General features: G+C 47.7%; 2 protein-coding genes across 2 annotated transcripts; one reads left to right on the plus strand and one right to left on the minus strand.

Moving 5' to 3' along the window:
• Window positions 1-19,356: 19,356 nt before the first annotated feature.
• Window positions 19,357-28,340, minus strand: LOC145360925 (zona pellucida sperm-binding protein 3-like). Its single transcript, XM_080216431.1, has 7 exons — window positions 28,317-28,340; window positions 20,416-20,531; window positions 20,225-20,328; window positions 19,964-20,141; window positions 19,750-19,876; window positions 19,581-19,669; window positions 19,357-19,498 (listed from the first exon to the last, which is right to left on the minus strand). The coding sequence occupies exons 1-7, from the start codon at window positions 28,338-28,340 to the stop codon at window positions 19,357-19,359; spliced, it is 780 nt and encodes a 259-aa protein (XP_080072557.1).
• A 4,696-nt stretch (window positions 28,341-33,036) lies between these two features.
• On the plus strand, window positions 33,037-97,905 carry LOC145360927 (zona pellucida sperm-binding protein 3-like). The gene is made up of 9 exons (XM_080216432.1): window positions 33,037-33,449; window positions 96,326-96,436; window positions 96,524-96,627; window positions 96,719-96,896; window positions 96,984-97,110; window positions 97,191-97,279; window positions 97,362-97,483; window positions 97,556-97,690; window positions 97,769-97,905. The coding sequence occupies exons 1-9, from the start codon at window positions 33,037-33,039 to the stop codon at window positions 97,903-97,905; spliced, it is 1,416 nt and encodes a 471-aa protein (XP_080072558.1).
• Window positions 97,906-144,179: the final 46,274 nt, after the last annotated feature.

Below are 144,179 nucleotides of genomic sequence, written 5' to 3' on the forward strand. Positions count from 1 at the left end.
AGCCCTCCAATCTCATCCGAACATAAGCCTCCTTTTTCTTTTTAACCATCGACTCAACTCTTTTAGTGCACCACGGTTCCCTAGATCTACCAAATCCACCATGCCTGACAGGGACATACCTATCAAGGACTCGCAGTAGCTGCTCCTTGAAAAAATTCCACATTTCAGATGTTCCCAGTCCCTGCAATCCCCTAATCCAATCCATGCTTCCTAATTCACTCCTGATAGCCTCATAATCGCCCTTACCCCAGCTAAAATTGCTGACCCGAGGTTCACGCCTATCTCTTCCCATCACTAAGGTGAACGTAACCGAATTGTGGTCACTATCACCAAAATGCACACCAACTTCCAAGTCTAGCACCTGGTCTGGCTCATTTCCCAGCACCAAATCCAATATAGCCTCACCTCTAGTTGGCCTGTCTACATACTGAGACAAAAAACCTTCCTGCACGCTTTGTACAAACACTGACCCCTCTAGCGAGCTAGAACTATAGCAACTCCAATCAATATTCGTAAAGTTAAAGTCCCCCATAACAATTACCCTATTACTTTCACTCCTAACCAGGATTGTCTCCGCAATCCTTTCCTCAACCTCTCTAGAACTTTTAGGAGGTCTATAAAAGACTCCCAACAGGGTGACCTCTCCTCTCCTATTTCTAATCTCCGCCCATACTACCTCAACTGACAAGTCCTCATCAAACTTTCTCTCCGACACTGTGATACAGTCCTTGACTAGCAATGCTACCCCACCCCCCCTTCTACCTTCTTCTCTACTCCGACTAAAGCATTTGTACCCCGGAACCTGCAACATCCATTCCTGACCCTGCTCTATCCAAGTCTCAGAAATGGCCACAACATCAAAGTCCCAGGTACTGATCCACGCTGCAAGTTCATCCACTTTATTGCGAATACTCCTCGCATTAAAGTACACGCATTTCAAACCCTGCTCCGCCCCACCCCCACTATGCCGTGCCTTGCATTCCCCAACTATGCCCCCCTCACTTTCACCCCCTTTCCTCACTATCCCTCCCCCCCTCCGAATCAGTTTAAACCTTCCTGCATCGCTTTTGCAAATTTACCCCCCAGGATATTGATTCCCCTCTGGTTCAGGTGTAGACCATCCCTCTTATAGAGGTCCCACCTTCCCCAGAATGAGCCCCAATTGCTCAAGTACCTGAACCCCTCCCTCCTGCACCATCCCCTCAGCCACGAGTTCAAACTTTCCCTCTCCCTATTCCTCTCTAATCTATCCCGTGGCACAGGCAAGAGTCCAGATATAACTACCCTTTCTGACTTCGCCTTGAGTTTCCATCCCAACTCCATAAATCTTTGCTTAATATCCCCTTCCCTTAATCTCCCTATGTCATGTGTCCCCACATGAACTATAACTTGGGGTTGATCTCCCTCTCCCCTAAGAGTCCTGAATACTCTGTCCGATACATCCTGGACCCCAGCCCCTGGTAGGCAACACACCAGCCCAGAGTCCCTACCCTTACCTCCAACTCTCCTATCCGTCCCCATAACCGTGGAGTCCCCAATCACGAGGCCCAATCTCTTACCCCTAACCACCTGAGGCTTGCCAATAGGCTCACCCCCAGAGACCTGCTCCCTTTGGCTATCCCCAGTTGATTTCTCCTCAACTGTAGCCTCCAGGACCGAGAACCTATTTTGGAGGGGAACAGCCCCAGGGGATTGTCCCCCCAACTGCTTTTTGCCCCTCTTCCTGGCAGTGACCCAAGACTTATTCCTAGGAGTGACTATCTCCTTATAACTCCTTTCTATGTCCTGCTCCACTTCCCGAATTATACGGAGCTCCTCTAATTCCCCTTCCAGCTCCTTTACACGCTCCTCCAGAAACTGCAATCTAACACACTTCCCACAAGTAAAATCACCTGAAACACTGTGGGAGTCCCTCACTACATACATCCCACAGGAGATGCAGCTTACAGCCTGAACTGCCATCCCTGAATCAATTACCAGCAGAAAAGTAAAAATATAAAAAAAAACTTCCCTCACACTTATAATTAGGTTAGAGGAGGTGGAAGGGTGGGATTCTCTACCAGTGTAGAGAATCGGGAATCCTCTCTGCACTAATTTATAGTGTACCAGACTGAACAGTCAGTTATTGCATAAAGCAGGACGCCGTGTATATTACATAGTTTAATGTTCCGTACAAAAAGGAAGTGTGTGACGTGAGCAATGGGAATCTGTCTGAGTATCACATCAACTATAATAACCAGTAGATCTGCCACTGCCATGGAAACCAGGTATCGAGCGACACATTGCGAGTGACCACATCGTCCTTGAGATAGGATCACAATCGTCACTAAGTTCACTGTAAGGGAGTTTGAAAAAGAAAAAGCAGCAGTATTCAATGAGATTTCAGTCTGAAATTAGAATTTTCATTACTACATATACTGAGAGTGTCTTCTTTGTGAGAGTTTCTCCTGTTGGAGACAGGCATTGCAAAAACAGCAATGGACTGTGAAATAAAGAACCAAACAGGATCAAACTATCCATAATAGATACAGAATCTAAGTTCTTAAAGTAAAAATGCATTTATTAGTGTCACAAATACACTTACATTAACACTGCAATGAAGTTACTATGAAAAATCCCCAAGTCGCCACACTTCTGCACCTGTTCGGGGACACAGAGGGGGAATTAGAACATAGAACATTACAGCGCAGAACAGGCCCTTCAGCCCACGATGTTGTGCCGACCAATTAAGAAAAAAGCAATGACCCTCTTACCTAAACCAACCCCTTTCCATCCATAAACGTATCCACGGGCCTCCGAAACGCCCCCAAACTAGGCGCATCTACAACTGCAACAGGTAGGGCATTCCAATCCCTCACCACCCTCTGGGTAAAGAACCTACCTCCGACATCCGTCCTATAACTACCACCCCTTAATTTAAAGCTATGTCCCCTCGTGCTAGCTTTCTCCATCCGAGGAAAAAGGCTATCACTGTCCACCCTATCTAAACCTCTAATCATCTTGTATGTTTCAATAACGTCTCCTCTTAGCCGCCTTCTTTCTTACGAAAACAACCTCAAATCCCTCAGTCTCTCCTCATAGGACCTTCCCTCCATACCAGGCAACATCCTGGTAAACCTCCTCTGCACCCTCTCCAAAGCCTGCACATCCTTCCTACAATGTGGGGACCAGAACTGTACACAATACTCCAAGTGCGGCCGCACCAGAGTTTCGTACAGTTGCAACATGACGCTGCGGTTCCTAAATTCAATCCCCCTACCAATAAATGCCAAGACACCGTATGCCTTCCTAACAACCTTATCGACTTGATTCCCAACTTTCACACATACACCTAAATCCCTCTGTTCATCAACACTATTCAGAGTCCTACTGTTAGCCCTATACTCTACACATCTGTTATTCCTGCCAAAGTGAATTACCTCACAGTTTTCAGCATTAAACTCCATCTGCCACCTCTCGGTCCAGCTCTGCAACTTGTCCAAGTCTCTCTGTAAACTATGATACCCCTCTCCACTATCTACCACTCCTCCGACTTTGGTGTCATCAGCAAATTTACTAATCCATCCATCTATACCCTCATCCAGATCATTTATAAAAATTACAAACAGCAGTGGCCCCAAAACAGATCCCTGAGGCACACCACGTGTAACCGACCTCCATGACGAATACTTTCCATCAACCACCACCCTCTGTCTCCTATCCGCCAGCCAATTCCTGATCCAATTAACTAAATCACCCTCAATCCCATACATCTGCATTTTCTGCAGAAGCCTTCCATGGTGAACCTTATCAAACGCCTTACTAAAGTCCATATATACCACGTCAACTGCCTTACCCCCATCCACCTCTTTGGTCACTTTCTCAAAAAACTCAATAAGGTTAGTAAGGCACGACCTACCCTTCACAAAACCGTGCTGACTATCTCCAATCAATTCATTACTCTCTAAATAACTATAAATCCTATCCCTAATCATTTTTAATAAAACTTTGCCCACAACAGAAGTAAGACTCAACGGTATATAATTCCCGGGGAAGTCTCTGTTCCCCTTCTTAAACAATGGGACAACATTCGCTATCCTCCAATCTTCTGGCACTATACCTGTGACCAACGACAACCTGAAAATCAGTGCCAGAGGCTCTGCAATCGCCTCTCTTGCCTCCCAGAGAATCCTAGGGTAAATCCCGTCCGGCCCAGCGGACTTATCTATTTTCAAACCCTCAAGAATATCTTGCACATCCTCCTTATCTACTGCAATACTATCCAGTTTACAACCCTGTAACCCAGTATTCTCCACAACTACATTTACGTCTCCCTGCATGAATACCGAAGAGAAGTATTGGCTCAATGCCTCTCCAATCTCTTCCGGTTCCACACATAACTTCCCACTGCTGTCTCCAACTGGCCCGAATCTTGCCCTAACCAATCTTCTCTTCTTAACATATCTATAGAAAGCCTAAGGATTCTCCTTAATCCTATCAGCCAAAGTCTTCTTGTGTCCTCTTTTAGCTCTTCTTAACTCACTCTTTAACTCCCTCCTGGCTATCTAAAGCTTTCCAGTGCATTACCTGAGCCCTCAAGCCTCATCCTGACATAAGCCTCCTTTTTCCTTTCAACCAGCGAATCAACTTTTTTAGTGCACCACGGTTCCCTTGCTCAACCATTTCCTCCTTGCCTGACAGGGACATACTTATCAAGGACTCGCAGTAGCTGCTCCTTGAATAAACTCCACATTTCGGACGTTCCCAGCCCCTGTAGTCTCCTAGTCCAACCTATGCTCCCTAATTGTCTCCTAATAGCCTCATAATTACCCTTCCCCCAGCTATAACTACTGCCCCAAGGTTCATTTAGCACGGCCAATGCACCAAACCAACACGACTTTCAGAATCTGCTGCAAACGTGAAGAAATGTCATTCCTGAGATGGGGGATTGCTGCTCCATCTTGTAGAAAATAACAAGCTATTGTTTGTGAAAGCAGCAATCACCCAAACTTGGAAAGAACTGAAAGCTGTGTAGAATTGGGCTTTAACTGGAATAGATATCAGGCTGCTGTTGCCTGGGAGGGAGATTTGGGGCGTGGATATTCCTGTGATCACTGCTCACCGATTGTTAGAAGAAAGTGCACAAATGTGGAAACAGTTCGGGTTCACAGTCCAGTTCAGCGCTGGGGCATCAAACTCTCCTCCTCCCCACACTCCATTGAGACAGAGCTTGTCCAGGGAACAGCTTTGCCGGGGCAGATTGTTCAGGGGAGATTACAGTTGGCATTATTGGAAGAGGAACATAGAAATCTCAGCATCCTTGCCAACAGAGCCACATCAGGCAACATCCATGGACAACTTATCCAATTACTGTGTGAAAAATGATAGGGTATTTTGCTACACTTTCAGACTAACTCAGAAACGTGGAGGTGAAACGTGCTACTTCTAGATGCGGTGCCCCGTGTGATGATGCACGCACAAGCCCAGTCCCATTTCCCAGCACTTCCTGCATTGTGTTGGATGCAATGGTGTTTGCAGTGTTCCTCTAAATGCTTCTTAAGTGTTGTGAAGGGGAGAGGGAGGGGGCCGGGTAAGATGCTGTGTCGGCAAATCCGTGCAAATTCAGTGGTCTCCTTCTGCACGGCAGGGATTTGATGTTCAACTCTTTGTCTGCATATTTATCACAACTCTGTCACATTGCTGCTCTACATCTGAAAATGTGTGCAGAATAAAGACTTGGAAATGCAAATAAAGTCTTGAAAACATAACTGAGCAAAGAGCAACATGCAGTTTTACATCAGGCATTGTGTCCAAATGATGTGTTAAACTATCAAAGCTTGCTATGTCCTGGTACAGCAAGCATCAGAATTTTATTCCGTGTCCTGACTTGGGAATATACTGCTGTTCCTTCATGGTTTCCGAGTAAAAGTCCGTGGAGTCTGGAATTGCTGGCGTTCCGATATCACAAAATATAGCAGCAGAGCAAAAGCTGCTTCATCTGCACTGTCCCAAGAGCAAGAACGATTGGGCAATAAATGCTGAACACACAGATGCCCACGCCAATTCAGTAAAAGAATGAAACATCTGGCAAAGTGAGGAGGTGATCGTGTAACAAACAGAATTAGGCAGATATGTTCCAGTGTGACACATGGAGACAGATACATAGAACACACTGAACATGGCAAATTGTGATTTAGCTCACAAAATCTCTGTCTTCTTGTTTCTTCACCACCAACAGCACTAATTCAGCATATGTTACTTACCAGGACCATCAATGGGCTGAGAGAGAGAAAGGAATCCAGAGGTACAGAGGAGAAATGCCACAGTTAAACATGATGCATGGAGTTGACAGCGACACTTACAGGGAACGCCAAGAGCAGCAATGATGGGATAATATATCTTCTGCACTTCCCAGAGTGTGTGTAGCACACGGAAGGTTATTGAGAATTCCCGAAGCATGTTTGTAGTTTGGCAGCAGAGAGTGAACCAGTCAGCACTCGAGGTTACTGAGGCATTGTGGAAGGACATTGAAAGAAGCCTCACATTTATGTGGGAGTGGAATCCACAGAGAGGAGTTTCTCTGGGGATTAAAATTACTGACAATGAATAAACAGACACAATGTTTTCAATATTTCAATTCGAACCCTCTGAGATTTTCAAAAATGCAGCTAAGCAGACACTGGACGGACAGAAAGGGAAAGCGTTCAACAAATAACAACAACCAAAGAACAAAGAATTTACAGGACAGGAACAGCCCTTTGGCCCTCCAAGCCTGTACCGACCATGCTGCCCGACTGAACTCAAACCTTCTCCCCTTCCTCAGGTCATATCCTCTATTCCCATTCTATTCATGTATTTTTCAAGAAGCCCCTTAAAACTCACAGTTTCTGTCCTTTGATTGTGATTATGGGTTCTGTGTACGGTACATGAGGAGCAGGCTGGTGCATGACTTCAATCTTTTTAATGTTGATGGTGAGTCCAAAGTTGTCACAAGCTGTGGAAAATTTGTCCATACTGACTTGTATCTCTGGCTCTGAGCCAGTCACCATTGGTGACTGGGAAAGCCTTCAAAGTTTCTCTGCCGTCCAGTGCTCTGGCCATCGTACCATCATGGAACTGGCATTCCATCTGAATGAATCTGTGGGGGACAGCCGAACATTGACATGATCCTCCACAGGCCTTGTCGGCTGACAGTGTCGACTTCTATCAGGTCACCCCTGAACCTCCGTCATTCCTGTGGGAACAAACAAACTTTCTTCAACTTCTATATTCTCATAACTGATGCCCTCCATACCAGACAACATCCTGGTAAATCTTTTCTACACCCTCTCCAAAGCTTCCACATCCTTCTGGTAGTGTGGTGACCAGGATTGAACTCTATATTCCAAATGCGGTCTCACTAAGGTTCTATAAAGCTGCAACATGACTTGCCAATTTTTAAACTCAGTGCCCCGGCCGATGAAGGCAAGCATGCCGTATGCCTTCTTGACTACCTTCTCCACCTGCATTGCCTCTTTGAGTGACCTGTGTACCTGTACACCCAGATCCCTTTCCCTATCAATACTCTGCCATTTACTGTATATTTCCTATCTGTATTAGACCTTCCAAAATGCATTCCCTCACATTTGTCCAGATTAAACTCCATCTGCCACATCTCCACCCAAGTTTCCAACTAATCGATATCCTGCTGTATCCTCTGATGGTCCTCATCGCGGTCCGCAAATCCACCAACCTTTGTGCTGTCTGCAAACTTACCAAACAAACCAGTTACATTTTCCACCAAATCACTTATATATATAAATAATTATAACATTATAATCTAATAATTATGATATAATTAATAATTAAAATTATAATTGTTATATAATAAATAATGATAAATGATAAATAAATAAGAGCCAGAAGAGGACATGAGAAGGCCTTGGTGGGTAAGATTATGGAGAATCCCAAGGCCTTCTACAAATATGTGAAGAGTAAAAGGATGAGAAGAGAAGGGATTGGACCGATAAAAGGTGAAGGGGGAAAGTCTGTGTGGAACCAGAAGAAATGGCAGAGGTGCTTAATGAGTAGTTTGCCTCGGTATTCACGGAGGAAAGTGATCTGGGAGGTTGTACTACAGGTTTGCGGCAGACTGAAAAGATTGAGTGTGTGGATGTTAAGAAAGAGGATGTGTTGGAACTTTTAAATTCTATCAAGATAGATAAGTCGCCGGGACCGGATGGGATGTACCCCAGGTTACTGTGGGAGGTGAGGGAAGTGATTGCAGAGCCCCCGGCGATGATCTTTGCATCGTCGAAGGAGACGGGAGAAGTTCCGGAGGATTGGAGGGTTGTGGATGCGGTTCCTATTTTCAAGAAAGGGAACAGGGATAGCCCGGGAAATTACCGAGCGGTGAGTCTAACTTCAGTGGTTGGTAAGTTGATGGAGAGGATTCTGAGGGACAAGATTTAGGATCACGTAGAGAAGTTTAGAATGATCAGAAATAGTCAGCACGGCTTTGTCAAGGGCAGGTCGTGCCTTACGAGCCTAGTTGAATTCTTTGAAAATGTGACTGAACACATTGACGAAGGAAGAGCGGTGGATGTGGTGTACATGGACTTCAGCAAAGCATTTGATCAGGTCCCCCATGCAAGACTTCTTGAGAAGGTGAGAGGGCATGGGATCCAAGGGCCTTTGGCCTTGTGGATCTAGAACTGGCTTGCCTGCAGAAGGCAGAGGGTGGTTGTGGATGGGTCTTTTCCTGCATGGAGGTCGGTCACCAGTGGAGTTCCCCAGGGATCTGTCCTCGGACCCTTGCTGTTTGTCATTTTCATAAATGACCTGGATGAGGAAGTGGAGGGATTGGTTAGTAAGTTCGCCGATGACACAAAGGTTGGTGATGTTGTGGATCGTCTGGAGGGATGTCAGAAGTTACAGCAGGACATATATAGGATGCAAGACTGGGCGGAGAAGTCGCAGATGGAGTTCAATGCAGATAAATGTGTAGTGGTCCATTTTGGCAGGTCCAATGGGATGAAGGAGTATAATATCAAGGGTAGGAGCCTTAGCAGTGTTGAGGAGCAGAAGGATCTTGGGGTCCGTGTCTATAGGACTCTTAAATCAACCTCGCAGGTGGAGGATGTGGTCAAGAAGGCGTATGGTGTACTGGTCTTCATTAATCGAGGGATTGAGTTTAGGAGTCGGGAGGTAATGCTGCAACTTTATAAGACCCTTGTCAGACCCCACTTGGAGTACTGTGCACAGTTCTGGTTGCCTCACTATAGGAAGGATGTGGAAGCTATTGAGAGGGTGCAGAGGAGATTTACAAGGGTGTTGCCTGGATTGGGAGGCATACCTTATGAAGATAGGTTGAGGGAGCGAGGTCTCTTCTCCCTGGAGAGACGAAGGTTGAGAGGCGACCTGATAGAGGTTTATAAGATGTTGAGAGGAATAGATAGGGTGGACTATCGGAGGCTATTTCCCAGGGCTGAAATGGTCACTATAAGAGGACACAGGTTGAAGGTGCTGGGGAGCAAATACAGATGAGATGTTCAGGGTAAGTTTTTCACTCAGAGGGTGGTGAGTGAATGGAATTGGCTGACATCGGTGGTGGTGGAGGCGAACTCGCTGGGGTCTTTTAAAAGACTTCTGAATGAGTACATGGGATTGAATGAGATTGGGAGTTACAGATAGTTCTATGGCCTGGTAGGTATGGATGTGATTGGTGCAACTTGTGGGTCGAAGGGCCTGTTTGTGCTGTAGTGTTCTATGTTCCACATCAGCAGACAATTATTGGGAGGGTCTGTCAATGTGGAAGTTGATAGGAATTTCAGATCGATTCAGAGAATCATAGAATCCCTGCAGTGCAGAAGCAGGCCATTCAGCCCATTGACCCTGCACCTATAACAATCACACCCAGACCCTATACCTGTAACCCCATGTATTTACCATGCTTGTCCCCCTGACCCTGAGAGGTAACTTAGCATGGCCAATGCACCTTAACCCCAAATCTGGGATGAAACCAGAGCACGCGGAGGAATCCCACACAGACACAGGGAGAACGCGTAAACTCTACACAGTCACCAAGGCTGGAATCAAAACCGTGTCCCTGTCATTGTGAGGCAGCAGTGCGAAACATTGTGCCACCGTACCACCCGGCATTCATTGCCAACAGTGGGTACCATTCGGGAAAAATCCCAAATTCCTCAATTTGAGAAGCGGGACAGGGAAGGAAAGCAGAATTCTTTTCCATAATTCTGATCTTAGCCGTGGAAATTCTGAAAGCCGGGGTCAGGGGTCACGGGCAGGAAGGGAGAGCAGTTTCTCTGTGAGCGTCTGGCTCATTTCTGAAGCATGAGACGACCAATAGATTTCCTTAAAGCCAGGCCACTGTTTGGATGTTTGGTCATGTGAATGCGCACACACTACTCATCAGCTTTCATCACCGTTCTCATCACTGCGGAAAACTGTGAAATGATACACTTTGGAAGGAGCAACAGGAATACAGAGTACTGGGCTAATGGTAAGATACTTGGCAGTGTGGATAAATAGAGAGATCTCGGTGTCCATGTGCATAGATCCCTGAAAGTTGGCACCCAGGTTGATCGGGTTGTTAAGAAGCCGTACGGTGTGTTAGCTTTTATTGGGAGAGGGATTGAGTTTCGGAGCCGTGAGATCATGTTGCAGCTGTACGAAACTCTGGTGCAGCCGCACTTGGAGTATCCCACACTTTAGGTCGTCACATTATAGAAAGGATATGGAAGCATTGGAAAGAGTGCAGAGCAGATTTACAAGGATGTTGCCTGGTATGGTGGGAAGGTCTTATGAGGAAAGGCTGATTGACTTGAGGTTATTTTTGTTGGAGAGAAGAAGGTTAATAGAGGCATAAAAGATGATCAGAGGATTAGATAGGGTGGACAGTGTGAGTCTTTTTCCTCAGATGGAGATGGCCAGCATGAGGGGTCATAGCTTTAAATGGAGGGGTGATAGATATAGGACAGATATCAGAGGTAGGTTCTTTACTCAGAGAGTAATAAGGGAGTGGAATGCCCTGCCTGCAATAGTAGTGGACTCGTCAACATTAAGGGCATTTAAATGGTCATTGGATAAACATATGGATGATATTGGAATAGTGTAGGTTAGATGGGCTTTAGACTGGTTTCACAGGTCGGTGCAACATTGTGGGCCGAAGGGCCTGTACTGTGCTGTAATGTTCTATGTTGTGTGGAAGTGGGGAGATTGAATGGCCACATCAGTGTCAGCACAGTGGCACAGTGGTTAGCCCTGCAGCCTCAGAGCGCCAGGGACCCGGGTTCAATTCAGGCCTTGGGTCACTGTCTGTATGGAGTTGGCACATTTTCCCTGTGTCTGCGTGGGTTTCCACTGGGTGCTCCGGTTTCCTCCCACAACCCAAAGACGTGCAGGTTCGGTGGATTGGCCGTGGTAAATTGCCCCTTAGTGTCAGGGGGACGACGAGGTTCAGTGCATGGGGTTATAGAACATAGAACATTCCAGCGCAGTACAGGCCCTTCGGCCCTCGATGTTGCGCCGACCAGTGGAACCAATCTAATGACCCTCTAACCTAAACTGTTCCAATGTTATCCATATGCCTATCCACTGACCATTTGAACGCCCTTAAAGTTGGCGAGTCCACAACTTCTGCAGGCAGGGCATTCCACGCCCTTACTACCCTCTGAGTAAAGAACCTACCTCTGACATCCATCCTATAATTACCACCCCTTAATTTCAAGCTATGTCCCCTCGTGTTAGCCATCTCCATCCGAGGAAAGAGGCTCTCACTGTCCACCCTATCCAATCGTCTGTTCACCTTGTATTCCTCGTTTCGGTGAGGCTGCAGCTGGAGGACTGTGTGCAGTTTTGGGTGCCGTACTTACGCAAGGATATTTTAGCCTTGGAGGGAGTGCAGAGGAGGTTTACTAGGCTGATGCCGGAGTTGAGGGGGTTGAGCTATGAGGAGAGGCTGAATAGATTAGGCTTGTACTCGTTAGAGTTTAGAAGAATGAGGGGAGATCTCATTGAGACGTATAAGATGATGAATGGGATGGATAGGATAGAGGTGGAGAGACTCTTCCCGCTCAGAAAGGATAGTAGGACTAGGGGGAACAGCCTCAAGATAAAGTGGGGGCGGTTTAGAACAGAGTTGAGGAGGAACTTCTTCTCTCAAAGGGTGGTGAATCTCTGGAATTCTCTGCCTGTTGAAGTGGTGGAGGCTGCCTCGCTAAATATTTTTAAGACGCGGGTTGATAGGTTTTTGATAAGCGAGGGGATTAAGGGTTATGGGGAGAGGACGGGAATGTGGAACTGAGCCACGACAGATCAGCCATGATCTTATTGAATGGCGGGGCAGGCTCGAAGGGCTAGTTGGCCTACTCCTGCTCCTATTTCCTATGTTCTTATGTTCTTATGTCACCTCATAACCTTCTTCTCTCCAATGAAAATGACCTCAAGTCCCTCAGCCTTTCCTCATAAGACCTTCCCACCATACCAGGCAACATCCTGGTAAACCTCCTCTGCACCCTTTCCAATGCCTCCACATCTTTCCTATAATGTGGTGACCAGAACTGTACGCAATACTCCAAGTGCAGCTGCACCAGAGTTTTGTACAGTTGTAACATGACCTCACGGCTCCAAAATTCAATCCCTCTATCAATAAAAGCTAACACACTGTCCGCCTTCTTAACAACCTTCTCAACCTGGGTGCCAACTTTCAGGGAGCTATGAACATGTACCCCGAGATCTCCCTGCTCGTTAACACTACTGAGTCCTTCCATTAGCCCTATGTTCTGTACTCCTGTTATTCTTACCAAAGTGAATCACCTCACACTTTTCTGCATTAAACTCCATTTACCACCTCTCAGCCCAGCTCTGCAGCTTATCTATGTCCCTCTGCAAACTGTAACATCCATCCTCACTGTCTACAACTCCTCCAACTTTGTCGTCAGCAAATTTACTAACCCATCCTTCTACACCCTCATCTACGTCATTTATATAAATGACAAACAGCAGTGGCCCCAAAACAGATCCTTGAGGTACTCCACTTGTAACTGAACTCCAGGCCGAACACCTGGAGTTGTGGGGATAGGGTCTGAGGGATTGTAGTTGGTGCAGGCTCGATGGGCTAAATGGCCTCCTTCTTCACTGTAGGATTCTCCGATTCTCTCTTGTTATTCCTCATTTACATCGATATGTTTAGTGTCACATCAGCAAGAGATGGCTCCTCCATCTAAAATCCTGTCAATGTACATTTCTGTGATGTACGTCTCCCTCTCTCTGTGTTTGTATCCTTTTTAAATGTATAATTTTCCATGTAGCAACCACCACCATCCAAAGCACCAGTTAAAACAAAGATTTCCACATAACCAACTTCAGAAGAATCCTTGCTTGCCCCATGCTCTGCTGGAAAGTTCTGGAACAGTGTTCCCTCTACTGTGAGTAGCAAGTAAAGTAACAAATTAATGGAGACCAAAGAAAGGAAGTGGCTGAACTCAGGATCACATCGTTAACTAAGGGGGTTCAAAAGCTTTGTGCCACATTTGCTCTTCCACAAGCCTTTCCAATGAAGGTCAGGGAGTTTAGACAAAACCTTCATCACCCACAGGATGGTGGGAATGTGCAGTGTCTGAAAGGGTGGCAGGAGTGGAAACCTCAACATTGAAGAAATATTAAGATGAACACTTAAAACTAAAATCAAAAAAGCTCATTAGAAGAGAGAAAAGAGGAAACTTACTTGCAGCATGAGAAGCAGTTCGAGTTGATTCAGAAATAGGAGATGGCCAGGCTAAGGGAAACGTGGGACCTGAACTGAACAAGGCAGTGAATTGATAATAGCAAACAATGAAACGGCCGATATGCTGAATAAATCAGTCTTCACCAAGGAAGATCCTAACAAAAATCCCAATCGCAAGGGATAGAGTATTAGAGAAACCCAAGGGGCTCAAGGCAGACAAGTTGCCAGGACCCATAAAAAGTTGCTACAGAAGGTTAGGGTGCACGGAGTTGGGGGTAAGATGTTAGCGTGGATAGAGGATTGGCTGTCTAATAGGAAGCAGAGAGTTGGTATCAATGGGAGCTATTCTGGTTGGTGGTTGGTGACAAGTGGAGTGCCGCAGGGATCGGTGCTGGGGCCTCAGCTATTTACCATTTATATCGATGATCTGGAGGAGGGGGCTGAGTGTAGGGTGAAGAAATTTGCTGATGACATGAAGATGATTGGAAAAGCAAATTGTGTGGAGGGTGTGGAAAGTCTGCAGAGGGATCTGGATAGGCTGAGTGAGTGGGCGAGGACCTGGCAGATGGAGTATAATGTTAGCAATTGTGAGGTTATCCACTTTGGCAGAAATAATAGTAGGAGGGATTATTATTTTAAAAGCGAAAAGCTGCAGCATGCTACAGTGCAGAGGGACCTGGGGGTCCTTGTGCATGAATCGCAAAAACCCAGTCTGCAGGTGCAGGTGATCAAGAAGGCAAATGGGATGCTGGCCTTTATAGCGAGGGGGATAGAATATAAAAGTAGGGAGGTCTTGCTGCAACTATACAGGGTACTGGTGAGGCCGCAGCTGGAGTACTGTGTGCAGTTTTGATCGCTGCACTTGCAGAAGGATATATTGGCCTTGGACGGAGTGCAGAAGTTCACTAGGCTGATACAGGACATGAGGGGGTTGGACTATTAAGAAGGACTAAATAGACTGGGTCTGTACTTGTTGGAGTTCAGAAGGATGAGGGGGGGATCTTATAGAGACGTATAAGAAAATGAAGGGGATGGGTAGGGTAGAGGGAGAGAGATTCTTGCCGCTTAGAAAGGACAGCAGGACTCGAGGGCACAGCCTCAAGGTAAGGGTGGGGGGAGCAGTTTAGGTCAGAGTTGAGGAGGAACTTCTTCACTCAAAGGGCGGTGAATCTCTGGAATTCTCTGCCCGTTGAAGTGGTGGAGGCTGCCTCGCTAAATATATTTAAGTCACGGGTAGATAGGTTTTTGATGGACAGCGGAATTAACGGTTGTGGGGAGAAAGCTGGAAAGTGGAACTGAGCCACTTCAGATCAGCCATGATCTTATTGAATGGTGGGGCAGGCTCGAAGGGCTTGATGGTCTACTCCTGCTCCTATTTCTTATGTTCTTATGACCCAATGAACTGCATGCTAGGGTTTAATGGAAGCAGCTGCAGGAATAGTGGGCCCATTGGTTAAAAATTTGCATCACTTGCTAAATTCTGGAAGGTATCAGAAAATTGGAAATCACAACCGTGACTGCCTTGTTCAAAACAAGGAGAAAGACAGAAGGCAGGGAGCGCGAGGCCAGTTATTGAACATCTATCATAGGCAAGATGCTGGAGTCAATAATCAAAGAGGAAAGAGCGAATCATTTAGCAAACATGAGTGGAAGCAAACTTAGTCAACATGCTTTTATGAAAGGTATATCATGCTTGACAAATTGGCTGAAATTCTTTGAGGATGTAACAGGGAGAATAGATCAAGGGGAACCTGCAGATGTAGTGTATTTAGATTTCCAAAAGGCATTCAGCAAGGTGCCACATAAGATGCTGGTGCACAAAAGTAAAAGACCAAGTGATTGAAGAGAGTGTGTTAGCATGGATTGAAAACTGGCTGTCACATAGAAAACAGAGTTGGAATAAATGGGTCCTTTTCACAGTGGAAAGATATAACCAGTGGAGTATCACAGGGATCAATTCTGCCTCGTACATCTCCTTTAAAATTTGCCCCTCAACCCTTCGTCCCCTCGTGACTGACCCTTCCATCCTGGGAAAAAGCTTCTGACTATCCACTCTGACCATGCCTCAATCCTGTAGACTTCTATTAGGTCTCCCATCAACCTCTGTCATTCTAGAGAGAACAAACCAAGTTCATCCACCTTCCCCTCACAGCTAATGCCTTCCATACCAGGCAAAATCCTATATCCCCTCGAAAGCCTCCACATCCTTCTGTTAGTCTGGTGACCAGAATTCAACACTGTATTCCAACTTCAGCCAAACTAAGGTTCTATAAAGCTGCAACATGACTTGCCGATTTTTAAACTCAATGCCCCAGCCGATGAAGGCTAGCATGCCGTATGCCTTCTTGACTACCTTCTCCACCTGCATTGCCACTTTCAGTGACCTGTCTACCGAGACACCCAGATCCCTTTGTTTATCAATACTCTGAAGGCTTCTGCCATTTACTGTATATTTCTTATCTGTTTTAGACGTTCCAAAATGCATTACCTCACATTCGGCCCATCAAGCTTGCACTGACAATCCCACTCAGGCCCGAACCACAAAACCTTGCATATTTACCCTGTTAGGGTCGGGGGCTAAGAGGCAATTCAGTGTGGCCAGCCGACCCAAACCATACACCTTTGGCCTGTAGGAGAATGTGCAAACTCCACACAGACTGTCAACTGAGACTGAATGGAATTGAGATCACTGCCACCATGCTGCCTGAGTATAGTAAGGGGTTAAGGACAAGCCTTTGGTAGGCACCAGTGTTGCTGTCTCTCCTTGCTGACTTCATGGTAGGACTGTGAGAGCCCAGTGAAAAAGACACATGGGGGCTGAGGAGAATTAGGGGGAACCTTAAAGGTTTATAAAATCACAAGAGACATAAATAAGATATATAGTCAAGGTCTTTTCTCCAGGGTAGGAGCAACCTTTTCCAGAGGGTGGTGTGTATATAGAACAAGCTGCCAGAGGAGATGGGGACAATTCCAACATTTCAAAGGCAGGTGACAGGTATATGGATGGGGAAGGTTTAGAGGGATATGGGACAAACACTGATCCATGGATACTATCAGGTTTCCTGAACTGAACTAGTCCCATATCATGCTTGACAAATTGGCTGAAATTCTTTGAGGATGTAACAGGGAGAATAGATCAAGGGGAACCTGCAGATGTAGTGTATTTAGATTTCCAAAAGGCATTCAGCAAGGTGCCACATAAGATGCTGGTGCACAAAAGTAAAAGACCAAGTGATTGAAGAGAGTGTGTTAGCATGGATTGAAAACTGGCTGTCACATAGAAAACAGAGTTGGAATAAATGGGTCCTTTTCACAGTGGAAAGATATAACCAGTGGAGTATCACAGGAATCAATTCTGCCTCGTACATCTCCTTTAAAACTTGCCCCTTAACCCTGTGTCCCCTCATGACTGACCCTTCCATCCTGGGAAAAAGCTTCTGACTATCCACTCTGACCATGCCTCAATCTTGTAGACTTCTATTAGGTCTCCCATCACCCTCTGTCATTCTAGAGAGAACAAACCAAGTTTATCCGCCTTCCCCTCACAGCTAATGCCTTCCATACCAGGCAAAATCCCATATCCCCTCCAAAGCCTCCACATCCTTCTGTTAGGCTGGCGACCAGAATTCAACACTATATTCCAAGTTCACCCTAACTAAGGTTCTATAAAGCTGCAACATGACTTGCCAAGTTTTAAACTCAATGCCCCAGCCGATGAAGGCAAGCATTCCGTATGCCTTCTTGACTACCTTCTCAACCTGCATTGCTACTTTCAGTGACCTGTCTACCTAAACACCCAGATCCCTTTGTCTATCAATACTCTGAAGGCTTCTGCCATTTACTGTATATTTCTTATCTGTTTTAGACCTTCCAAAATGCATTACCTCACATTCAGCCCATCAAGCTTGCACTGACAATCCCACTCAGGCCCGAACCACAAAACCTTGCATATTTACCCTGTTAGGGTCAGGGGCTAAGAGGCAATTCAGTGTGGCCAGCCGACCCAAACCGCACACCTTTGGCCTGGAGGAGAATGTGCAAACTTCACACAGACTGTCAACTGAGACTGAATGGAATTGAGATCACTGCCACCATGCTGCCTGAGTATAGTAAGGGGTTAAGGACAAGCCTTTGGTAGGCACCAGTGTTGCTGTCTCTCCTTGCTGACTTCATGGTAGGACTGTGAGAGCCCAGTGAAAAAGACACATGGGGGCCTAGGAGAATGAAGGGGGGCCTTAAAGGTTTATAAAATCACAAGGGGCAGAAATAAGATATATAGTCAAGGTCTTTTCTCCAGGATAGAAGCAACCTTTTCCAGAGGGTGGTGTGTATATAGAACAAGCTGCCAGAGGAGATGGGGACAATTACAACATTTCAAAGGCAGGTGACAGGTATATGGAAGGTTTAGAGGGATATGGGACAAACACTGATCCATGGATACTATCAGGTTTCCTGAACTGAACTAGTCCCATTTGCAAGTTGAGCTGAAGGGCCTGTTTGTGCTTTATATCTGACTGATTTCATCGTCAGAATGCAGGGTGTTTACCTGATCCATTGATTTGGGAGATTGCTTAGTGTCATCCTGCAGGCTGCTTCCACTGTGTGCCATGCAGATAGTGCTCCCACACCAGAACAATTGCTAGATTTGTAATCATCTCAATTTAGCAGAGTGCTAATGTCAGCCAGCAATGGGCCATGTGAAGGGATTGTGGATGGACACTTGAACCAAAGCTGTAATGGGCAGATGTATCTGTGGCAGGGAGATTGGGGAGGATGTGGAGAGGTCGCTTTCTCCCTCATGTCACAGACAGTCCAGCAGTTCTACCCAATAGGACTCAGCCAGCTTGATCAGGAGAACATCCTCCCAGGTCAATTCCTCATCTCTGCATCCCTGAGTGAACAGAGTTCAGCAGCCAGGGAGGACAACTGGTTTAGTGATCTGCCCCTCTCCAGGGTGTGATCACCAGGGGAGAGATGAAGCACCCTCAGCTCCACATGGACACCCCCAGACCTGATCACACCCCCTCCCCTACACTGGGCTCTGAAACAGACAGAAAACCAGCAGCAGCCCATCAAATCCAGAGAGTTAGTGTTTCTCTCTCAACCCTCAGTCAACCAATCACTCAGCAGGCCCAGTTCTGTGCTGGGATTGGCTCAGCCCAGCCATCAGTCCCATGGAGCCATTGAACTAAGATGGAGGATGCATTGACCAATCAGCTCCCAGACACTAGAAACAAGGAGTCAGTGCTTTATTGATCATTTGATGACTGGCTGAACAGAGTTTGTTTGTGTTTCCTGTACAGGAACAAGGTGATCAATGAAGCAGAGATCAGAGGGACAGCTGTCACAGTCAGGCTCACAATCAGGACCACCTCAGACTCCACACCTACAAAGCAATGAGAAACCAATGGTTAGTGAAGCTAACACTGAGGGGGAAATGGAAACCAGCAGACAGCCAACTCACCCCCTGGAGACCTCTTCTCCATCCTTCCCTCAGCCTCATTCAGGGAGGCTGTTGCCAGCTTGGTCCCATCAGTATCCAGAATGAGCAGGGGTCCAAGTGAGGCCTCAGCTTCCCACTTCAATCCAGCTTCACTCTCTGCAATATCAACCATTCCAGTTAGAGAGGGGAAAGCGGGGAGCTCCCACATCTAGAGGATCAATGTCCTACCAGCTTCAGCTCCAAGATCTCTCCTTCCTCTGGATCCAAATCCCAAATCCCTTGTGGTCCCACAGTTCCCCACATGGCAACAGGCACAAATGTCAAAGCTCGATTCCTCCAATGGGGTCCAGCTAAACAAGAGAAATCAGTCAACCAGGTTGTGCATCATTTCTCCACACAAACACATTCCTGAGGGAGAGAGGGGGAACTCACACATTCTGCATCTTCTGCCAAGTACAAGCTTTGTTCCTGGAATCTCTCCGATCCACTGGAACAACTCTCAGGTGACAGGTGATGAAAATCTGAGGGACACATTCAACACAAGTGCTTATTGAGTGACTCCCTCCCAACATGGAGAGCCCAATGATCAGCTTCCACTTACCAAGGAACGCTCATCCCCAAAGAAACGGAAGGCATCCAGGTCAAAGCGGAGCTTGTCCGGCTCCCGCTCCTCTCCTGGCAACACAAAGGTTGAAAAGGAATCCTCGGCTTTGCTGTCTAGGAGGCAACTGAAGAAAGATGGGAAAAGAGACATGAAGTGAATCCAGAGAAGCCATTGAGATGGGAGGAGCTGGAGAAAGCAGAGAGCTCCTTACCCATTGGAGTCAATGATGCTGTAACTGGGCCTGGAGTCCTGGCCTGGCCTCAATGTAGCTACACAGCGGTCAATGTAGAGCTTCAGGGCCATGTGGTTGCTCATTGAAACAGAGGCCTCAACGTGAATGAGCTCACCCAGGTAGTAGACAGTCGAAGTGCGCTCTGTAAGCCAGTCACCTGAAGGACAAGAGTTGGAGACAGTGGGTATAACTCCCAGTGAGTGAGGACAGGAAATCACTCACTATCCACCCATCACATACCATTCATCAGGTGCAGTGAGAATGACAGATGCCCTTCTCCAGACCTGGCGGAGCTGAATGGGATCCAGGTGGGTTTGATGGGGTCACTGCTCACATTGCCCTTCCTGGAAAGACAGTGGAGCCATTTTAGGACAAGGTCAGAGGTCACGAGCAGCTGGAGATCTTATTGACAATCGAGGAAAGATTCTCACCTCAAATAACGACACTCAATGGGAACGACAGCTCCATTGGTTCTCACAATAACAGATCCACGATACTCTGGGCTGTGGCTCAGGTGGGTGCTGTAGATCAGGAAATCTCCACTCATCTGAAAGACAGCAGCTTAAGGAATGAAGAACTGATGTGAAATGAGAATGTTCTACACTGGGGTTAACAATGAACTCATCCCATTAGAACAATTCTTCAGAGGGGGATTGACAGGGTCAGTGTGAAGAGGCTGTGCCCCCCTCCTCCCCAGGCTGGCAAGAGTCTGGTGGGGGGGCGCTGGGGGGGGAGGGGGGGCGCTGGGGGGGAGGTGGGGGGTAGTCCAATGTTGGACTGGGGTAAACACAGTAAGAAGTCTGACAACACCAGGTTACAAGCAGACCATTGTTCACAAACTACCCAGCCTTCAGGAGAACAGTGACCACAACCCCACACAACCCTGCCACAGCAACCTCTGCAAGACATGCCGGATCATTGACATGGATGACATCACCCGTGAGAATACCATCCACCAGGTACACGGGAAATACTCTTGCAACTCAGCCAACATTGTCTACCTGATACGCTGCAGGAAAGGATGTCCTGAAGCATGGTACATTGGGGAGACCATGCAGACGCTATGACAACGGATGAATGAACATCGCTCAACAATCACCAGGCAAGACTGTTCCCTTTGTGTTGGTGAGCACTTCAGTGGTTATGGGAATTTGGCCTCTGACCTTTGGTTAAGCATTCTCCAAAGCAGCCTTCACAACACAACAGCACAGAGTCGCTGAGCAGAGACTGATAGCCAAGTTCCACACACGAGGACAGCCTCAACCGGGATCTTGGGTTCATGCCGCACTATCTCACCCCCATGACATGCCTGAGTTTGCATAACCTCACTGTCCTGTCTGGAGACATTGCACATCTCTTTAACCTGGGCTTAATGCTCTTTCCACTCACATTGTCGGCCTCTTTAAGACTTGAACAGCAGGTTAGTTATAAAGATTCACATTCTAATCAGTAATCTGTAAACTGTCTGTGCTTTATATGCTCTGTCTGAGGCCAGAACTCTCCATTCACCTGATGAAGGGGCAAACCTCAAAAGCTTGAGTTTACTAACAAATAAACTGGTTGGACTTAAACCTGGTGTTGTCAGACTTCTTACAGGGGAGGGGGCAAAGAGAAGAGGAGAGAGTCATCTCAGGACAGGGGTCAGTCATTTAGGATTAACGTGGTCAGGAATTTCTCCATCCAGCAGCGAATGAATCGAAGAACAAAGAACAAAGAACAGCCCGGCACGGGAAACAGGCCCTTCGGCCCAACGAGCCCATACTGCCATCTTAAAGCATTTTCCTACACCTACCCTGCCCCGTGTGTATGTGAATGGTACCCCTATTGTAACCAGATTCAGGGAAGAATAGTGTAGGGACAATTTGTTACACCAATCAGCCTAACAGCACATCTTTGGGGTGTGGGAGGAAACCGGAGCACCTGGAGGAAACCCACGCAACCAGAATGTGCAAACTCCCACAGACACCGGCCCAAATCCATGTGTCTGCACAGCTAGCAGTGATAGTCACTGAGCTGTTGTGGTGCCCATCTGCTGGTCCAGGTTTAAGCACACACATCGACACAAAGTACTAGACCACTCTCGAAATATCCAAGAGCAGCCCACGCACGACCCACCGTGTGCATGCCCCTCGTTTGACAACAAGGTGGACCGACACACCTGTGGATTAAAAGAGACAAAACATTAACATGTAGTATTACATTTCCAGTATCGTCCCGAGGCTCTGACCCTTTTTAAAACCGTCTCCTTATAACCCTCCATCCCTGTTTCACTCATGTGCCTATTTAAGTAGATCTTAAACAAGTCCAGCGTGCCTGCCTCCACCACCTTACTTTGTAGCGCATTCCATACCCCCCATGACCCTGTGTGAAGAACCTCCCTCTAGTATCCAAATTATACTTCTCCCCCCCTCACCCTTAGATCGTGACCCCTTCTGATATTTGTCTCCAGTCTAGGAAAAAGCCTGCCACTGTTGACTCTATCTATACCCTTCATTATTTTATACACCTCTATCAGATCCCCCCTTAATCTCCGTCTTTCTAAGGAGAAGAGCCCCAGTTTACCCAATCTTGCCTCATAACCAGTCCTTCCATACCAGGCAGCATCCTGCTAAACCTCCTCTGCACTCTCTCCAGGTCCTTCTGGTGGAAAGGTGACCAGAACTGGACACAGTACTCCAAATGCGGTCTAACCAACGTTCTGTACAACTGTAGCATCAGACACCAGCGCTTATACTCTATACCCCGCTCTACAAAGGCTAGCATTCCATAAGCTTCCTTCGCAACCTTCTCCGCCTGGCTTACCGCCTTCAGAGACTTGTGCACTTGCACTCCCAGGTCCCTCTGCATTTCTATACTCTGAATTGGTCTACCTTTTATCATGTAACTCCTCCCTACACTATTCCTTCCAAAATGCATCACCTCATTTGTCAGGATTGAATCCCATCTGCCATCTATCTGCCCAATATATCAGCCTATCTATATCCTGCTGTGTCACCTGACACTCCTCCTCACTATCCACCAATCCTGCCATCTTGGGGTCATCTGCAAACTTGCTGATCACACCACGTGCACCCCCTTCCAAGTCATTTATATATATTACAAAGAGAAGAGGTCCCAGTACTGAGCCCTGCGGCACACCACTGGTGACAGACCTCCAGCTAGAAAAGGACCCTTCCACTACAACTCTGTCTGTCTGTGGAATTCTCTCCAGCCCCAGAGAGCCGGGAATGGTCACTCACTGAGGATATCCAGGACAGAGGCATTTCTTTCTGGCCATTGAGGGAATCATGTTGTAAAGACAGGAACATGGAGGCTGTGGGAAGCTCAGTCCTGATCATAATGACTGGGGAACGGGCTGAAGGGCCTCATCTGGTTAGCAGTGTTGCTATGCAACCTCAGCCCTTGCTGCAAGGAGAGATCATTAGCACAAGACCAGAATTAACAGGGAAGGGATTCAATAAAAGCTTCAGTTCACAGGAAAAGGAGCTACAAGTTCTCAGGAATTGGGAGCAGGGAAATAGCAGAGTTTGGAATCAGGGAGCCTTTTATTCCAATGACTGGGAAAGTGGGAAGTGTGGAGTTCCTCTTTAGTCCAATCCATCTCAACTCCCATTTCATTCAGATTCAACGCATTTCTATTCAACTGGACTGAAACTCAACCCTCAGTTGAGTTGATCTGAATGAGGGGGAAATCAAACTGAAAAATCCTCAAAATAGGAAAAGCTGGGAGGAAGCAAAGAGAAGCTTCCAGAACAATGGGGTTGGAGAGACTCAGACCAGTGAAAGTCAAATCCTGAATAGAAAGCTAGTTTGGCCTTTAGAAAGCAGGAGACAGCTATCTCCTCAATATCAATGAGATCTGACCAAGTGTTGGAGTGAAGAGTGGGGAACAACCTCCAGCCCCAGCTCAGAGGCAGAGTTTGAGGATTCACATTCCCTGCAATCTGCTGCCACACTCATGGAGCCCATAGTCAAAGAGGACAGTGTGGTTCTGAGAGTAGATCCTGGTTGGCCGACAACGTGCTGTCCCCAGGGTCAGATCAGCAGCTTTAACCAGGTGCCTGGTTCCAAATAAATCCAGCTGGACCCTGAGCAGCAGCTTGTCCTCTCCACACTGCACCCTCACACTCTGCACTGGAGACACACCTTGACCCTCAGACACACGCAAATGGGAATCAAAGGGAGGCCCAGGAGGAGGGAGTGTCTGAGGCCTCGGGGTGGCTTTGACTATTCCCCATGGAAACTGTTGCCACGTATCAGAGCAACAAACAGCTCCAACTAACACCAGCACTGGGAAGAAACCCCTCACTCCAAAATCCCCCATCATAACAAACAACTCAAGCATCCCTTCAGGCACCAAGTAACACCTTTTATACACACAGCCCACACTCAGCTGACAGCAATTTACACACACACACCCCCCGGGGCTTTTTTTAACCAATCAGGTTGTTTTTTCCCAATGATATAGACTGTATTTTTTAATTTTTTTTTTACAGAGTCAAAATTTTATTTCCAAATGCAGCAAAGTTAATATTTCCATTCGAATCCCAGTCGTTCTTTTGGGTGGGTTGATCCAAGCAAACAAACTTAAATTACGTTCGGACAAAGAAAAAGGGGGCGGCTCCCCAAAAGGAGGGGGAACGGCCCGAACAGAAACAAAGGAAACTTAAAACGAGTCAAATCAAAATGTGATTCTCGGGGTCTATAAGGCACCTCAGCGAGGCGCAGGAAGGGCTCCACGCACACGGAATAGAGTTGGCCGGACAAGGGGCAGCCCTGCCGTACCCCTCTCCCGAAGCGAAGGGGCACCGTCAGCGACCCGTTAACCTTAATCAGACACTCTGCGGCAGAGAAATGTTTCATGATACAAAAGATAAAGACAGTGGGAATGGGGAGAGTAAAGAAACGGAAAGGGTGCGATTTTCCCTGCCGGCTGCGCTGCTCGAGTCGCTCAGTGAGCCGGGGAATGTCAGCGGGAGGGAAACAAACGGGATTGGCGACGAGCGTCCAGCCAGTGGCAATCTTCCCAGACCATTTTATTGGATGTTATCAGCCTGGCGCTGGGGAAGAGCGTGAGGCTGATTCCAACATTCAGGAGCTGCTCTGGATCTATTCAGCCCAGGACCCAATCGTCTGGGTTTGCAAAAGTTTCCCACCCCGCCAGTGCAGTTCACAGAGTCACAGAGATTTACAGCATGGAAACAGGCCCTTTGGCCCCACTAGCCCATGCTGCCCTTTTGTTTTAAACCCCACGCTAGTGCCAATTGCCCATGGAACTAAGCGAGGGGATTAAGGGTTATGGGGAGAGGGCGGGAAAGTGGAACTGAGCCACGACAGATCAGCCATGATCTTATTGAATGGCGGGGCAGGCTCGAAGGGCGAGATGGCCTACTCCTGCTCCTATTTCTTATGTTCTTATGTTCTTATGATGGGAGTCGGGGGGAAGTGGGGGAGGTGAGTGGCTGTGCGGACCACCCAGGTTCCAGCTTCCAGAGGCACAAGGGGGTGAAGGAGCCCCTTCACTCCGCCAGGAAAAGTGGCAGGATGGCATTGCAGCAACACTCTCCAATATGGACATCAAGCAATGAGATTGTGTGAGTGAGAGAGGGACTGACTGCTGGGCTGAATGTGTCATCAACCTCAGAAACACACGGCACTGAAGCCAAACCCTGTGAGGGTTCTGCTTGAGAAAATGATTGGGGAACGAACCCCAATTCTCAGCCCAGTATGTGGCCAGTGGATGCAGAGACACAAGGGGATTGGGTGTGACTTAATGTGTCAATAAATGTCCCCATTATCCTGAAGCAGAGGGGTGTGTGTGTGTGTGTGTGTGTGTGTGTGTCTGTGTGTGTGTGTGCGTGTGTGTGTGTGTGTGTGTGTGTATGAATGAGAGAGAGAGTGAAGGAGAGGAGGAGGGAGGAAGGAGGAGAGGGAGGGAGGGATCGAGGGGCGGACATATGGATGGATGGGGCCGGACAGCTGCAGCTGTGCCAGATGTGGAGGTCCTGGGGCCAGATGAGGAGGAAGTGATGGAGAACAGCGGTCAGTAGACAAAGTTAAAGTTATCACAGACAAGATGGAGTCAAAGACAGCAGCCGCCTCTCTCTCAGACACTGATGTCACATCAAGATGTAATGTGAGGAAAAGAGAATGAAGGTGTGAAGAGGCACAAAGTTGGTCTGGCTGTTGAAGCATTGCACACTTATTCACCCACAGCTGTGGGGGGTAAACGTCTGCTTTGCCCTTCTGGCTGGAAGAGGATGTGGCTTTAAAAATTGTTGTGGGGGTGGCAGGGACGAGGCTGGTGGAGGTGGCGACCATCCTGGCATCTCAGTGGTTTCCTGCTGATGGGATCCTCATTCTGTGTCTCATTCCTGCACAAAATCAGATCAAATCAAATGGTGTCTGACCTCCCTGGCACATCTCTCCATGAGCCTCACACCTCTGGAACATTCCTGGCCTCTTCCTCAGAATCCTCACCATCATCCTCAGTGTCTGAGTGTGTCTCCTCTATGTCTTCACCTGGGACTTCCTCTCCTCATTACAAAGCCCCGTTTTGAAATGTACATCCCTCAATTCACCCTCAGACACTGTTAGCCTGCCCTCTGTTAAGCTGCAGCTCTGAGTGTGGACCTTCCCTTTGTGGCATAACTGTCCCCCCTTAGACATTCAGGACCCGTTATCTGACAGGACGCTCCCATCCTATCGGCCAGACAACGTCTGCATTCTGACTCCTTTACCCCCAAACCACCCACCAATCAGTTTATTGCCCTTCCCCACTCATAATACATTGTCTAAACGCACTTGCGCAAGGCCTTTGACAAGGTCCCGCATGGTGGGTTGCTGCAGAAGGTAAAATCTCACAGGGTCCAGGGGAAGGTAGCCAATTGGATCCAAAATTGGATTGAGACAGAAGGCAGCAGGTGGTTGTAGAGGTTGTTTTTGAAACTGGAGACCCGTGACCAGCGGTGTGCCTCAGGGATCGGTGCTGGGACCACTGCTATTTGTCATTTATATGAATGATTTGGATGAGAATTTAGGAGACATGGTTAGTAAGTTTGCAGATGACACCAAGCTTAGTGGCATAGTGGACAGTAAATAAGGCTATCCAGGATTCCAACGGGATCTTAATAAATTGGTGGGTACAATTTTGTCTTTTAAAAAGCATTTAGATAGTTATACGGGTAAGTTTGGTATCGAGGGACATGGCCAAACGGGGGCATTTAGAACTAGCTTAATAGTAAAAGCTGGGACAGCATGAAGAAGTTGGGCCAAAGGGCCTGTTTCCATGCTGTAAACCTTTATGACTCTTACCAACAAGAACAAGTCCATGTCTGTGAACATTCTCCTCACCCCTCCCTCTTTGCCTCAGAGACCCCCACCCACCACTTATCCAAACTGACCACTTCACCTGGTGCTGCTCAGCTTTACCCTAAGCCGAGCAGCATGAGTTTGTTGTTTGCTGCTGACCTCACCTTGATGGTCAGGCTTATTGTGGGAAAGTTGTAATTTAGTGAATGTGCATGAGATTCAGAAGTACGGAAATGATTTTCCCATCAGCAGACACCGTGAGTACCGTCTGCCACTGAACTGCCGCTAATGTAATCCAATAAACGCATCCCGCCATCAGGAAAGGGAGATTTCAGTTCCTGTCCGATTAAGTCACCCTGTCAGCCACATTCCCTTTCCTGATGGTCCAAATAAATTCAAATCAATATTGTGCTATTGAGCAAACATTCTTAATCTCAGGGAATCACTTCTTTTCATCATTGAATAATCGCACAATTTTAATAAAGGGATATTTAAACACACTCATCAACTGCTCTCTGAACTTAGCCTGAACCACCACGTAAATATAAGTGTTTGTACAGCAGCTCAGGAGCTGCAGCATGAAGCCAAATTCAATAACAATTAGATGCATGTCTACGGATCGATATTGCAACAACCACATGCGGTACCATATGGAATATACCATAAATGTTGCCCATAACAGGATGAAATTTGCTGAGAGACTAAAGAGCAAAATGATGGATTTCCTTCGCTTCTCCATCTCTGGATCTCCGGGACTCTCCCCAACGCTGTGATTTCGCAGTCTCTTGCGAGCTCTGTTGCTCACTAAAATGTGCTTCACAGTGAAAATGTTGAACAGCAGAATCAGGACAAATGGTACAAATGGGGTCAGAATGTGGTGGAGGAACTCGATTGAAACCCAGACGTCAGAAAACCGAACAGACTCCGGTACAAAACAAAAGAAGGGAGAGTTGAACAGCAAATACCGACCGGTGTGTATAAAATACCACATCGTGTTCTTTAAACAGCTCAGCACACTCACGGTTCCCAGGGCCACAGCCGCCATTTTCTCGGTACAATATTTCTTTCTCAGATTCTCACCACAAATAGCCACAAATCGATCAAAGGTGAACGTGACAGTGAACCAGACGGAACAGTCAGTGGCTGCATGAAGCAGCACACCGTGGATATTACACACTGGGACATCGTCCAGGAAAGTAAACTGTTCCCAAAAAACAATTGGAATCTGTCTCAATACCACATCCAAGATGATTACCAGGAGATCTGCCGTCGCCATGGCCACGAGGTAACGCGTTACACATTTGGAGAGACCGCACTTCCCCTGAGCTAGGACCCCGATCATCACTGAGTTCACTGTGTGGATGGGGAATAAATAGGAAAATTGTCCATCATTATGCAAGCAAGCCTATCAGATTCATTCAGGACATTGAGGTTTTGAAATGTATTTTTGGTTGGGTAAAATAGTTGGGTGTTAAGGAGTGATTTTTCAAATGGTGAAGTGAGGTTGAGCAGTAGAGAGGTGCAGGGAGGGAAGTCCACAGCTCGATGGTCTGGACACTCACAGCTGGGATACTTTATAAAGACAATTTTTTCAGTTCATTTCAAAACGGACATTAGCCAACCTGAAAAAAGAATCTGCAGCTGGTCACCAGATGTCTTGCCTGAGTTTCAACATAACGATGGCTACACGGACACTCAGCCTGATCCAAGCACCTTCAAACATAGACAATTCTTCACAGGTCGCAATCTCCCAGAATGGTGCAAATGGACACAACATTAGTGACTCCAACCAGTTTGGAAAAGAGAGCCTGTTTACTGACTCGTGACCAGTGTCTCCGACAGCAAAGAACTCCTGACTCAATTAAACCTCAAGATTCCAGTCACCCTGCGTCCAACATTGAGCAGCTACATCAAATGACCACCTCTGAAAGATGCTGTTGTGTTGTTTGTTGGAACTGAATTCCAGCAATTCCTGTCTTATCTGGAATATGAGCAGAACTCCAGGCAATGGCCTGTGCTGTCTATCACCACGCTGGTGGCAGCAGAGGGAACTCCAACCCTTTTCAAACCTGCTGACTGCTGGAATATTGGAACTCAGACCTACAGACTTACTCATTCTATGTACCTTCTTCTGTCATGGAGGATGGAAGACAAAGAACTCAACAACCAGTCAACCTCCCCTCGGAAGGAACATTCCTGTTGACTCACGATTCCTGACTCTGGACACGTACAAAACCCGTCCTTGTATTTCACTCTGGCTGTGTCCTGAACCCGCTTTCTCTTTCCCGATCCCCCATTGATTGTGTGAGCGTAAGAAGAGGTGAATGTTGTGAAACCTCTCCCTCGTATGTTTGTGGAAAATTAAACCATGCTTTATATTTTAATCTCAGCTGGAGTTTCCTGTGCAAGTGGTGAGCAGAGGAATGTTTCCAAATTTGTGATTGCAACTGAAGTCAACAGCTTCAGTCTTCTCAAAACTTAAACAAAAACAAGAGTGAGGCAGCTGGAGTTAGAGACTTACCCGGGATACCAACAATAGCGAGGACAGGGTAGTAACCTGCTTGAATCACAAAAAGTAGCCCATAAATTCGCCAAGTTAATGTCATCCAATAAGCCTCCCAAACAAGATAGTTAAGTCCATTAGTTAAACTCCGATCCATTGTTGTAATATTCCGATCCTTTATTCCCAGATTCTGATCCATTGTTGTAACATTTCAATTCATTATTCCCAGATTCCGATCTCTCCTCTCCCGCTCTGTATAGTCACTGCTCCCTGTTATTGCTGGGGGTGGTTGAAATGATTCTCACTGAAATGATTCCCTTATTATTAGAAGAGGGAGCCCCCGAATGACACATTTAGTATCCATGGGGAGTAACATTAATTACAGTCACTAAACAAACAGGTTCAGTCACCCCTGGATGGTTTGAAGGTATGAGGAAAGATGGAATGAACTCAGGTGTTTTCTCTGGAAAAACTGAGGCTGAGGGGGGACCTGACAGAGGTCAACAAAATCATGAGAAGCAGAGATTGGGTGGATAGTCTGAGGCTTTTTCCAAGGGTGGAAGAATCAACTACAAGAGGGCACAAGTCCGAGGTGAGGGGGTGAAGTTTCGAGAAGATGTGTAGAGGAAGTTTTTCACACAGAGAGTGATGGGTGCCTGGAACTCGCTGCTGGAGAAGGTGGTGGAATCAGGCACATTAGCAACATTCAAGGCGTATCTTGATAGACACATGAACGGGAGGTGAACAGAGAGATAGAAACTGCACATGGGAAACAAGTAATGGTCTAAATCAGGATGACTAATTGCTGCAGACTCGGTGGGCCAAAGGGCTTGTTCCTGTATTGTTCTTCGTTCCAATCCAACACTTTTTCTCCCAGAGTGAAATGGAACATTTCCCCGGTCCGTTCCACACCAGGAACTTTTATTTTTCACCATAGTCTTTGATGTGGCACTTTATTAAATACCTTCAGGAAACCTAAGTACCGCACATCCACTGGTTCCCCTTTATTCACGGCACATTTTACTTCTTCAAACAGCTCCAATAAATTGTTTAACGTTGGGTGGGATTTTCTGGTCACTTGGGCTGGTGGGTTCTTATCATTCTGCCGATAGTGAATCCCATCCATGGGTTTCGCAGAGGCGAGGGGTGTGTTCAATGAGAAACCACGATGGGGTCAGAAGATTTTGATTTGATATCTTATTGTCACATGTATTGGTTTACAGTGAAAAGGATTGATTCTTAAATTTTGTATCTGTATCGCGATGGAAAAAGTTGGAAGAGAGCATGCCTGAGTTGTACATGTCCTTTATTATGCAGGCTGCTTTTCTAAGATAGCCGGAAGTGTTGACAGAGTGAATGGATAGGAGACTGGTTTGTGTGATGGATTGGTCTACGTTCATGACCCTTTGTACGTTTTTGCGGTCTTGGACAGAGTAGGAGCCATACCAAGCTGTGATACACCCAGAAAGAATGCTCTTTGTGGTACATCTGTAAAAGTTGGTGACAGTTGTAGATGACATGCCAAATTTTCTTAGTCACCTGAGAAAGTCGAGGCATTGGTGGGTTTTCTGAATGATGGTGTTGGCACGGAGGGATCGGGACAGGTTGTTGGTGATGTGGCTGTCGAGAAATTTGATGCTCTCGTCCATTTCCAGTTCATCCCCGGTGATATAGACAGGGGCGTGACCTCCATTATGCTTCCTGAAGTCGATGATGATCTCCTTTGTTTTGTTGACACTGAGGGAGAGATTATTGTCATTGCACCAGTTCACCAGATTCTCGATCTCATTTCTGTCCTATCTCATCATTGTTTGAGATCTGACCCACTACGGTGGTGCCATCAGCAAACTGAAAAATGGAGTTGGAGGGGAATTTGGCCTCACAGCCATAGGTGTATAAGGAGTCTAGTAAGGGGCTGAGGACACAGCCATGTGGGGGACCTGTGTTGTGGATGATCATGGAGGAGGTATCGTTGTGTATCTTTACTGATTGTATCGTAGTTGGTGCCAGTGGAATCAGCAAGTGGGAAGGAGACATTGAAGGATGAAGTAGGTGAGTGACATGATGGCAGCAGAGTTTAATGTGGGACAATGTGTTGGAAAGTGAAAAGTGGGTCAATGTCCCCTCACTCACCTTGACCAGTTTGCAGTGGCCCTTTTGAACTCAGGTACGTTACGCAGTGAGTTCCACAAAGGGCGACAAGTATCAGGTGAAGGTCCAACACTACGGTATTGAACACTTCAGAATATTGAATTTGATGATCAGCCAGGATCAAAATGAATGGAGGAACAGCCTCAAAGGGCCGAATGGCCCACTCCTGCTTCTAGTTTCTATGTTTCCATATCAAGGATTTCATCAAAACAGAAAAAGATAAAGAATTGATATGAAATGGTGTTAAAGAGTGGAGGAGATAGGGATTGAGGATTGATCCAGTTCCACAGAGAATGGGATTGGAAAGGTACAACAGGAGTAGGTGGGATAACTCTAGATAAGGAAGGAATATGGACAAAGAGAGGAAAAGACTTTGGACACTGACTTTTAGGGAGCCGCCCCCTTTTTCTTTGTCCGAATGTAATTTGAGTTTGTTTGTTTGCTTCGACCCACCCAAAAGAGCGACCCGAAAGACCCTGCGGTGCCCAACGGGCACGGAAGGCCTTGACAGTGCCCGTGGACACCGCGTGCTCCCTCTCCAGGGACACCCGGCCGTGATCGTAGCCGCGGTAGAGGGGCAGGCAGTCGGGACGGACGGCCCCGTCGATCGCCCGCTGCCTGGACCTGTTGATGGAGCAATGGTCTGGAGGCAATGCAGAGAGCTCTGCAGATGGAGAAGAATGTGAACCAGAGTCTGCTGGATCTGCACAAACTCTCCTCTGGGAACTCTGACCCTCATCTGTGTGACTTCCTGGAGACTCACTACTTGGATGAACAAGTGAAGATGATCAAGAAGCTTGGAGATCACATCACCAACCTGAAGAGAGTGGGAGCCCCTGAGAATGGCCTGGGAGAGGACCTGTTTGACAGGCTCACCCTCAACTGACTGGGATTCTGGAATCCTTGTTTCAATTGTCTATAGAAATAAAATCCTGTTCTGCTTTCCATGGAAAAAAATTACAGTATTATCATGGAAAAAAAAACAGCCTGATTGGTTAAAAAAAGCCCCGGGGGGTGTGTGTGTGTAAATTGCTGTCAGCTGAGTGTGGGCTGTGTGTATAAAAGGTGTTACTTGGTGCCTGAAGGGATGCTTGAGTTGTTTGTTATGATGGGGGATTTTGGAGTGAGGGGTTTCTTCCCAGTGCTGGTGTTAGTTGGAGCTGTTTGTTGCTCTGATACGTGGCAACAGTTTCCATGGGGAATAGTCAAAGCCACCCCGAGGCCTCAGACACTCCCTCCTCCTGGGCCTCCCTTTGATTCCCATTTGCGTGTGTCTGAGGGTCAAGGTGTGTCTCCAGTGCAGAGTGTGAGGGTGCAGTGTGGAGAGGACAAGCTGCTGCTCAGGGTCCAGCTGGATTTATTTGGAACCAGGCACCTGGTTAAAGCTGCTGATCTGACCCTGGGGACAGCAGGTTGTCGGCCAACCAGGATCTACTCTCAGAACCACACTGTCCTCTTTGACTATGGGCTCCATGAGTGTGGCAGCAGATTGCAGGGAATGTGAATCCTCAAACTCTGCCTCTGAGCTGGGGCTGGAGGTTGTTCCCCACTCTTCACTCCAACACTTGGTCAGATCTCATTGATATTGAGGAGATAGCTGTCTCCTGCTTTCTAAAGGCCAAACTAGCTTTCTATTCAGGATTTGACTTTCACTGGTCTGAGTCTCTCCAACCCCATTGTTCTGGAAGCTTCTCTTTGCTTCCTCCCAGCTTTTCCTATTTTGAGGATTTTTCAGTTTGATTTCCCCCTCATTCAGATCAACTCAACTGAGGGTTGAGTTTCAGTCCAGTTGAATAGAAATGGGTTGAATCGGAATGAAATGGGAGTTGAGATGGATTGGACTAAAGAGGAACTCCACACTTCCCACTTTCCCAGTCATTGGAATTAAAGGCTCCCTGATTCCAAACTGTGCTATTTCCCTGCTCCCAATTCCTGAGAACTTGTAGCTCCTTTTCCTGTGAACTGAAGCTTTTATTGAATCCCTTCCCTGTTAATTCTGGTCTTGTGCTAATGATCTCTCCTTGCAGCAAGGGCTGAGGTTGCATAGCAACACTGCTAACCAGATGAGGCCCTTCAGCCCGTTCCCCAGTCATTATGATCAGGATTGAGCTTCCCACAGCCTCCATGTTCCTGTCTTTACAACATGATTCCCTCAATGGCCAGAAAGAAATGCCTCTGTCCTGAATATCCTCAGTGAGTGACCATTCCCAGCTCTCTGGGGCTGGAGAGAATTCCACAGACAGACAGAGTTGTAGTGGAAGGGTCCTTTTCTAGCTGGAGGTCTGTCACCAGTGGTGTGCTGCAGGGCTCAGTACTGGGACCTCTTCTCTTTGTAATATATATAAACGACTTGGAAGGGGGCGTACGTGGTGTGATCAGCAAGTTTGCAGATGACACCAAGATGGCAGGATTGGTGGATAGTGAGGAGGAGTGTCAGGTGACACAGCAGGATATAGATAGGCTGGTATTTTGGGCAGATTGATGGCAGATGGGGTTTAATCCTGACAAATGTGAGGTGATGCATTTTGGAAGGAATAATGCAGGCAGGAGTTACATGATAAAAGGTAGACCAATTAAGAGTATAGAAATGCAGAGGGACCTGGGAGTGCAAGTGCACAAGTATCTGAAGGTGGCAACCCAGGTGGAGAAGGTTGCGAAGAAAGCTTCCGGAATGCTAGCCTTTATAGAGAGGGGTATAGAGTATAAGAGCTGGCGTCTAATGCTACAGTTGTACAGAATGTTGGTTTGACTGCATTTGGAGTACTGCATCCAGTTCTGGTCACCTTACTACCGGAAGGACGTGGAGACCCTGGAGAGAGTGCAGAGGAGGTTTACCAGGATGCTGCCTGGTATGGAAGGACTGGGTTACGAGGAAAGATTGGGTAAACTGGGGCTTTTCTCCTTAGAAAGACGGAGATTTAGGGGGGATCTGATAGAGGTGTATAAAATAATGAAGGGTATAGGTAGAGTCAACAGTTGCAGGCTTTTTCCTAGATTGGAGACAAATATCACGAGGGGTCACGAGCTAAGGGTGAGTGGGGGGAGAAGTATAATTTGGATTCTAGAGGGAGGTTTTTCACACAGGGTCATGGGGGTATGGAATGCACTGCCAAGTAAGGTGGTGGAGGCAGGTACGCTGGACTTGTTTAAGGTTTACTTCGGCACATGAGTGAAACAGGGATGGAGGGTTATAAGGAGACGGTTTTAAAAAGGGTCAGAGCCTCGGGACGTTACTGGAAATGTAATACTACATGTTAATGTTTTGTCTCTTTTAATCCACAGGTGTGTCGGTCCACCTTGTTGTCAAACGAGGGGCATGCACACGGTGGGTCGTGCGTGGGCTGCTCTTGGATGTGTCGAGAGTGGCCTCGTACTTTGTGTCGATGTGTGTGCTTAAACCTGGACCAGCAGACGGGCACCACAACAGCTCAGTGACTATCACTGCTCGCTGTGCAGATACATGGATTTGGGCCGGTGTCTGTGGGAGTTTGCACATTCTCCCTGTGGTTGAGTGGGTTTCCTCCGGGTGCTCCGGTTTCCTCCCACACCCCAAAGATGTGCTGTTAGGCTGATTGGTGTAACAAATTGTCCCTACACTATTCTCCCCTGAATCTGGTTACAATAGGGGTACCATTCACATACACACGGGGCAGGGTAGGTGTAGGAAAATGCTTTAAGATGGCAGTATGGGCTCGTTGGGCCGAAGGGCCTGTTTCCCGTGCCGGGTTGTTCTTTGTTCTTTGTTCTTGGATTCATTCGCTGCCGGATGGAGAAATTCCTGACCACGTTAATCCTAAATGGTTTGTCTCCCTGGGGCTGGGATCCGGGATGTCTCTGGGCGGGTCCCAGACATCCTGAAAGGGGAGGGTGAGGAACCAGAGGTTGTAGTACATATAGGTACTACTGACGTAGGCAAGAAGAGGGAGGCACTCGTGAAAAGGGACTATAGGGAACTGGGTAGGCAGCTGAGGAAGAGAAAAGCGAAGGTAGTAATCTCAGGATTGCTGCCTGTGCCACGGGAGAATGAGGGAAGAAATGAAATGAGGTGGAGGGTGAATGCGTGGCTGAGGGACTGGTGTAGAGGGCAGGGATTTCGGTTCCTAGATCACTGGGACCTCTTTAGGGGTAGGTGGGACCTGTATAGTAAGGACGGGTGGCAATTAAATACCAGGGGGACTAATATCTTGGCGGGAAGATTGGCTAAGGCTACCGGGGGGACTTTAAACTAGAAAGGATGGGGGGAGGGAACTGTGATGGGGAGACTGGGACGGAGGAGGTTCGCTCCCAGGTAGGGGAGGACCGTAGGCAGTATGGGAGGGAGGTTAGGCAGGCGGTGGAGATGGGAAATGCCCAGACTGAGGGGCTGAAGTGTATATATTTTAATGCAAGGAATGTAGTGAATAAGGTAGATGAGCTTAGGGCGTGGATTGCTGCTTGGGATTGCGATGTGGTGGCCATTCGGAGACTTGGATGTCTCGGGGACAGGACTGGGTACTTCAGGTGCCAGGTTTCAGGTGCTTCAGGAAGGACAGGGAGGGTGGCAGAAGGGGTGGTGGAGTGGCACTGTTGATCAGGGACAGTGTCATGGCTGCAGAGAAAGAGGATGCCGTGGAGGGACTGTCTACAGAGTTTCTGTGGGTGGAAGTTACAAACAGCAAAGGGTCGAAAACTTTGCTGGGTGTATTCTATAGGCCGCCCAATAGTGACAGGGAAGTTGAAGTGCAAATAGGGAAACAGATTCTGGAGAGATGTTTTAATAACAGAGTTGTCGTGATGGGAGACTTCAATTTCCCAAACATCGACTGGAATATCCCTAGGGTAAGGGGTTTGGATGGGGAGGAGTTTGTTAGGTGTGTTCAGGAAGGTTTCCTGACACAGTATGTGGATGAGCCTACGAGGGGAGAGGCTGTACTTGACCTGGTACTGGCGAATGAACCAGGGCAGGTGATGGATCTTTCGGTAGGAGAGCATCTTGGAAATGGTGACCATAATTCTATCTCCTTCACAATTGCATTGGAACGAGATAGGGTCAGGCAGGCTAGGAAGGTGTTTGTCTGGGGTAAGGGGAAATACGAGGAAGTCAGGAAGTTACTTGGACAAATAAACTGGAAGGAGGCGTTCTTAGGGAAAAGTACTGAAGGAAGGTGGCAGATATTCAAGGAATGTGTGTCTGGAGCTCTGAATGACAACGTTCCGATGAGACAAGGGGGTTTTGGTAGGTCGCGGGAACCGTGGTGCACAAAGGCTGTGTTGAACCTAGTCAGGAGGAAAGGGAAGGTGTATAAGAGGTTCAGGGAATTAGGAGAGGTTAAAGATCTTGAGGAGTATAAGGACTGTAGGAAGGAACTTAAAAGGGAAATTAGGAGAGCCAGAAGGGGTCATGAGAAGACCTTGGCGGGTAAGATTAAGGAGAATCCCAAGGCCTTCTATAAATATGTGAAAGGTGAAAGGATAAGAAGAGAAGGGATAGAACCTATAAAAGGTGAGGGGGGAAAGGTTTGTGTGGAACCAGAAGAAATGGCAGACGTGCTTAACGAGCACTTCGCCTCAGTATTCACAGTGGAAGCTGATCTGGGAGATTTTGTTATGGATTTGCAGCAGATGGAAAAGATTGAGTACGTGAATATTAAGGAGGAGGATGTGTTGGAACTTTTGAATTCTATCAAGGTAGATAAGTCGCCGGGACCAGATGGGATGTACCCCAGGATACTGTGGGAGGCGAGGGAAGAGATTGCAGAGCCCCTGGCGATGATCTTTGCGTCGTCAATGGAGACGGGAGAGGTTCCGGAGGATTGGAGGATTGCGGATGTAGTTCCTATTTTCAAGAAAGGGAACAGAGATAGCCCGGGAAATTACCGACCGGTGAGTCTGACCTCAGTGGTTGGTAAGCTGATGGAGAGGCTTCTGAGGGACAAGATTTACGAACATTTGGAGAGGTTTGACATGATCAGGAATAGTCAACATGGATTTGTCAAGGGCAGGTCGTGCCTTACAAGCCTAGTTGAGTTCTTTGATAATGTGACTGAACACATTGACGAAGGAAGTGCCGTGGACGTAGTGTACATGGACTTCAGCGAGGCGTTTGATAAGGTCCCCCATGCAAGACTTCTTGAGAAGGTGAGAGGGCATGGGATCCAAGGGCCTTTGGCCTTGTGGATCCAGAACTGGCTTGCCTGCAGAAGGCAGAGAGTGGTTGTGGATGGGGCTTTTTCTGAATGGAGGTCAGTCACCAGCGGAGTGCCTCAAGGATCTGTTCTGGGACCCTTGTTGTTTGTCATTTTCATAAATGACCTGGATGAGGAAGTGGAGGGATGGGTAAGTAAGTTCGCTGATGACACTAAGGTCGGTGGTGTTGTGGATGGTCTGGAAGGATGGCAAAAGTTGCAGCAGGACATAGATAGGATGCAGGACTGGGCGGAGAAGTGGCAGATGGACTTCAACGCGGATAAATGTGTAGTCGTTCATTTTGGCAGAACCAACGGGATGAACGAGTACACTATCAAGGGCAGAAGTCTGAGTAGTGTTGAAGAGCAGAAGGATCTTGGGGTCCGGGTCCACAGGACTCTTAAATCGGCCTCGCAGGTGGAAGAGGTGGTCAAGAAGGCGTATGGTGTACTGGCCTTCATAAATCGAGGGATTGAGTTTAGGAGTCGGGAGGTAATGCTGCAACTTTATAAGACCCTTGTCAGGCCTCTTTTGGAGTACTGTGCGCAGTTCTGGTCACCTCACTATAGGAAAGACGTAGAAGCTATTGAAAGGGTGCAGAGGAGATTTACAAGGATGTTGCCTGGACTGGGAGGCATGCCTTATGAAGTTAGGTTGAGGGAGCTGGGACTCTTTTCCCTGGAGAGACGAAGGTTGAGAGGCGACCTGATAGAAGTTTACAAAATGTTGAGAGGAATAGATAGGGTGGACTCTCAGAGGCTATTTCCCCGGGTTGAAATGGTTGCTACGAGAGGACATAGATTTAAGGTGCAGGGAGGGAAGTTCAGAAGTGATGTTAGGGGTAAGTTTTTCACTCAGAGGGTAGTGAGTGATTGGAATCGGCTGCCGTCAGTGGTGGTGGAGGCGAACTCGCTGGGGTCTTTTAAAAGACTTCTGGATGAGTATATGGGGTTTAATGGGATTGGGGGTTATAGATAGGTCTGTAGGTTGGTAGGTGTTGATGTGATCGGCGCAACTCGTGGGCCGAAGGGCCTGTTTGTGCTGTAGTGTTCTATGTTCTATGTTCTATGTTCTATGTTCTATGTAAGAACAGGGTTGTTGTAGTGGGAGATTTTAATCTCCCTGGGGTGGATTGGAAGGTGCCTTGAGCTGGGGGGTCTGACGGGGAGGAAATCATAAGATGTGTATTGGAAGGATGCTTGCAACAGGATGTAGACAGCTCGACTAGAGAGGGGGCGATACTGGATTTAGTTCTGGGCAATGAGCCGGGTCAGGTGGTTGAGGTTGCGGTAGGTGAACATGTGGCTAATAGTGACCACAACTCCGTCTACTTTAGGACACGAATGGAAAAAGATGAGAGCTGTCCTAAGGGGAGGGTGCTAAACTGGGGAAGGCTAGATACAGCCGGATTAGGCAGGAGCTTAGGGATACAGACTGGGATAGGCTGTTGGAAGGCAAGACCACGCTAGGCATGTGGGAGTCTTTCAAGGGAAAACTGCAAAGGGTGCAGGAAAGGCATGTGCCGGTTAGGAGGAAGGATGAGAAAGGTCGGATTAGGAAACCATGGATTACTAGAGACATAGAAGACCTGGTTAGGAAGAAACGAGAGGCGTATGTCAGGTCTAAGCAGCTGGGAACGGAGAGAGCGTTGGAGGAATACAGAGAGAGTAGGAGGGATCTCAAACGGGGAGTTAGGAGAACAAAGAGGGGGCATGAGATGGCTTTGGCAGGTAGGGTTAAGGAGAATCCAAAGGCGTTTTACTCCTATCTTAAGAACAAAAGGGTGGCTAGGGGTAAAATCGGTCCCCTCAGGGACAGACGTGGGGAATTGTGCTTAGAGGCAGAGGGAATGGGGGAGATCCTGAATGAATACTTTGCGTTGGTATTCACGAAGGAGAGGGGCTTGATGTCTAGTACCGTCACTGAGGGAGCGGTAGACCAACTGAAAGATCTATTGATTACGAGGGAAGAAGCGTGAGGACTTTTAGAGGGCATTAAAACCAATAAATCTCCAGGGCCCGATTGCATTTATCCTAGGCTGCTTAGAGAGGCGAGGGATGAGATTGCTGGGCCTCTGACGCAAATCTTTGTCTCTTCTTTGGACACAGGTGAGGTCCCAGAGGACTGGAGGATAGCGAACGTGGTACCGTTGTTTAAAAAGGGTAAGAGGGATGGTCCAGGTAACTATAGGCCAGTGAGCTTAACGTCAGTGGTAAGTAAGTTGATGGAGAGGATTCTTAGGGATAGGATGTATGCGCACTTGGAGCTTTGCGATCTGATTAAGGAGACGCAGCATGGCTTTGTAAAGGGGAAGTCTTGCCTTATGAATCTGGTAGAATTCTTTGAGGAGGTGACAAAAACGGTCGACGAAGGACAAGCTGTTGATGTCGTCTATATGGATTTCAGTAAGGCGTTTGACAAAGTCCCTCATGGTAGGTTGGTACAGAAGATTAAAGCTCATGGGATATGTGGTCAGGTATCTAGATGGGTAGAGGACTGGCTTGCAAAGAGGAGACAGAGAGTAGTTGTAGAGGGGTCTTTTTCTAGCTGGAGGTCTGTCACTAGTGGTGTGCCGCAGGGCTCAGTACTGGGGCCTCTTCTCTTTGTAGTGTATATAAATGATTTGGAAGAGGGAGTAGGTGGTGTGATCAGCAAATTTTCTGATGACACCAAGATGGCTGGATTGGCGGGCAGTGAGGAGCAGTGTCTGGCAATACAGCGGGATATTGATAGGCTGGTTGATTGGGCAGATACATGGCAAATGGAGTTTAATCTGAATAAATGTGAGCTGATGCATTTTGGCCGGAATAATGTAGGGGGGAGTTATATGATAGATGTGGTAGATTGTGAGGAAGGGTGTCATAGTTTGCAGGGAGACTTAGACAGGTTGCAGAGCTGGGCCGAGAGGTGGCAGATGGAGTTTAATGCGGAAAAGTGTGAGGTAATTCACTTTGGCAGGAATAACAGGTGTGTCGAGTATAGGGCTAATGGGAGGACTTTGAATAGTGTGGATGAACAGAGGGATCTAGGTGTATGTGTACATAGATCCCTGAAAGTTGGGAATCAAGTAGATAAGGCATACGGTGTCTTGGCGTTCATTGGTAGGGGGATTGAATTTAGGAGTCGCAGCGTCATGTTGCAACTGTACACAACTCTGGTGCGGCCGCACTTGGAGTATTGTGTGCAGTTCTGGTCCCCACATTACAGGAAGGATGTGGAGGCTTTGGAGAGGGTGCAGAGGAGGTTTACCAGGATGTTGCCTGGTATGGAGGGGAGGTCCTATGAGGAGAGACTGAGGGATTTGGGGTTGTTTTCGCTAGAAAGAAGGCGGCTAAGAGGGGATCTTACTGAAACATATAAGATGATTCAAGGTTTAGATAGGGTGGATAGTGATAGCCTTTTTCCTCAGATGGAGAAAGCTAGCACGAGGGGGCATGGCTTTAAATTAAGGGGGGGTAGTTATTGGACGGATGTCAGGGGTAGGTTCTTTACCCAGAGGGTGGTGAGGGATTGGAATGCCCTGCCAGCTGCAGTTGTAAATGCGCCTAGTTTGGGGGCGTTGAAGAGATCCGTGGATAGGTTTATGGACGAAAAGGGATTGGTTTAGATTAGTGGGTCATTGTTTTTTAACTGGTCGGCGCAACATCGTGGGCTGAAGGGCCTGTTCTGCGCTGTAATGTTCTATGTTCTATGTTCTATGATAAAGGGGAAGCCCATAAGGAGTATAGAGTCGCAGCGAGACCTGGGGGTGCAAATGCGCAAGTCTTTGAAGGTGGCAGTGCAAGTGGAGAGTGTGGTGACGAAAGCCTATGGTATGTTGGCCTTTATAGGAAGGGGTATAGAATATAAGAGCTGGAGTCTAATGTTGCAGTTGTACAGAACGTTGGTTCGGCTGTATTTGGAGCACTGCGTCCAGTTCTGGTCGCCTTACTACCGGAAGGACGTGGAGACTCTGGAGAGAGTGCAGAGGAGGTTTACCAGGATGTTGCCTGGTATGGAAGAACTGGGGTATGAGGAAAGATTGTAGAAATTGGGGCTCTTTTCCCTTGAAAGACGTTGACTGAGGGGGGATCTAATAGAGGTATATAAGATTATGAAGGGTATAGATAGAGTAAACAGAGGTAAGCTATTTCCTATAATAGAGACATGTAGGACAAGGGGCCATGGACTTAAGGTGAGGGGGGAGAGGTACAACACAGATATTAGAGGGAGGTTTTTCACACAGAGGGTAGTGGGGATATGGAATGCTCTGCCAAGTAAGGTGGTGGAGGCCATAAGAAATAGGAGCAGGAGTAGGCCATCTAGCCCTTCGAGCCTGCCCTGCCATTCAATAAGATCATGGCTGATCTGAAGTGGATCAGTTCCACTTTCCCGCTTTCTCCCCATCACCCTTAATCCCCTTGCCTACCAAAAACCTATCTACCTGTGTCTTAAATATATTTAGCGAGGTAGCCTCCACCACTTCAACGGGCAGAGAATTCCAGAGATTCACCACCCTTTGAGTGAAGAAGTTCCTCCTCAACTCTGTTCTAAACTGCCCCCCCGCCTTATCTTGAGGCTGTGCCCTCTAGTCCTGCTGTCCTTTCTAAGCGGGAAGAATCTCTCTACCTCTACCCTATCCATCCCCTTCATTATCTTATAAGTCTCTCTAAGATCCCCCGTCATCCTTCTAAACTCCAACGAGTACAGACCCAGTCTATTTAGTCTCTCTTCATAGTCCAACCCCCTCATCTCCGGTATCAGCCTAGTCAACCTCCTCTGCACTCCCTCCAAGGCCAATATATCCTTGCGCAAGTGCGGCGACCAAAGCTGCACACAATACTCCAGCTGTGGCCTCACCAGTGCCCTGTACAGTTGCAGCAAGACCTCCCTGCTTTTATATTCTATCCCCCTCACTATAAAGGCCAGCATCCCATTCGCCTTCTTGATCACCTGCTGCACCTGCAGACTGGGTTTTTGCGACTCATGCGCAAGGACCCCCAGGTCCCTCTGCACCGTAGCATGCTGCAACTTTTCGCCTTTTAAATAATAATCCCTCCTACTATTATTCCTGCCAAAGTGGATAACCTCACACTTGCTAACATTGTACTCCATCTGCCAGGTCCTCGCCCACTCGCTCAGCCTATCCAGATCCCTCTGCAGACTTTCCACACCCTCCACGCAATTTGCTTTTCCACTCATCTTTGTGCTCATCTATGTGTCATCAGCAAATGTTATCAGCAGTGTTATCCCTTATAATTCTTTCGAAAACTTTGCCCACAACAGGCAGGCACGCTGGAGTTGTTTAAGAGTAACTTAGACAGGCACATGACTCAGTTGGAGATAGGTGGATATAGGAGAACCTTTTAAATAAGGGTCATTAGCATTGGGGCGTCCCTGGTAATGTAAATGGGTATAGTATGATAATGATGTTTTTTCTCTTTTCATTCACAGGTTTTAAGTCGGTCCACCTTGTGTCCAACGAGGGGCATACACGCGATGGGTCACACTGGGGCTGCTCTTGGTTGTTCGAGATTGGCCTAGTGCTTCATGTCGTTAGTGTGTGCCCAAACTGGACCAGATACTGGGCAAGACGACAGCTCAGTGACTATCACTGTTTGCTGTGCAGACACATGGATTTGGGCCGGTGTCTGTGGGAGTTTGCACATTCTCCCCGTGCTTGCGTGGGTTTTCTCTGGGTGCTCCGGTTTCCTCCCACACCCCAAAGATGTGCTATTAGGCTGATTGGCAGGAATAAATTGTCCCTAAATCAGTTTCCCTCAATCTGGATGGCCATAAAACATTAGACAGGGGTCGTGGGTGGAGAGGGGGACTGGTGGTGTTGAGATGGTGGCGCAGGCTCGTTGGGCGGAAGGGCCTGTTTCCCGGACTGATTTTGTTCTTTGTTCTTTTTGTGTGGGTGACTCTCAAATGTGCTCTGAAATGGGGGGCAGTTTGGGATGGACAATAAATGCTGGTTGCAGCCAGCAACACCCACATCACATAAATGAATAAAAAATATACAACAAGAGAAAGAACAAGCAGATTATTTGATCCAGGTGGAAAGTTGTTTGTTTATCGTATTTTGTCAACATGTTAAAGGTTGGAATGATTTATCCAGTTTCTTGCATGAAGTCAAATTGCTGCATATTTGTTGAAGCTAACAATGAAATAGCAATCGATTACGGGATGTTTTGCTCTTTGTTTCTATTCCCGGAGCCAGCTGGGCATGTTTTAATTTCTATTTGTTTCCCCAGCAACATTTCAAGATCAGAGTGATGGGATATTTCAGCACCGACTTCAATTCATTACGGAATTTATTCTGAGTTGCTGCATATATGCAGGTGTTTGTGCAAGAACTCAAAAGCTGAAGCATAAAACCAATTTCTTGTAGGATATCAAAAATGCCAAATGATGTATTACCTTGCATCATGATAATTCGCAAGCATATAGAATTCACCAGAAACATCACCCAGAGCAAGATAAAATTTCCCGAGATGACAAAGAGTAAAATGATGGATTTTCTTCGCTTCTCAATTTCAGGATCACTGGGATTCTTCCCACTGCTGTGGAGCCGGAGTCTCCTCCGGGCCCCGCTCGACACCAGAATGTGTCTAACAGTCAGCGCATTGAGCAGAAGGATCAGAAAGAAAGGAACAAACGGAGTTAAAATATAATGTATTGTTTCTACTGCTCCCCATACCCTTGAAAGAAGAAAGGTGTCTAACACATTACAAAACAAAGGAACGTTAAACAGTGTATAGTCACCGGTCAAAACAAAATACCAGAAAGTATTTTTCAATAAGAACAGCACCGTCACACTTCCCACAACTATGGTCGCTGTTCTCTCTGTGCAATATTTTGCTTTCAACTTCTGACAACAAATTGCCACAAATCGATCAAAGGTAAAAGCAACTGTGTACCAGACTGAACAGTCAGTTATTGCATAAAGCAGGACGCCGTGTATATTACATAATTTAATGTTCAGTACAAAACGGAAGTGTCTGGCGTGAGCAATGGGAATCTGTCTGAGTATCACATCAACTATAATAACCAGTAGATCTGCCACTGCCATGGAAACCAGGTATCGAGCGACACATTTCGAGAGACCACATCGTCCTTGAGATAGGATCACAATCGTCACTAAGTTCACTGTAAGGGAGTTTGCAAAAGAAAAAGCAGCAGTATTCAATGAGATTTCAGTCTGAAATTAGAATTTTCATTGCTACATATACTGAGAGTGTCTTCTTTGTGAGAGTTTCTCCTGTTGGAGACAGGCATTGCAAAAACAGCAATGGACTGTGAAATAAAGAACCAAACAGGATCAAACTATCCATAATAGATACAGAATCTAACTTCTTAAAGTTAAAATGCATTTATTAGTGTCACAAATACACTTACATTAACACTGCAATGATGTTACTATGAAAAATCCCCGAGTCGCCACACTTCTGCACTTGTTCGGGGACACTGAGGGAGAATTAGAACATAGAACATTACAACGCAGAACAGGCCCTTTGGCCCACGATGTTGCGCTAACCAATTAAGAAAAAGGCAATGACCCGCTAACCTAAATCAATCCCTTTCCATCCATAAACCTATCCACAGATCTCTTAAATGCCCCCAAACTAGGCGCATCTACAACTGCAGCAGGCAGGGCATTCCAATCCCTCACCACCCTCTGGGTAAAGAACCTACCTCTGACACCCGTCCTATAACTACCACCCCTTAATTTAAAGCTATGTCCCCTCGTGCTAGCTTTCTCCATTCGAGGTAAAAGGCTATCACTGTCCACCCTTTCTAAACCTCCAATCATCTTACATGTTTCAATAAGGTCCCCTCTTAGCCGCCTTCTTTCTAATGAAAACAACCTCAAATCCCTCAGTCTCTCCTCGTAAGACCTTCCCTCCATACCAGGCAACATCCTGGTAAACCTCCTCTGCACCCTCTCCAAAGCCTGCACATCCTTCCTATAATGTGGGGACCAGAACTGTACACAATACTCCAAGTGCGGCCGCACCAGAGTTTTGTACAGTTGCAACATGACGTTGCGGCTCCTAAATTCAATAAGAACATAAGAAATAGGAGCAGGAGTCAGCCATCTAGCCCTTCGAGCCTGCCCCGCCATTCAATAAGATCATGGCTGATCTGTCGTGGCTCATTTCCACATTCCCGTCCTCTCCCCATAACCCTTAATCCCCTCTCTTATCAAAAACCCATCAACCCGCGTCTTAAAAATATTTAGCGAGGCAGCCTCCACCACTTCAACGGGCAGAGAATTCCAGAGATTCACCACCCTTTGAGTGAAGAAGTTCCTCCTCAACTCCGTTCTAAACCGCACCCCCCTTTATCTTGAGGCTGTGCCCCCTAGTCCTTCTATCCTTTCTGAGCGGGAAGAGTCTCTCCACCTCTATCCTATCCATCCCATTCATCATCTTATACGTCTCAATGAGATCTCCCCTCATTCTTCTAAACCCTAACGAGTACAAGCCGAGTTTATTCAGCCTCTCCTCATAGCTCAACCCCCTCAACTCCGGCATCAGCCTAGTAAACCTCCTCTGCACTCCCTCCAAGGCCAAAATATCCTTGCATAAGTACAGCACCCAAAACTGCACACAGTACTCCAGCTGCGGCCTCACCAATGCCCTGTATCGCCGCAGCAAGACCTCCCTACTTTTATATTCAATCCCCCTCGCTATGAAGGCCAGCATCCCATTCACCTTCCTGACCACCTGCTGCACCTGCAAGCTGGGTTTTTGCGACTCATGCACAAGGACCCCGAGGTCCCTCTGCACCGTCGCCTGCTGCAGTTTTTCGCCATGTAGGTAATAATCCTTCCTACCATTATTCCTACCAAAGTGGACCACCTCACACTTGCCAACATTAAATTCCATTTGCCATTTCCTGGCACATTTGCCCAGCCTATCTAGATCCTTCTGCAGACTCTCCACACCCTCCGCACAATTTGCCGTTCCACCAATCTTGGTGTCATCAGCAAATTTCGACACCCTACACTTGGTTCCCTCCTCCAGATCATCTATATAAATGGTAAATAGCTGAGGCCCCAGCACCGACCCCTGGGGCACTCCACTAGTCACCATCCGCCAATCCGAATAGCACCCATTGACCCCCACTCTCTGCCTCCTATTTGACAACCAATCCTCTATCCACGCTAACACCCTACCCCCAACTCCATGCCCCCTGACCTTCTGCAATAACCTCTTGTGTGGTACCTTGTTAAACGCCTTCTGAAAATCCAGAAAGACCACATCCATCGGCTCTCCTCTATCCACCGCCCTAGACACATCCTCATAGAACTCCAGCAAATTTGTCAGACACGACTTCCCTTTAACGAATCCCCCTACCAATCAACGCCAGGACACTGTATGCCTTCCTAACAACCTTATCTACTTGATTCCCAACTTTCAGGGATCTATGCACACATACACCTAGATCCCTCAGGTCATCAACACTATTCAGAGTCCTACCGTTAGCCCTATACTCTACACATCTGTTATTCCTGCCAAAGTGAATTACCTCACAGTTTTCTGCATTAAACTCCATCTGCCACCTCTCAGCCCAGCTCTGCAACTTGTCCAAGTCTCTCTGTAAACTATGACACCCCCCTTCACTATCTACCACTCCTCCAACTTTGGTGTCATCAGCAAATTTACTAATCCATCCATCTATACCCTCATCCAGATCATTTATAAAAATTACAAACAGCAGTGGCCCCAAAACAGATCCCTGAGGCACACCACTTGTAAGCGAACTCCATGACGAATACTTTCCATCAACCACCACCCTCTGTCTCCTATCCGCCAGCCAATTCCTGATCCAATTAACTAAATCACCCTCAATCCCATACATCTGCATTTTCTGCAGAAGCCTTCCATGGTGAGCCTTATCAAACGCCTTACTAAAGTCCATATATACCACGTCAACTGCCTTACCCCCATCCACCTCTTTGGTCACTTTTTCAAAAAACTCAAAAAGGTTACTAAGGCACGACCTACCCTTCACAAAACCATGCTGACTATCTCCAATCAATTCATTACTCTCTAAAAAACTATAAATCCTATCCCTAATCATTTTTTCTAAAACTTTGCCCACATCAGAAGTAAGACTCACCGGTCTATAATTCCCGGGGAAGTCTCTGTTCCCCTTCTTAAACAATGGGACAACATTCACTATCCTCCAATCTTCTGGCACTATACCAGTGACCAACGACGACCTGAAGATCAGAGCCAGAGGCTCTGCAATCACCTCTCTTGCCTCCCAGAGAATCCTAGGGTAAATCCCGTCCAGCCCAGGGGGCTTATCTATTTTCAAACCCTCAAGAATATCTAGCACATCCTCCTTATCAACTGCAATACTATCCAGTTTGCAACCCTGTAACCCAGTATTCTCCCCAGCTACATTTACGTCTCCCTGCGTGAATACCGAAGAGAAATATTGGTTCAATGCCTCTCCAATCTCTTCCGGTTCCATACATAACTTCCCACTGCTGTCTCTGACTGGCCCTAACCTTGCCCTAACCAATCTTCTGTTCTTAACAAATCGATAGAAAGACTTAGGATTCTCCTTAATCCTATCAGCCAAAGTCTTCTCGTGTCGTCTTTTAGCTCTTCTTAACTCACTCTTTAACTCCCTCCTGGCTAACCGAAAGCTTTCCAGTGCACTACCTGAGCCCTCAAGCCTCATCCTGACATAAGCCTCCTTTTTCCTTTTAACCAGCGAATCAACTTTTTTAGTGCACCACGGTTCCCTTGCTCGACCATTTCCTCCTTGCCTGACAGGGACATACTTATCAAGGACTCACAGTAGCTGCTCCTTGAATAAACTCCACATTTCGGATGTTCCCAGCCCCTGTAGTTTCCTGGACCAACCTGTGCTCCCTAATTCTCTCCTAATAGCCTCATAATTACCCTTCCCCCAGCTATAACTACTGCCCCAAGGTTCATTTAGCATGGCCAATGCACCAAACCAGCACGACTTTCAGAATCTGCTGCAAACATTAAGAAATGTCATTCCTGAGATGGGGGATTGCTGCTCCATCTTGTAGAAAATAACAAGCTATTGTTTGTGAAAGCAGCAATCACCCAAACTTGGAAAGAACTGAAAGCTGTGTAGAATTGGGCTTTAACTGTAATAGATATCATGCTGCTGTTGCCTGGGAGGGAGATTTGGGGCGTGGATATTCCTGTGATCACTGCTCACCGATTGTTCGAGGAAAGTGCACAAATGTGGAAACAGTACGGGTTCACAGTCCAGTTCAGCGCTGGGGCATCAAACTCTCCTCCTCCCCACACTCCATTGAGACAGAGCTTGTCCAGGGACCAGCTTTGCCGAGGCAGATTGTTCAGGGGAGATTAAAGTTGGCATTATTGGAAGAGGAACATAGAAATCTCAGCATCCTTGCCAACAGAGCCACAACAGGCAACATCCATGGACAACTTATCCAATTACTGTGTGAAAAATGATAGGGTATTTTGCTACACTTTCAGACTAACTCAGAAACGTGGAGGTGAAACGTGCTACTTCTAGATGCGGTGCCCCGTGTGATGATGCATGCACAAGCCCAGTCCCATTTCCCAGCACTTCCTGCATTGTGTTGGATGCAATGGTGTTTGCAGTGTTCCTCTAAATGCTTCTTAAGTGTTGTGAAGGGGAGAGGGAGGGGGCCGGGTAAGATGCTGTGTCGGCAAATCCGTGCAAATTCAGTGGTCTCCTTCTGCACGGCAGGGATTTGATGTTCAACTCTTTGTCTGCATATTTATCACAATTCTGTCACATTGCTGCTCTACATCTGAAAATGTGTGCAGAATAAAGACTTGGAAATGCAAATAAAATCTTGAAAACATAACTGAGCAAATAGCAACATGCAGTTTTACATCAGGCATTGTGTCCAAATGATGTGTTAAACTATCAAAGCTTGCTATGTCCTGGTACAGCAAGCATCAGAATTTTATTCCGTGTCCTGGCTTGGGAATATACTGCTGTTCCTTCATGGTTTCCGAGTAAAAGTCCGTGGAGTCTGGAATTGCTGGCGTTCCGATATCACAAAATATAGCAGCAGAGCAAAAGCTGCTTCATCTGCACTCTTCCAAGAGCAGGAACGATTGGGCAATAAATGCTGAACACACAGATGCCCACGCCAATTCAGTAAAAGAATGAAACATCTGGCAAAGTGAGGAGGTGATCGTGTAACAAACAGAATTAGGCAGATATGTTCCAGTGTGACACATGGAGACAGATACATAGAACACACTGAACATGGCAAATTGTGATTTAGCTCACAAAATCTCTGTCTTCATGTTTCTTCACCATCAACAGCACTAATTCAGCATATGTTACTTACCAGGACCATCAATGAGCTGAGAGAGTGAAAGGAATCCAGAGGTACAGAGGAGAAATGCCACAGTTAAACATGATGCATGGAGTTAACAGCGACACTTACAGGGAACGCCAAGAGCAGCGATGATGGGATAATATATCTTCTGCACTTCCCAGACTGTGTGTAGCACATGGAAGGTTTCTGAGAATTCCCGAAGCATGTTTGGACTTTGGCAGCAGAGAGTGAACCAGTCAGCACTCGAGGTTACTGAGGCATTGTGGAAGGACATTGAAAGAAGCCTCACATTTATGTGGGAGTGGAATCCACAGAGAGGAGTTTCTCTGGGGATTAAAATTACTGACAATGAATAAACAAACACAATGTTTTCAATATTTCAATTCAAACCCTCTGAGATTTTCAAAAATGCAGCTAAGCAGACACTGGACGGACAGAAAGGGAAAACGTTCAACAAATAACAACAACCAAAGAACAAAGAATTTACAGGGCAGGAACAGCCCTTTGGCCCTCCAAGCCTGTACCGACCATGCTGCCCGACTGAACTCAAACCCTCTCCCCTTCCGCAGATCATATCCTCTATTCCCATTCTATTCATGGATTTTTCAAGACGCCCCTTAAAACTCACTGTTGTATCTGCTTCCATTCCTTCCCCCAGCAATGGGTTCCAGGCATCCACCACCATCTGTGTCAAAAATCTGCCTCGTATATCTCCTTTAAACCTTGCCCCTGGCACCTTAAACCTCTGCTTCCTCGTAAGTGACTCTTGCACCCAGGGAAAAAGCTTCTTACTGTCCACCTTGTCCATGCCTCACAATCTTGTTGTTCATCCATCAGGACCTCGACACCATGAGTCATTTTGAGGCTGGTTGCGGTGTGTCCGAAGATGACTGATCAGGGCCAATTCGGGTACGGAATGTCCTGGCACATATTGGGCAGATTTGTGTGGGCACTGTAGTTGTTGCGCTGGTGGCTCTGGATTTGTGCAACTGGTGTTTAAGTTGTGCTTCAGCACTGCACCTTGCTTCATAAGCTTGACAGCCTTTGTGGATGAGGCAGCAGCAGGTAGGGCGGTTTTGTGCCAGTCTTTCCCAGGTGGTCGTGTTTATGTCTAGCGACTTCAAGGAGGACTTTAGTGTGTTTTTGTAATGTTTCCTCTGCCCTCCATGCGAGCGTCTTCCAGCAGAGAGTTCCCCAAAAAGGAGCTGCTTGGATATGCGCTCGTCCAGCAAATGGATGATGTTAGCGCGAGTGGGCGGACACGATCACTCCGGACTCAGGGTCAGGTTCAACAGCGGGACAGCTTTATTTTAATGTCGACGGAGGTGCAGTCAGGACAGACAGACCGAACTGTCCCGAAAGCACTCTAAAGACCCGCCGCAATGGGTTACAGTTATACCTGAACTTCAATACATTGTACAATTCAAATACTAATGTTTTGTTTCCAGTATTCGACTCTGACCATCCTGTTTCGATGTCTTCAAGTATTGTAACGATGTTTTTAAGTGTGTGTTAATCATTTCTGTCTGATGGGTTTATTAATGGTCTAGAATCTCCGGGGTTTGAACAATGGGTGTTTGACTGATCTCAGGAAGTTTGTGGGGCCAGGGATGCTTCCTTAGTTATGCTAATCCTTAGGTTTCTCCATAGAGGGTTGCTTGATTAGAGCAGAGGTGCTGATTTGGTTGGATGGGGGTGTACTTTTTAATTTCAATCCTGTAGGTGCCATCCTGTCCGGTTCCCTTAGTGTGCGAGCCCTCATTTGCATTCTAAAAGCATGTCCTTGCCTGCGAGTCTGTGTCTGTTCCCTTGTGAGCTTTAGTGGGGAGGCTCTGAGTGCAACTTTACTCTGCTTCCATGTTGTGTACTCAATTTCAGAAAATTTATTGTCCGATAACAATGACATGACCTGCCCACCGGGTCTGTGCTCTCATCAGCCGTGTGGGGACTGATGGTAGACTCGCTCCAGAGAGAACTTCAGTGTCTGGTACTTTGTCTTGCCATCTAATGTGTAATATTCTGCGAAGACAAGTCATGTGGAAATGATTGAGCTGTCTTGCATGCCTTCGATAGACAGTCCACATTTCACAGGCATACAGGAGGGTAGTGAGTACCGCGGTGTTGTAGACCTTCAGTTTTGTTTGTGAGCTGATTCCTCGATCTTCCCATACAGTGGAGCGCAGTCTACCGAAAGCAGAACTTGCCTTTGCTATTCTGCAGTTAACTTCTGTATCAATAGTCACTGCTTGGGAGAGGGTGCTGCTAAGATCAGTGAACTGGTCCACTGTCTGTAGTTTCTGTCCTTTGATTGTGATTATGGGTTCTGTGTACGGTACATGAGGAGCAGGCTGGTGCATGACTTCAGTCTTTTTAATGTTGATGGTGAGTCCAATGTTGTCACAAGCTGTGGAAAATTTGTCCATACTGACTTGTATCTCTGGCTCTGAGCCAGTAAACAGGGCGCAGTCATCGGCAAAGAGGAAGTGTCTCTGAACAGTCTCCTTCACTTTGGTAATGGCTTGAAGTCTCCTCAGGTTGAAGAGTTTCCCATCCACTCTGTACTTGAGGCTGATTCCAGCAACACTGTCCTGGAATACATCATTCAGCATGGCAGTAATCATCATGCTGAACAGTCTGGGTGTTTGACACCATTGGTGACTGGGAAAGCCTTCAAAGTTTCTCTGCCGTCCAGTGCTCTGGCCATCGTACCATCATGGAACTGGCATTCCATCTGAATGAATCTGGGGGGGCAGCCGAACATTGACATGATCCTCCACAGGCCTTGTCGGCTGACAGTGTCGACTTCTATCAGGTCACCCCTGAACCTCCGTCATTCCTGTGGGAACAAACAAACTGTCTTCAAATTCCATATTCTCATAACTGATGCCCTCCATACCAGACAACATCCTGGTAAATCTTTTCTACACCCTCTCCAAAGCTTCCACATCCTTCTGGTAGTGTGGTGACCAGGATTGAACTCTATATTCCAAATGCGGCCTCACTAAGGTTCTATAAAGCTGCAACATGACTTGCCAATTTTTAAACTCAGTGCCCCGGCCGATGAAGGCAAGCATGCCGTATGCCTTCTTGACTACCTTCTCCACCTGCATTGCCACTTTCAGTGACCTGTCTACCCAGACACCCAGATCCCTTTGTCTATCAATACTCTGAAGGGTTCTGCCATTTACTGTATATTTCTAATCTGTTTTAGACCTTCCAAAATGCATTACCTCACATTCAGCCCATCAAGCTTGCACTGACAATCCCACTCAGGCCCGAACCACAAAACCTTGCATATTTACCCTGTTAGGGTCGGGGGCTAAGAGGCAATTCAGTGTGGCCAGTCGACCCAAACCGCACACCTTTGGCCTGTAGGAGAATGTGCAAACTCCACACAGACTGTCAACTGAGACTGAGTCTTTCAAGGGAAAACTGCAATGGGCCCAAGAAAGGCATGTGCCGGTTAGGAGGAAGGATGGGAAAGGTAGGATTAGAGAGCCGTGGATTATTCGAGATATAGAAGACCTGGTTAGGAAGAAACAAGAGGCGTATGTCAGGTCTAAGCAGCTGGGAACTGAGAGCGTTGGAGGAATACAGAGAGAGTAGGAGGGATCTCAAAAGGGGAGTTAGGAGGGCAGAAAGGGGGCTTTGGCAGGTAGGATTAAGGAAACTCCAAAGGCGTTTTACTCCTATGTTAGGAACAAAAGGGTGGCGAGGGGTAAAATCGGTCCTCTCAGGGACAGATGGGGGGAATTGTGCTTGGAGTCTGAGGGAATGGGGGAGATCCTGAATGAATACTTTGCGTCGGTATTCACGAAGGAGAGGGGTTGATGTCTGGTACGGTCATCGAGGGAGCTGTAGACCAATTGAAGGAACTATCGATTACGAGGGAAGAAGTGTTAGGGCTTTTAGGTAGCATTAAAACTGATAAATGTCCGGGGCCCGATGGCATTTATCCTAGGCTGCTTAGGGAGGCGAGGGATGAGATTGCTGGGCCTCTGACGCAAATCTTTGTCCCTTCTTTGGACACAGGTGAGGTCCCAGAGGACTGGAGGATAGCGAACGTGGTACCGTTGTTTAAAAAGGGTAGGAGGGATAGCTCGGGTAACTATAGGCCAGTGAGTTTGACGTCAGTGGTAGGCAAGTTGATGGAGAGGATTCTTAGGGATAGGATGTATGAGCACTTGGAGCGTTGCGATCTGATTAAGGATATGCAGCATGGCTTTGTAAAGAGGAAGTCTTGCCTTACGAATCTGGTCGAATTTTTTGAAGAGGTGACAAAAACGGTCGACGAAGGACAAGCCGTTGATGTCGTCTATATGGATTTCAGTAAGGCGCTTGACAAAGTCCCTCATGGTAGGTTGGTAGAAAAGATTAAGGCTCATGGGATATGTGGTCAGGTATCTAGATGGGATGAGAACTTGCTTGCAAAGAGGAGACAGAGAGTAGTAGTGGAAGGGTCCTTTTCTAGCTGGAGGTCTGTCACTAGTGGTGTGCTGCAGGGCTCAGTACTGGGACCTCTTCTCTTTGTAGTGTATATAAATGACTTGGAAGAGTGGGTAGGTGGTGTGATCAGCAAATTTGCTGATGACACCAAGATGGCTGGATTGGCCAGCAGTGAGGAACAGTGTCTGGCAATACAGCGGGTTATTGATAGGCTGGTATATTGGGCAGATACATGGCAAATGGAGTTTAATCCAGATAAATGTGAGGTGATGCATTTTGGCTGGAATAATGTAGGGGGGAGTTACATGATAAAGGGGAAGCCCATAAGGAATATAGAAACGCAGCGAGACCTGGGGGTGCAAGTGCACAAGTCTTTGAAGGTGGCAGTACAAGTGGAGAAGGTTATGAAGAAAGTGTATGGTATGTTAGCCTTTATAGGAAGGGGTATAGAATATAAGAGCTGGAGTCTAATGTTGCAGTTGTACGGAACGTTGGTTAGGCCGCATTTGGAGTACTGTGTCCAGTTCTGGTCGCCTTACTACCGGAAGGACGTGGAGACTCTGGAGAGAGTGCAGAGGAGGTTTACCAGGATGTTGCCTGGTATGGAAGGACTGGGTTATGAGGAAAGATTGAGCAAATTGGGACTGTTTTCCCTTGAAAGACGGTGACTGAGGGGGGATCTAATCGAGTAATATAAGATTATGAAGGGTGTAGATAGAGTAAACAGAGGTAAGCTATTTCCTATGTTACAGACACACAGTACGAGGGGCCACGGGCTTAGGGTGAGGGGGGAGAGGTTTAACACAGATATTAGAGGGAGGTTTTTCACACAGAGGGTAGTGGGGGTATGGAATGCTCTGCCAAGTAAGGTGGTGGAGGCAGGCACGCTGGAGTTGTTTAAGAGTAACTTAGACAGGCACATGAGTGGGTTGGAGATGGGAGGATAGAGGCGATTGTTTTAAATAAAGTTCATAAACAGTGGGACGACCCTGGTAATGGAAAAGGATATGGGATGTTAATAATGTTTTCTCTCTTTTCATTCACAGGTTTTAAGTCGGTCCGCCTTGTTGTCCAACGAGGGGCATACACGCGATGGGTCGTACTGGGGCTGCTCTTGGTTGTTCGAGATTGGCCTAGTGCTTCATGTCGTTAGTGTGTGCTTAAACTGGACCAGATACTGGGCAAGACGACAGCTCAGTAACAAACATAGAACATAGAACATTACAGCGCAGAACAGGCCCTTCGGCCCACGATGTTGCGCCGACCAGTTTTTAAAAAAAAACACTGACCCACTAATCTAAACCAATCCATTTTCGTCCATAAACCTATCCACGGATCTCTTAAACGCCCCCAAACTAGGTGCATTTACAACCGCAGCAGGCAGGGCATTCCAATCCCTCACCACCCTCTGGGTAAAGAACCTACCCCTGACATCCGTCCTATATCTACCACCCCTTAATTTAAAGCCATGCCCCCTCGTGCTAGCTTTCTCCATCCGAGGAAAAAGGCTATCACTGTCCACCCTATCTCAACCTCTAATCATCTTATATGTTTCAATAAGATCCCCTCTTAGCCTCCTTCTTTCCAGCGAAAACAACCCCAAATCCCTCAGTCTCTCCTCACAGGACCTCCCCTCCATACCAGGCAACATCCTGGTAAACCTCCTCTGCACCCTCTCCAAAGCCTCCACATCCTTCCTGTAATGTGGGGACCAGAACTACACACAGTCCTCCAAGTGCGGCCGCACCAGAGTTGTGTACAGTTGCAACATGACGCTGCGACTCCTAAATTCAATCCCCCTACCAATAAACGCCAAGACACCGTATGCCTTCTTAACAACCTTATCTACTTGATTCCCAACTTTCAGGGATCTATGTACACATACACCTAGATCCCTCTGCTCCTCCACACTATTCAAAGTCCTCCCGTTAGCCCTATACTCAACACATCTGTTACTCCTACCGAAATGAATTACCTCACACTTCTCCGCATTAAACTCCATCCGCCACCTCTCGGCCCAGCTCTGCAACCTGTCTAAGTCACCCTGCAAACTATGACACCCTTCCTCACAATCTACCACACCTCCGACTTTGGTGTCATCAGCAAACTTACTAATCCACCCAACTATACCCTCATCCAGATCATTAATAAAAATTACAAACAGCAGTGGCCCCAAAACAGATCCCTGAGGCACACCACTCGTAACCGAACTCCATGACGAATATTCACCATCAACCACCACCCTCTGTCTCCTATCCGCTAGCCAATTCCTGATCCAATTACCTAGATTACCCCCAATCCCATACATCTGCATTTTCTGCAGAAGCCTACCATGGTGAACCTTATCAAACGCCTGACTAAAATCCATATATACCACGTCAACTGCCTTACCCCTATCCACCTCTTTGGTCACTTTCTCAAAGAACTCAATAAGGTTAGTAAGGCACGACCTACCTGCTACAAAACCATGCTGACTGTCACTGTTTGCTGTGCAGACACATGGATTTGGGCCGGTGCCTGTGGGAGTTTGCACATTCTCCCCGTGCTTGCGTGGGTTTTCTCCGGGTGCTCCGGTTTCCTCCCACACCCCAAAGATGTGCTGTTAGGCTGATTGGTGTCACAAATTGTCCCCAAATTAGTCTCCCCTCAAGCTGGTTTCCAACGTGGAGTGCCGTAAGCATAGACAAGGGTCTATGGGGACTCACAATGTTAAAATGGCGGCACGGGCTCGTTGGGCCGAAGGGCCTGTTTCCCGTTGCTGTGTTGTTCTTTGTTCTCTTTGTTCTTTGAAAAATAAATGAATAAAAAAGCTGGAATTGATTGATATAACTTTCTGAGATTATACATGTGGTACATTATATATAGTACAACGATATAAGTTATCTAACGTCACTTTATTCTATTCAATGAAGGGTGGGTCAGGGGGCAGGGGGGAAAGGTCAGGGGGCCTTACTAAAGCTCAGCCGAGGGCTCTGGGTGGGAGTTAATCCAGCAGGAGGGTCCCGGGCTGGACTCCTGCTGATCCTCTTCCCTTCAGGCTCTCAGGGGAGGGAGGGGCAGCTGGAGTCAGACCCCACCATCCCCTGGTGCTGACACTTGTGGGTCCCCACGTCCTCCACCCTGGACACGGACCTCATGACCTGAGCCACGGTGCGGACATCTGCTGCCATGGAGCGCCCGTCCTGCGCCAAGCTCGCCGTCCTTGCGATGCTGGCCTCAGTGCCCTGCAGAGATAGTGTCACCTCCTGGGAGACCCCCTCACTCCCCTCCCCCAGTCCCTTCACCCCCTGGGACACCCCCTCACTCCCCTCCCCCAGTCCCTTCACCCCCTGGGACACCCCCTCACTCCCCTCCCCCAGTCCCTTCACCCCCTGGGACACCCCCTCACTCCCCTCCCCCAGTCCCTTCACCCCCTGGGACACCCCCTCACTCCCCTCCCCCAGTCCCTTCACCCCCTGGGACACCCCCTCACTCCCCTCCCCCAGTCCCTTCACCTCCTGAGACACCCCCTCACTCCCCTCCCCCAGTCCCTTCACCTCCTGGGACACCCCCTCACTCCCCTCCCCCAGTCCCTTCACCTCCTGGGACACCCCCTCACTCCCCTCCCCCAGTCCTGTCACCCCCTGGGGCACCCCCTCACTCCCCTCCCCCAGTCCCTTCACCCCCTGGGGCACCCCCTCACTCCCCTCCCCCAGTCCTGTCACCTCCTGGGACACCCCCTCACTCCCCTCCCCCAGTCCCTTCACCCCCGGGACACCCCCTCACTCCCCTCCCCCAGTCCCATTACCTCTTGGGACACCCTCCTCACTCCCCCTCCCCTCAATTCTGGGCCCTCTCTCCCCTGCACAGTCAGGGTTTACACAGGGACTGGCTCGATAGATTCCTGATGTCTCCCTGAGCCTTCTCCTGAATTTCCTGGAACACCAGGAGTTGCTTCTCTCCAGCGATGTGTCACCAAAACCCCTCCAGCCTGAGCAAGGGGGCCTGGACTGAGATGACGGGAGTGGGGGGAAGGGGGGGAGGTGAGTGGGTGTGCGGACCACCCAGGTTCCAGCATCCAGAGGCACAAGGGGGTGAAGGAGCCCCTTCACTCCGCCAGGAAAAGTGGCAGGATGGCATTGCAGCAACACTCTCCAATATGGACATCAAGAAATGAGACTGTGTGAGTGAGAGAGGGACTGACTGCTGGGCTGAATGTGTCATCAACCTCAGAAACACACGGCACTGAAGCCAAACCCTGTGAGGGTTCTGCTTGAGAAAATGATTGGGGAACGAGCCCCAATTCACAGCCCAGTATGTGGCCAGTGGATGCAGAGACACAAGGGGATTGGGTGTGACTTAATGTGTCAATAAATGTCCCCATTATCCTGAAGCAGAGGGGTGTGTGTGTGTGTGTGTGTGCGTGTGTGTGTGTGTGTGTGTGTGTGTGTGTGTGTGTGTGTGTGTGTGTGTGTGTGTGTGTGTGTGTCTGTGTGTGAGTGTGTCTGTGTGTGTGTGTGTGTGTGTGTGTGTGTGTGCAGACTTAGAACATAGAACATTCCAGCACAGTACAGGCCATTCGACCCTCGATGTTGCACCGACCTGTGAAACCAATCTAAAGCCCATCGAACAGACACTATTCCAATATCATCCATATGTTTATCCAATGACCATTTAAACACTCTCGAGTATAAAAGCTGGCATCTAATGTTGCAGTTGTACAGAACATTTGTTCGATCGCATTGGGAGTCCTGCGTCCAGTCCTGGTCACCGCACTACCGGAAGACCCTGGAGAGAGAGCAGAGGAGGTTTACCAGGATGCTGCCTGGTGTGGAAGGACTGAGCTATGAGGAGAGATTGGGCAAATTGGGGCTGTTCTCCTTAGAAAGATGGAGAATGAGGGGAGATCTAATAGAGGGGTATAAGATTATGAAGGGTATAGATAGAGTAAACAGTGGGAAGCTTTTTCCCAGGTTGGATACAAAAATTACGAGGGGCCACGGGCTTAGGGTGAGGGGGGGCGAGGTATAATTCAGATGTTAGAGGGAGGTTTTTCACACAGAGGGTTGTGGGGGTGTGGAGTGCACTGCCAAGTAGGGTGGTGGAGGCAGGTACGCTGGAGTTGTTTAAGGTTTACTTAGATCGACACATGAGCGGACTAGAGATGGAGGGAAACAGGAGACTGTTCAAAATAAAGATCAAGAGCCTTGGGACGTCCCTGGGAATCAATTGATTCCTACCGACCTTCCAACATATTTTCTGGCTCACTTGCTTTATTTCTGAGCTTCTGGGGATTCCGTAAATGTCTGTATAAGTTTTGCATGTTTATCGATGTCTTTTCTTTTAATCTACAGGTGATTCGGTTCGCCTTGTTGTCCAACGAGGGGCATACACGCGGTGGGTCGTGCGACGGCTGCTCCTGGATGTTCGAGAGTAGCCGAGTGCTTCACGTCGTTAGTGTACGCTTAAACTGGACCAACTGACGGGCAACACGACAGCTCAGTGACTATCACTGTTTGCTGTGCAGACACATGGATTTGGGTCGGTGCCTGTGGGAGTTTGCACATTCTCCCCGTGATTGCGTGGGTTTTCTCCGGGTGCTCCGGTTTCCTCCCACACCCCAAAAATGTGCTCTTAGGCTGATTGGAGTAACAAATTGTCCCTAAATTAGTCTCCCCTCGATCTTCCCCAATAGGCGTAGACAAAGGTCATGGGTAGAAGAGGGCACTCACAATGTTAAAATGGCGGCGCGGGCTCGTTGGGCCGAAGGGCCTGTTTCCCGTGCTGTGTTGTTCTTTGTTCTTTATTAAAGTTGGCGAGTCCACAACTGCTGCAGGCAGGGCATTCCACACCCTTACTACCCTCTGAGTAAAGAACCTACCCCTGACATCTGTCCTATATCTATCACCCCTCAATTTAAAGCCATGTCCCCTCGTACTAGCCATCTCCATCCGAGGAAAAAGGCTCTCACTGTCCACCCTCTAACCCTGTGATCATCTTGTTTGCCTCTATTAAATCACCTCTTCACCTTCTTCTCTCGAATGAAAACAGCCTCAAAAACCTCAGCCATTCCTCATAAGACCTTCCCACCATACCAGGCAACATCCTGGTAAACCTCCTCTGCACCCTTTCCAATGCTTCCACATCCTTCCTATAATGTGGTGACCAGAACTGTACGCAATACTCCAAGTGCGGCCGCACCAGAGTTTTGTACAGTTGTAACATGACCTCATGGCTCCGAAACTCAATCCCTCTTCCAATAAAAGCGAACACACCGTACGCCTTCTTAACAAACCTATCAACCTGAGTGCCAACTTTCAGGGATCTATGCACATGTAGCCCGAGATCTATGCACATGTAGGCCCAGACTTGTACTACATGCAAATAAATACAAAATAAATGCAACAAAGAGTTTATTGTCACGCTATAACATGTTATACATACTTACGGTGCACATTGAATCAAACACGCTTCGATCTGTTGATTTACACGCTGTCATCGACACTTTTTTAAACCAAAACACGGAAGATTTTTAAAGTACAAGTGTAAAGAAAATGAGAAATAAATGAATAAAAGGGCTGGAATTGATTGATATAATTAGAGGAAAAATATTAAAATTGTACAGCTGGGCACTTCATCGTTCAAGCTGATCGAGCATGAACATTTGACACATCCATTTTTCATGACATTAACATGCAGGTATGTAATGGGAATGTAAATGTCTTATAAACTGAAAATGATTCGTTATTCAGAGAGGTCTGAAATAAAGAACAAAGAACAACACAGCGCGGGAAACAGGCCCTTCGGCCCAACGAGCCTGCGCCGCCATTATAACAATGTACTTTCCACCCTTGACCCGTGTCTATGTTTCTGGTACCCCCATTGGAAACCAGGATAAGGGGGGAAGAATTTAGGGACAATTTGTTACACCAATCAGCCTAAGAGCACATCTTTGGGGTGTGGGAGGAAACCGGAGCACCCGGAGAAAACCCACGCAAGCACGGGGAGAATGTGCAAACTCCCACAGACACCGGCCCAAATCCATGTGTCTGCACAGCAATCAGTGATAGTCACTGAGCTGTCGTGGTGTCCGTCATGTGACACGGCTTCAATCAGTGTTTCTCCATCATTAAACTGATCTCAGTAATATTTATGTAAATGTCAGCGTTCTTTGTGAGTCCAGAATGACAGTCGATCACGTCCTTGTTCGGGATTTTGTGACCTCGCTCGGGCTCGAGACCAACGGAGAATTCCGTTCTGTGAGCCTCGCCCATCCCGATTCCAGGGGCGGGTGTACCAGTAAAACTCCGCCTTTTGTCTGGATTAAAGCTGTGAAATTAGCCGAGGTTTTAGAGATATCAGCGGAGAGGAATGATCACTGCTGGATGATGCCGGCTCAGCCTTACTGAGATTGTCAGACCGCCTGCTACAACTGGTCACAATTCAGTGAGTTTGACGGTTAAAATAAAGTAAAAAAGTTTATTCATTGGTGTCAAGAATAGGCTTACATTAACACTGCAATGAAGTCACTGTGAAAATCCCCCCATCGCCACATCCTGGGGCCGGCTCGCATACACTGAGGGAGAATTTAGCATGGCCAATGCACCCGAACAGCGCGTCTTTCTCTAACCAGATAACCAGGAAAAAACCCACGCAGACATGGGGAGAATGTGCAAACTCCACACAGACAGTGACCAAAGCCCGGAATTGAACCCAGGTCCCTGGCGCTGTGAGGTAGCGGTGCTAACCCACTGTATTATTCCAGGGCTAAGTTGGGTGACAGGAGGGATGGATTGTGGATTGGTTGTGAGTTTAGTCCCGTGTGAGTGGGGTGTGAGTCGATAAGTTGCCCCACTTTGTTTAACAGAAACGCGAATGTTCTGTTCAACTCAAACCCAGTGGGATGGAGACACAGGACAACTGCACCTCCCAGTGGTGGAACATCAGTACTGCCGGAAGAGAACTCGCCTCTGATAATGTTGGAAAAAAGTTTATTTATTAGTCACGAGTAGGCTTACATTAACATTGCAATGAAGTTACTGTGAAAATTCCCTCGTCACCACACACTCCAGCGTCTATTCAGGTACACTGAGGGAGAATTTGGTATGGCCAATTCACCAACGCCTCTAGTTTCTCAGAAGACTAAGGAAATTTGGCATGTCCGCTACGACTCTCACCAACTTTTACACATGCACCATAGAAAGCATTCTTTCTGGTTGTATCACAGCTCGGTGTGGGCTCCTGCTCTGCCCAAGAAACTACAAAAGGTTGTGAATGTAGCCCAATCCATCACACAAACCAGCCTCCCATCCATTGACTCTGTCTACACTTCCCGCTGCCTTGGAAAAGCAGCCAGTATAATTAAGGACCCCACGCACCCCGGACATTCTCTCTTCCACCTTCTTCCGTCGGGAAAAAGATACAAAAGTCTGAGGTCACGTACCAACCGACACAAAAACAGCTTCTTCCCTGCTGCTGTCAGACTTTTGAAAGGACCGACCTCTCATTAAGTTCCTCTATACCCTAGAACAAAAACAAAGAACAAAGAACAACCCGGCACGGGAAACAGGCCCTTCGGCCCAACGAGCCCACACTGCCATCTTAAAGCATTTTCCTACACCTACCCTGCCCCGTGTGTATGTGAATGGTACCCCTATTGTAACCAGATTCAGGGGAGAATAGTGTAGGGACAATTTGTTACACCAATCAGCCGAACAGCACATCTTTGGGGTGTGGGAGGAAACCGGAGCACCCGGAGGAATCCCACACAACCACAGGGAGAATGTGCAAACTCCCACAGACACCGGCCCAAATCCATGTATCTGCACAGCTAGCAGTGATAGTCACTGAGCTGTTGTGGTGCCCATCTGCTGGTCCAGGTTTAAGCACACACATCGACACAAAGTACTAGGCCACACTCGAAACCTCCAAGAGCAGCCCACGCACGACCCACCGTGTGCATGTCCCTCGTTTGACAACAAGGTGGACCGACACACCTGTGGATTAAAAGAGACAAAACATTAACATGTAGTATTACATTTCCAGTATCGTCCCGAGGCTCTGACCCTTTTTAAAACCGTCTCCTTATAACCCTCCATCCCTGTTTCACTCATGTGCCGAAGTAAACCTTAAACAAGTCCAGCGTGCCTGCCTCCACCACCTTACTTTGTAGCGCATTCCATACCCCCATGACCCTGTGTGAAAAACCTCCCTCTAGAATCCAAATTATACTTCTCCCCCCCTCACCCTTAGATCGTGACTCCTTCTGATATTTGTCTCCAGTCTAGGAAAAAGCCTGCCACTGTTGACTCTATCTATACCCTTCATTATTTTATACACCTCTATCAGATCCCCCCTTAATCTCCGTCTTTCTAAGGAGAAAAGCCCCAGTTTACCCAATCTTTCCTCATAACCAGTCCTTCCATACCAGGCAGCATCCTGGTAAACCTCCTCTGCACTCTCTCCAGGGTCTCCACATCCTTCCGGTGGGTCCTTTAGACTCAATGCACAGTTCCCCTCCTTTGTCCCGAAGAGGACTTATTTTCCCTCTAACCACCCTCTTGTTCCTAATATAAGAGTAAAACCCCGAACTGTGACTGTACCTCTACATTCTGCACTCTCTCGCTTCCTTCTCTATGAACGGTATGTTTTGTCTGTATAGCGCACAAGAAACAATATTTTTCACTGTATGTTAATATATATGACAATAATAAATCAAATCAGATCAAACTCTAACCCGCATATCTTTGGACTGTGGGAGTAAAACAGAGCGCCCGGAGGAAACCCATACGGAAAATGTCCAGACTCGGCACAGACAGTGACCCGAGCTGGAGGTTTGGACCCAAGGTCCCTCGCACTGTGAGGCACCAGCGCTAACCACTGCACCATCATACCATCCCTAACTCTGCTTCCTCTGAACAGAGTCAATTTAATTGAATAGAATTTCAGACAGTCTCACAAGCTCAGCTTTACTGTGACAGTGATAGAATCCCTACAGGGCAGAAGGAGGCCATTCAGCCCATCGGGCCTGCACTGACTCTCTGACAGTGTCCGACCCAGGCCTTCTCCCCTGCCCTATCCTCGTAACCCCACACACTTCCCCTGGCAATCCCCCTATCCTTGGACTGTGGGAGGAGACCGGAGCGCCCGGAGGAAACCCACGCAGACACAGGGAGTGACATAATGGTGTTCCCGTCATTGAGAGATCCGGAATTCCATTGTGTACTTGGAGAATGAAGCCCGGGAAAGCTGGTTAAATGAGCGTGTCTTTACTGTGCTGAGTTCTGTCTGATATCCTGACACTTCTCTGTGTGTTGTTCCACATCAGATTGTATCACTTCCTCACAGACATTACTTAGGGTGAGACAAAATGGACAAATATTAAACCATTGCCCCCCACTCCCCGACACCAACCCCCCCACCACCCACACCCCCACCTTAATCCGAACATCGCCAAAACGAGTTCAACCTCAACAACAACTGGAGTGACCCAGCGATGGGGGGGTGGGGGTGGGGTGGGGGGGTGGAGGGGCGGTGGGGGGGGGGGGGGGGCGTTGCTGCCTCAATCCCCATTAGACCTGGAGATCGTTCGGCCCAATCAGTCGGATAGTCAGCTCCATAAACAAGCTCAGACGGGCCGGATAGCAGTCTTTGGGAATGGTTGACGGCAAATTTCCGATGTCTCCAACTTCACGCCCACGGTTCAGTCAGCATTGACGCGAGAACTTCAATGTGTGTCTCAGGATGCGGATGTTATTGATGTTTTTCTCTTTTAATCCACAGGTGATTCGGTTCGCCTTGTTGTCTAACGAGGGGCATACACGCGGTGGGTCGTGCGAGGGCTGCTCCTGGATGTTCGAGAGTAGCCGAGTGCTTCACATCGTTAGTGTACACTTAAACTGGACCAACTGACGGGCAACACGACAGCTCAGTGACTATCACTGTTTGCTGTGCAGACACATGGATTTGGGCCGGTGTCTGTGGGAGTTTGCACATTCTCCCCGTGATTGCGTGGGTTTTCTCCGGGTGCTCCGGTTTCCTCCCACACCCCAAAGATGTGCTCTTAGACTGATTGGAGTAACAAATAATCCCTAAATTAGTCTCCCCTCAATCTGCTTTCCAATGTGGAGAGCCGTAAGCACAGACAAGGGTCATGGGTAGAAGAGGGAGCTCACAATGTTAAAATGGCGGCACGGGCTTGTTGGGCCGAAGGGCCTGTTTCCCGTTGCTGTGTTGTTCTTTGTTCTCTTTGTTCTTTGAAAAATAAATGAATAAAAGGGCTGGAATTGATTGATATAACTTTCTGAGATTATACATGTGGTACATTATATATAGTACAACGATATAAGTTATTTAACGTCACTTTATTCTATTCAATGAAGGGTGGGTCAGGGGGCAGGGGGGAAAGGTCAGGGGGCCTTACTAAAGCTCAGCCGAGGGCTCTGGGTGGGAGTTAATCCAGCAGGAGGGTCCCGGGCTGGACTCCTGCTGATCCTCTTCCCTTCAGGCTCTCAGGGGAGGGAGGGGCAGCTGGAGTCAGACCCCACCATCCCCTGGTGCTGACACTTGTGGGTCCCCACGTCCTCCACCCTGGACACGGACCTCATGACCTGAGCCACGGTGCGGACATCTGCTGCCATGGAGCGCCCGTCCTGCGCCAAGCTCGCCGTCCTTGCAATGCTGGCCTCAGTGCCCTGCAGAGATAGTGTCACCTCCTGGGACACCCCCTCACTCCCCTCCCCCAGTCCCTTCACCCCCTGGGACACCCCCTCACTCCCCTCCCCCAAGTCCCTTCACCCCCTGGGACACCCCCTCACTCCCCTCCCCCAGTCCCTTCACCCCCTGGGACACCCCCTCACTCCCCTCCCCCAGTCCCTTCACCCCCCTGGGACACCCCCTCACTCCCCTCCCCCAGTCCCTTCACCCCCTGGGACACCCCCTCACTCCCCTCCCCCAGTCCCTTCACCCCCTGGGACACCCCCTCACTCCCCTCCCCCAGTCCCTTCACCCCCTGGGACACCCCCTCACTCCCCTCCCCCAGTCCCTTCACCCCCTGGGACACCCCCTCACTCCCCTCCCCCAGTCCCTTCACCCCCTGGGACACCCCCTCACTCCCCTCCCCCAGTCCCTTCACCCCCTGGGACACCCTCCTCACTCCCCCTCCCCTCAATTCTGGGTCCTCCCTCCCCTGCACAGTCAGGGTTTACACAGGGACTGGCTCGATAGATTCCTGATGTCTCCCTGAGCCTTCTCCTGAATTTCCTGGAACACCAGGAGTTGCTTCTCTCCAGCGATGTGTCACCAAAACCCCTCCAGCCTGAGCAAGGGAGCCTGGACAGAGATGACGGGAGTGGGGGGAAGGGGGGGAGGTGAGTGGCTGTGCGGACCACCCAGGTTCCAGCATCCAGAGGCACAAGGGGGTGAAGGAGCCCCTTCACTCCGCCAGGAAAAGTGGCAGGATGGCATTGCAGCAACACTCTCCAATATGGACATCAAGCAATGAGACTGTGTGAGTGAGGGAGGGACTGACTGCTGGGCTGAATGTGTCATCAACCTCAGAAACACACGGCACTGAAGCCAAACCCTGTGAGGGTTCTGCTTGAGAAAATGACTGGGGAACGAGCCCCAATTCACAGCCCAGTATGTGGCCAGTGGATGCAGAGACACAAGGGGATTGGGTGTGACTTAATGTGTCAATAAATGTCCCCATTATCCTGAAGCAGAGGGGTGTGTGTGTGTGTGTGTGTGTGTGTGTGTGTGTGTGTGTGTGTGTGTGTGTGTGTGTGTGTGTGTGTGTGTGTGTGTGTGTGTGTGTGTGTGGAAGGCGAATGGGATGCTGGCCTTCATAGCAAAGGGGATTGAATATAAAAGTAGGGAGGTCTTGCTGCAGCTGTATAGGGCATTGCTGAGGCCGCAGCTGGAGTACTGTGTGCAGTTTTGGGCGCCGCACCTGCGCTAAGATATTTTGGCCTTGGAGGGAGTGCAGAGGAGGTTTACTAGGCTGATACCGGAGTTGAGGGGGTTGAGCTATGAGGAGAGGCTGAATAAATTGGCTTGTACTCGTTGGAGTTTAGAAGAATGAGGGGAGATCTCATTGAGACGTATAAAATGATGAATGGGATGGATAGGATAGAGGTGGAGAGACTCTTCCCGCTCAAAAAAGACAGTAGGACTAGGGGGCACAGCCTCAAGATAAAGGGGGGGGCGGTTTAGAACGGAGTTGAGGAGGAACTTCTTCACTCAAAGGGTGGTGAATCTCTGGAATTCTCTGCCCGTTGAAGTGGTGGAGGCTGCCTCGCTAAATATTTTCAAGATGCGGGTTGATGGGTTTTTGATAAGAGAGGGGATTAAGGGTTATGGGGAGAGGGCGGGAATGTGGAACTGAGCCATGACAGATCAGCCATGATCTTATTGAATGGCGGGGCAGGCTCGAAGGGCAAGATGGCCTACTCCTGCTCCTATTTCTTATGTTCTTATGTTCTTATGTGTGTGTGTGTGTGTGTGTGTGTGTGTGTGTGTGTGTGTGTGGGTTTGTGTGGGTGTCTATGTGTGTGTGTGTTAGAGTGTGTGTGTGTGTGTGTGTGTGTATGTCTGTGTGTGTGTGTGTATGTCTGTGTGTGTGTGTGTGTGTGTGTGTGTGTGTGTGCGTGTGTGTGTGTCTGTGTGTGTGCGTGTGTGTCTGTGTGTGTGCGTGTGTGTGTGTGTGTGTGTGTGCGTGTGTGTGTGTCTGTGTGTGTGCGTGTGTGTCTGTGTGTGTGCGTGTGTGTGTGTGTCTGTGTGTGTGCGTGTGTGTGTGTCTGTGTGTGTGCGTGTGTGTCTGTGTGTGTGCGTGTGTGTGTGTGTCTGTGTGTGTGCGTGTGTGTCTGTGTGTGTGCGTGTGTGTGTGTGTCTGTGTGTGTGCGTGTGTGTGTGTCTGTGTGTGTGCGTGTGTGTGTGTGTGTGTCTGTGTGTGTGTGTGTGTGTCTGTGTGTGTGCGTGTGTGTGTGTGTGTGTGTGTGCGTGTGTGTGTGTCTGTGTGTGTGCGTGTGTGTGTGTGTGTGTGTGTCTGTGTGTGTGCGTGTGTGTGTGTGTGTGTGTGCGTGTGTGTGTGTGTCTGTGTGTGTGCGTGTGTGTCTGTGTGTGTGCGTGTGTGTGTGTGTCTGTGTGTGTGCGTGTGTGTGTGTCTGTGTGTGTGCGTGTGTGTGTGTGTGTGTCTGTGTGTGTGTGTGTGTGTCTGTGTGTGTGCGTGTGTGTGTGTGTGTGTGTGTGCGTGTGTGTGTGTCTGTGTGTGTGCGTGTGTGTGTGTGTCTGTGTGTGTGTGTGTGTCTGTGTGTGTGCGTGTGTGTGTCTGTGTGTGTGTGTGTGTGCGTGTGTGTGTCTGTGTGTGTGCGTGTGTGTGTGTGTCTGTGTGTGTGCGTGTGTGTGTGTCTGTGTGTGTGCGTGTGTGTGTGTCTGTGTGTGTGTGTGTGTGTGTGTGTGTGTGTGTGCGTGTGTGTCTGTGTGTGTGCGTGTGTGTGTGTGTGTGTCTGTGTGTGTGCGTGTGTGTGTCTGTGTGTGTGCGTGTGTGTCTGTGTGTGTGCGTGTGTGTGTGTCTGTGTGTGTGCGTGTGTGTGTGTGTCTGTGTGTGTGCGTGTGTGTGTGTCTGTGTGTGTGTGTGTGTGTGTGTGTGTCTGTGTGTGTGCGTGTGTGTGTCTGTGTGTGTGCGTGCGTGTGTGTGTGTGTGTGTCTGTGTGTGTGCGTGTGTGTGTCTGTGTGTGTGCGTGTGTGTCTGTGTGTGTGCGTGTGTGTGTGTCTGTGTGTGTGTGTGTGTGTGTGTGTGTGTGTGCGTGTGTGTGCGTGTGTGTGTGTCTGTGTGTGTGTGTGTGTGTGTGTGTGTCTGTGTCTGTGTGTGTGTGCATGAATGAGAGAGAGAGTGAAGGAGAGAAGGAGGGAGGGAGGAGGAGAGGGAGGGAGGGATCGAGGGGCGGACATATGGATGGATGGGGCTGGACAGCTGCAGCTGTGCCAGATGTGGAGGTCCTGGGGCCAGATGAGGAGGAAGTGATGGAGAACAGCGGTCAGTAGACAAAGTTAAAGTTATCACAGACAAGATGGAGTCAAAGACAGCAGCCGCCTCTCTCTCAGACACTGATGTCACATCAAGATGTAATGTGAGGAAAAGAGAATGAAGGTGTGAAGAGGCACAAAGTTGGTCTGGCTGTTGAAGCATTGCACACTTATTCACCCACAGCTGTGGGGGGTAAACATCTGCTTTGCCCTTCTGGCTGGAAGAGGATGTGGCTTTAAAAATTGTTGTGGGGGTGGCAGGGACGAGGCTGGTGGAGGTGGCGACCATCCTGGCATCTCAGTGGTTTCCTGCTGATGGGATCCTCATTCTGTGTCTCATTCCTGCACAAAATCAGATCAAATCAAATGGTGTCTGACCTCCCTGGCACATCTCTCCATGAGCCTCACACCTCTGGGACATTCCTGGCCTCTTCCTCAGAATCCTCACCATCATCCTCAGTGTCTGAGTGTGTCTCCTCTATGTCTTCACCTGGGACTTCCTCTCCTCATTACAAAGCCCCGTTTTGAAATGTACATCCCTCAATTCACCCTCAGACACTGTTAGCCTGCCCTCTGTTAAGCTGCAGCTCTCCCTCTGAGTGTGGACCTTCCCTTTGTGGCATAACTGTCCCCCCTTAGACATTCAGGACCCGTTATCTGACAGGACGCTCCCGTCCTATTGGCCAGACAACGTCTGCATTCTGACTCCTTTACCCCCAAACCACCCACCAATCAGTTTATTGCCCTTCCCCACTCATAATACATTGTCTAAACACACTTTCGCAAGGCCTTTGACAAGGTCCCGCATGGTGGGTTGCTGCAGAAGGTAAAATCTCACAGGGTCCAGGGGAAGGTAGCCAATTGGATCCAAAATTGGATTGAGACAGAAGACAGCAGGTGGTTGTTGAGGTTGTTTTTGAAACTGGAGACCCGTGACCAGCGGTGTACCTCAGGGATCGGTGCTGGGACCACTGCTATTTGTCATTTATATTAATGATTTGGGTGAGAATTTAGGAGACATGGTTAGTAAGTTTGCAGATGACACCAAGCTTAGTGGCATAGTGGACAGTGAATAAGGCTATCCAGGATTCCAACGGGATCTTAATAAATTGGTGGGTACAATTTTGTCTTTTAAAAAGCATTTAGATAGTTATACGGGTAAGTTTGGTATCGAGGGACATGGCCAAACGGGGGCATTTAGAACTAGCTTAGTAGTAAAAGCTGGGACAGCATGAAGAAGTTGGGCCAAAGGGCCTGCTTCCATGCTGTAAACCTTTATGACTCTTACCAACAAGAACAAGTCCATGTCTGTGAACATTCTCCTCACCCCTCCCTCTTTGCCTCAGAGACCCCTACCCACCACTTATCCAAACTGACCACTTCACCTGGTGCTGCTCAGCTTTACCCTAAGCCGAGCAGCATGAGTTTGTTGTTTGCTGCTGACCTCACCTTGATGGTCAGACTTATTGTGGGAAATTTGTAATTTAGTGAATGTGCATGAGATTCAGAAGTACGGAAATGATTTTCCCATCAGCAGACACCGTGAGTACCGTCTGCCACTGAACTGCCGTTAATGTAATCCAATAAACGCATCCCGCCATCAGGAAAGGGAGATTTCAGTTCCTGTCCGATTAAGTCACCCTGTCAGCCGCATTCCCTTTCCTGATGGTCCAAATAAATTCAAACCAATATTGTGCTATTGAGCAAACATTCTTAATCTCAGGGATTCACTTCTTTTCATCATTCAATAATTGCATAATTGTAATAAAGGGATATTTAAACACATTCCTCAACTGCTCTCTGAACTTAGCCTGAACGACCGCGTAAATATAAGTGTTTGTGCAGCAGCTCAGGAGCTGCAGCATGAAGCCAAATTGAATAACAATTGCATGCATGTCTACAGATCGATATCGCAACAACCACATGCGGTACCATATGGAATATATCATAAATATTGCCCATAACAGGATGAAATTTGCTGAGAGACTAAAGAGCAAAATGATGGATTTCCTTCGCTTCTCCATCTCTGGGTCTCCGGGACTCTCCCCAACGCTGTGATTTCGCAGTCTCTTGCGAGCTCTGTTGCTCACTAAAATGTGCTTCACAGTGAAAATGTTGAACAGCAGAATCAGGACAAATGGTACAAATGGGGTCAGAATGTGGTGGAGGAACTCGATGGAAACCCAGACATCAGAAAACCGAACAGACTCCGGTACAACACAAAAGAAGGGGGAGTTGAACAGCAAATACTGTCCGGTGTATATAAAATACCACATCGTGTTCTTTAAACAGCTCAGCACACTCACGGTTCCCAGGGCCACAGCCGCCATTTTCTCGGTGCAATATTTCTTTCTCAGATTCTCACCACAAATAGCCACAAATCGATCAAAGGTGAACGCGACAGTGAACCAGACGGAACAGTCAGTGGCTGCATGAAGCAGCACACCGTGGATATTACACACTGGGACATCGTACAGGAAAGTAAACTGTTCCCAAAAAACAATTGGAATCTGTCTCAATACCACATCCAAGATGATTACCAGGAGATCTGCCGTCGCCATGGCCACGAGGTAACGCGTTACACATTTGGAGAGACCGCACTTCCCCTGAGCTAGGACCACGATCATCACTGAGTTCACTGTGTGGATAGGGAATAAATAGGAAAATTGTCCATCATTATGCAAGCAAGCCTATCAGATTCATTCAGGACATTGAGGTTTTGAAATGTATTTTTGGACTCAGGGATGTGCTGGAATGATAGCAACTGGTTGAACAAATAGAAGGTTTATGATGTGGTGACAGGCAGGTGAGATTCAATCACAATGGAGTGATTCAAAAATTATTAATCCTCTCCTTCCATCTTTCACCCGCAAGACAGAATCATAAACAAACAAAACACAGCACTGAGGCAAATAGGTGAAACTGGGTCAAATGACCAAAGGTTGGGTAAAATAGTTGGGTGTTAAGGAGTGATTTTTCAAATGGTGAAGTGAGGTTGAGCAGTAGAGAGGTGCAGGGAGGGAAGTCCACAGCTCGATGGTCTGGACACTCACAGTTTGATTCAAGTGTTGCTTCCTATCACGGTTGAGGTGTGACAGAAACTATCTGTACAGATATTTATTCATCAGCTGGGATACTTTATAAAGACAATTTTTTCAGTTCTTTTCAAAATGGACATTAGCCAACCTGAAAAAAGAATCTGCAGCTGGTCACCTGATGCCTTGCCTGAGTTTCAACATAACGATGGCTACACGGACACTCAGCCTGATCCAAGCACCTTCAAACATAGACAATTCTTCACAGGTCGCAATCTCCCAGAATGGTGCAAATGGCTACAACATTCGTGACTCCAACCGGTTTGGAAAAGAGAGCCTGTTTACTGACTCATGACCAGTGTCTCCGACAGCAAAGAACTCCTGACTCAATTAAACCTCAAGATTCCAGTCACCCTGCGTCCAACATTGAGCAGCTACATCAAATGACCTCCTCTGAAAGATGCTGTTGTGTTGTTTGTTGGAACTGAATTCCAGCAATTCCTGTCTTATCTGGAATATGAGCAGAACTCCAGGCAATGGCCTGTGCTGTCTATCACCAAGCTGGTGGCAGCAGAGGGAACTCCAACCCTTTTCAAACCTGCTGACTGCTGGAATATTGGAACTCAGACCTACAGACTTACTCATTCTATGTACCTTCTTCCGTCATGGAGGATGGAAGACAAAGAATTCAACAACCAGTCAACCTCCCCTCAGAAGGAACATTCCTATTGACTCACGATTCCCGACTCTGGACACGTACAAAACCCGTCCTTGTATTTCACTCTGGCTGTGTCCTGAACCCGCTTTCTCTTTCCCTATCCCCCATTGATTGTGTGAGTGTAAGAAGAGGTGAATGTTGTGAAACCTCTCCCTCGTATGTTTGTGGAAAATTAAACCATGCTTTACATAAGAACATAAGAACATAAGAAATAGGAGCAGGAGTAGGCCATCTAGCCCTTCGAGCCTGCCCCGCCATTCAATAAGATCATGGCTGATCTGTTGTGGCTCAGTTCCACTTTCCCGCCCTCTCCCCATAACCCTTAATCCCCTCTCTTATCAAGAACCCATCAACCCGCTTCTTAAAAATATTTAGCGAGGCAGCCTCCACCACTTCAACGGGCAGAGAATCCCAGAGATTCACCACCCTTTGAGTGAAGAAGTTCCTCCTCAACTCCGTTCTAAACCGCCTCCCCTTTATCTTGAGGCTGTGCCCCCTAGTCCTACTGTCTTTTTTGAGCGGGAAGAGTCTCTCCACCTCTATCCTATCCATCCCATTCATCATCTTATACGTCTCAATGAGATCTCCCCTCATTCTTCTAAACTCTAACGAGTACAAGCCTAGTTTATTCAGCCTCTCCTCATAGCTCAATCCCCTCAACTCCGGTATCAGCCTAGTAAACCTCCTCTGCACTCCCTCCAGGGCCAAAATATCCATGCGCAGGTGCGGCGCCCAAAACTGCACACAGTACTCCAGCTGCGGCCTCACCAATGCCCTATACAGCTGCAGCAAGACCTCCCTACTTTTATATTCAATCCCCCTCGCTATTTTAATCTCAGCTGGAGTTTCCTGTGCAAGTGATGAAGAGAGGAATGTTTCCAAATTTGTGATTGCAACTGAAGTCAACAGCTTCAGTCTTCTCAAAACTTAAACAAAAACAAGAGTGAGGCAGCTGGAGTTAGAGACTTACCCGGGATACCAACAATAGCGAGGACAGGGTAATAACCTGCTTGAATCACAAAAATTAGCCCATAAATTCGCCAAGTTAATGTCATCCAATAAGCCTCCAAAACAAGATAGTTAAGTCCATCAGTTAAACTCCGATCCATTGTTGTAATATTCCGATCCTTTATTCCCAGATTCTGATCCATTGTTGTAACATTTCAATTCATTATTCCCAGATTCCGATCTCTCCTCTCCCGCTCTGTAGAGTCACTGCTCCCTGTTATTGCTGGGGGTGGTTGAAATGATTCTCACTGAAATGATTCCCTTATTATTAGAAGAGGGAGCCCCCGAGTGACACATTTAGTATCCATGGGGAGTGACATTAATTACAGTCACTAAACAAACAGGTTCAGTCACCCCTGGATGGTTTGAAGGTTTGAGGAAAGATGGAATTAACTCAGGTGTTTTCTCTGGAAAAACTGAGGCTGAGGGGGGACCTGACAGAGGTCAACAAAATCATGAGAAGCAGAGATTGGGTGGATAGTCAGAGGCTTTTTCCAAGGGTGGAAGAATCATCTACAAGAGGGCACAAGTCCAAGGTGAGGGGGTGAAGTTTCGAGAAGATGTGGAGAGGAAGTTTTTCACACAGAGAGTGATGGGTGCCTGGAACTCGCTGCTGGAGAAGGTGGTGGAATCAGGCACATTAGCAACATTCAAGGCGTATCTTGATAGACACATGAATGGGAGGTGAACAGAGAGATAGAAACTGCACATGGGAAACAAGTAATGGTCTAAACAAGGATTACAAAATGCTGCAGACTCGCTGGGCCAAAGGGTTTGTTCCTGTATTGTTCTTAGTTCCAAGCCAACACTTTTTCTCCCAGAGTAAAATGGAACATTTCCCCGGTCCGTTCCACACCAGGAACTTTTATTTTTCACCATAGTCTTTGATGTGGCACTTTATTAAATACCTTCAGGAAACCTAAGTACCGTACATCCACTGGTTCCCCTTTATTCACGGCACATTTTACTTCTTCAAACAACTCCAATAAATTGTTTAAGGTTGGGTGGGATTTTCTGGTCACTTGGGCTGGTGGGTTCTTATCGTTCTGCTAAAAGTGAATCCCATCCATGGGTTCCGCAGAGGCGAGGGGTGTGTTCAATGAGAAACCACGATGGGGTCAGAAGATTTTGATTTGATTTCTTATTGTCACATGTATTGGTTTACAGTGAAAAGCATTGATTCTTGCATGCTATACAGACAAAGCATACAGTTCATTCAGAAAGAAAGGAGATAGCCAGAATGTAATGTTACCGTCATAGATAGGGTATAGAGAAAGATCAACTTGTGAGGTAGGTCTATTCAAAAGCCTGATGACAGCAGGGAAGAAGCTGTTCTTAGGCCAGTTGGTATGTGACCTTAGAATTTTGTATCTGTATCACGATGGAAAAAGTTAGAAGAGAGCATGTCTGAGTTGTACATGTCCTTTATTATGCTGGCTGCTTTTCCAAGATAGCCGGAAGTGTAGACAGAGTGAATGGATAGGAGACTGGTTTGTGTGATGGAATGGTCTACGTTCATGACCCTTTGTAAGTTTTTGCGGTCTTGGACAGAGTAGGAGCCATACCAAGCTGTGATACAACCAGAAAGAATGCTCTTTGTGGTACATCTGCAAAAGTTGGTGACAGTTGTAGAGGACATGCCAAATTTCCTTCGTCACCTGAGAAAGTCGAGGCATTGGTGGGTTTTCTGAACGATGGTGTTGGCACGGAGGGACCAGGACAGGTTGTTGGTGATGTGGCTATCGAGAAATTTGATGCTATCATCCATTTCCAGTTCACCGCCGGTGATATAGACAGGGGCATGACCTCCATTATGCTTCCTGACGTCGATGATGATCTCCTTTGCTTTGTTGACACTGAGGGAGAGATTATTGTCATTGCACCAGTTCACCAGATTCTCGATCTCATTTCTGTCCTATCTCATTATTGTTTGAGATCTGACCCACTACGGTGGTGCCATCAGCAAACTGAAAAATGGAGTTGGAGGGGAATTTGGCCTCACAGCCATAGGTGTATAAGGAGTCTAGTAAGGGGCTGAGGACACAGCCATGTGGGGGACCTGTGTTGTGGATGATCATGGAGGAGGTATCGTTGTGTATCTTTACTGATTGTATCGTAGTTGGTGCCAGTGGAAACAGCAAGTGGGAAGGAGACATTGAAGGGTGAAGTAGGTGAGTGACATGATGGCGGCAGAGTTTAATGTGGGACAATGTGTTGGAAAGTGCAAAGTGGGTCAATGTCCCCTCACTCACCTTGACCAGTTTGCAGTGGCCCTTTTGAACTCAGGTGCGTTACGCAGTGAGTTCCACAAAGGGCGACAAGTATCAGGTGAAGGTCCAACACTACGGTATTGAACACTTCAGAATATTGAATGTGATGATCAGCCAGGATCAAAATGAATGGAGGAACAGCCTCAAAGGGCCGAATGGCCCACTCCTGCTTCCACTTTCTATGTTTCCATATCAAGGATTTCATCAAAACAGAAAAAGATAAAGAATTGATATGAAATGGTGTTAAAGAGTGGAGGAGATAGGGATTGAGGATTGATCCAGTTCCACAGAGAATGGGATTGGAAAGGTCCAACAGGAGTAGGTGGGATAACTCTAGATAAGGAAGGAATATGGACAAAGAGAGGAAAAGACTTTGGACACTGACTAGAACTTTCTATTGAGTTGACTGTATTCAATGCTCACAATGTGCTCTGCTCTACATTGTGACAAAATTTCTCTCCTCCACCCCCTGAACTGATTCTATTTTGAAATTTGCTGATGGCCCTGCTGTACTGGGTTAGAGCTCAAACCATGAGGGGCACTGGAAAGAACATTGGTGAGAGAGTCGTAGCAATGTCAGTAAAACTGAGGAGAGAGTCATCAACTTGAAGCCTAGTGGAGGACAGGCCCCGTCTCCATCAACAGGAATCAAGTACGAATGGTCAAGAACTTCAATTTCTCGGTGTTCAGATCCAGTCTCCTCCCCACAACTTTGGGGCAGAGAATTCCATTCTGAAAGAAGGAATTTCTACACAGTTTAAATGGCCAACCCTTTATTTTGGAGCTATGTCATCTTGTTCGAGACTCCCCCACTAGTGAAAACATCTATCTGCCCTGTCGAGCCCCCTCAGCATCTTCTATGTTTGAATAAGGTCACCCCTCATTCCTCCAAAATCCCAAGGAATACAGACCCAGACTATTTAGTCTCTCTGGGCAAGACAACCCTCTCCCAAGAATTTAGCCTGGTGAATCTGGTTTGGACTGCCTCCAATGTTACACTTTTTTTAGGAAAGATAACCAGAATTGTAAGTAGGATTCCAGATGAGGCCTCACGAACACCCTGTAAAATTGTAACAAAACCTCCCTATTTTTAAACTCCAACCCTTTGCAATAATGGCCAAAATGTTGGACTTGCCTGCTGGCTTTTTGATTCAAGCACTCGAACACCCAGATCCCTCTGTACTTCACTCGCCTGCAGAGTCTCTCCAATCTGCCTTTCCCTTCCTCCTACTGAAGTTCATGACCTCACACTTCCCCACACGAAATTCCTTTTGCCAGGTTTTTACCCAGTCACCCAATCTATCTCTATCCTGCTGCAGCATCACAATCTCATCACAATCTGCCTGATCTTATCAGCAAATTTGGACACCTCACAATCTGTTCCTTCCTCTGGGTCATTAATGCAAATAGTCAACAATTGTGGGCCAAGAATTGATCCCTGTGATACTCCACTGGTTATATCTTTCCACTGTGAAAAGGACCCATTTATTCCAACTCTGTTTTCTATGTGACAGCCAGTTTTCAATCCATGCTAACACACTCTCTTCAATCACTTGGTCTTTTACTTTTGTGCACCAGCATCTTATGTGGCACCTTGCTGAATGCCTTTTGGAAATCTAAATACACGACATCTGCAGGTTCCCCTTGATCTATTCTCCCTGTTAAAGAACAACACAGCACGGGAAACAGGCCCTTTGGCCCAACGAGCCTGTGCCACCATTTTAACAATGTGCTTTCCTCCTCCACCCTTGCCCCATGTCTATGCTTATGGTACCCCCATTGGAAACCAGATCAAGGGGGGAATAGTTTAGGGACAATTTGTTACACCAATCAGCCTAAGAGCACATCTTTGGGGTGTGTGAGGAAACGGGAGCACCCGGAGGAAACCCACTCAACCACAGGGAGGATGGGCAAACTCCCACAGACACTGGCCCAAATCCATGTGTCTGCACAGCAATCAGTGATAGTCACTGAGCTGTCGTGGTGCCCGTCTGCTGGTCCAGATTAAGCGTACACAAACATACTAGGCTACTCTCAAAGCATCCAAGAACAGCCCACGTACGACCCACCGTGTGCATACCCCTCGTTAGACAACAAGGTGGACCAACACACCTGTGGAGTGAAAGAGAAAAACATCAACACGTGGAACAGTTGATTTCCAGGAACGTCCTGAGGCTCTGATCCTGATTTAAAACAGTCTCCTATAACCCTCCATCCCGATTTCACTCATGTGTCTATCAAAGTAAACCTTAAACAAGTCCAGCGTGCCTGCCTCCACCACCTTACTTGGCAGTGTATTCCACACCCCCACAACCCTCTGTGTGAATAACCTCCCTCTAGCATCCGAATTATACCTCTCCCCCCTCACCTTAAGCCCATGGCCCCTCGTGATATTTGTCTTCAATCTCGGGAAAAGCCTGCCACTGTTTACTCTATCGAGACCCTTCATTATCTTATACACCTCTATTAGATCCCCCCTCAATCTCCGTCTTTCGAAGGAAAACAGCCCCAATTTACCCAATCGTTCCTCATAACCCAGTCATTCCATACCAGGCAGCACCCTGGTAAACCTCCTCTGCACTCTCGCCAGGGTCTTCACGTCCTTCCGGTAGTAAGGTGACCAGAACTGGATGCAGTACTCCAAATGCGGTCTAAACAACGTTCTGTACAACTGCAGCGTTAGGCGCCAGCTCTTGTGTTCCTTCCTATAAAGGCTAGCATACCGTAAGCTTTCTTTGCAACCTTCCCTACCTGTGTTGCCACCTTCAAAGGCTTGTGCACTTGCACTCCCAGAACCCTCTGCATTTCTATACTCTTAATAGGTCTACCCTTTATCATATAACTCCCCTCAACATTATTCCTTCCAAAATGCATCATCTCGCATTTATCAGGATTAAATTCCATCTGCCACATCCTCAAAGAATTTCAACAAATTTGTCAAGCATGATATACCTTTCATGAAAGCATGTTGACTAAGTTTGCTTCTATTCATGTTTGCTAAATGTTTAGCTCTTTCCGCTTTGATTATTGACTCCAACACCTTGCCGATGATAGATGTTCAATAACTGGCCTCGAGCTCCCTGCCTTCTGTCTTTCTCCCTTTTTTGAACAAGGCAGTCACGGTTGTGATTTCCAATTTCCTGGTACCTTCCAGAATTTAGAAAGTGATGCAAATTTTTAACCAATGGGCCCACTATTCCTGCAGCTGCTTCCATTAGAACCCTAGTGTACAGTTCATCGGGTCCTGGCAACTTGTCTGCATTGAGATCCTTGGGTTTCTCTAATACTCTATCCCTTGTGATTGTGATTTTTGTAAGGATCTTCCTTGGTGAAGACTGATTTATTCAGCATATCGGCCATTTCATTGTTTGCTATGATCAATTCACCCGCCTTGTTCAGTTCAGGTCCCACATTTCCCTTAGCCTGGCCATCTCCTATTTCTGAATCAACTCGAACTGCTTCTCATGCTGCAAGGAAGTTTCCTCTTTTCTCTCTCCTAATGAGCTTTTTTGATTTTAGTTTTAAGTGTTCATCTTAATATTTCTTCAATGTTGAGGTTTCCACTCCTGCCACCCTTTCAGACACTGCACATTCCCACCATCCTATGGGTGATGAAGGTTTTGTCTAAATTCCCTGACCTTCATTGGAAAGGCTTGTGGAAGAGCAAATGTGGCACAAAGCTTTAGAACCCCCTTAGTTAACGATGTGATCCTGAGCTCAGCCTCTTCCTTTCTTTGGTCTCCATTAATTTGTTACTTTACTTGCTACTCACAGTAGAGGGGGCACTGTTCCAGAACTTTCCAGCAGAGCATGGGGCAAGCAAGGATTCTTCTGAAGTTGGTTATACGGAAATCTTTGTTTTAACTGGTGCTTTGGATGGTGGTGGTTGCTACGTGGAAAATTATACATTTAAAAAGCATCCAGACACAGAGAGAGAGAGAGACGTACATCACAGAAATGTAGATTGACAGGATTTTAGATGGAGGATCCATCTCTTGCTGATGTGACACTAAACATATCGATGTAAATGAGGAATAACAAGAGAGAATCATAGAATCCTACAGTGAGGAAGGAGGCCATTTAGCCCATTGAGCCTGCACCAACTACAATCCCTCACAGACCCTATCCCCATAACCCCATGCATTGACCCTCGTCGTCCCCCTGACACTAAGGGGCAATTTACCACGGCCAATCCACCTAACCTGCACATCTTTGGGTTGTGGGAGGAAACCGGAGCACCCAGTGGAAACCCACGCAGACACAGGGAAAATGTGCCAACTCCATACAGACAGTGACCCAAGGCCTGAATTGAACCCGGGTCCCTGGCGCTCTGAGGCTGCAGGGCTAACCACTGTGCCACTGTGCTGACACTGATGTGGCCATTCAATCTCCCCACTTCCACAGAACATAGAACATTACAGCACAGTACAGGCCCTTCGGCCCACAATGTTGCACCGACCTGTGAAACCAATCTAAAGCCCATCTAACCTACACTATTCCAATATCATCCATATGTTTATCCAATGACCATTTAAATGCCCTTAATGTTGGCGAGTCCACTACTATTGCAGGCAGGGCGTTCCACACCCTTATTACTCTCTGAGTAAAGAACCTACCTCTGACATCTGTCCTATATCTATCACCCCTCCACTTATAGCTATGACCCCTCATGCTGGCCATCTCCATCTGAGGAAAAAGACTCACACTGTCCACCCTATCTAATCCTCTGATCATCTTTTATGCCTCTATTAACCTTCTTCTCTCGAACGAAAATAGCCTCAAGTCAATCAGCCTTTCCTCATAAGACCCTTCCCACCATACCAGGCAACATCCTTGTAAATCTGCTCTGCACTCTTTCCAATGCTTCCATATCCTTTCTATAATGTGACGACCTGAAGTGTGGGATACTCCAAGTGCGGCTGCACCAGAGTTTCGTACAGCTGCAACATGACCTCACGGCTCCGAAACTCAATCCCTCTACCAATAAAAGCTAACACACCGTACGCCTTCTTAACAACCCGATCAACCTGGGTGCCAACTTTCAGGGATCTATGCACATGGACACCGAGATCTCTCTATTCATCCACACTGCCAAGTATCTTACCATTAGCCCAGTACTCTGTATTCCTGTTGCTCCTTCCAAAGTGAATCATTTCACAGTTTTCCGCAGTGATGAGAACGGTGATGAAAGCTGATGAGTAGTGTGTGCGCATTCACATGACCAAACATTCAAACAGTGGCCTGGCTTTAAGGAAATCTATTGGTCGTCTCATGCTTCAGAAATGAGCCAGACGCTCACAGAGAAGCTGCTCTCGCTTCCTGCCCATGACCCCTGACCCCAGCTTTCAGAATTTCCACAGCTAAGATCAGAATTATGGAAAAGAATTCCACTTTCCTTCCCTGTCCCACTTCTCAAATTGAGGAATTTGGGATTTTTCCCTAATGGTACCCACTGTTGGCAATGAATGCCGGGTGGTACAGTGGCACAATGTTTAGCACTGCTGCCTCACAATGACAGGGACACGGTTTTGATTCCAGCCTTGGTGACTGTGTAGAGTTTACGCGTTCTCCCTGTGTCTGTGTGGGTTTCCTCCGCGTGCTCTGGTTTCATCCCAGATTTGTGGGTAAGGTGCATTGGCCATGCTAAATTACCTCTCAGGGTCAGGGGGACAAGCATGGTAAATACATGAGGTTACAGGTATAGGGTCTGGGTGTGATTGTTATAGGTGCAGGGTCAATGGGCTGAATGGCCTGCTTCTGCACTGCAGGGATTCTATGATTCTCTGAATCGATCTGAAATTCCTATCAACTTCCACATTGACAGACCCTCCCAATAATTGTCTGCTGATGTGGAACATAGAACACTACAGCACAAACAGGCCCTTTGGCCCACAAGTTGCACCCATCACATCCATACCTACCAGGCCATAGAACTATCTGTAACTCCCAATCTCATTCAATCCCATGTACTCATTCAGAAGTCTTCTAAAAGACCCCAGCGAGTTCGCCTCTACCACCAACGACGGCACCGAGTCCACTCACTCAGCACCAACTGAGTGAAAAAATTACCCTGAACATCTAAACAATCTAAAGAAAGCTTTAGATTGGCTAGGAGGGAGTTGAAGAGGGAGTTAAGAAGGGCTAGAAGAGGGCATGAGATGACTTTGGCTGATAGGATTAAGGAGAATCCTAAGGCGTTCTTTAGGTATGTCAAGAACAGCAGGTTGGCTAGGGCAAGATTAGGGCCAGTTACAGACAGTAGGGGGAAGTTGTGTGTGGAACCGGAAGAGATTGGAGAGGCATTGAACCATTATTTCTCTCCGGTGTTCACGCAGGACGATATGAATGTAGCTGAGGAGGTCACTGGGGTGAAGGGGTGTAAAATAGAAAGTATTGTAGTTGATACAGAGGATGTGTTGGATATTCTAGATGGGTTGAAAATAGATAAGTCCCCTGGTCCAGACGGGATTTACCCTAGGATTCTATGGGAGGCAAGAGAGGTGATTGCAGAGCCACTGGCTCTGATCTTCAGGTCGTCGTTGGTCTCTGGTATAGTACCGGAAGATTGGAGGACAGCGAATGTTGTCCCACTGTTTAAGAAGGGGAGCAGAGACTTCCCTGGGAATTACAGACCAGTGAGTCTTACTTCTGTAGTGGGCAAGGTTTTAGAAAGAATTATTAGGGATAGGATTTATAGTTATTTGGAGAGTAATGAATTGATTAGAGACAGTCAGCATGGTTTTGTAGCGGGAAGGTCGTGCCTTACTAACCTTATTGAGTTCTTTGAGAAGGTGACCAAAGAGGTGGATAGGGGTAAGGCAGTAGATGTGGTATATATGGATTTTAGTAAGGCGTTTGATAAGGTTCACCATGGTATGCTTCTGCAGAAAATGCAGATGTATGGGATTGGTGGTAATTTAGGTACTTGGATCAGGAATTGGTTAGCGGATAGGAGACAGAGGGTGGTGGTTGATGGTAATTATTCATCATGGAGTTCGGTTACGAGTGGTGTGCCTCAGGGATCTGTTTTGGGGCCACTGCTGTTTGTAATCTTTATTAATGATCTGGATGAGGGTATAGTTGGGTGGATTAGTAAGTTTGCTGATGACACCAAAGTCGGAGGTGTGGTAGATTGTGAGGAAGGGTGTCGAAGTTTGCAGGGTGACTTGGACAGGTTGCAGAGCTGGGCCGCGAGGTGGCGGATGGAGTTTAATGCGGAGAAGTGTGAGGTAATCCATTTCGGTAGGAATAACAGATGTGTTGAGTATAGGGCTAACGGGAGGACTTTGAATAGAGTGGAGGAGCAGAGGGATCTAGGTGTATGTGTACATAGATCCCTGAAAGTTGGGAATCAAGTAGATAAGGTGTCTTGGCGTTTATTGGTAGGGGGATTGAATTTAGGAGTCGCAGCGTCATGTTGCAACTGTACACAACTCTGGTGCGGCTGCACTTGGAGTACTGTGTGCAGTTCTGGTCCCCACATTACAGGAAGGATGTGGAGGCTTTGGAGAGGGTGCAGAGGAGGTTTACCAGGATGTTGCCTGGTATGCAGGGGAGGTCCTATGAGGAGAGACTGAGGGATTTGGGGTTGTTTTCACTGGAAAGAAGGCGGCTAAGAGGGGATCTTATAGAAACATATAAGATGATTAGAGGTTTAGATAGGGTGGATGGTGATAGCCTGTTTCCTCGGATGGAGAAATCTAGCACGAGGGGGCATGGCTTTAAATTAAGGGGGGGTAGTTATAGGACGGATGTCAGGGGCAGGTTCTTTACCCAGAGGGTGGTGAGGGACTGGAATGCCCTGCCTGCTGCAGTTGTAAATGCGCCTAGTTTAGGGGCGTTTAAGAGATTGGTGGATAGGTTTATGGACGAAAAGGGATTGGTTTAGATTAGTGGGTCAATGTTTTTTTTTAAAAATAAGACTGGTCGGCGCAACATTGTGGGCCGAAGGGCCTGTTCCGCGCTGTAATGTTCTATGTTCTATGTTCTATCTCATCTGTACTTGCTCCCCAGCACCGTAAACCTGTGTCCTCTCGTAGCGACCATTTCAGCCCTGGGAAATAGCCTCCGAGAATCCACCCTATCTATTCCTCTCAACATTTTATAAACCTCCATCAGGTCGCCTCTCAACCTTCGTCTCTCCAGGGAGAAGAGACCTCGCTCCCTCAACCTATCTTCATAAGGCATGCCTCCCAATCCAGGCAACATCCTTGTAAATCTCCTCTGCACCCTCTCAATAGTTTCCACAACCTTCCTGTAGTGAGGCAACCAGAACTGCGCACAGTACTCCAAGTGGGGTCTGACAAGGGTCTTATAAAGTTGCAGCATTACCTCCCGACTCCTAAACTCAATCCCTCGATTAATGAAGGCCAGTACACCATACACCTTCTTGACCACATCCTCCACCTGCGAGGCCTTCTGCTCCTCAACACTGCTAAGACTCCTACCCTTGATATTGTATTCCTTCACCCTATTGGACCTGCCAAAATGGACCATGACACATTTATCCACGTTGAAGTCCATCTGCCACTTCTCTGCCCAGTCTTGCATTCTATCTATGTCTCGCTGCAACTTCTGACATCCCTCCAGACGATCCACAACATCACCAACCTTTGTGTCGTCGGCGAACTTACTAACCCGTCCATCCACTTCCTCATCCAGGTCATTTATGAAACAGCAAGGGTCCTAGAACAGATCCCTGGGGCACTCCACTGGTGACCAACCTCCATGCAGGAAAGGACCCATCCACAACCACCCTCTGCCTGCTGCAGGCAAGTCAGTTCTGGATCCACAAGGCCAAAGCCCCTTGGATCCCATGCCCTCTCATCTTCTGGAGAAGTCTTGCATGGGGGACGTTATCAAACGCCTTGCTGAAGTCCATGTAAACCACATCCACTGCTCTTCCTTCGTCACTGTGTTCAGTCACATTTTCAATGAACTCAACTAGGCTCATAAGGCACGACCTGCCCTTGACAAAACCATGCTGACTAGTTCTGATCATTCTAAACTTCTCCAAATGCTCATAAATCTTGTCTCTCAGAATCCTCTCCATCAACTTACCAACCACTGATGTTAGACTCACCGCTCGGTAATTTCCCGGGCTATCCCTGTTCCCTTTGTTGAAAATAGGAACCACATCCGCAATCCTCCAATCCTCCGGAACCTCTCCCGTCTCCATCGACGATGCAAAGATCATCGCCAGGGGCTCTGCAATCACTTTCCTCACCTCCCGCAGCAACCTGGGGTACATCCCATCCGGTCCCGGCGACTTATCTATCTTTATAGAATTTAAAAGTTCCAACACATCCTCTTTCTTAACACCCACACACTCAATCTTTTCAGTCTGCCGCAAACCTGTAGTACAACCTCCCAGATCACTTTCCACCGTGAATACCGAGGCAAAGTACTCATTAAGCACCTCTGCCATTTCTTCTGGTTCCACACAGACTTTTCCCCCTTCACCTTTTATCGGTCCAATCCCTTCTCTTCTCATCCTTTTACTCTTCACATATTTGTAGAAGGCCTTGGGATTCTCCTTAATCTTACCCACCAAGGCCTTCTCATGTCCCCTTCTGGCTCTTATTTATTTATCATTTATAATTATTTATTATATAATAATGATAATTTTAATTATTAATTATATAATAATTATGATATTATAATGTTATAATTATTTATATATATGAATAATTTGCAGGAAAATGTAACTGGTTTGTTTGGTAAGTTTGCAGACAGCACAAAGGTTGGTGGATTTGCGGATCGCGATGAGGACCATCAGAGGATACAGCAGGATATCGATTAGTTGGAGACTTGGGTGGAGATGTGGAAGATGGAGTTTAATCTGGACAAATGTGAGGTATTGCATTTTGGAAGATCGAATACAAATAGGAAATATACAGTAAATGGCAGAGTATTGATAGGGAAAGGGATCTGGGTGTACAGGTACACAGGTCACTGAAAGAGGCAATGCAGGTGGAGAAGGTCGTCAAGAAGGCATACGGCATGCTTGCCTTCATCGGCCGGGGCACTGAGTTTAAAAATTGGCAAGTCATGTTGCAGCTTTATAGAACCTTAGTGAGGCCACACTTGGAATATAGAGTTCAATCCTGGTCACCACACTACCAGAAGGATGTGGAAGCTTTGGAGAGGGTGTAGAAAAGATTGACCAGGATGGTACCAATGGCATCAAACACCCAGACTGTTCAGCATGATGTTTACTGCCATGATGAATGATGTATTCCAGGACAGTGTTGCTGGAATCAGCCTCAAGTACAGAGTGGATGGGAAGCTCTCCAACCTGAGGAGACTTCAAGCTATTTCTAAAGTGAAGGAGACTGTTCTGAGAGACTTCCTCTTTGCCAATGACTGTGCCCTGTAGACTGGCTCAGACACAGTAAGAAGTCTGACAACACCAGGTTTGAGTCCAACAGATTTATTTGATAGTAAACTCACAAGCTTGTCAGTTTCCTATCAAATAAATCGGTTGGACTTAAACCTGGTGTTGTCAGACTTCTTACTGTGCTTACCCCAGTCCAACGCCGGCATCTCCACATACTGGCTCAGAGCCAGAGATGCAAGTCAGTTTGGACAAATTTTCCACAGCTTTGTGATAACTTTGGACTCACCATCAACATTAAAAAGACTGAATTCATGCACCAGCCTGGTATGGAACGCATCAGTTATGAGGAGAACATAAAAGTTGAAGAAAGTTTGTTTGTTCCCACAGGAATGACGGAGGTTAAGGGGTGACCTGATAGAAGTCGACACTGTCAGCCGACAAGGCCTGTGGAGGATCATGTCAATGTTCGGCTGCCCCCCCAGATTCATTCAGATGGAATGCCAGTTCCATGATGGTACGATGGCCAGAGCACTGGACGGCAGAGAAAATATCCTCATCAGATATTCAACTGAGTCCGAGAGAGAGAACAGCCAATGAACAGAACAGGAGGATTTGGAGAATGAGTGAAATACAGAAGATGTGACTATTTTCAATCCATGAAATCTCTCTAATCCAGGCCAATCATCAGTACTGGGGAAAGAACTGGGTAGCACGATGACACAGTGGTTAGCACTGCTGCCTCACTGCGCCACGGACCCAGGTTCAATTCGCAGCTTGGGTCACTGTCCTTGCAGAGTTGCACATTCTCTCTGTGTCTGCATGGGATTCCTCTGGGTGTTTCGGTTTCCTCCCACAGTCTGAAAGACATGCTTGTTCGGTGTATTGGCCATGCTAAATTATCCCTCAGTCTCCCCGAACAGGCACCTGAATGTGGTGACTACATTTTCACAGTAGCTTCATTGCAATGTTAATGTAAGCCTACTCGTGACACTCAAAATAGTGGAGGCAGGGGAGGCAATGGCCCAGTGGTATTAACACAAGCCATTCAGTTCAAGGGCAACTAGGGATGGGCAAGAAATGCTGAGCAGCCAGTGATGGCCATGTCCCACAGAGGAATCAAAAAAACTCAACACTGAATTCAGAGTAAACGGTGCAGCTCGATAATCAGTCCCAAATGTTTGATGTTATTCATTCATGGGATGTGGACATCATTGACTGGGCCAACATTCAGAGAGAGATCATGCCTAACGAATTTGATAGTATTTGTTGAGAAGGTGACCAGTTGTGTAGAGCAGTTGATGGAGTTGAAATGGATTTCCCAAAGCCTTTGACAAGGTCCCACATGGGAGAATTATAAAGAAATCAAATGCAGATGGGATATAGTGTAACTTTAATAAAGTGGGTTCAAAATTGGCTCAGTTGTGGAGGGGGATAAGAAAAGGCTGCCTTTGTGACTGGAAACCAGTGTCCAGTTGTGACGACAGGGATCTGAGCTGTGTCCCCTATTATTTATCATTTAATTAAAAGACAGAGAGCACTATTAGGGGGGTAGGATTCATAAGTTTGCCGATGACACAGAGATTGGCCGGGAGGTTAACAGTGAGATTGTGTATCTTCAGCTACAGCAAGATATAGACGGGATGGTCAAATGGGCGGATAAGTGGCAGATGGAATTTAACCCTGAAAAGTGTGAGGCGATACACATTGGAAGGAATAATTTGTTAAGGAATTATTCAGTGAACGGCGTGACACTAGGAAGTTCCTGAAGCACAAAGGGACCTTGGCGCGTTTGTCCACAGATCTCTGAAAGCTCAAAGGCATGTTAGTAAGATGGTGAAAAAGGCATTTGGGACATTTGCTTTTCTCATTCCAGGGATAGATGCCAAAAGCTGGGAAGTCATGTTGGAGTTGTCTTGATTTGGTGAGGCCACAGCTAGAATACTGTGTGCAGTTCTGGTCGCCACTTTATAGGAAGGTCACCACCTCGTGGAACCCAGCTGGTGATAGTCAGGAGGCTGCCCCTGCCTGTGCGACTGAACTCAAACACATACCCGGAAGGCAGTGCAGTACCAGCATCAATGTTTATGCCTTAAGGGTCCACAATGGGCACCCCCGCGCTCCCACCGGTATGCTCTCCCTGCCTACCATGGCCAGTTTGTTATTGGTTGGCAACCTATTGAGGTGGCGCTTGACACCAAGGATGGTGTTGGGTTGTCATCGTCCAGACTCATGGGAACGCTGGTTATTGGGAGGGGGTGGGGAGCTGGGATGAATAATTGGACTAAATGTTTCTCTCTCTCTGCCACCATCCAATGACCCCCATCCAACCCCATGAACCCCCATCCACCATCATTTTGAAACTCCTGCTGAAAAAAGCAGTTTTTACACAAATTCAGCTCTCAGAATCTGTTTGGGAGAATCCCACCCAGGGTGTGCGTGAAGTTTTAAAGTTATTTTTCAATCTCCAATACCATGAAGTCAATCTTAATTCATAAAGAAATGATTGCCCTCTATTCATTGGATGAGTTGTCCATCTGGTGAACAAATAGCATCTACAGAACCCAATAATCACCAATCTTCATTGTGGCTCAGTTATCATGTGGATGGTTTTTACCTGAGATCTCTGCGTCTTTTCCATGGCACGTTAAGACAAACACATGCCGAGGTAGATGGTGACACAGTAGTATCGTCACTAGATTTGTAATCCAGAGACCCAGGTACAAATCCCACCACGACCGCTGGTGAAATTTGATACAATGAAAATCTAGAATTAAAAGTCTAACAATGACCATGAAATGATTGCCAGTTGTTGGAAAAACCTATTTGGTTCACTAATGATCTTTAGGGATGGAAATCTGCCATTTTTACCCGGTCTGGCCAACATGAGACTGCAGATCTCCAGGTGGGTTTTAGTTTTGTTGACCATTGGGAAGTCTTTGCAAAGGTCGGGCACTTGTATAAGAGGGATAGGGAACACTTAAATGGGAAGGGGATTCATATTTTAGCTGGGAGGTTGGCTGGAGTGTTTATGCAGGGTTTAAACTAGTATGGAGGGGGCGGTGGGGAGGAGAGAGACAGCTCAGGCATTGGGAGTGAGTTGGAGGTCAGGGTAAGTCTAGTTGATCGGGAAATACCCCAGGAGAAGAAGGATCCGAGAGGGCCTGAGGGTCTTAGGTGCATCTGTTTTAATGCGAGGAGTGTGACGGGAAGTCGGATGAACTTAGGGCCTTGTTCGCGAGGAATTTAGATGTGGTGGCAGTGACAGAGACGTGGTTAAAGGAGAGGCAGGACTAGCAGCTAAATATTCCAGGGTATAAGTGTTTTAGGTGTGATAGGGGCGTGTTGAAAAGAGGAGGAGGAGTGGTGTTCTGAGTTAGGGAGCAGATCACGGCGGTGCAGAGGGAGGATAACATGGAGGGGTTGGGAATTGAGTCTTTGTGGGTGGAGTTGAGGAATAGGAAGGGGGCCATTACTATGCCAGGGGTGTACTATAGGCCGCCCGATAGCCCGCGGGCAGTGGATGAGGGTATATGTAGGGACATTTTGGATAAGTGTAGGATAAGTCGATAAGTGGATAAGTGTAGGATAAGTTGGATAAGTGTTGCTCATTGTTCCGTGGGAGCACTGAAGAGAGGCTGCGATTTGCGAGTGGAGAGCTTGTGGGTGAGTTCAGCGACTTTTCCTTTCTTTTAAAAACTAACTTTGTTTAGTGAGTTTAGTGGGGGTCTTTTTTGGATTGTTTTAAGTTTGACCCCGGTTTGACCCCGAAAGTAGTCGCGAGAGCACTCAGGTCAAGTTTTTTTTTCACCTACTATAAATTAGACCGGCGGGGATTCGATACTCTATACAGGTAGAGTATCCCAGCCCTCCCCCCTCCCGTAACCTAAAAAAGAGAGAGAGAGAGAGGGGCTCTGTCTGAGAGCAGGTAAGACTGCTTTTGTTTTTGTGTGTGCTGTAAGGGCTTTGGCTCACAGGGCCAAGAGATAAGGTAAGTTATAAGTTTTTTTTGACTTTTTCCTCTGGGTTACTATAAGGGGTAAGTATGAGTGTGAGACCTGTATGTTGTTGCCAATGCAACATGTGGGAGGTCTTGGAGGCTCCTGGCCTGCCGGACATCCACACCTGTGCTCGGTGTGTGGAGCTGCAGGCCCTACGAAACCAGGTTAAGGAGCTGCAAATGCAGCTCGAGGACCTTCGGCTCGTTCGGGAGAGTGAGGAGGTTATAGATAGGAGCTACCAGCAGGTAGTCACACCAGGGCAACGGGATGAGGGCACTTGGGTAACTATTAGGAAGGGGAAAACACGGGTGATGGAGAGCACACCGGTGGATGTCCCCCTTCAAAATAAGTACTCCGGCCTGAGTACTACTGGGGGGGACAGCTCATCTGAGGGAGGAAGCGGTGGCCAGGTCTCTGGAGCTGAGCCAGTGAGCCAAAAAAATCAAAAAGGGAAGCAGAAAGGTAGTGTTAATAGGGGACTCCACAGTGAGGGGGGCGGACAGGCGTTTTTGTGGACGTAGAAGGGAGTCGCGGATGGTGGTTTGTCTCCCTGGGGCTGGGATTCGGGATGTCTCTGGGCGGGTCCCAGACATCCTGAAAGGGGAGGGTGAGGAACCAGAGGTTGTAGTACATATAGGTACTACTGACATAGGCAAGAGGGAGGCACTTGTGAAAAGGGACTATAGGGAACTGGGTAGGCAGCTGAGGAAGAGAAAAGCGAAGGTAGTAATCTCAGGATTGCTGCCTGTGCCACGGGAGAATGAGGGAAGAAATGAAATGAGGTGGAGGGTGAATGCGTGGCTGAGGGACTGGTGTAGAGGGCAGGGATTTCGGTTCCTAGATCACTGGGACCTCTTTAGGGGTAGGTGGGACCTGTATAGTAAGGACGGGTGGCACTTAAATACCAGGGGGACTAATACCTTGGCGGGAAGATTGGCTAAGGCTACTGGGGGGACTTTAAACTAGAAAGGATGGGGGAAGGGAACTGTGATGGGGAGACTGGGACGGAGGAGGTTCGCTCCCAGGTAGGGGAGGACCGTAGGCAGTATGGGAGGGAGGTTAGACAGGCGGTGGAGATGGGAAATGCCCAGACTGAGCGGCTGAAGTGTATATATTTTAATGCAAGGAATGTAGTGAATAAGGTAGATGAGCTTAGGGCTTGGATTGCTGTTTGGGATTGTGATGTGGTGGCCATTACGGAGGCTTGGATGTCTCAGGGACAGGACTGGGTACTTCAGGTGCCAGGTTTCAGATGCTTCAGGAAGGACAGGGAGGGTGGCAGAAGGGGTGGTGGAGTGGCACTGTTGATCAGGGACAGTGTCATGGCTGCAGAGAAAGAGGATGCCGTGGAGGGAATGCCTACGGAGTCTCTGTGGGTGCAAGTTACAAACAGCAAAGGGTCGAAAACTTTGCTGGGTGTATTCTATAGGCTGCCCAATAGTGACAGGGAAGTTGAAGTGCAAATAGGGAAACAGATTCTGGAGAGATGTTTTAATAACAGAGTTGTCGTGATGGGAGACTTCAATTTCCCAAACATCGACTGGAATATCCCTAGGGTAAGGGGTCTGGATGGGGAGGAGTTTGTTAGGTGTGTTCAGGAAGGTTTCCTGACACAGTATGTGGATGAGCCTCCGAGGGGAGAGGCTGTACTTGACCTGGTACTGGCGAATGAACCAGGGCAGGTGATGGATCTTTCGGTAGGAGAGCATCTTGGAAATGGTGACCATAATTCTATCTCCTTCACAATTGCGTTGGAACAAGATAGGATCAGGCAGGCTAGGAAGGTGTTTGTCTGGGGTAAGGGGAGATACGAAGAAGTCAGGAAGTTACTTGGACAAATAAACTGGAAGGAGGCGTTCTTAGGGAAAAGTACTGAAGGAAGGTGGCAGATATTCAAGGAATGTGTGTCTGGAGCTGTGAATGACAACGTTCCGATGAGACAAGGGGGTTTTGGTAGGTCGCGGGAACCGTGGTGCACAAAGGCTGTGTTGAACCTAGTCAGGAGGAAAAGGAAGGTGTACAAGAGGTTCAGGGAATTAGGAGATGTTAAAGATCTTGAGGAGTATAAGGACTGTAGGAAGGAACTTAAAAGGGAAATTAGGAGAGCCAGAAGGGGTCATGAGAAGACCTTGGCGGGTAAGATTAAGGAGAATCCCAAGGCCTTCTATAAATATGTGAAAGGTAAAAGGATAAGAAGAGAAGGGATAGGCCCTATAAAAGGTGAGGGGGGTAAGGTCTGTGTGGAACCAGAAGAAATGGCAGAGGTGCTTAACGAGTACTTCGCCTCAGTATTCACAGTGGAAGCTGATCTGGGAGATTTTGTTATGGATTTGCAGCAGATGGAAAAGATTGAATACGTTAATATTAAGGAGGAGGATGTGTTGGAACTTTTGAATTCTATCAAGGTAGATAAGTCGCCTGGACCAGATGGGATGTACCCCAGGATACTGTGGGAGGCGAGGGAAGAGATTGCGGAGCCCCTGGCGATGATCTTTGCGTCGTCAATGGAGACGGGAGAGGTTCCGGAGGATTGGAGGATTGCGGATGTAGTTCCTATTTTCAAGAAAGGGAACAGAGATAGCCCGGGAAATTACCGACCGGTGAGTCTGACCTCAGTAGTTGGTAAGCTGATGGAGAGGCTTCTGAGGGACAAGATTTACGAACATTTGGAGAGGTTTGACATGATCAGGAATAATCAGCATGGATTCGTCAAGGGCAGGTCGTGCCTTACAAGCCTAGTTGAGTTCTTCGATAATGTGACTGAACACATTGACGAAGGAAGTGCCGTGGACGTAGTGTACATGGACTTCAGCAAGGCGTTTGATAAGGTCCCCCATGCAAGACTTCTTGAGAAGGTGAGAGGGCATGGGATCCAAGGGCCTTTGGCCTTGTGGATCCAGAACTGGCTTGCCTGCAGAAGGCAGAGAGTGGTTGTGGATGGGGCTTTTTCTGAATGGAGGTCAGTCACCAGCGGAGTGCCTCAAGGATCTGTTCTGGGACCCTTGTTGTTTGTCATTTTCATAAATGACCTGGATGAGGAAGTGGAGGGATGGGTAAGTAAGTTCGCTGATGACACTAAGGTCGGTGGTGTTGTGGATGGTCTGGAAGGATGGCAAAAGTTGCAGCAGGACATAGATAGGATGCAGGACTGGGCGGAGAAGTGGCAGAAGGACTTCAACGCGGATAAATGCGTAGTCGTCCATTTTGGCAGAACCAACGGGATGAACGAGTACACTATCAAGGGCAGAAGTCTGAGTAGTGTTGAAGAGCAGAAGGATCTTGGGGTCCGGGTCCACAGGACTCTTAAATCGGCCTCGCAGGTGGAGGAGGTGGTCAAGAAGGCGTATGGTGTACTGGCCTTCATTAATCGAGGGATTGAGTTTAGGAGTCGGGAGGTAATGCTGCAACTTTATAAGACCCTTGTCAGGCCTCATTTAGAGTATTGTGCGCAGTTCTGGTCGCCTCACTATAGAAAAGATGTAGAAGCTATTGAAAGGGTACAGAGGAGATTTACAAGGATGTTGCCTGGACTGGGAGGCATGCCTTATGAAGTTAGGTTGAGGAAGCTGGGACTCTTTTCCCTGGAGAGACGAAGGTTGAGAGGCGACCTGATAGAAGTTTACAAAATGTTGAGAGGAATAGATAGGGTGGACTCTCAGAGGCTATTTCCCCGGGTTGAAATGGTCGCTACGAGAGGACACAGATTTAAGGTACAGGGAGGGAAGTTCAGAAGTGATGTTAGGGGTAAGTTTTTCACTCAGAGGGTGGTGAGTGAATGGAATCGGCTGCCATCAGTGGTGGTGGAGGCGAACTCGCTGGGGTCTTTTAAAAGACTTCTGGATGAGTATATGGGGTTTAATGAGATTCAGGGTTATAGATAGGTCTGTAGGTTGGTAGGTGTTGATGTGATCGGCGCAACTCGTGGGCCGAAGGGCCTGTTTGTGCTGTAGTGTTCTATGTTCTATGTTCTAAATGACTGACCCCTGTCCTGAGATGACTCTCTCCTCTTCTCTTTCCCCCCTCCCCTGTAAGAAGTCTGACAACACCAGGTTTAAGTCCAACCAATTTATGTGTTAGTAAACTCAAGCTTTTGAGGTTTGCCCCTTCATCAGGTGAATGGAGAGTTCTGGCCTCAGACAGAGCATATAAAGCACAGACAGTTTACAGATTACTGATTAGAATGTGAATCTTTACAACTAACCTGCTGTTCAAGTCTTAAAGAGGCCGACAATGTGAGTGGAAAGAGCATTAAGCCCAGGTTAAAGAGATGTGCAATGTCTCCAGACAGGACAGTGAGGTTATGCAAACCCAGGCAAGTCATGGGGGTGAGATAGTGCGGCATGAACCCAAGATCCCGGTTGAGGCTGTCCTCGTGTGCGGAACTTGGCTATCAGTCTCTGCTCAGCGACTCTGCGCTGTTGTCTTGTGAAGGCTGCCTTGGAGAAGGCTTAACCAAAGGTCAGAGACCAAATGCCCATAACGGCTGAAGTGTTCGCAAACAGGAAGGGAACAGTCTTGACTGGTGATTGTCGAGTGATGTTCATTCATCTGTAGTCGTAGCGTCTGCATGGTCTCCCCAATGTACCATGCTTCGGGACATCCTTTCCTGCAGCGTATCAGGTAGACAATGTTGGCCGAGTTGCAAGAGTATTTCCCGTGTACCTGGTGGATGGTATTCTTACATGTGATGTCATCCTTGTCGATGATCCGGCATGTCTTGCAGAGGTTGCTGTGACAGAGTTGTGTGGTATTGTGGTCACTGTTCTCCTGAAGGCTGGGTAGTTTGTGAACAATGGTCTGCTTGTAACCTGGTGGTGTCAGACTTCTTACTGTGTTTACCCCAGTCCAATGCTGGCATCTCCACATCATGATGACGCCCCCCACCACCCAACAGACTCTTGCCAGCCTGGGGAGGAGGGGGGCACAGCCTCTTCACACTGACCCTGTCAATCCCACCCCCTGAAGAATTGTTCTAATGGGATGAGTTCATTGTTAACCCCAGTGTAGAACATTCTCATTTCACATCAGTTCTTCATTCCTTAAGCTGCTGTCTTTCAGATGAGTGGAGATTTCCTGATCTACAGCACCCACCTGAGCCACAGCCCAGAGTATCGTGGATCTGTTATTGTGAGAACCAATGGAGCTGTCGTTCCCATTGAGTGTCGTTATTTGAGGTGAGAATCCTTCCTCGATTGTCAATAAGATCTCCAGCTGCTAGTGACCTCTGACCTTGTCCTAAAATGGCTCCACTGTCTTTCCAGGAAGGGCAATGTGAGCAGTGACCCCATCAAACCCACCTGGATCCCATTCAGCTCCACCAGGTCTGGAGAAGGGCATCTGTCATTCTCACTGCGCCTGATGAATGGTATGTGATGGGTGGATAGTGAGTGATTTCCTGTCCTCACTCACTGGGAGTTATACCCACTGTCTCCAACCCTTGTCCTCTTGTCCTTCAGGTGACTGGCTTACAGAGCGCACTTCGACTGTCTACTACCTGGGTGAGCTCATTCACATTGAGGCCTCTGTTTCAATGAGCAACCACATGGCCCTGAAGCTCTACATTGACCGCTGTGTAGCTACATTGAGGCCAGGCCAGGACTCCAGGCCCAGTTACAGCATCATTGACTCCAATGGGTAAGGAGCTCTCTGCTTTCTCCAGCTCCTCCCATCTCAATGGCTTCTCTGGATTCACTTCATGTCTCTTTTCCCATCTTTCTTCAGTTGCCTCCTGGACAGCAAAGCTGAGGATTCCTTTTCAACCTTTGTGTTGCCAGGAGAGGAGCGGGAGCTGGACAAGCTCCGCTTTGACCTGGATGCCTTCCGTTTCTTTGGGGATGAGCGTTCCTTGGTAAGTGGAAGCTGATCATTGGGCTCTCCATGTTGGGAGGGAGTCACTCAATAAGCACTTGTGTTGAATGTGTCCCTCAGATTTTCATCACCTGTCACCTGAGAGTTGTTCCAGTGGATCGGAGAGATTCCAGGAACAAAGCTTGTACTTGGCAGAAGATGCAGAATGTGTGAGTTCCCCCTCTCTCCCTCAGGAATGTGTTTGTGTGGAGAAATGATGCACAACCTGGTTGACTGATTTCTCTTGTTTAGCTGGACCCCATTGGAGGAATCGAGCTTTGACATTTGTGCCTGTTGCCATGTGGGGAACTGTGGGACCACAAGGGATTTGGGATTTGGGTCCAGAGGAAGGAGAGATCTTGGAGCTGAAGCTGGTAGGACATTGATCCTCTAGATGTGGGAGCTCCCCGCTTTCCCCTCTCTAACTGGAATGGTTGATATTGCAGAGAGTGAAGCTGGATTGAAGTGGGAGGCTGAGGCCTCACTTGGACCCCTGCTCATTCTGGATACTGATGGGACCAAGCTGGCAACAGCCTCCCTGAATGAGGCTGAGGGAAGGATGGAGGAGAGGTCTCCAGGGGGTGAGTTGGCTGTCTGCTGGTTTCCATTTCCCCCTCAGTGTTAGCTTCACTAACCATTGGTTTCTCATTGCTTTGTAGGTGTGGAGTCTGAGGTGGTCCTGATTGTGAGCCTGACTGTGACAGCTGTTTCTCTGATCTCTGCTTCATTGATCACCTTGTTCCTGTACAGGAAACACAAACAAACTCTGTTCAACCAGTCATCAAATGATCAATAAAGCACCGCCTCCTTGTTTCTAGTGTCTGGGAGCTGATTGGTCAATGCATCCTCCATCTTAGTTCAATGGCTCCATGGGACTGATGGCTGGGCTGAGCCAATCCCAGCACAGAACTGGGCCTGCTGAGTGATTGGTTGACTGAGGGTTGAGAGAGAAACACTAACTCTCTGGATTTGATGGGCTGCTGCTGGTTTTCTGTCTGTTTCAGAGCCCAGTGTAGGGGAGGGGGTGTGATCAGGTCTGGGGGTGTCCATGTGGAGCTGAGGGTGCTTCATCTCTCCCCTGGTGATCACACCCTGGAGAGGGGCAGATCACTAAACCAGTTGTCCTCCCTGGCTGCTGAACTCTGTTCACTCAGGGATGCAGAGATGAGGAATTGACCTGGGAGGATGTTCTGCTGATCAAGCTGGCTGAGTCCTATTGGGTAGAACTGCTGGACTGTCTGTGACATGAGGGAGAAAGCGACCTCTCCACATCCTCCCCAATCTCCCTGCCACAGATACATCTGCCCATTACAGCTTTGGTTCAAGTGTCCATCCACAATCCCTTCACATGGCCCATTGCTGGCTGACATTAGCACTCTGCTAAATTGAGATGATTACAAATCTAGCAATTGTTCTGGTGTGGGAGCACTATCTGCATGGCACACAGTGGAAGCAGCCTGCAGGATGACACTAAGCAATCTCCCAAATCAATGGCTCAGGTAAACACCCTGCATTCTGACGATGAAATCAGTCAGATATAAAGCACAAACAGGCCCTTCAGCTCAACTTGCAAATGGGACTAGTTCAGTTCAGGAAACCTGATAGTATCCATGGATCAGTGTTTGTCCCATATCCCTCTAAACCTTCCCCATCCATATACCTGTCACCTGCCTTTGAAATGTTGTAATTGTCCCCATCTCCTCTGGCAGCTTGTTCTATATACACACCACCCTGTGGAAAAGGTTGCTCCTACCCTGGAGAAAAGACCTTGACTATATATCTTATTTATGTCTCTTGTGATTTTATAAACCTTTAAGGTTCCCCCTAATTCTCCTCAGCCCCCATGTGTCTTTTTCACTGGGCTCTCACAGCCCTACCATGAAGTCAGCAAGGAGAGACAGCAACACTGGTGCCTACCAAAGGCTTGTCCTTAACCCCTTACTATACTCAGGCAGCATGGTGGCAGTGATCTCAATTCCATTCAGTCTCAGTTGACAGTCTGTGTGGAGTTTGCACATTCTCCTACAGGCCAAAGGTGTGCGGTTTGGGTCGGCTGGCCACACTGAATTGCCTCTTAGCCCCCTGACCCTAACAGGGTAAATATGCAAGGTTTTGTGGTTGGGGCCTGAGTTGGATTGGCAGTGCAAGCTTGATGGGCTGAATGTGAGGTAATGCATTTTGGAAGGTCTAAAACAGAGAAGAAATATACAGTAAATGGCAGAAGCCTTCAGAGTATTGATAAACAAAGGGATCTGGGTGTCTAGGTAGACAGGTCACTGAAAGTGGCAATGCAGGTGGAAAAGGTAGTCAAGAAGGCATCCGGCATGCTTGCCTTCATCGGCTGGGGCATTGAGTTTAAAAATTGGCAAGTCATGTTGCAGCTTTATAGAACCTTAGTTTGGCTCAAGTTGGAATACAGTGTTGAATTCTGGTCACCAGACTAACAGAAGGATGTGGAGGCTTTGGAGGGGATATAGGATTTTGCCTGGTATGGAAGGCATTAGCTGTGAGGGGAAGGTGGATAAACTTGGTTTGTTCTCTCTAGAATGACAGAGGTTGATGGGAGACCTAATAGAAGTCTACAAGATTGAGGCATGGTCAGAGTGGATAGTCAGAAGCTTTTTCCCAGGATGGAAGGGTCAGTCACGAGGGGACGAAGGGTTGAGGGGCAAATTTTAAAGGAGATGTACAAGGCAGAATTGATCCCTGTGATACTCCACTGGTGATATCTTTCCATTGTGAAAAGGACCCATTTATTCCAACTGTTTTCTATGTGACAGCCAGTTTTCAATCCATGCTAACACACTCTCTTCAATCACTTGGTCTTTTACTTTTGTGCACCAGCATCTTATGTGGCACCTTGCTGAATGCCTTTTGGAAATCTAAATATACTACATCTGCAGGTTCCCCTTGATCTATTCTCCCTGTTACATCCTCAAAGAATTTCAGCCAATTTGTCAAGCATGATATACCTTTCATAAAAGCATGTTGACTCAGTTTGCTTCTACTCATGTTTGCCAAATGATTCGCTCTTGCCTCTTTGATTATTGACTCCAGCATCTTGCCTATGATAGATGTTCAATAACTAGCCTTGAGCTCCCTGCCTTCTGTCTTTCTCCTTGTTTTGAACAAGGCAGTCACGGTTGTGATTTCCAATTTTCTGGTACCTTCCAGAATATAGCAAGTGATGCAAATTTTTAACCAATGGGCCCACTATTCCTGCACCTGCTTCCATTAAACCCTAGCATGCAGTTCATTGGGTCATAAGAACATAAGAAATAGGAGCAGGAGTAGACCATCTAGCCCTTTGAGCCTGCCCCACCATTCAATAAGATCATGGCTGATCTGAAGTGGGTCAGTTCCACTTTCCTGCTTTCTCCCCATAACTGTTAATTCCGCTGTCCATCAAAAACCTATCTACCCGTGACTTAAATATATTTAGCGAGGTAGCCTCCACCACTTCAACGGGCAGAGAATTCCAGAGATTCACCACCCTTTGAGTGAAGAAGTTCCTCCTCAACTCTGACCTAAACTGCTCCCCCCACCCTTACCTTGAGGCTGTGCCCTCGAGTCCTGCTGTCCTTTCTAAGCGGGAAGAATCTCTCTCCCTCTACCCTATCCATCCCCTTCATTTTCTTATACGTCTCTATAAGATCCCCCCCTCATCCTTCTGAACTCCAACAAGTACAGACCCAGTCTATTTAGTCCTTCTTAATAGTCCAACCCCCTCATGTCCTGTATCAGCCTAGTGAACTTCTGCACTCCGTCCAAGGCCAATATATCCTTCCGCAAGTGCAGCGATCAGAACTGCACACAGTACTCCAGCTGCGGCCTCACCAGTACCCTGTATAGTTGCAGCAAGACCTCCCTACTTTTATATTCTATCCCCCTCGCTATAAAGGCCAGCATCCCATTTGCCTTCTTGATCACCTGCACCTGCAGACTGGGTTTTTGCGATTCATGCACAAGAACCCCCAGGTCCCTCTGCACCGTAACATGCTGCAGCTTTTCGCTTTTAAAATAATAATCCCTCCTACTATTATTTCTGCCAAAGTGGATAACCTCACACTTGCTAATATTATACTCCATCTGCCAGGTCCTCGCCCACTCGCTCAGCCTATCCAGATCCCTCTGCAGACTTTCCACACCCTCCACGCAATTTGCTTTTCCAATCATCTTCATGTCATCAGCAAATTTCTTCACCCTACACTCAGCCCCCTCCTCCAGATCATCGATATAAATGGTAAATAGCTGAGGCCCCAGCACCGATCCCTGTGGCACTCCACTAGTCACCAATCGCCAACCAGAATAGCTCCCATTGATACCAACTCTCTGCTTCCTATTAGACAGCCAATCCTCTATCCACGCTAACACCTTACCCCCAACTCTGTGCACCCTAACCTTCTGTAGCAACTTTTTATGGGTCCTGGCAACCTGTCTGCCTTGAGACCCTTGGGTTTCTCTAATGCTCTATCCCTTGTGATTGGGATTTTTGTAAGGATCTTCCTTGGTGAAGACTGATTTATTCAGCATATCGGCCATTTCATTGTTTGCTATTATCAATTCACCGCCTTGTTCAGTTCAGGTCCCACATTTCCCTTAGCCTGGCCATCTCCTATTTCTGAATCAACTCGAACTGCTTCTCATGCTGCAAGTAAGTTTCCTCTTTCCTCTCTCCTAATGAGCTTTTTTGATTTTAGTTTTAAGTGTTCATCTTAATATTTCTTCAATGTTGAGGTTTCCACTCCTGCCACCCTTTCAGACACTGCACATTCCCACCATCCTATGGGTGATGAAGGTTTTGTCTAAATTCCCTGACCTTCATTGGAAAGGCTTGTGGAAGAGCAAATGTGGCACAAAGCTTTAGAACCCCCTTAGTTAACGATGTGATCCAGAGCTCAGCCTCTTCCTTTCTTTGGTCTCCATTAATTTGTTACTTTACTTGCCACTCACAGTAGAGGGAGCACTGTTCCAGAACTTTCCAGCAGAGCATGGGGCAAGCAAGGATTCTTCTGAAGTTGGTTATACGGAAATCTTTGTTTTAACTGGTGCTTTGGATGGTGGTGGTTGCTGCATGGAAAATTATACATTTAAAAAGGATACAAACACAGAGAGAGGGAGACGTACATCACAGAAATGTAGATTGACAGGGTTTTAGATGGAGGAGCCATCTCTTGCTGATGTGACACTAAACATATCGATGTAAATGAGGAATAACAAGAGAGAATCGGAGAATCCTACAGTGAGGAAGGAGGCCATTTAGCCCATCGAGCCTGCACCAACTACAATCCCTCACCGACCCTATCCCCATAACTCCAGGTGTTCGACCTGGAGTTCAGTTACAAGTGGTGTACCTCAAGGATCTGTTTTGGGGCCACTGCTGTTTGTCATTTATATAAATGACCTAGATGAGGGTGTAGAAGGATGGGTTAGTTAATTTGCTGACGACAAAGTTGGAGGAGTTGTAGACAGTGAGGATGGATGTTACAGTTTGCAGAGGGTCATAGATAAGCTGCAGAGCTGGGCTGAGAGGTGGTAAATGGAGTTTAATGCAGAAAAGTGTGAGGTGATTTACTTTGGTAAGAATAACAGGAGTACAGAATATAGGGCTAATGGAAGGACTCAGTAGTGTTAACGAGCAGGGAGATCTCGGGGTACATGTTCATAGCTCCCTGAAAGTTGGCACCCAGGTTGAGAAGGTTGTTAAGAAGGCGTACAGTGTGTTAGCTTTTATTGATAGAGGGATTGAATTTCGGAGCCGTGAGGTCATGTTACAACTGTACAAAACTCTGGTGCAGCTGCACTTGGAGTATTGCGTACAGTTCTGGTCACCACATTATAGGAAAGATGTGGAGGCATTGGAAAGGGTGCAGAGGAGGTTTACCAGGATGTTGCCTGGTATGGTGGGAAGGTCTTATGAGGAAAGGCTGAGGGACTTGAGGTTATTTTCATTGGAGAGAAGAAGGTTACGAGGTGACATAAGAACATAAGAACATAAGAAATAGGAGCAGGAGTAGGCCAACTAGCCCTTCGAGCCTGCCCCGCCATTCAATAAGATCATGGCTGAGCTGTCGTGGCTCAGTTCCACATTCCCGTCCTCTCCCCATAACCCTTAATCCCCCCACTTATCAAAAACCGATCAACCCGCGTCTTAAAAATATTTAGCGAAGCAGCCTCCACCACTTCAACAGGCAGAGAATTCCAGAGATTCACCACCCTTTGAGTGAAGAAGTTCCTCCTCAACTCCGTTCTAAACCGCCCCCACTTTATCTTGAGGCTGTGCCCCCTAGTCCTACTGTCCTTTCTGAGCGGGAAGAGTCTCTCCACCTCTATCCTATCCATCCCATTCATCATCTTATACGTCTCAATGAGATCTCCCCTCATTCTTCTAAACTCGAACGAGTACAAGCCTAATCTATTCAGCCTTTCCTCATTGCTCAACCCCCTCAACTCCGGCATCAGCCTAGTAAACCTCCTCTGCACTCCCTCCAAGGCTAAAATATCCTTGCGTAAGTACGGTGCCCAAAACTGCACACAGTCCTCCAGCTGCAGCCTCACCGAAACGAGGAATACAAGGTGAACAGAGGATTGGATAGGGTGGACAGTGAGAGCCTCTTTCCTCGGATGGAGATGGCTAACACGAGGGGACATAGCTTGAAATTAAGGGGTGGTAATTATTGGATGGATGTCAGAGGGAGGTTCTTTACTCAGAGGGTAGTAAGGGCGTGGAATGCCCTGCCTGCAGCAGTTGTGGACTCGCCAACTTTAAGGGCGTTCAAATGGTCAGTGGATAGGCATATGGATAACATTGGAATAGTTTAGGTTAGAGGGTCATTAGATTGGTTCCACTGGTCGGCGCAACATCGAGGGCCGAAGGGCCTGTACTGCGCTGGAATGTTCTATGTTCTATAACCCCATGCATTGACCCTCGTCGTCCCCCTGACACTAAGGGGCAATTTACCACGGCCAATCCACCTAACCTGCACATCTTTGGGTTGTGGGAGGAAACCGGAGCACCCAGTGGAAACCCACGCAGACACAGGGAAAATGTGCCAACTCCATACAGACAGTGACCCAAGGCCTGAATTGAACCCGGGTCCCTGGCGCTCTGAGGCTGCAGGGCTAACCACTGTGCCACTGTGCTGACACTGAGGTGGCCATTCAATCTCCCCACTTCCACAGAACATAGAACATTACAGCACAGTACAGGCCCTTCGGCCCACGATGTTGCACCGACCTGTGAAACCAATCTAAAGCCCATCTAACCTACACTATTCCAATATCATCCATATGTTCATCCAATGGCCATTTAAGTGCCCCTAATGTTGGCAAGTCCACTACTATTGCAGGCAGGGCATTCCACTCCCTTATTACTCTCTGAGTAAAGAACCTACCTATGACATCTGTCCTATATCTATCACCCCTCCATTTAAAGCTATGACCCCTCATGCTGGCCATCTCCATCTGAGGAAAAAGACTCACACTGTCCACCCTATCTAATCCTCTGCTCATCTTTTATGCCTCTATTAACCTTCTTCTCTCTAACAAAAACAACCTCAAGTCAATCAGCCTTTCCTCATAAGACCTTCCCACCATACCAGGCAACATCCTTGTAAATCTGCTCTGCACTCTTTCCAATGCTTCCATATCCTTTCTATAATGTGACGACCTGAAGTGTGGGATACTCCAAGTGCGGCTGCACCAGAGTTTCGTACAGCTGCAACATGACCTCACGGCTCCGAAACTCAATCCCTCTACCAATAAAAGCTAACACACCGTATGCCTTCTTAACAACCCTATCAACCTGGGTGCCAACTTTCAGGGATCTATGCACATGGACACCGAGATCTCTCTATTCATCCACACTGCCAAGTATCTTACCATTAGCCCAGTACTCTGTATTCCTGTTGCTCCTTCCAAAGTGAATCATTTCACAGTTTTCCGCAGTGATGAGAACGGTGATGAATGCTGATGAGTAGTGTGTGCGCATTCACATGACCAAACCTCCAAACAGTGGCCTGGCTTTAAGGAAATCTATTGGTCGTCTCATGCTTCAGAAATGAGCCAGACGCTCACAGAGAAGCTGCTCTCGCTTCCTGCCCATGACCCCTGACCCCGGCTTTCAGAATTTCCACGGCTAAGATCAGAATTATGGCAAAGAATTCCGCTTTCCTTCCCTGTCCCGCTTCTCAAATTGAGGAATTTGGGATTTTTCCCGAATGGTACCCACTGTTGGCAATGAATGCCGGGTGGTACGGTGGCACAATGTTTAGCACTGCTGCCTCACAATGACAGGGACACGGTTTTGATTCCAGCCTTGGTGACTGTGTAGAGTTTACGCGTTCTCCCTGTGTCTGTGTGGGTTTCCCCCGCGTGCTCTGGTTTCATCCCAGATTTGGGGGTAAGGTGCATTGGCCATGCTAAATTACCTCCCAGGGTCAGGGGGACAAGCATGGTAAATACACGGGGTTACAGGTATAGGGTCTGGGTGTGATTGTTATAGGTGCAGGGTCAATGGGCTGAATGGCCTGCTTCTGCACTGCAGGGATTCTATGATTCTATGAATCGATCTGAAATTCCTATCAACTTCCACATTGACAGATCCTCCCAATAATTGTCTGCTGATATATATAAATGATTTGGAGGAAAATGTAACTGGTTTGTTTGGTAAGTTTGCAGACAGTACAAAGGTTGGTGGATTTGTGGATTGCAATGAGGACCATCAGAGGATACAGCAGGATATCGGTCAGTTGGAGACTTGGGCGGAGATGTGGCAGATGGAGTTCAATCCGGACAAATGTGAGGTAATGCATTTTGGAAGGTCTAATACAAATAGGAAATATACAGTAAATGGCAGAACCCTGAAGATTATTGATAGGGATCTGGGTGTACAGGTACACAGGCCACTGAAAGTGGCAATTCAGGTGGAGCATGCTTGCCTTCATCAGCTGTGGCACTGAGTTTAAAAATTGGCAAGTCATGTTGCAGCTTTCTGGAATCTTAGTGAGGCCACACTTGAAATATAGTGTTCAATTCTGGTCACCACACTACCAGAAGGATGTGGAAGCTTTGGAGAGGGTGCAGAAAAGATTGACCAGGATGGTACCAATGGCATCAAACACCCAGACTGTTCAGCATGATGTTTACTGCCATGCTGAATGATGTATTCCAGGACAGTGTTGCTGGGATCAGCCTCAAGTACAGAGTGGATGGGAAACTCTTCAACCTGAGGAGACTTCAAGCTATTTCTAAAGTGAAGGAGACTGTTCTGAGAGACATCCTCTTTGTCGATGAAGTTGAAGAAAGTTTGGTTGTTCCCACAGGAATGACGGAGGCCCAGGGGTGACCTGATAGAAGTCGACACTGTCAGCCGACAAGGCCTGTGGAGGAACATGTCAATGTTCGGCTGCCCCCCCCGATTCATTCAGATGGAATGCCAGTTCCATGATGGTACGATGGCCAGAGCACTGGACGGCAGAGAAAATATCCTCATCAGATATTCAACTGAGCCCGAGAGAGAGAACAGCCAATGAACAGAGCAGAAGGATTTGGAGAATGAGTGAAATACAGAAGATGTGACTATTTTCAATCCATGAAATCTCTCTAATCCAGGCCAATCATCAGTACTGGGGGAAGAACTGGGTAGCACGATGACACAGTGGTTAGCACTGCTGCCTCACTGCGCCACGGACCCAGGTTCAATTCGCAGCTTGGGTCACTGTCCTTGCAGAGTTGCACATTCTCTCTGTGTCTGCATGGGATTCCTCTGGGTGTTCCGGTTTCCTCCCACACTCTGAAAGACATGCTTGTTCGGTGTATTGGCCATGCTAAATTATCCCTCAGTCTCCCCGAACAGGCACCTGAATGTGGTGACTACATTTTCACAGTAGCTTCATTGCAATGTTAATGTAAGCCTACTCGTGACACTCAAAATAGCGGAGGCAGGGGAGGCAATGGCCCAGTGATATTAACACGAATTTGATAGTATTTGTTGAGAAGGTGACCAGTTGTGTAGAGCAGTTGATGGAGTTGAAATGGATTTCCCAAAGCCTTTGACAAGGTCCCACATGGGAGAATTATAAAGAAATCAAATGCAGATGGGATATAGTGTAACTTTAATAAAGTGGATTCAAAATTGGCTCAGTTGTGGAGGGGGATAAGAAAAGGCTGCCTTTGTGACTGGAAACCTGTGTCCAGTTGTGACGACAGGGATCTGAGCTGTGTCCCCTATTATTTATCATTTAATTAAAAGACAGGGAGCACTACTGGGGGGGTAGGATTAGTAAGTTTGCCGATGACACAGAGATTGGTCGGGAGGTTAACAGTGAGATTGTGTATCTTCAGCTACAGCAAGATATAGACGGGATGGTCAAATGGGCGGATAAGTGGCAGATGGAATTTAACCCTGAAAAGTGTGAGGCGATACACATTGGAAGGAGTAATTTGTTAAGGAATTATTCAGTGAACGGCGTGACACTAGGAAGTTCCTGAAGCACAAAGGGACCTTGGCGCGTTTGTCCACAGATCTCTGAAAGCTCAAAGGCATGTTAGTAAGATGGTGAAAAAGGCATTTGGGACATTTGCTTTTCTCATTCCAGGGATAGATGACAAAAGCTGGGAAGTCATGTTGGAGTTGTCTTGATTTGGTGAGGCCACAGCTAGAATACTGTGTGCAGTTCTGGTCGCCACTTTATAGGAAGGTCACCACCTCGTGGAACCCAGCTGGTGATAGTCAGGAGGCTGCCCCTGCCTGTGCGACTGAACTCAAACACATACCCGGAAGGCAGTGCAGTACCAGCATCAACGTTTATGCCTTAAGGGTCCACAATGGGCACCCCCGCGCTCCCACCGGTATGCTCTCCCTGCCTACCATGGCCAGTTTGTTATTGGTTGGCAACCCATTGAGGTGGCTCTTGACACCAAGGATGGTGTTGGGTTGCCATCGTTCAGACTCATGGGAACGCTGGTTATTGGGAGGGGGTGGGGAGCTGGGATGAATAATTGGACAAAATGTTTCTCTCTCTCTGCCACCATCCAATGACCCCCATCCCAACCCCATGACCCCCCCATCCACCATCATTTTGAAACTCCTGCTGAAAAAAGCAGTTTTTACACAAATTCAGCTCTCAGAATCTGTTTGGGAGAATTCCCCCCCAGGGTGTGCGTGAAGTTTTAAAGTTATTTTTCAATCTCCAATACCATGAAGTCAATCTAGAATCATAAAGAAATGATTGCCCTCTATTCATTGGATGAGTTGTCCATCTGGTGAACAAATAGCATCTCTAGAACCCAATAATCACCAATCTTCATTGTGGCTCAGTTATCACGTGGATGGTTTTTACCTGAGATCTCTGCGTCTTTTCCATGGCACGTTAAGACAAACAAATGCCGAGGTAGATGGGGACACAGTAGTGTCGTCACTAGATTTGTAACCCAGAGTCCCAGGTACAAATCCCACCACGGCCACTGGTGAAATTTGATTTCAATAAAAATCTAGAATTAAAAGTCTAACAATGACCATGAAATGATTGCCAATTGTTGGAAAAACCTATTTGGTTCACTAATGACCTTTAGGGATGGAAATCTGCCATTTTTACCCGGTCTGGCCAACATGAGACTGCAGATCTCCAGGTGTGTGGGTGACTCTCAAATGTGCTCTGAAATGGGGGGCAGTTTGGGATGGACAATAAATGCTGGTTGCAGCCAGCAACACCCACATCACATAAATGAATAAAAAATATACAACAAGAGAAAGAACAAGCAGATTATTTGATCCAGGTGGAAAGTTGTTTGTTTATCTTATTTTGTTAACATGTTAAAGGTTGGAATGATTTATCCAGTTTCTCGCATGAAGTCAAATTGCTGCATATTTGTTGAAGCTAACAATGAAATAGCAATCGATTACGGGATGTTTTGCTCTTTGTTTCTATTCCCGGAGCCAGCTGGGCATGTTTTAATTTCTATTTGTTTCCCCAGCAACATTTCAAGATCAGAGTGATGGGATATTTCAGCACCGACTTTAATTCGTTACGGAATTTATTCTGAGTTGCTGCATAAATGCAGGTATTTGTGCAAGAACTCAAAAGCTGAAGCATAAAACCGATTTCTTGGAGGACATCCGAAATGCTAATTGATACCTTATTTTGCAACGAGATAATTCGCAAGTATATAGAATTCACCAGAAACATCACCCAGAGCAAGATAAAATTTCCCGAGATGACAAAGAGTAAAATGATGGATTTTCTTCGCTTCTCAATTTCAGGATCACTGAGATACTTCTCACTGCTGTGGAGCCGGAGTCTCCTCCGGGCCCCGCTTGACACCAGAATGTGTCTAACAGTCAGCGCATTGAGCAGAAGGATCAGAAAGAAAGGAACAAACGGAGTTAAAATATAATGTATTGTTTCTACTGCTCCCCATACCCTTGAAAGAAGAAAGGTGTCTAACACGTTACAAAACCAAGGAATGTTAAACAGTGTATATTCACTGGTCAAAACAAAATACCAGAAAATATTTTTCAATAAGAACAGCACCGTCATGCTTCCCACAACTATGGTCGCTGTTCTCTCTGTGCAATATTTTGCTTTCAACTTCTGACAACAAATTGCCACAAATCGATCAAAGGTAAAAGCAACTGTGTACCAGACTGAACAGTCAGTTATTGCATAAAGCAGGACGCTGTGTATATTACATAATTTAATGTTCCGTACAAAAAAGAAGTGTGTGACGTGAGCAATGGGAATCTGTCTGAGTATCACATCAACTATAATAACCAGTAGATCTGCCACTGCCATGGAAACCAGGTACCGAACGACACATTTCGAGAGACCACATCGTCCTTGAGATAGGATCACAATCGTCACTAAGTTCACTGTAAGGGAGTTTGCAAAAGAAAAAGCAGCAGTATTCAATGAGATTTCAGTCTGAAATTAGAATTTTCATTACTACATATACTGAGTGTGTCTTCTTTGTGAGAGTTTCTCCTGTTGGAGACAGGCATTGCAAAAACAGCAATGGACTGTGAAATAAAGAACCAAACAGGATCAAACTCTCCATAATAGATACAGAATCTAAGTTCTTATAGTAAAAGTACATTTATTGGTGTCACAAGTAGGCTTACATTCACACTGCAATGAAGTTACTATTGAAAGATCACCGAGTCGCCACACTTCTGCACCTGTTCGGGGACACTGAGGGAGAATTTAGCACGGCCAATGCACCAAACCAGCACGACTTTCAGAATCTGCTGCAAACGTTAAGAAATGTCAGTCCTGAGATGGGGGATTGCTGCTCCATCTTGTAGAAAATAACAAGCTATTGTTTGTGAAAGCAGCAATCACCCAAACTTGGAAAGAACTGAAAGCTGTGTAGAATTGGGCTTTCACTGTAATAGATATCAGGCTGCTGTTGCCTGGGAGGGAGATTTGGGGCGTGGATATTCCTGTGATCACTGCTCACCGATTGTTAGAAGAAAGTGCACAAATGTGGAAACAGTACGGGTTCACAGTCCAGTTCAGCGCTGGGGCATCAAACTCTCCTCCTCCCCACACTCCATTGAGACAGAGCTTGTCCAGGCAACAGCTTTGCCGAGGCAGATTGTTCAGGGGAGATTAAAGTTGGCATTATTGAAAGAGGAACATAGAAATCTCAGCATCCTTGCCAACAGAGCCACATCAGGCAACATCCATGGACAACTTATCCAATTACTGTGTGAAAAATGATAGGGTATTTTGCTACACTTTCAGACTAACTCAGAAATGTGGAGGTGAAACGTGCTACTTCTAGATGCGGTGCCTCGTGTGATGATGCACGCACAAGCCCAGTCCCATTTCCCAGCACTTCCTGCATTGTGTTGGATGCAGTGGTGTTTGCAGTGTTCCTCTAAATGCTTCTTAAGTGTTGTGAAGGGGAGAGGGAGGGGGCCGGGTAAGATGCTGTGTCAGCAAATCCGTGCAAATTCAGTGGTCTCCTTCTGCACGGCAGGGATTTGATGTTCAACTCTTTGTCTGCATATTTATCACAACTCTGTCGCATTGCTGCTCTACATCTGAAAATGTGTGCAGAATAAAGACTTGGAAATGCAAATAAAGTCTTGAAAACATAACTGAGCAAATAGCAACATGCAGTTTTACATCAGGCATTGTGTCCAAATGATGTGTTAAACTATCAAAGCTTGCTATGTCCTGGTACAGCAAGCATCAGAATTTTATTCCGTGTCCTGGCTTGGGAATATACTGCTGTTCCTTCATGGTTTCCGAGTAAAAGTCCGTGGAGTCTGGAATTGCTGGCGTTCCGATATCACAAAATATAGCAGCAGAGCAAAAGCTGCTTCATCTGCACTGTCCCAAGAGCAAGAACGATTGGGCAATAAATGCTGAACACACAGATGCCCACGCCAATTCAGTAAAAGAATGAAACATCTGGCAAAGTGAGGAGGTGATCGTGTAACAAACAGAATTAGGCAGATATGTTCCAGTGTGACACATGGAGACAGATACATAGAACACACTGAACATAGCAAATTGCAATTTAGCTCACAAAATCTTAGTCAATCCAACGTGTTTACCATAAATACTGGTTATATGGAAGAGCATATATAACTGTAGGAGATTAAGTGATCAATGATTATTACTTTTACAGAACATTCGTTGTTTTATCGAGAGTTTATCTAATGTCAGCTGAGTCTGTGGGCATCTGGATTAATATGTGGCCCAGCGGGAGCTTTTCCAATAAGTTCATACTTCATGTTTCTTCACCATCAACAGCACTAATTCAGCATATGTTACTTACCAGGACCATCAATGAGCTGAGAGAGTGAAAGGAATCCAGAGGTACAGAGGAGAAATGCCACAGTTAAACATGATGCATGGAGTTAACAGCAACACTTACAGGGAACGCCAAGAGCAGCGATGATGGGATAATATATCTTCTGCACTTCCCAGAGTGTGAATAGCATACGGAAGGTTATTGAGAATTCCCGAAGCATGTTTGGACTTTGGCAACAGAGAGTGAACCAGTCAGCACTCGAGGTTACTGAGGCATTGTGGAAGGGTAGTGAAAGAAGCCTCACATTTATGTGGGAGTGGAATCCACAGAGAGGAGTTTCTCTGGGGATTAAAATTACTGACAATGAATAAACAAACACAATGTTTTCAATATTTCAATTCAAACCGTCTGAGATTTTCAAAAATGCAGCTAAGCAGACACTGGACGGACAGAAAGGGAAAGCGTTCAACAAATAACAACAACCAAAGAACAAAGAATTTACAGGGCAGGAACAGCCCTTTGGCCCTCCAAGCCTGTACCAACCATGCTGCCCGACTGAACTCAAACCCTCTCCCCTTCCGCAGATCATATCCTCTATTCCCATTCTATTCATGGATTTCTCAAGACGCCCCTTAAAACTCACTGTTGTATCTGCTTCCATTCCTTCCCCCAGCAATGGGTTCCAGGCATCCACCACCATCTGTGTCAAAAATCTGCCTCGTATATCTCCTTTAAACCTTGCCCCTGGCACCTTAAACCTCTGCTTCCTCGTAAGTGACTCTTGCACCCAGGGAAAAAGCTTCTTACTGTCCACCTTGTCCATGCCTCACAATCTTGTTGTTCATCCATCAGGACCTCGACACCATGAGTCATTTTGAGGCTGGTTGCGGTGTGCCCGAAGATGACTGATCAGGGCCAATTCGGGTACGGAATGTCCTGGCACATATTGGGCAGATTTGTGTAGGCACTGTAGTTGTTGCGCTGGTGGCTCTGGATTTGTGCAACTGGTGTTTAAGTTGTGCTTCAGCACTGCACCTTGCTTCATAAGCTTGACAGCCTTTGTGGGTGAGGCAGCAGCAGGTCGGGCGGTTTTGTGCCAGTCTTTCCCAGGTGGTCGTGTTTATGTCAAGCGACTTCAGGGAGGACTTTAGTGTGTTTTTGTAATGTTTCCCCTGCCCTCCATGCGAGCGTCTTCCAGCAGAGAGTTCCCCAAAAAGGAGCTGCTTGGATATGCGCTCGTCCAGCAAATGGATGATGTTAGCGCGAGTGGGCGGACACGATCACTCCGGACTCAGGGTCAGGTTCAACAGCGGGACAGCTTTATTTTAACGTCGACGGAGGTGCAGTCAGGACAGACAGACCGAACTGTCCCGAAAGCACTCTAAAGACCCGCCGCAATGGGTTACAGTTATACCTGAACTTCAATACATTGTACAATTCAAATACTAATGTTTTGTTTCCAGTATTCGACTCTGACCATCCTGTTTCGATGTCTTCAAGTATTGTAACGGTGTTTTTAAGTGTGTGTTAATGGTTTCTGTCCGATGGGTTTATTAATGGTCTAGAATCTCCGGGGTTTGAACAATGGGTGTTTGACTAATCTCAGGAAGTTTGTGGGGCCAGGGATGCTTCCTTAGTTATGCTAATCCTTAGGTTTCTCCATAGAGGGTTGCTTGATTAGAGCAGAGGTGCTGATTTGGTTGGATGGGGGTGTACTTTTTAATTTCGATCCTGTAGCTGCCATCCTGTCCGGTTCCCTTTGTGTGCGAGCCCTCATTTGCATTCTAAAAGCATATCCGTGCCTGCGAGTCTGTGTCTGTTCCCTTGTGACCTTTAGTGGGGAGGCTCTGAGTGCAACTTTACTCTGCTTCCGTATTGTGTACCCAATTTCAGAAAATTTATTGTCCGATAACAATGACATGACCTGCCCACCGGGTCTGTGCTCTCATCAGCCGTGTGTGGACTGATGGTAGACTTGCTCCAGAGAGAACTTCAGTGTCTGGTACTTTGTCTTGCCATCTAATGTGTAATATTCTGCGAAGACAAGTCATGTGGAAATGATTGAGCTGTCTTGCATGCCTTTGATAGACAGTCCATATTTCACAGGCATACAGGAGGGTAGTGAGTACCGCGGTGTTGTAGACCTTCAGTTTTGTTTGTGAGCTGATTCCTCGACGTTCCCATACAGTGGAGCGCAGTCTACCGAAAGCAGAACTTGCCTTTGCTATTCTGCAGTTAACTTCTGTATCAATAGTCACTGCTTGGGAGAGGGTGCTGCTAAGATCAGTGAACTGGTCCACTGCCTGTAGTTTCTGTCCTTTGATTGTGATTATGGGTTCTGTGTACGGTACATGAGGAGCAGGCTGGTGCATGACTTCAGTCTTTTTAATGTTGATGGTGAGTCCAAAGTTGTCACAAGCTGTGGAAAATTTGTCCATACTGACTTGTATCTCTGGCTCTGAGCCAGTAAACAGGGCGCAGTCATCGGCAAAGAGGAAGTGTCTCAGAACAGTCTCCTTCACTTTGGTAATGGCTTGAAGTCTCCTCAGGTTGAAGAGTTTCCCATCCACTCTGTACTTGAGGCTGATTCCAGCAACACTGTCCTGGAATACATCATTCAGCATGGCAGTAAACATCATGCTGAACAGTCTGGGTGTTTGACACCATTGGTGACTGGGAAAGCCTTCAAAGTTTCTCTGCCGTCCAGTGCTCTGGCCATCGTACCATCATGGAACTGGCATTCCATCTGAATGAATCTGGGGGGGCAGCCGAACATTGACATGATCCTCCACAGGCCTTGTCGGCTGACAGTGTCGACTTCTATCAGGTCACCCCTGAACCTCCGTCATTCCTGTGGGAACAAACAAACTTTCTTCAACTTCCATATTCTCATAACTGATGCCCTCCATACCAGACAACATCCTGGTAAATCTTTTCTACACCCTCTCCAAAGCTTCCACATCCTTCTGGTCGTGTGGTGACCAGGATTGAACTCTATATTCCAAATGCAGCCTCACTAAGGTTCTATAAAGCTACAACATGATTTGCCAATTTTTAAACTCAGTGCCCCGGCCGATGAAGGCAAGCATGCCGTATGCCTTCTTGACTACCTTCTCCACCTGCATTGCCTCTTTCAGTGACCTGTGTACCTGTACACCCAGATCCCTTTCCCTATCAATACTCTGCCATTTACTGTATATTTCCTATTTGTATTAGACCTTCCAAAATGCATTCCCTCACATTTGTCCAGATTAAACTCCATCTGCCACACCTCCGCCCAAGTCTCCAACTAATCGATATCCTGCTGTATCCTCTGATGGTCCTCATCGCTATCCGCAAATCCACCAACCTTTGTGCTGTCTGTAAACTTACCAAACAAACCAGTTACATTTTCCTGCAAATTATTCATATATATAAATAATTATAAAATTATAATGTAATAATTATTGTATAATTAATAATTAAAATTATCATTATTATGAAATAAATAATTATAAATGATAAATAAATAAGAGCCAGAAGGGGACATGAGAAGGCCTTGGTGGGTAAGATTAAGGAGAATCCCAAGGCCTTCTACAAATATGTGAAGAGTAAAAGGATGAGAAGAGAAGGGATTGGACCGATAAAAGGTGAAGGGGGAAAAGTCTGTGTGGAACCAGAAGAAATGACAGAGGTGCTTAATGAGTACTTTGCCTCGGTATTCACGGTAGAAAGTGATCTGGGAGGTTGTACTACAGGTTTGCGGCAGACTGAAAAGATTGAGTGTGTGGATGTAAAGGAAGAGGATGTGTTGGAACTTTTAAATTCTATCAAGATAGATAAGTCATCGGGACCGGATGGGATGTACCCAACGTTACTCTGGGAGGTGAGGGAAGTGATTGCAGAGCCCCTGGCGATGATCTTTGTGTCGTCGATGGAGACGGGAGAGGTTCCGGAGGATTGGAGGATTGCGGATGTGGTTCCTCTTTTCATGAAAGGGAACAGGGATAGCCCGGGAAATTACCGAGCGTTGAATCTGACCTCAGTGGTTGGTAAGTTGATGGAGAGGACTCTGAGGGACAAGACTTACGAGCATTTGGAGAAGTTTAGAATGATCAGAAATAGTCAGCACGGCTTTGTCAAGGGCAGGTCGTGCCTTACGAGCCTAGTTGAGTTCTTTGAAAATGTGACTGAACACACTGATGAAGGAAGAGCGGTGGATTTGGTTTACATGGACTTCAGCAAGGCATTTGATCAGGTCCCCCATGCAAGACTTCTTGAGAAGGTGAGAGGGCATGGGATCCAAGGGGCTTTGGCCTTGTGGATCCAGAACTGGCTTGCCTGCAGAACACAGTAAAAAGTCTGACAACACCAGGTTTTAGTCCAACCGATTCATTTGATAATACTCACAAGCTTTCGAGGGGACTGCCTCTTCGTCAGGTGAATGGAGAGTTCTGGCCTCAGACAGAGCATATAAAGCACAGACAGTTTAGAGATTACTGATTAAAATGCGAATCCTTCCACCTAACCTGCTGTTCAAGACCTGAAGTGGCTGATAATGTGAGTGGAAGGAGCACTGATCACAGGTTAAATAGATGTGTATTGTCTCCAGACAGTACAGTAAGTGAGGTTTTGCAAACCCAGTTAAGTCATGGGGGTTACTGATAGTGCGACATGAACCCAAGATCCCTGTTGAGACTGTCCTCATGTGTGCGGAACTTGGCTATCAGTCTCTGCTCAGCGACTCTGTGCTGTCGTGTGTCGTGAAGTCCGCCTTGGAGAATGCTTACCCGAAGGTCAGAGGCTGAATGCCCGTGACCACTGAAGTGTTCGCCAACAGGAAGGGAACAGTCTTGCCTGGTGATTGTCGAGCGATGTTCATTCATCCATTGTCGTAGCGTCTGCATGGTCTCCCCAATGTACCATGCTTCGGGACATCCTTTCTTGCAACGTATCAGGTCAACAATGTTGGCCGAGTTGCAAGTGTATTTACCATGTACCTGGTGGATGGTGTTCTCACGTGTGATGATGGTATCCATGTCGATGATCCGGCATGTCTTGCAGAGGTTGCTGTGGCAGGGTTGTGTGGTATTGTGGTCACTGTTCTCCTGAAGACTGGGTAGTTTGCTGCGAACAATGGTCTGTTTGAGGTTGTGTGGTTGTCTGAAGGCAAGAAGTGGGGGTGTGGGGATGGCCCTGGCGAGATGTTCGTCTTCATCAATGATATGTTGAAGACTCCGGAGAAGATGTCGTAGCTTCTCCGCTCCGGGGAAATACTGGACGACGAAGGGTACTCTGTCCACTGTGTCCTGTGTTTGCCTTCTGAGGAGATCGGTGCGGTTTTTCGCTGTGGCGCATTGGAACTGTCGATCTATGAGTCGAGCACCATATCCTGTTCTTATGAGGGCATCTTTCAGGGTCTGGAGGTGTCTGTCACGATCCTCCTCATCTGAGCAAATCCTGTGTATACGGAGGGCTTGTCCATAGGTAATGGCTTCTTTAACCCGAAACATTAGTGAACACTCTCTCCTGATTGGATATTCAGAGTGGCGTTACACTGGCACCATTTACATCTGCTCGACTTCACCTTTGCTTTTAAGTATAATTAATAATATAAATTATAATTAAGAATAATTAAGTAAATTCAGAATGGCTTTGAGTTTAAGGGCCACAGGCTGTGGTGAACTCCTATTCCATGGGGTGTCAGCTCTTGCAGGGTCTGCCAGGGATGGTCCACTGTCGCCCGGGACAGGCACAGCCTTCTACAGCACTCTGCAGGTACGACGACCAACGTCTGAATACCCACATCCTCAGAGGCTCACGCTCCTGCAGTGCTGCTCCTGGAACAGTGACAGATCCAGCCTCTCCCTCCTCCACAGGGCTCTGATCCCATCCCGGTGTCACTGCACTTCTGTGTCTCTGCTCTGTGCCAATAGGATAGCCAGCACGACAGGCTCCAGGATCCTCTGGACATGTGCTGTGAAGGTGAGGAACATAGAACATAGAACATAGAACATTACAGCGCAGAACAGGCCCTTCGGCCCACGATGTTGCCCCGACCAGTTACAAAAACAATGACCCACTAACCTAAACCAATCCCTTTTCGTCCATAAACCTATCCACAGATCCCTTAAACGCCCCCAAACTAGGCGCATTTACAACTGCAGCAGGCAGGGCATTCCAATCCCTCACCACCCGCTGGGTAAAGAACCTACCCCTGACATCCGTCCTGTAGCTACCCCCCCTTAATTTAAAGCCATGCCCCCTCGTGCTAGATTTCTCCATCCGAGGAAAAAGGCTATCACTATCCACCCTATCTAAACCTCTAATCATCTTATATGTTTCAATGAGATCCCCTCTTAGCCACCTTCTTTCCAACGAAAACAACCCCAAATCCCTCAGTCTCTCCTCATAGGACCTCCCCTCCATACCAGGCAACATCCTGCTAAACCTCCTCTGCACCCTCTCCAAAGCCTCCACATCCTTCCTGTAATGTGGGGACCAGAACTGCACACAGTACTCCAAGTGCGGCCGCACCAGAGTTGTGTACAGTTGCAACATGACGCTGCAACTCCTAAATTCAATCCCCCTACCAATAAACGCCAAGACACCGTACGCCTTCTTAACAACCTTATCTACTTGATTCCCAACTTTCAGGGATCTATGTACACATACACCTAGATCCCTCTGTTCATCCACACTATTCAAAGTCCTCCCGTTAGCCCTATACTCGACACATCTGTTGCTCCTACCAAAGTGAATTACCTCACACTTCTCCGCATTAAATTCCATCCGCCACCTCTCGGCCCAGCTCTGCAACCTATCTAAGTCTCCCTGCAGACTATGACACCCTTCCTCACAATCTACCACACCTCCGACTTTGGTGTCATCAGCAAATTTACTAATCCACCCAACTATACCCTCATCCAGATCATTAATAAAGATTACAAACAACAGTGGCCCCAAAACAGATCCCTGAGGCACGCCACTCGTAACCAAACTCCATGATGAATATTTACCATCAACCACCACCCTCTGTCTCCTATCTGCTAGCCAATTCCTGATCCAACTTCCTAGATTACCCACAATCCCATACATCTGCATTTTCTGCAGAAGCCTACCATGGTGAACCTTATCGAACGCCTTACTAAAATCCATATATACCACGTCAACTGCCTTGCCCCCATCCACCTCTTTGGTCACCTTCTCAAAAAACTCAATAAGGTTAGTAAGGCACAACCTACCCGCTACAAAACCATGCTGACTATTTCTAATCAATTCATTACACTCCAAATAACTATAAATCCTATCCCTAATAATTTTTTCTAAAACCTTGCCCACAACAGAATTAAGACTCAGCGGTCTATAATTCCCGGCAAAGTCTCTGTTCCCCTTCTTAAACAATGGGACAACATTCGCTATCCTCCAATCCTCCGGGACTACACCAGAGACCAATGACGACCTGAAGATCAGAGCCAGAGGCTCTGCAATCACCTCTCTAGCCTCCCAGAGAATCCTAGGGTAGATCCCATCCGGACCAGGGGACTTTTCTATTTTCAGCCCCTCAAGAATATCCAGCACATCCCCCTTATCAACCGTAATACTGTCTATTTTACACCCCTGCAACCCAGTGTCCTCCTCAGCTATATTCATGTACCCCTGCGTGAACACCGAAGAGAAATATTGGTTCAATGCTTCTCCAATCTCCTCCGGTTCCACACACAACTTCCCTCTGCTGTCTGTAACTGGCCCTAATCTTGCCCTGACCAACCTTCTGTTCTTGACATACCTATAGAATGCCTTAGGATTCTCCTTAACCCTATCAGCCAAAGTCTTGTCATGTCCTCTTTTAGCCCTTCTTAACTCCCTCTTCAACTCCCTCCTAGCCAATCTAAAGCTTTCTAGTGCACTACCTGAGCCCTCAAATCTCATCCGAACATAAGCCTCCTTTTTCTTTTTAACCATCGACTCAACTCTTTTAGTGCACCACGGTTCCCGAGATCTACCAATTCCTCCTTGCCTGACAGGGACATACCTATCAAGGACTCGCAGTAGCTGCTCCTTGAAAAAACTTCACATTTCGGACGTTCCCAGTCCCTGTCATCTCCTAGTCCAATCTATGCTTCCTAATTCACTCCTAATAGCCTCATAATTGCCCTTACCCCAGCTAAAACTACTGACCCGAGGTTCATGCCTATCCCTTCCCATCACTAAGGTGAACGTAACCGAATTGTGGTCACTATCACCAAAATGCACACCAACTTCCAAGTCTAGCACCTGGTCTGGCTCATTTCCCAGCACCAAATCCAATATAGCCTCACCTCTAGTTGGCCTGTCTACATACTGAGGACCACAGTGAGCTGTATCAGTCCCTGTTAGAGTCCCAACACTCATCCCTTGATTCCTCTGGCACCCAGTGGCAGGTGCTTCAATGCCCTCCACACGGACACTATAACCACATCTCACGGCACGCTGCCACAGTGGTTAGCACTGCGGCCTCACAGCACCAGGGACCTGGGTTCGATTCCCAGCTCGGGTTACTGTCTGTGCAGAGTTTGCACCTTCTCCCCATGTCTGCGTGGGTTTCCTCCGGGTGTTCCAGTTTCCTTTACTTCACCTTCGTGCCCCTTCACCCCCGAGAAGGGGGCGTTGGGGGGGAATAGTTTTGGAGGTGAGCACTCAGGCAGCCAGCACCCTCCGTGGTTGGAGGGTCAACCCAAGAGGACTTGGGGGCTCAGATAAGAGCAACTCAGGGTCAGGGACGGGGGTCCCAGCATCACCATTTCGGGCAGAGGGGTTGGCAGGGGTCACCTACAGGGGTCACCGTGTCAGGGCAATCCTGGCAATAAAGGGGTTGTGAAGGCTTCCCCTGTCCGCCTCCTCCCTGGGATTCTGTCCATATCGGAGCTGAGGACGTGGCCAGTCTTCTGAGGGGTTGACCAGATGGTGGAGTGAACTTCAAGAGGCTGAGCACTGCGGGGAGCGGGGGTGGGGGGGTAGAGTTAGCTGGATGGGGTCCCATTGAGAGGCCAGGCGGTCAGGGCAGAGTGGGAGATTCAGGAATGGGCTGTGTCTCCCCTCCCGTGGCCTTGTTCTCAGGGACAGGGTGACTGCAGTGTGATTGGAACCCACGCTCAGGCACTGGTGTGAGGTCAAAGGGCAGGTGCTGCCCAGGAAACCAAAACCTCCTGTCGGGGAGGCCTGCGCGTAACGTGTGGAACGCAGTGGGTCATGGGTCAGCTCTGCACCTCCTGTGACCCGGGAGAAACAGGGTGCCCCCTGGGGGAGCGCCGGACACACTCATTGCTGGCCTCGCCATTCACCCCGTCCCCCACAAGAGGCCGACACTGGGCTGATCAGCCACCCCGGCCTCCCCCTTCGCCCATGGGTATCCCAGAGTGCGCCATGCAGGCAAACACACAGACACTTACTGGAGGGCAGGAACTGTTAACCCTTCACAAGCCGATATCCCAGGCTGACATTCCCAGGAAGGCTCACTTCATCGCTCAGGGCATTGAGAACCTGAGCCAGGCCTCGTTTAGAGAACTGTGTATAATTCTTTTCGCCGCACTCCCGGAAGGATGTGGGTGCTCTGTGAGGGGACAGAAGAGGTTTCCCAGGATGTTGCCTGGTCTGGAGGGTATTAGCTATGAGGAGAGGTTAGAGAAACTCGATCTGTTCTCACTGGAGCGACAGAGGTTGTGGGGCGACCTGATGGAGGTCTCCAAGACTGGGTAGCATGGACAGAGTGAATAGTCAGATGCTGTTCCCTAGGGTAGAAAAGCTAAGTTCTAGGGGACATCGGTTTAAGGTGTGTGGGGAAAAGTTTTGAGGAGATGTTACACAGAGGGTGGTGAATGTCTGGATCGGGCTGCCTGGGGAGGGGGTGGGAGCAGGAACGATAGCGGCATTTAAGGGGCAATTAGATGGAGACAAGAACAGGATGGGAATAGAAGGATACGGACTCTGTAAGTGCGTACGGTTTTAGTTTAGGCAGGTATCATGATCCGCACAGGCTTGGAGGGCCGAAGGGCCTGTTCCTGTGCTGTACTTTATCCTTTGTTCTTTTATCAATTGAAATACTTAAACATGATGAGATACAATTCTTTAACTGCGAGCAATTTCTATCAGTTCCAATTTAAGCAATATTCCTCTCATAGACTTAAACTCTCCTTCAAAATCAGTTGGAGAAACAGACAGGTTTAGGTGAATTACTGATTCTCCAGCCTCTTCATCCCTCTGGGCAGAGATACAGAGAGACACATGTCTTCAGAACCTCAGACAGCAGCCTCCAGAGGAAGACCTCTCTTCACACAGCAGAACTCCAGAGAGAGAGAGAGAGAAGCACTATCACCCCCACCCCACCCCCACCACCAGCCCCCGGAGGGTCTCCCACATCCTTGCAGTCTGCTGTGCTCTCAACAACTTGTGCTACAGAGGGGAGACCAGCTGGGCCTGGAGGAGATGGAAGAGCTTCACATCTCCTTGGCTGAGGAATATGTTGAGGAGGGCTGTGAGGGTGACCGCGTAGAGGAGGAGGTGGAAGTAGCCTAGGAAATGGACAGGACCCGACTGGGCCAAAGCGCTAGGAATGGTCTCATTGTGTCTCACTTCAGGACAAGGAGCGACTCGCTCTCTCACCATGGACACCAACATCTCACCAGTGAGGTGGTGCCAGTAATGTGCTCCCAGGCTGTTGCCTGGTGTCACGGACAGGGCACTGAAGCTATTGGGCAGAACCTGTGGGTGATGAGTTGCATTGAGGACAGAGCGATGCTCCTCTCACCCTCAGCAATGTGTCTCACTCCGGCCTGACAGAGAGCCTCACATGTCCTACCATCGAATGGGCTTATTATAGGATTCAGAAATGTGGATACACAGCGTTTACTCCAGGCCCCACCCACATCAGGGAGCCGGGTGTTCATTATCCATCTCACAGCCGAGGTGGGCAGCACCTCGACAGCCCCTGGCCTTGAGCTCACTGGAGGACAGTATTAGATATAAGAGGGGTTTGCTTTGATGGAGGGAGGGGTGGGTGGGGATCCTGTGGAGAGGGGTGGGTGGTGGTGGGTTGGGGGGGGTGGTGTTCGCTCTTCCATGCCAGCAGCAGTGCCTCCTTGCTGCATCGCTGGTGTGGGCACTGCCACCCTCACACTCCACTGAGATGAGGCACTGGGTCAGCAGAAACAGACAAGGTGGAGGCTCGGTGGGTGAATATTCGATCCAATGGTGACCGATCCACACTGGTGCCGATATTCACCCATTAGGTGCCGACACTTTCTGAATCTTCCACATCCTTCCACTCCATCGAGATCCCACCCCAGGATCCACCTCCAGCCCAGGTGGAGGGGACTTCCATGCCCTGTTGTGTGAGTTGACCTTGGAGGGTGTCCTGTGGGATGGGGAGGGGAGGGGGGAGGGGAGTGGGGGTTGGGGGGTGGTGGGGGTGGGGGGAGAATGTCCTTGAGGGTGCTTGTGGGTCCGAACCTGCTCTCGGGCAGCACGGATGTTTGACTGCTGCCCTCCCTGGAGGTGTGTGAGTGGCAGGGAGGGGTGGGGTGGGGGGTGTCAGAGAGTTGGATGCCCCTCGTGTCCCCGGCAGGCAGTGGCGGATTAACCATTAGGCTGAGCAGGCTTAAGCCTCGGGGCCCGGAGGGAGGGGGTGGGGGGGCGCGGGAGGGGGAAGCAAAAAAAATTGGTTAACCCCTTTTAAGGGAGAATAAATTTTCATAACTATAGCCCGTGGGTAAATTAATATAACAAATACCTATAAATAGAGAAGCTTCACCCCCAGACTTGTACTACATGCAAATAAATACAAAATAAATGCAACAAAGAGTTTATTGTCACGCTATAACATGTTATACATACTTACGGTGCACATTAAATCAAACACGCTTCGATCTGTTGATTTACACGCTGTCATCAACACTTTTATAAACCAAAACACGGAAGATTTTTAAAGTACAAGCGTAAAGAAAATGAGAAATAAATGAATAAAAGGGCTGGAATTGATTGATATAACTTTATGAGATTATACATGTGGTACATTATATATAGTACAACGATATAAGTTATCTAACGTCACTTTATTCTATTCAATGAAGGGTGGGTCAGGGGGCAGGGGGGAAAGGTCAGGGGGCCTTACTAAAGCTCAGCCGAGGGCTCTGGGTGGGAGTTAATCCAGCAGGAGGGCCCCGGGCTGGACTCCTGCTGATCCTCTTCCCTTCAGGCTCTCAGGGGAGGGAGGGGCAGCTGGAGTCAGACCCCACCATCCCCTGGTGCTGACACTTGTGGGTCCCCACGTCCTCCACCCTGGACACGGACCTCATGACCTGAGCCACGGTGCGGACATCTGCTGCCATGGAGCGCCCGTCCTGCGCCAAGCTCGCCGTCCTTGCGATGCTGGCCTCAGTGCCCTGCAGAGACAGTGTCACCCCCTGGGACACCCCCTCACTCCCCTCCCCCAGTCCCTTCACCCCCTGGGAAACCCCCTCACTCCCCTCCCCCAGTCCCGTCACCCCCAGGGACACCCCCTCACTCCCCTCCCCCAGTCCCTTCACCTCCTGGGACACCCCCTCACTCCCCTCCCCCAGTCCCTTCACCCCCTGGGACACCCCCTCACTCCCCTCCCCCAGTCCCTTCACCCCCTGGGACACCCCCTCACTCCCCTCCCCCAGTCCCTTCACCCCCTGGGACACCCCCTCTCTCCCCTCCCCCAGTCCTGTCACCTCCTGGGACACCCCCTCACTCCCCTCCCCCAGTCCCTTCACCCCCTGGGACTCCCCCTCACTCCCCTCCCCCAGTCCCTTCACCCACTGGGACACCCCCTCACTCCCCTCCCCCAGTCCCTTCACTCCCTGGGACACCCGCTCACTCCCCTCCCCCAGTCCCTTCACCCACTGGGACACCCCCTCACTCCCCTCCCCCAGTCCCTTCACTCCCTGGGTCACCCCCTCACTCCCCTCCCCCAGTCCCATTACCTCTTGGGACACCCTCCTCACTCCCCCTCCCCTCAATTCTGGGCCCTCTCTCCCCTGCACAGTCAGGGTTTACACAGGGACTGGCTCGATAGATTCCTGATGTCTCCCTGAGCCTTCTCCTGAATTTCCTGGAACACCAGGAGTTGCTTCTCTCCAGCGATGTGTCACCAAAACCCCTCCAGCCTGAGCAAGGGAGCCTGGACAGAGATGATGGGAGTGGGGGGAAGGGGGGGAGGTGAGTGGCTGTGCGGACCACCCAGGTTCCAGCATCCGGAGGCACAAGGGGGTGAAGGAGCCCCTTCACTCCGCCAGGAAAAGTGGCAGGATGGCATTGCAGCAACACTCTCCAATATGGACATCAAGCAATGAGACTGTGTGAGTGAGAGAGGGACTGACTGCTGGGCTGAATGTGTCATCAACCTCAGAAACACACGGCACTGAAGCCAAACCCTGTGAGGGTTCTGCTTGAGAAAATGATTGGGAAACGAGCCCCAATTCACAGCCCAGTATGTGGCCAGTGGATGCAGAGACACAAGGGGATTGGGTGTGACTTAATGTGTCAATAAATGTCCCCATTATCCTGAAGCAGAGGGGTGCGTGTGTGTGTGTGTGTGTGTGTGTGTGTTTGTGTGCGTGTGTGTGTGTGTGTGCGTGTGTGTGTGCGTGTATGTGTGTGTGTGTGCGTGTATGTGTGTGTGTGTGTGTGTGTGTGTGTGTGTGTGCGTGTATGTGTGTGTGTGTGTGTGTCTATGTGTGTGTGTGTGTGTGTGTGTGTGTGTGTGTCTGTTTGCATGAATGAGAGAGAGAGTGAAGGAGAGAATGAGGGAGGGAGGAGGAGAGGGAGGGAGGGATCGAGGGGCGGACATATGGATGGATGGGGCCGGACAGCTGCAGCTGTGCCAGATGTGGAGGTCCTGGGGCCAGATGAGGAGGAAGTGATGGAGAACAGCGGTCAGTAGACAAAGTTAAAGTTATCACAGACAAGATGGAGTCAAAGACAGCAGCCGCCTCTCTCTCAGACACTGATGTCACATCAAGATGTAATGTGAGGAAAAGAGAATGAAGGTGTGAAGAGGCACAAAGTTGGTCTGGCTGTTGAAGCATTGCACACTTATTCACCCACAGCTGTGGGGGGTAAACGTCTGCTTTGCCCTTCTGGCTGGAAGAGGATGTGGCTTTAAAAATTGTTGTGGGGGTGGCAGGGACGAGGCTGGTGGAGGTGGCGACCATCCTGGCATCTCAGTGGTTTCCTGCTGATGGGATCCTCATTCTGTGTCTCATTCCTGCACAAAATCAGATCAAATCAAATGGTGTCTGACCTCCCTGGCACATCTCTCCATGAGCCTCACACCTCTGGGACATTCCTGGCCTCTTCCTCAGAATCCTCACCATCATCCTCAGTGTCTGAGTGTGTCTCCTCTATGTCTTCACCTGGGACTTCCTCTCCTCATTACAAAGCCCCGTTTTGAAATGTACATCCCTCAATTCACCCTCAGACACTGTTAGCCTGCCCTCTGTTAAGCTGCAGCTCTCCCTCTGAGTGTGGACCTTCCCTTTGTGGCATAACTGTCCCCCCTTACACATTCAGGACCCGTTATCTGACAGGACGCTCCCGTCCTATCGGCCAGACAATGTCTGCATTCTGACTCCTTTACCCCCAAACCACCCACCAATCAGTTTATTGCCCTTCCCCACTCATAATACATTGTCTAAACGCACTTTAGCAAGGCCTTTGACAAGGTCCCGCATGGTGGGTTGCTGCAGAAGGTAAAATCTCACAGGGTCCAGGGGAAGGTAGCCAATTGGATCCAAAATTGGATTGAGACAGAAGACAGCAGGTGGTTGTCGAGGTTGTTTTTGAAACTGGAGACCCGTGACCAGCGGTGTGCCTCAGGGATTGGTGCTGGGACCACTGCTATTTGTCATTTATATGAATGATTTGGATGAGAATTTAGGAGACATGGTTAGTAAGTTTGCAGATGACACCAAGCTTAGTGGCATAGTGGACAGTAAATAAGGCTATCCAGGATTCCAACGGGATCTTAATAAATTGGTGGGTACAATTTTGTCTTTTAAAAAGCATTTAGATAGTTATACGGGTAAGTTTGGTATCGAGGGACATGGCCAAATGGGGGCATTTAGAACTAGCTTAATAGTAAAAGCTGGGACAGCATGAAGAAGTTGGGCCAAAGGGCCTGTTTCCATGCTGTAAACCTTTATGACTCTTACCAACAAGAACAAGTCCATGTCAGTGAACATTCTCCTCACCCCTCCCTCTTTGCCTCAGAGACCCCCACCCACCACTTATCCAAACTGACCACTTCACCTGGTGCTGCTCAGCTTTACCCTAAGCCGAGCAGCATGAGTTTGTTGTTTGCTGCTGACCTCACCTTGATGGTCAGACTTATTGTGGGAAATTTGTAATTTAGTGAATGTGCATGAGATTCACAAGTACGGAAATGATTTTCCCATCAGCAGACACCTTGAGTACCGTCTGCCACTGAACTGCCGCTAATGTAATCCAATAAACGCATCCCGCCATCAGGAAAGGGAGATTTCAGTTCCTGTCCGATTAAGCCACCCTGTCAGCCACATTCCCTTCCCTGATGGTCCAAATAAATTCAAACCAATATTGTGCTATTGAGCAAACATTCTTAATCTCAGGGAATCACTTCTTTTCATCATTGAATAATCGCACAATTTTAATAAAGGGATATTTAAACACACTCATCAACTGCTCTCTGAACTTAGCCTGAACCACCACGTAAATATAAGTGTTTGTACAGCAGCTCAGGAGCTGCAGCATGAAGCCAAATTCAATAACAATTAGATGCATGTCTACGGATCGATATCGCAACAACCACATGCGGTACCATATGGAATAAACCATAAATGTTGCCCATAACAGGATGAAATTTGCTGAGAGACTAAAGAGCAAAATGATGGATTTCCTTCGCTTCTCCATCTCTGGGTCTCCGGGACTCTCCCCAACGCTGTGATTTCGCAGTCTCTTGCGAGCTCTGTTGCTCACTAAAATGTGCTTCACCGTGAAAATGTTGAACAGCAGAATCAGGACAAATGGTACAAATGGGGTCAGAATGTGGTGGAGGAACTCGATTGAAACCCAGACGTCAGAAAACCGAACAGACTCCGGTACAAAACAAAAGAAGGGGGAGTTGAACAGCAAATACCGACCGGTGTATATAAAATACCACATCGTGTTCTTTAAACAGCTCAGCACACTCACGGTTCCCAGGGCCACAGCCGCCATTTTCTCAGTGCAATATTTCTTTCTCAGATTCTCACCACAAATAGCCACAAATCGATCAAAGGTGAACGCGACAGTGAACCAGACGGAACAGTCAGTGGCTGCATGAAGCAGCACACCGTGGATATTACACACTGGGACATCGTCCAGGAAAGTAAACTGTTCCCAAAAAACAATTGGAATCTGTCTCAACGCCACATCCAAGATGATTACCAGTAGATCTGCCGTCGCCATGGCCACGAGGTAACGCGTTACACATTTGGAGAGACCGCACTTCCCCTGAGCTAGGACCACGATCATCACTGAGTTCACTGTGTGGATAGGGAATAAATAGGAAAATTGTCCATCATTATGCAAGCAAGCCGATCAGATTCATTCAGGACATTGAGGTTTTGAAATGTATTTTTGGTTGGGTAAAATAGTTGGGTGTTAAGGAGTGATTTTTCAAATGGTGAAGTGAGGTTGAGCAGTAGGGAGGTGCAGGGAGGGAAGTCCACAGCTCGATGGTCTGGACACTCACAGTTTGATTCAAGTGTTGCTTCCTGTCACGGTTGAGGTGTGACAGAAACTATCTGTACAGATATTTATTCATCAGCTGGGATACTTTATAAAGACAATTTTTTCAGTTCTTTTCAAAACGGACATTAGCCAACCTGAAAAAAGAATCTGCAGCTGGTCACCTGATGCCTTGCCTGAGTTTCAACATAACGATGGCTACACGGACAGTCAGCCTGATCCAAGCACCTTCAAACATAGACAATTCTTCACAGGTCGCAATCTCCCAGAATGGTGCAAATGGCCACAACATTAGTGACTCCAACCGGTTTGGAAAAGAGAGCCTGTTTACTGACTCGTGACCAGTGTCTCCGACAGCAAAGAACTCCTGACTCAATTAAACCTCAAGATTCCAGTCACCCTGCGTCCACCATTGAGCAACTCCATCAAATGACCACCTCTGAAAGATGCTGTTGTGTTGTTTGTTGGAACTGAATTCCAGCAATTCCTGTCTTATCTGGAATATGAGCAGAAATCCAGGCAATGGCCTGTGCTGTCTATCACCAAGCTGGTGGCAGCAGAGCGAACTCCAACCCTTTTCAAACCTGCTGACTGCTGGAATATTGGAACTCAGACCTACAGACTTACTCATTCTATGTACCTTCTTCCGTCATGGAGGATGGAAGACAAAGAACTCAACAACCAGTCAACCTCCCCTCAGAAGGAACATTCCTATTGACTCACGATTCCCGACTCTGGACACGTACAAAACCCGTCCTTGTATTTCACTCTGGCTGTGTCCTGAACCCGCTTTCTCTTTCCCGATCCCCCATTGATTGTGTGAGTGTAAGAAGAGGTGAATGTTGTGAAACCTCTCCCTCGTATGTTTGTGGAAAATTAAACCATGCTTTATATTTTAATCTCAGCTGGAGTTTTCTGTGCAAGTGGTGAGCAGCGGAATGTTTCCAAATTTGTGATTGCAACTGAAGTCAACAGCTTCAGTCTTCTCAAAACTTAAACAAAAACAAGAATGAGGGAGCTGGAGTTAGAGACTTACCCAGGATACCAACAATAGCGAGGACAGGGTAATAACCTGCTTGAATCACAAAAATTAGCCCATAAATTCGCCAAGTTAATGTCATCCAATCAGTCTCCCAAACAAGATAGTTAAGTCCATCAGTTAAACTCCGATCCATTGTTGGAATATTCCGATCCTTTATTCCCAGATTCTGATCCATTGTTGTAACATTTCAATTCATTATTCCCAGATTCCGATCTCTCCTCTCCCGCTCTGTAGAGTCACTGCTCCCTGTTATTGCTGGGGTGATTGAAATGATTCTCACTGAAATGATTCCCTTATTATTAGAAGAGGGAGCCCCCGAGTGACACATTTAGTATCCATGGGGAGTGACATTAATTACAGTCACTAAACAAACAAGTTCAGTCACCCCTGGATGGTTCGAAGGTATGAGGAAAGATGGAATTAACTCAGGTGTTTTCTCTGGAAAAACTGAGGCTGAGGGGGGACCTGACAGAGGTCAACAAAATCATGAGAAGCAGAGATTGGGTGGATAGTCAGAGGCTTTTTCCAAGGGTGGAAGAATCAACTACAAGAGGGCACAAGTCCGAGGTGAGGGGGTGAAGTTTCGAGTAGATGTGTAGAGGAAGTTTTTCACACAGAGAGTGATGGGTGCCTGGAACTCGCTGCTGGAGAAGGTGGTGGAATCAGGCACATTAGCAACATTCAAGGCGTATCTTGATAGACACATGAACGGGAGGTGAACAGAGAGATAGAAACTGCACATGGGAAACAAGTAATGGTCTAAATCAGGATGACTAATTGCTGCAGACTCGGTGGGCCAAAGGGCTTGTTCCTGTATTGTTCTTAGTTCCAATCCAACACTTTTTCTCCCAGAGTAAAATGGAACATTTCCCCGGTCCGTTCCACACCAGGAACTTTTATTTTTCACTATAGTCTTTGATGTGGCACTTTATTAAATACCTTCAGGAAACCTAAGTACCGTACATCCACTGGTTCCCCTTTATTCACGGCACATTTTACTTCTTCAAACAGCTCCAATAAATTGTTTAACGTTGGGTGGGATTTTCTGGTCACTTGGGCTGGTGGGTTCTTATCGTTCTGCCGACAGTGAATCCCATCCATGGGTTTCGCAGAGGCGAGGGGTGTGTTCAATGAGAAACCACGATGGGGTCAGAAGATTTTGATTTGATTTCTTATTGTCACATGTATTGGTTTACAGTGAAAAGCATTGTTTCTTGCATGCGATACAGACAAAGCATACAGTTCATTCATTCAGAAAGGAGATAGCCAGAATGTAATGTTACCGTCATAGATAGGGTATAGAGAAAGATCAACTTGTGAGGTAGGTCTATTCAAAAGCCTGATGGCAGCAGGGAAGAAGCTGTTCTTAGGCCAGTTGGTCTGTGACCTTAGAATTTTGTATCTGTATCGCGATGGAAGAAGTTAGAAGAGAGCATGTCTGAGTTGAACATGTCCTTTATTATGCTGGCTGCTTTTCCAAGATAGCCGGAAGTGTTGACAGAGTGAATGGATAGGAGACTGGTTTGTGTGATGGATTGTCTACGTTCATGACCCTTTGTAAGTTTTTGCGGTCTTGGACAGAGTAGGAGCCATACCAAGCTGTGATACAACCAGAAAGAATGCTCTTTGTGGTACATCTGTAAAAGTTGGTGACAGTTGTAGAGGACATGCCAAATTTCCTTAGTCACCTGAGAAAGTAGAGGCATTGGTGGGTTTTCTGAATGATGGTGATGGCACGGAGGGACCAGGACAGGTTGTTGGTGATGTGGCCATCGAGAAATTTGATGCTGTCATCCATTTCCAGTTCATCCCCGGTGATATAGACAGGGGCATGACCTCCATTATGCTTCCTGAATTCGATGATGATCTCCTTTGTTTTGTTGACACTGAGGGAGAGATTATTGTCATTGCACCAGTTCACCAGATTCTCGATCTGATTTCTGTCCTATCTCATCATTGTTTGAGATCTGACCCACTACGGTGGTGCCATCAGCAAACTGAAAAATGGAGTTGGAGGGGAATTTGGCCTCACAGCCATAGGTGTATAAGGAGTCTAGTAAGGGGCTGAGGACACAGCCATGTGGGGGACCTGTGTTGTGGATGATCATGGAGGAGGTTTTGTTGTGTATCTTTACTGATTGTATCGTAGTTGGTGCCAGTGGAAGCAGCAAGTGGGAAGCAGACATTGAAGGATGAAGTAGGTGAGTGACATGATGGCAGCAGAGTTTAATGTGGGACAATGTGTTGGAAAGTGAAAAGTGGGTCAATGTCCCCTCACTCACCTTGACCAGTTTGCAGTGGCCCTTTTGAACTCAGGTACGCTACGCAGTGAGTTCCACAAAGGGCGACAAGTATCAGGTGAAGGTCCAACACTACGGTATTGAACACTTCAGAATATTGAATTTGATGATCAGCCAGGATCAAAATGAATGGAGGAACAGCCTCAAAGGGCCGAATGGCCCACTCCTGCTTCTAGTTTCTATGTTTCCATATCAAGGACTTCATCAAAACAGAAAAAGATAAAGAATTGATATGAAATGGTGTTAAAGAGTGGAGGAGATAGGGATTGAGGATTGCTCCAGTTCCACAGAGAATGGGATTGGAAAGGTACAACAGGAGTAGGTGGGATAACTCTAGATAAGGAAGGAATATGGACAAAGAGAGGAAAAGACTTTGGACACTGACTAGAACTTTCTATTGAGTTTACTGTATTCAATGCTCACAATGTGCTCTGCTCTACATTGTGACAAAACTTCTCTCCTCCACCCCCTGAACTGATTCCATTCTGAAATTTGCTGATGGCCCTGCTGTACTGGGTTAGAGCTCAAACCATGAGTGCACTGGAAAGGAAATTGCTGAGAGAGTCGAAGCAATGTCAGTAAAACTGAGGAGAGAGTCATCAACTTGAAGCCTAGTGGAGGACACGCCCCCTCTCCATCAACAGGAATCAAGTACGAATGGTCAAGAACTTCAATTTCTCGGTGTTCAGATCCAGTCTCCTCCCCCCGACTTTGGGGCAGAGAATTCCATTCTGAAAGAAGGAATTTCTACACAGTTTAAATGGCCAACCCTTTATTTTGGAGCTATGTCATCTTGTTCGAGACTCTCCCACTAGTGAAAACATCTATCTGCCCTGTCGAGCCCCCTCAGCATCTTCTATGTTTGAATAAGGTCACCCCTCATTCCTCCAAAATCCCAAGGAATACAGACCCAGACTATTTAGTCTCTCTGGGTAAGGCAACCCTCTCCCAAGAATTTAGCCTGGCGAATCTGGTTTGGACTGCCTCCAATGTTACACTTTTTTTAGGAAAGATGACCAGAATTGTAAGTAGGATTCCAGATGAGGCCTCACGAACACCCTGTAAAATTGTAACAAAACCTCCCTATTTTTAAACTCCAACCCTTTGCAATAATGGCCAAAATGTTGGACTTGCCTGCTGGCTTTTTGATTCAAGCACTCGAACACCCAGATCCCTCTGTACTTCACTTGCCTGCAGAGTCCCTCCAATCTGCCTTTCCCTTCCTCCTACTGAAGTTCATGATCTCACACTTCCCCACACGAAATTCCTTTTGCCAGGTTTTTACCCAGTCACCCAATCTATCTCTATCCTGCTGCAGCATCACAATCTCACCACAACCTGTCTGATCTTATCAGCAAATTTGGACACCTCACAATCTGTTCCTACCTCCAGGTCATTAATGCAAATAGTCAACAATTGTGGGCCAAGAATTGATCCCTGTGATACTCCACTGGTTATATCTTTCCACTCTGAAAAGGACCCATTTATTCCAACTCTGTTTTCTATGTGACAGCCAGTTTTCAATCCATGCTAACACACTCTCTTCAATCACTTGGTCTTTTACTTTTGTGCACCAGCATCTTATGTGGCACCTTGCTGAATGCCTTTTGGAAATCTAAATACACGACATCTGCAGGTTCCCCTTGATCTATTCTCCCTGTTCAAGAACAACACAGCACGGGAAACAGGCCCTTTGGCCCAACGAGCCTGTGCCACCATTTTAACAATGTGCTTTCCTCCTCCACCCTTGCCCCATGTCTATGCTTATGGTACCCCCATTGGAAACCAGATTAAGGGGGGAATAGTTTAGGGACAATTTGTTACACCAATCAGCCTAACAGCACATCTTTGGGGTGTGGGAGGAAACCGGAGCACCCGGAGGAAACCCACGCAACCACAGGGAGGATGGGCAAACTCCCACAGACACCGGCCCAAATCCATGTGTCTGCACAGCAATCAGTGATAGTCACTGAGCTGTCGTGGTGCCCGTCTGCTGGTCCAGATTAAGCGTACACAAACATACTAGGCTACTCTCAAAGCATCCAAGAACAGCCCACGCACGACCCACCGCGTGCATACCCCTCGTTAGACAACAAGGTGGACCGACACACCTGCGGAGTAAAAGAGAAAAACATCAACACGTGGAACAGTTGATTTCCAGGAATGTCCTGAGGCTCTGATCCTGATTTAAAACTGTCTCCTATAACCCTCCATCCCTATTTCGCTCATGTGTCTATCAAAGTAAACCTTAAACAAGTCCAGCGTGCCTGCCTCCACCACCTTACTTGGCAGTGTATTCCATACCCCCACAACCCTCTGTGTGAATAACCTCCCTCTAGCATCCGAATTATACCTCTCCCCTCTCACCTGAAGCCCAAGGCCCCTCGTGATATTTGTCTTCAATCTCGGGAAAAGCCTGCCACTGTTTACTCTATCGAGACCCTTCATTATCTTATACACCTCTATTAGATCCCCCCTCAATCTCCGTCTTTCTATGGAAAACAGCCCCAATTTACCCAATCTTTCCTCATAACCCAGTCATTCCATACCAGGCAGCATCCTGGTAAACCTCCTCTGCACTCTCTCCAGGGTCTTCACGTCCTTCCGGTAGTAAGGTGACCAGAACTGGATGCAGTACTCCAAATGTGGTCTAACCAACGTTCTGTACAACTGCAGCATTAGGCGCCAGCTCTTGTATTCCTTCCTATAAAGGCTAGCATACCGTAAGCTTTCTTTGCAATCTTCTCTACCTGTGTTGCCACCTTCAAAGGCTTGTGCACTTGCACTCCCAGATCCCTCTGCATTTCTATACTCTTAATAGGTCTACCCTTTATCATATAACTCCCCTCAACATTATTCCTTCCAAAATGCATCATCTCGCATTTATCAGGACTAAATTCCATCTGCCACATCCTCAAAGAATTTCAACAAATTTGTCAAGCATGATATAGCTTTCATGAAAGCATGTTGACTAACTTTGCTTCTATTCATGTTTGCTAAATGTTTAGCTCTTTCCGCTTTGATTATTGACTCCAACATCTTGCCAATGATAGATGTTCAATAACTGGCCTCGAGCTCCCTGTCTTCTGTCTTTCTCCCTTTTTTGAACAAGGCAGTCACGGTTGTGAATTCCAAATTCCTGGTACCTTCCAGAATTTAGAAAGTGATGCAAATTTTTAACCAATGGGCCCACTATTCCTGCAGCTGCTTCCATTAAAACCCTAGCATACAGTTCATCGGGTCCTGGCAACTTGTCTGCCTTGAGATCCTTGGGTTTCTCTAATACTCTATCCCTTGTGATTGGGATTTTTGTAAGGATCTTCCTTGGTGAAGACTGATTTATTCAGCATATCGGCCATTTCATTGTTTGCTATTATCAATTCACCCGCCTTGTTCAGTTCAGGTCCCACATTTCCCTGAGCCTGGCCATCTCCTATTTCTGAATCAACTCGAACTGCTTCTCATGCTGCAAGTAAGTTTCCTCTTTTCTCTCTTCGAATGAGCTTTTTTGATCTTAGTTTTAAGTGTTCATCTTAATATTTCTTCAATGTTGAGGTTTCCACTCCTGCCACCCTTTCAGACACTGCACATTCCCACCATCCTATGGGTGATGAAGGTTTTGTCTAAATTCCCTGACCTTCATTGGAAAGGCTTGTGGAAGAGCAAATGTGGCACAAAGCTTTCGAACTCCCTTAGTTAACGATGTGATCCTGAGCTCAGCCTCTTCCTTTCTTTGGTCTCCATTAATTTGTTACTTTACTTGCCACTCACAGTAGAGGGAGCACTGTTCCAGAACTTTCCAGCAGAGCATGGGGCAAGCAAGGGTTCTTTTGAAGTTGGTTAGACGCAAATCTTTGTTTTAACTGGTGCTTTGGATGGTGGTGGTTGCTACATCGAAAATTATACATTTAAAAAGCATCCGGACACAGAGAGAGAGAGAGACGTACATCACAGAAATTTAGATTGACAGGATTTTAGATGGAGGAGCCATCTCTTGCTGATGTGACACTAAACATATCGATGTAAATGAGGAATAACAAGAGAGAATCATAGAATCCTACAGTGAGGAAGGAGGCCATTTAGCCCATCGAGCCTGCACCAACTACAATCCCTCACAGACCCTATCCCCATAACCCCATGCATTGACCCTCGTCGTCCCCCTGACACTAAGGGGCAATTTACCACGGCCAATCCACCTAACCTGCACATCTTTGGGTTGTGGGAGGAAACCGGAGCACCCAGTGGAAACCCACGCAGACACAGGGAAAATGTGCCAACTCCATACAGACAGTGACCCAAGGCCTGAATTGAACCCGGGTCCCTGGCGCTCTGAGGCTGCAGGGCTAACCACTGTGCCACTGTGCTGACACTGATGTGGCCATTCAATCTCCCCACTTCCACAGAACATAGAACATTACAGCACAGTACAGGCCCTTCGGCCCACGATGTTGCACCGACCTGTGAAACCAATCTAAAGCCCATCTAACCTACACTATTCCAATATACAAAGAACAAAGAACAAAGAACAACCCAGCACGGGAAACAGGCCCTTCGGCCCAACGAGCCCGCGCCGCCACATCGCCCTACACCTATTCTACCCTGCATGTCTACAAATGGGACCCTACTCAGTCAGATTCAGGGAAGAAATAGTGTCAATTTGGTGGAAACCAATTAGCCTAAGAGCACATCTTTGGGGTATGGGAGGAAACCGGAGCGCCCGGAGGAAACCCACGCAACCACAGGGAGAATGTGCAAACTCCCACAGACACAGGCCCAAATCCATGTATCTGCACAGCTAGCAGTGCTAGTCACTGAGCTGTTGTGGAGCCCGTCTATCGGTCCAGGATCAAGCACACACACCGACATGAAGTACTAGGCCACTCCTGGACTTCCAAGAGCAGCCCACGCACGACCCGCCGTGTGCATGCCCCTCGCTTGACACGAGGTGGACCTCCACCTGTGGAATAAAGACAAAACATATTAGTTATACAGCCTGCCCTTCCGGTGTCTCCCGAGGTTTAACCCTATTTAATAGCCCCTACCATATCCCTCCATTCTCGTTTCACTCATATACCTATCTAACTGCATCTTAAACGAGTCCAACGTGCCTGCCTCCACCACCCTACTCGGTAGCGCGTTCCAGACCCCCACAACTCTCTGTGTAAAGAACCTTCCTCTTACCTCCAAATTATACCTCCCCCCCCTCACCCTTAAGTGATGACCTCTTGTGTTCGTACCCAGTCTAGGGAGCAGTCTCTCACTATTAACTCTATCTATTCCCTTCAGTATCTTATATACCTCTATCATGTCCCCTCTCAATCTCCTTCTTTCCAAGGAGAATAGCCCCAGTCTCCTCAGTCTCTCCTCGTAACCCAGTCCCCCCATGCCAGGCAACATCCTGGTAAACCTCCTCTGCACCCTTTCCAGAGACTCCACGTCCTTCCGGTAATAAGGTGACCAGAACTGGACGCAGTACTCCAAATGCGGTCTAACCAACGTTCTGTATAACTGAAGCATTAGACGGCAGCTTTTATACTCTAAGCCCCTTCCTATAAAGGCTAACATCCCATAAGCCTTCCTAACAACGTTCTCCACTTGTGACACAACCTTCATGGATTTGTGGACCTGCACTCCCAGGTCTCTCTGTACGTCTATACTCCTAATCGGTCTACCTTTTATCACATAGCTCCTCTCTGCATTATTCCTTCCAAAATGCATCACCTCGCATTTGTCAGGATTAAATGCCATCTGCCACCTATCTGCCCACTGCACCAACCTATCTATATCCTGTTGTATCACCTGACAATCCAGTTCTGTACCCGCCAACCCTGCCATCTTGGTGTCATCAGCAAACTTGCTGATCACACCACCTACTCCCTCTTCTAAGTCATTTATGTAGACTACAAAGAGGAGAGGTCCCAGTACCGAGCCCTGCGGCACACCACTGGTCACTGGCCTCCAGCCCGACAAGGTACCCTCCACAACTACCCTCTGTCTCCTATTTCCCAACCAGTTCTCAATCCACCTAACTACCTGGCCTCGTATCCCATGCGCCTTAACCTTTTCTACCAGCCTACCATGAGGGACTTTGTCAAACGCCTTACTGAAATCCATATAGATGACATCAACGGCTCTCCCATCGTCAACCGTTTTTGTCACCTCCTCAAAGAATTCCACCAGATTCGTAAGGCAAGACCTCCCTCTAACAAAGCCATGTTGCGTATCCCTAATCAGATCGCAACGCTCCAAATGCTCATACATCCTACCCCTAAGTATTTTTTCCATTAACTTCCCTACCACCGACGTCAAACTCACCGGCCTATAATTCCCAGGGTTATCCCTACTAACTTTTTTGAACAACGGGACCACATTTGCTACCCTCCAGTCTTCTGGGACCTCACCTGTGTCCAAAGAAGAGACAAAGATGTGCGCCAGAGGCCCAGCAATTTCATCTTTCACCTCCCTAAGCAGCCTGGGATAAATACCATCAGGCCCCGGAGCTTTATCCGTCCTTACGCTACTTAAAAGCCCTAGCACTTCCTCTCTCGTAATAACTATATCCTGCAACTGAACCTCCGCTCCCTCCAAGAGACCGCACGATTCCGAACCCCTCTCCTTCGTGAATACCGACGCAAAGTATTCATTCAGGAGCTCCCCCATTCCCTCCGACTCAATACACAACTCTCCACTCTTGTCCCTAAGAGGACCAATTTTCCCTCTAACTACTCTCTTGCCTCTAATATAGGAATAAAATGCCTTAGGATTATCCTTAATCCTACCGGCCAAAGCCATCTCATGCCCTCTCTTCGCCCTTCTAATTCCCCTTTTTAGCTCCCTCCTACTCTCTCTATATTCCTCCAGCGCACACTCCGTACCCATTTGTTTGGACCTATCATACGCCTCCCTCTTCTTCCTGACCAAGTCTTCAATATCCCCTGTAATCCACGGCTCTCTAATCCTACCTTCCCCATCCTTTCGCTTAACCGGAACCAACCTCCCCTGCAACCATTTCATTTTGTCCCTAAAAGCCTCCCACTTGCCAACCGTGGACTTGCCAGCTAACAGTCCCTCCCAGTCAGTTTGCTGCAGCTCCCTCCTAATCCTGCCATAGCTCGCCTTTCCCCAGTTCAGCACACTCCCGCTTGGACGGCACTCGTCCCTTTCCATTTTTATCCTAAAGTAGACGGACTTGTGGTCACTTTTTGCCACATGTTCGCCTACCTCTACCTCACCCACCTGCCCTGGCTCGTTTCCCAACACTAAATCCAGTATAGCCCCTCCCCTAGTCGGGCTAGTTACATACTGTTCTAGCGACCCTTCCATAACACATTTCACAAACTCCTCTCCCTCCGTACCCCCAGCTCTAGGCCCCCTCCAATTCACTCCGGGAAAATTAAAATCACCCACTACAACCACTCTATTCTTTCTGCACCTGTCCAAAATGCCCCTGCAAATTCCCTCCTCCACTGACTTTGGGCTGTTGGGTGGCCTATAGTACACCCATAGCAGTGTGATCTCTCCCTTTTTATTCCTCAACTCCACCCACAGCGACTCAATCCCTATCTCTTCCATATCGCCCTCCCTCTGCACTACTGTGATGTTTTCCTTGACTAACAGTGCCACCCCTCCACCTCTCTTCAACCCTCCTCTGTCACACCTAAAACACCTGTACCCAGGAACATTCAGCTGCCAGTCCTGCCCTTCCCGTAACCACGTCTCCGTTACAGCCACCACATCCAACTGCCTCACAAACATCAAGGCCCTAAGCTCATCCGTTTTCCCTGCCACACTCCTAGCATTGAAACAGACACAGTTCAACCCACAAATGTCCCTCGGAACCACCTTCTCCCTTATAATTTTCCTTTCACCCGTCTCTCTCCCAGCCACCTCCCCACCCCCCCTCCCTATTAGTTTAAATCATTCCTGAACACCCCAGCTAACCTCCCTGCTAAGACACTAGTCCCCCTCCCATTCAAATCCTCCCCACCCCTCCTGTACAGTTGCCTTTCTCTCCTAAACACCTCCCAATGATCTACATAAGTAAACCCCTCTACCCTACACCAGTCCCTCAACCATGCATTCAACTGCATGATCTCGTCATTCTTAGCCCTGCTCATACTGGGCAGCAACCCAGACAGTGCCACCCTAAAGGTCCTGCCCTTTAGTTTGGCCCCCAACTCCCTAAATTGCCTACGGACCTCTCCCCTACTCCTCCTTCCTATATCCCCCTCCCCTACGTGTACTATGACCTCTGCCTGGGTCCCCTCCCCTTTCAAAATTCCCTCTACCCTTTCCATTATATCTTTTACCCCTGCTCCAGGGAGGCAGACCACCATCCTGGAGTCGCGCCCTTGCCCACAGAACCTCCTATCAATCCCTCGGACCCTCCCATCCCCTACCACTATCACCTTACCAGACCCTTTCCGTCCCTCTAAGTCAGTCTCCCCTTCCTTCCTATCTTTCTGTGCCCCTGTTGATGAACCTTGGGGGGCCTCCGGGGAGGCCGGGGGACCCTGACTACTCTTCTTCTTCCTCTTTCCCCTCCTAACAGTCGTCCATCCTCCCTTCTCTTCAGCCCTTGAGACCTCCTCCTGCTCATGGTTCCCAGCCATTATCTCCTCATTCTCCCTGACTAGAAACGCATCTTCCAGTCGCCCCTCGAGTTGCCTGATCCGGGCCCTCAACCGCTGCAGTTCTAAACATTTACTGCAGATGTGGACCTTGGGAACCCGTGACACCACCAGGAACTCCCACATGTGGCACCGGACGCAACTTGCATTCCTCCGTATATTCCCTACCATGTCCCAACCTCCTGTAAGCTCCCAAAGGTAAAAATCTGTCACTCACCTTCTCTAAGCCTACTCTCGCCTAAGCCCAGCGAGCCAAAGCCCTTCTCACTCAGTTCCCACTCACTCCGCTGCCCGCTCCCGACGCTGCCCGCTCTATACTGCTACCCCTTTTTTATACCCACCGCTCCCCCTTAACGACTATCCCCTGGCCTAACTTCCGGTACGGAAGTAAACTACACTCTAACAAGCCCCGAGAACTGGAAGTAGAGGAAAAAAGCGGTTTTCACTTTAAATCAGTCACTCACCACAGCCACAGCCACCAGGTTCAATCCTCCGGAGAACAATGACATCCATATGTTTATCCAATGACCATTTAAATGCCCCTAATGTTGGCGAGTCCACTACTATTGCAGGCAGGGCATTCCACTCCCTTATTACTCTCTGAGTAAAGAACCTACCTCTGATATCTGTCCTATATATATCACCCCTCCATTTAAAGCTATGACCCCTCATGCTGGCCATCTCCATCTGAGGAAAAAGACTCACACTGTCCCCGCTATCTAATCCTCTGATTATCTTTTATGCCTCTATTAACCTTCTTCTCTCCAACAAAAATAGCCTCAAGTCAATCAGCCTTTCCTCATAAGACCTTCCCACCATACCAGGCAACATCCTTGTAAATCTGCTCTGCACTCTTTCCAATGCTTCCATATCCTTTGTATAATGTGACGACCTGAAGTGTGGGATACTCCAAGTGCGGCTGCACCAGAGTTTCGTACAGCTGCAACATGACCTCACGGCTCCGAAACTCAATCCCTCGACCAATAAAAGCTAACACACCGTACGCCTTCTTAACAACCCGATCAACCTGGGTGCCAACTTTCAGGGATCTATGCACACGGACACCAAGATCTCTCTATTCATCCACACTGCCAAGTATCTTACCATTAGCCCAGTACTCTGTATTCCTGTTGCTCCTTCCAAAGTGAATCATTTCACAGTTTTCCGCAGTGATGAGAACGGTGATGAAAGCTGATGGGTAGTGTGTGCGCATTCACATGACCAAACATCCAAACAGTGGCCTGGCTTTAAGGAAATCTATTGGTCGTCTCATGCTTCAGAAATGAGCCAGACGCTCACAGAGAAGCTGCTCTCGCTTCCTGCCCATGACCCCTGACCCCGGCTTTCAGAATTTCCACGGCTAAGATCAGAATTATGGCAAAGAATTCCGCTTTCCTTCCCTGTCCCGCTTCTCAAATTGAGGAATTTGGGATTTTTCCCGAATGGTACCCACTGTTGGCAATGAATGCCGGGTGGTACGGTGGCACAATGTTTAGCATTGCTGCCTCACAATGACAGGGACATGGTTTTGATTCCAGCCTTGGTGACTGTGTAGAGTTTACGCGTTCTCCCTGTGTCTGTGTGGGTTTCCTCCGCGTGCTCTGGTTTCATCCCAGATTTGTGGGTAAGGTGCATTGGCCATGCTAAATTACCTCTCAGGGTCAGGGGGACAAGCATGGTAAATACATGGGGTTACAGGTATAGGGTCTGGGTGTGATTGTTATAGGTGCAGGGTCAATGGGCTGAATGGCCTGCTTCTGCACTGCAGGGATTCTATGATTCTGTGAATCGATCTGAAATTCCTATCAACTTCCACATTGACAGACCCTCCCAATAATTGTCTGCTGATGTGGAACATAGAACACTACAGCACAAACAGGCCCTTTGGCCCACAAGTTGCACCAATCACATCCATACCTACCAGGCCATAGAACTATCTGTAACTCCCAATCTCATTAAATCCCATGTACTCATTCAGAAGTCTTTTAAAAGTCCCCAGCGAGTTCGCCTCTACCACCAACGACGGCACCGAGTCCACTCACTCACCACCCTCTGAGTGAAAAACTTACCCTGAACATCTCATCTGTACCTGCTCCCCAGCACCGTAAACCTCTGTCCTCTTATAGTGACCATTTCAGCCCTGGGAAATAGCCTCCGAGAATCCACCCGATCTATTCCTCTCAACATTTTATAATCCTCTATCAGGTCGCCTCTCAACCTTCGTCTCTCCAGGGAGAAGAGACCCAGCTCCCTCAACCTATCTTCATAAGGCATGCCTCCCAATCCAGGCAACATCCTTGTAAATCTCCTCTGCACCCTCTCAATCGTTTCCACAACCTTCCTGTAGTGAGGCGACCAGAACTGCGCACAGTACTCCAACTGGGGTCTGACAAGGGTCTTATAAAGTTGCAGCATTACCTCCCGACTCCTCAACTCAATCCCTCAATTAATGAAGGCCAGTACACCATACACCTTCTTGACCACATCCTCCACCTGCGAGGCCTTCTGCTCCTCAACACTACTAAGACTCCTACCCTTGATATTGTATTCCTTCACCCTATTGGACCTGCCAAAATGGACTATGACACATTTATCCACGTTGAAGTCCATCTGAAACTTCTCCACCCAAACTTGCATCCTATCTATGTCTCGCTGCAACTTCTGACATCCCTCCAGACAATCCATAACATCACCAACCTTTGTGTCGTCGGTGAACTTACTAACCCGTCCCTCCACTTCCTCATCCAGGTCATTTATGAAACAGCAAGGGTCCTAGAACAGATCCCTGGGGCACTCCACTGGTGACCGACCTCCATGCAGAAAAAGACCCATCCACAACCACACTCTCCCTTCTGCAGGCAAGCCAGTTCTGGATCCACAAGGCCAAAGCCCCTTGGATCCCATGCCTTCTCATCTTCTCAAGAAGTCTTGCATGGGGGACATTATCAAACGCCTTGCTGAAGTCCACGTAAACCACATCCACTGCTCTTCCTTCGTCAATGTGTTCAGTCATATTCTCAATGAACTCAGCTCGGCTCGTAAGGCACGACCTGCCCTTGACAAAGCTGTGCTGACTATTTCTGATCATTCTAAACTTCTCCAAATGCTCATAAATCCTGTCTCTCAGAATCCTCTCCATCAACTTACCAACCACTGAGGTTAGACTCACCGGTCAGTAATTTCCCGGGCTATCCCTGTTCCCTTTCTTGAAAATAGGATCCACATCCGCAATCCTCCAATCCTCCAGAACCTCTCCTGTCTCCATCGACGACGCAAAGATCATCGCCAGGGGCTCTGCAATCACTTCCCTCACCTCCCACAGTAACCTGGGGTACATCCCATCCGGTCCCGGTGACTTATCTATCTTGTTAGAATTTAAAAGTTCCAACACATCCTCTTTCTTAACATCCACACACTCAATCTTTTCAGTCTGCCGCAAACCTGTAGTACAACCTCCCAGATCACTTTCCACCGTGAATACCGAGGCAAAATACTCATTAAGCACCTCTGCCATTTCTTCTGGTTCCACACAGACCTTTCCCCCTTCACCTTTTATCGGTCCAATCCCTTCTCTTCTCATCCTTTT

Source organism: Carcharhinus amblyrhynchos, chromosome 33, assembly GCF_965287045.1.
Source record: "Carcharhinus amblyrhynchos chromosome 33, sCarAmb.v2.hapA, whole genome shotgun sequence".
NCBI classification, from domain to species: domain Eukaryota; kingdom Metazoa; phylum Chordata; class Chondrichthyes; order Carcharhiniformes; family Carcharhinidae; genus Carcharhinus; species Carcharhinus amblyrhynchos.

Coding starts and splice junctions, on each gene's coding strand:
- LOC145360925 (XM_080216431.1), bottom strand. CDS start 28,340: ATGGCGGCTGTGGCCCTGGGAACC. Junction 20,329..20,415: donor ATTGAGTGTCGTTATTTGAG/GTGAGAATCTTT, acceptor CTGTCTTTCCAG/GAAGGGCAATGTGAGCAGTG. Junction 19,670..19,749: donor TTGGGGATGAGCGTTCCTTG/GTAAGTGGAAGC, acceptor TGTGTCCCTCAG/ATTTTCATCACCTGTCACCT.
- LOC145360927 (XM_080216432.1), top strand. CDS start 33,037: ATGCTTGAGTTGTTTGTTATGATGGGGGATTTTGGAGTGAGGGGTTTC. Junction 96,628..96,718: donor CTCACTGCGCCTGATGAATG/GTATGTGATGGG, acceptor CTTGTCCTTCAG/GTGACTGGCTTACAGAGCGC. Junction 97,280..97,361: donor TGGCAGAAGATGCAGAATGT/GTGAGTTCCCCC, acceptor TCTCTTGTTTAG/CTGGACCCCATTGGAGGAAT.